The sequence below is a fragment of the Arachis stenosperma genome, chromosome 4, assembly GCF_014773155.1.
Source record: "Arachis stenosperma cultivar V10309 chromosome 4, arast.V10309.gnm1.PFL2, whole genome shotgun sequence".
Lineage (NCBI taxonomy): Eukaryota > Viridiplantae > Streptophyta > Magnoliopsida > Fabales > Fabaceae > Arachis > Arachis stenosperma.
The window spans coordinates 129,590,759-129,707,636 of NC_080380.1; the positions used below are offsets into that span (position 1 = coordinate 129,590,759).

The following is a 116,878-nucleotide window of genomic DNA, read 5'->3' on the forward strand; positions in this document are numbered from 1 at the left end:
CTTCTTCTTGAAGGACCAATGATGTTCTTCAACTCTTCTATGTCCCTTCCTTGCCTTTGTTGCTCCTCCCTCATTGCTCTTTGATCTTCTCTTATTTCTTGAAGAGTGAGGGCGTGTTCATGGTGTTCCACCCTTAGTTGTTCCACATTATGGCTCAAATCTTCCAAGGAGGTGCTAAGTTGCTCCCAATAGTTGTTGGGAGGAAAGTGCATTTGAGGCATTTGTTGATGGTGAACCTCCTCTTGTTCTCCTTGAGGGCCGTGAGGAACTTCCCTTGTTTGCTCCATCCTTTTCTTGGTGATGGGCTTGTCTTCTTCAATGGAGACATCTCCATCTATGATAACTCCAGCTGAATAACATAGATGGCATATGAGGTGAGGGAATGCTAGCCGTGCCATGTAGAAGGCTTGTCAGCTATTTGTAGAGTTCATTGGCTATGACTTCATGAACCTCTACTTCTTCACCAATCATGATGCTATGAACCATGATGGCCCGATCCACAGTAACTTCAGATCGGTTGCTTGTAGGGATGATGGATCTTTGAATGAACTCCAACCATCCTCTAGCTACAGGCTTGAGGTCCAGTCTTCTTAGTTGGACTGGCTTGCCTTTGGAGTCAACTCTCCATTGGGCGCCTTCCACACAAATATCCCTAAGGACTTGGTCCAACCTTTGATCAAAGTTGACCCTTCTAGTGTAGGGGTGTTCATCACCTTGCATCATAGGCAAATGAAACGCCAACCTCACATTCTCCGGACTAAAATCCAAGTATTTCCCCCTAACCATGGGATATAGTTTTCGGACTTGGGTTCATACCTTGGTCATGGTTTCTAGTGATCCATGCATTGGCATAGAACTCTTGAACCATTAAAATTCCAACTTGTTGTATGGGGTTGGCTATGACTTCCCAACCTCTTCTTTGAATTTCAAGTCGGATTTCCGGATACTCATTCTTCTTGAGTTTGAAAGGGACCTCATGGATCACTTTCTTCTTTGCCACAACATCATAGAAGTGGTCTTGGCGGCTCTTGGAGATGAATCTCTCCTTCTCCCATGACTCGGAAGTGGAAGCTTTTGCCTTCCCTTTTCCTTTTCTTGAGGAAACTCCGGCCTTGGGTGCCATTGATGGTGAATGAAAAATAAAAAGCTTAGGCTTTTTACCACACCAAACTTAAAATTTGCTCGCCCTCGAGCAAAAAAGAAAAGAAGAGTAGAAGAAGAAGAGAATATTGGAAGAGAGGGAGAAGAGAGGGTTCGGCTATATGAGAGAAGAAGGTGTTTGTGTTGTGTGAAAATGATGAAGAATGGAAGGGTATTTATAGGGAGGGGGGAGGGTATAGTTTCGGCCAATTTGGGTGGGAATGGGTGGGAAATTGAATTTGAAAGTAGTGGGGGTAGGTGGGGTGTATGGGGAAAAGGTGATGATGTGAATGGTGAATGGGGTAATTGGGAAGAGGAATTGAGGTGATTGATGAAGGTTTTTGGGAAGTGTGACATTGAGAATGAGATTTGGATTAGAAGAGTGTGATTAGGATTAAAAGAAATGTGGTAGGTGGGGATCCTGTGGGGTCCACAGATCCTGAGGTGAAAACAAATACCATTCTTTCACCATATAGGCATGTAACATGCCTTCATGCATCATTCTGGCGTTCAAACGCCCATTGATGCTAGTTCTGGGCGTTAAACGCCCATGTTATGCACGTTTCTGGCGTTGAACGCCAGTTTCATGCTTGTTTCTGGCGTTCAGCGCCAGATTGTCCTCTGTGTGCGCATCCTGGCGTTAAACGCCAGGTTGTTGCTTGTTTGGGCGTTCAACGCCAGAAAGATGCTCTGTTCTGGCGTTGAACGCCAGAAAGATGCTCCTTCTGGGCGTTGAACGCCAGCCCGTGCGCCTCCAGGGTGAAAAATTTTTTCTTCTGTTTTTGACTCTGTTTTTAATTTTTTTTTTATTTTTTCGTGACTCCTCATGATCATGTACCTAATAAAACAAAAATACAAAGAAACAAAATAAATAAAATTAGATAAATAAAATTGGGTTGCCTCCCAACAAGCGCTTCTTTAATGTCAATAGCTTGACAGTGGTTCTCATGGAACCACAAGGTGATCAGGTCAATTTAAGTGTGGTATTCCCAACACCAAACTTAGAGTTTGGATATGGGGTTTGAACACCAAACTTAGAGTTTGGTTGTGGCCTCACAACACCAAACTTAGAGTTTGACTGTGGGGGTTCTTCTTGACTCTGAACTGAGAGAAGCTCTTCATGCTTACTCTCTTCTGTCACAGAGGGATGGCTATGTGCTTGAAACACAAGGTAGTCCCCATTCAATTGAAGGACTAACTCACCTCTGTTGACATCTATCACAGCTCCTGCTGTGGCTAGGAAAGGTCTTCCTAGGATGATGCATTCATCATCTTCCTTCCTAGTATCTAGGATTATGAAATCAGTAGGGATGTAAAGGCCTTCAACCTTTACTAGCACGTCCTCTACTAATCCATAAGCTTGTCTCACTGACTTGTCTGCCAGTTGTAATGAGAACAAGGCAGGTTGTACCTCAATGATTCCCATCTTCTCCATTACAGAGAGTGGCATAAGATTTATCCCTGACCCCAGATCACATAGAGCTTTTTCAAAGGTCATGGTGCCAATGGTGCAAGGTATTAAGAACTTGCCAGGATCTTGTTTCTTTTGAGGTAGAGTTTTCTGAATCCAAGTATCTAGTTCACTAATGAGCAAGGGAGGTTTACTTTCCCAAGTCTCATTACCAAACAGTTTGGCATTCAGCTTCATGATAGCTCCTAAATATAGAGCAGCTTGCTCTCCAATCACATCTTCATCCTCTTCAGAGGATAATATCTTCAGAGCTCATGAATGGCAGAAGGAGATTTAATGGGATCTCTATGGTCTCTAGATGAGCCTCAGATTCCTCTGGATCCTTAATAGGAAACTCCTTCATGCTTGAAGGACGTCCCAGGAGGTCTTTCTCCTTAGGATTTTCGTCCTCCTCCTCCCTAGTGCATTCGGTCACTTTGATTAAATCAATGGCCTTGCATTCTCCTTTTGGATTCTCTTCTGTATTGCTTGGGAGAATACTGGGAGGAGTTTCAATAACTTTCTTACTCAGCTGGCCCACTTGTGCTTCCAGATTTCTAATGGAAGATCTGGTTTCATTCATGAAACTGAAAGTGGCCTTTGACAGATCAGAGACTATGTTGGCTAAATTAGAATTGTTTTGTTCAGAGTTCTCTGTCTGTTGCTGAGAAGATGATGGATATGGCTTACTTATTATTCAGCCTTGCACGTCCACCATTGTTAAAACCTTGATGGGGTTTTTGTTGATCCTTCCAGGAGAAATTTGGATGATTTCTCCATGATGAGTTATAGGTGTTTCCATAAGGTTCACCTAAGTAATTAACTTCTGCCATGGCAGGGTTTTCAGGATCATAAGCTTCTTCAGAAGCTACCTCTCTAGTACTATTGGATGCATGTTGCAATCCATTCAGATTCTGAGAGATCATGTTGACCTGTTGAGTCAACATTTTGTTCTGAGCCAATATGGCATTCAGAGCATCAATTTCAAGAACTCCTTTCTTCTGAGGTACCCCATTGTTCACGGAATTCCTCTCAGAGGTGTACATGAACTGGTTGTTTGCAACCATGTCAATGAGTTCTTGAGCCTCTTCAGGCGTTTTCTTCAGGTGAATAGATCCACCTGCAGAGTGGTCCAATGACATTTCGAAAATTCAGAGAGACCATAATAGAATATATCTAATATGGTCCATTCAGAAAACATGTCAGATGGACATCTCTTGGTCAGCTGCTTGTATCTTTCCCAAGCTTCATAGAGGGATTCACCATCTTTTTGTTTGAAGGTTTGAACATCCACTCTCAGCTTGCTCAGCTTTTGAGGAGGAAAGAACTTGTCTAAGAATGCAGTGACAAGCTTATCCCATGAGTCCAGGCTATCCTTGGGTTGTGAATCCAACCATACTCTAGCTTTGTCTCTTACAGCAAAAGGGAAAAGCAAGAGTCTGTAGACTTCAGGATTAACTCCATTTGTCTTTACAGTGTCACAGATCTGCAAGAACTCAGTTAAAAACTGGTAAGGATCTTCAGATGGAAGTCCATAAAACTTGCAGTTTTGTTGCATTAAAGCAACTAGTTGAGGCTTAAGCTCAAAGTTATTGGCTCCAATGGCAGGAATGGAGATGCTTCTTCCATCAAACTTGGATGTTGGCTTTGTGAAGTCACCAAGCATTCTCCTTGCATTATCATTATTATTTTCGGCCATCTCTTCCTCTTGTTCGAAATTTTCTAAAAGGTTGCTTCTGGATTGTTGTAATTTAGCTTCTTTTAATTTTCTCTTCAGAGTCCTTTCAGGTTCTGGATCAACTTCAACAAGAGTGCCTTTGTCCCTGTTCCTGCTCATATGAAAGAAAAGGGAACACAAAAAAGAAAGAAGGAATCCTCTATGTCACAGTATAGAGATTCCTTTATGTTAGTAGAAAAGAAAGGGGTAGAAGAAGAGGAATGGATTCGGATTTTTGATGAAGAGGGGTGAAGAGAAGTGTTAGTAATTAAATAATTAAATAGAAGAGGAAGAGAGAAGAGAAATTTCGAAAATAATTTTGAAAAGGAGTTAGTGATTTTCGAAAATTAGAGATAAAATGTAATTAAAATTAAAACATGAAACAATTAATTAATTAAAAGAACTTTTGAAAAAGAGAGAGATATTTTCGAAAATAGAAGAGAGAGAAGTAGTTAGGTGGTTTTGAAAAAGATAAGAAACAAACAAAAGTTAGTTAGTTGATTGAAAAAGATTTGAAATCAAATTTGAAAAAGATAAGAAGATAGTAAGTTGGATAAGATATTTGAAATCAAATTTTGAAAAATATAAAATTTTGAAAAGATAAATTAAAAGACAAAAGATTTTTAAGAAAAAGATATTTTGAAAAAGATTTGATTTTTAAGATGACTTAGCTAACAAGAAACTACAAGATAAGATTCTAGAACTTAAAGATTGAACCTTTCTTAACAAGAAAGTAACAAACTTCAAATTTTTGAACCAATCACATTAATTGTTAGCTAATTTTCGAAAATTAGATATAAAAGATAAGAAAAAGATTTTTGAAAATAATTTGAAAAATATTTTTGAAATTTTCGAAAATTATAAAGAAAATTGAAAAAGATATGATTTTTGAAAAAGATTTTGAAAAGATAAGATTTTTAAAATTGAAATTTTGACTTGACTTGTAAGAAACAACTAATTTTGAAAATTTTTGACCAAGTCAACCCAAAATTTCGAAAATTTTGGAGGGAAATAAGGAAAAGATATTTTTGATTTTTAAATTTTTAGGGAAAAACACAAAAATGACCCAAAACATGAAAATTTTGGATCAAGACATAAGATGCATGCAAGAATGCTATGAATGTCAAGATGAACACCAAGAACACTTTGAAGATCATGATGAACATCAAGAACATATTTTTGAAAAATTTTTGATGCAAAGAAAACATGCAAGACACCAAACTTAGAAATCTTTAATGCATGGAAAATAGGAATGCAAAAATGCACATGAAAAACAACAAACAACACAAAACAAGAAATCATCAAGATCAAACAAGAGGACTTATCAAGAACAACTTGAAGATCATGAAGAACACTATGAATGCATGAGATTTTCGAAAAAAATGCAAGAAAAATTTTAAAAGCATGCAATTGACACCAAACTTAAAAATTAACACAAGACTCAAACAAGAAACACAAAATATTTTGATTTTTATGATTTTCTAATTTTTTTGGATTTTTATTTAATATTTTCGAAAATAAAGTTTTGGAAAAACGAAAAATAAAAGAAAAATTTTTTTGAAAAAGATTTTTGAAAAGAAAATTACCTAATCTGAGCAACAAGATGAACCGTCAGTTGTCCATACTCGAACAATCCCCGGCAACGGCGCCAAAAACTTGGTGGACGAAATTGTGATCACTGTTCTTTGATCTGATTCATTGTAATTGGATTTATTCAATAATTGTCCTTATTTGAAGTCACAACTCCGTTCAACTAACCAGCAAGTGTACTGGGTCGTCCAAGTAATAACCTTACGTGAGTAAGGGTCGAATCCACAGAGATTGTTGGTATGAAGCAAGCTATGGTCACCTTGTAAATCTCAGTCAGGAGGATAAAATTGATTGATGGTTATTGGAATAAATAATAAATAAAAAGGAATAATAAAAGGGATAGAAATACTTATGTAGATTCATTGGTAGGAATTTCAGATAAGCGGAATGGAGATGCTGTAGAGCTCTAGGACGCCTGCTCTCCTATTCCTTCTACCCAATCCTTCTTACTCCTTTCCATGGCAAGCTTTGTATAGGGGTTCACTATCAGCTGTGGCTACTTTCATTCCTCTCGGGGAAATAACCTGTGCGGCTGTCACTCGCACAGCTAACCAGTCTGGAGGCATCACCCATGGTTGATAGCTACATCCCATCCTCGCAGTGAAAGCTAATGCACGCACTCTGTCACAGTACGGCCAATCACCGGTTGGTTCCCGCTCCTACTGGAATAGAATCCCTCTTTTGCGTTTGTCACTAACGCCCAGCAGGTTAAAGTTTGAAGCACGTCACAGTCATTCATGAACGGAATCCTACTCAGAATACCACAGACAAGGTGAGACCTTCCGGATTCCCAGGATCCTACTCGGAACACCACAGACAAGGTTGGACTTTCCGGATCCAGATGAATGCCGCCATCTATCTAGCTTATACCACGAAGATTCTGTTGGGGAATCTAAGAGATACACATTCAAGCTTTGTTGCATGTAGAACGGAAGTGGTTGTCAATCACGCGCGTTCATCAGTGAGAATAATAATGAGGGTTATCTAACTCATCATCATTCATCATGTTCTTGAGTACGAATGAATATCTTGGAATAAGAATAAGATAGAGAATTGAATAAAAGAAAATAGAACTTCATTAATCTTTGAGGTACAGCAGAGCTCCACACCCTTAATCTATGGTGTGCAGAAACTCCACCGTTGAAAATACATAAGCAAGAGGTTCAGGCATGGCCGAATGGCCAGCCCCCTAAACGTGATCACTAGATCAAAAATACAATCCAGGATGTCTAATACAATAGTAAGAGGTCCTATATATACTAGACTAGCTACTAGGGTTTACATGAGTAAGTAATTGATGCATAAATCCACTTCCGGGGCCCACTTGGTGTATGCTTGGGCTGAGCTTGATCTATCCACGAGCTGAGGCTTCTCTTGGAGTTGAATTTCGAGTTGTGATGTGCTTTGGGCGTTCAACTCCGGATTATGACGTTTTTCTGGCGTTTAACTCCAGAAAGGAGCGTGTACTTGGCGTTCAACGCCAGTTTGCGTCGTCATTCTTCGAATAAAGTATGAACTATTATATATTGCTGGAAAGCCCTGGATGTCTACTTTCCAACGCCGTTGAGAGCGCGCCATTTGGAGTTCTGTAGCTCCAGAAAATCCATTTCGAGTGCAGGGAGGTCAGAATCCAACAGCATCAGCAGTCCTTTTGTCAGCCTTTTTCAGAGTTTTGCTCAAATCCCTCAATTTCAGTCAGAATTTACCTGAAATCACAGAAAAACACACAAACTCATAGTAAAGTCCAAAAATGTGAATTTAACATAAAAACTAATGAAAACATCCCTAAAAGTAGCTTAAACTTACTAAAAACTATATAAAAACAATGCCAAAAAGCGTATAAATTATCCGCTCATCAATATCATAAAAAAATGAGCTTTGATCATGAAGGCAACTTTTTATTAGAACAAATGTTACAGCAAATTAGCTTCTCCAGACCCCAAAAATTTGTCAATACAAACTTAGAGAGCAAGAAACCTGCAACAGCATGCTCCATGTCTAATCGAGGATGACGTTGGATTTGACATGCTTACTCTACGAATTTAGGGTAATCATGCTAATAGGATGTGTTTAGATGAAGTAGGGTTTAATAAAGTAATTCTTAATTTATTATATAAATTATATTTTCAAAATAAAAAAATGTCCTCCAAAAAATCACAATTTCCATATGTTGTTTGAATGGTAATAATCCGTAATAAAGTTTTATTATTATAATAGTAAAAATGTAACAGATACTAATATCCAGGACTATTATTAAATAGTATACAAGCAAATCTTAAATGTAGCTAAAATATCAATAGTATACTATGGTATTATACTGTTTTAATAATTATTTTTTTTGTAATAGTGATTTTTATTAATATTATTCAAAGAATATTCCCATCAGCTTATTTTAATTCAGTCAAAAAGATCAAATTCAAATCTTGTTGCCACAAAAGCACTTGTACCTAAAAATTAAATTTAAAAAATCAGTTATATTTAAAACACAGTTACCCCCTTTGTTGTTGAACCATGCACCCCATAGCCGCCGAATGATACAATAACACCATCCTATTGGCTTCTCACCGACTCTTTTCTAATATTATGTTCTGTTGCAACGGAATAGGCTAGTCCAAATCAAACCGAAACGACTAACTTCGGCACCAACCTTCGGCGGAAGCTTTGCTAGTTTTAAATCTTTTAGAGTTATAATTAGAATCCGCTGTAACACCTGATGGAAGGAACACATGGACCACTGCTTTTGTTGGATGTGACTGTTAGCAGGACTGGGGCCTTTAGGATTGACCCTCATCTGAGTTCTGAAAAAATGGCTACGTGACCTTAATCCCCTTCAACACGCCTCTTCCCAGAGATACACTTTAATAGTAATTAATTTTTTTTTATTTACAGACCTTAAAACACTGTGATATTTATGACTTAATAACTAGTAAAGCCTTGTGCCACTGGAATATTACCATTTAACTGAGACTTTGTTTCATCGGGATGAAAAAAAACCTTAACATTGAAACGGTGAACCAATCTTCTTCATGACAATGAATACCAGTAAATAAGAACCGAACAGAAGCAAACTCATGGAACGAAGAACCTCGCCAACCTCGTATAAGGTAGGTTTTATGGAATAAATACATCCTAAACAAGAAAAACACATTCTCCGCTATAGAATCCACATTGAATCTGACATACATATAATAACTGAAAAATTTAAACTTCTTCATGTTACTAAATCGTAAAAGACAAAACTAGTTAAAACGAACATTACAAACAGGACACAACGAAAGCCATCCTACCTGCCTACATGAACATCTGGTTGTAGAGTCTCAACCTTTGCTTCAGCTCAGCATTCTCTTTCTCCAGCATCATTACATGCTCCGTGACTGACAACCTTGCCATGCGGTGTGCCTCAGCAAGCTCCTCCTTATAACGCAGAACTACTTGGAAGTTGAAGTCAAATATATTCACCTCCGCCTCCTCCAGGAGCCTCTCCAAAGTGATGAAGGCGGCATCCTGTCTTGCCATTCGCTCGTCAGTTGACAACCTCCCAGAAATGAAGAAGTTGATCCCCTTCGCATTGCTTTGCAGGGAAACCCCAAACCCATGATACTTCTTTCCTTCGCTGCGGAAGGCATCACGCAGGAAAAAGACTGGCAGACCAACTTGAAGTCAAACACATACCCGTAACAGCAGTTGCTCCATGTCTTCCATTATGACGAACGCCTTAGGGTCAAACTTCGGAACCATATCTACGACCAGATTTGCAAAACACATAACGTTGACATCAAGTCTGATGGTTACCTTACACAAAATAAATAAATAAACAAAACAGATACACAACATATACGCACATGGCTCCTGAGTCAGAAAGTCCGATCCGGCAGTCACAGATCCACTGCTCCCGTCTCCCGTAATGCTGCCATGCTCTCCGACGGTCAGATCTTCGAAGCTTAGCGCCAAATCTTGAGCCTCAGGTACAGTATCTTCACCAACGGGGTCTTATCTTGACAAACTCAGCCACTCTTCCGCCTCGCGCCTTACCATGAAGCGTTTGAACTGGCTCCCCTTGAAGCCGTCCACTTGTTCATTGCATTCTTCCCAGGAGGTATAAATGCCTGGCTTTTGTCCTCTCTTCACAACGTAGTAATGCTTTCGACCAGTATTCATTCTTATGCAGCACCTTAAGTGGGTTTCTTTTCAGGCAGTCTATACGTCAAAGGAATGTACTTATAAAGGAAGCCAAGTGAATCTCCCAGGCTAGTGAACCGTCAAAGCCCCTCCAGTCCAACCATTCATTATCATACTAATTGCAATCAATTTCCATCAATGCATATAATTTGTTGGAACTTAAAGTTCTCTGATTATAATGGTTACAACTAGTTAAGTACTCGTGCTGTGCAGTCATTCATGTCCACCTGTATTAATCTATGTCCCCAGTAAAATATTAGCAATAATAATGGTGTAGTTTACTCAAAACTAATACGAACCTATATATAAATATATTATATATATGCCTTTTATTATATTACCTGTATCCAATTTAAAATAAAATTATATTTTTGGTGTTTCATGTAAAAAAAATTATTTTCTTAAACTTAACATTTAATAATAATGATATTGTTAAATTTTATTTATTATAAAAATACAAAATAACACGTAAATGATATCAAAAAATAGTCGTAATTAATTTCATTATACTACTTAATTAGTTGATAATTAAATGAAAATTTAATTATCTCATTAAGTATTAATAACTTTAATACTTAGTACCAGTTTGGCTAAACTTTATAAATAATTTACTGTTAAACCAATTTAATGTTAAAAAGATAATATATAAAAAATAATACACAATATATAATTCTACATTATACTAAATTATAAAATTATTTAATATAGAAAAAAATTGTTAGATTATTTTGTAAGTGCTAAAAATTAAATTAATTTTCTTACGCAAATAATTTTAATTAATTATAATTTAACCTAACATTGACAAAAATATTTAATATTGATTTCGTATAATTATGTATATTAATTATTATATAAATATCGGAATATAAGTAGGAACGATAAAAGAAATTGAATTATCCAGTCCAATAAACATTTCTATAAATAATAGAGAGTACCGGATGAATTCGGATTTGATTGTAATTCGATGTTCATGCCAACAGTTTGTTGGTGAGTTTCTGCATGTTCTTTTCATAATTTCGATCTTAATTTTTTAAATTTGTAATTTACTTTATGTTAGTGGATCGGAACCAGTTTATAGCTTGCTAGTTTCAACATACATCATCTAATTACTAATTAAAACAACCATCTGCACATCTAGTAAATTGAGCATTTCATATATTTAACTTGTGATTGCGTAAATAACCATCCACATATGAATAAAAATAACCTTCTGTCAATATAGTGAAATGAACATCTTCAATATTCGTCATTCACCACAGCTTATAACACTTTTCGAGTTAAATTTCTCCTTAATCATATATTCACTTTTTGTCTATTATAACTTAATAACTTATATCTAACTGCAACAACTCCAAGCATACATGAATTTAGTGAATGGTAAACTAAATCCAATACAACAATATGACCACGTTCTGTCTCATCAGTTTCTAGCTCAGTCATATCCGTCACTTCCACGACCTGCAGTTCGGGACGATGCTGATGGACGGAGCAGTTGCTGCCAGTGACGGTAGAGGCGCGCAAAGGAGACTGGGCGCTGCAGTTCGGAAAGGCAATCTTTTTTGTTTTGCATAATGACATGGTTCACAAGGTTCATCTTTTAATGGACATACAATAAAAGGATAACTCTTTTTCATTTGTTGTAACCTATCAATTGAGACATGTCTTAACCTACAATGCCAAGTTTCATGATCTATAGTGTCTGTGATAGCAGCAACACTAACTGAATTGCTGGTGTTGACTAGTTCTTGCATTATTTGCTCCTAAGTTGACATAAGTTGCATCTGTATTGAAGATATACAACCTACCTCTTTGTCTAGCATGACCAATCATCTTCAAGGAAAGGTTGTCCTGTATCTCAATCATAGCTCATTTTGGGTTGTGATAGAAATGTTGTTGATAAGATCTCAGGTGCATCTAGGATATATATTAAAAGCATACCCAGGTGATGAGCATTTGAGATATGAGAAAGAGTTTCTCTATCCATTGCACCCGAGATTCGCACGTGTGTACTTATATATAGGGTGCAGCTGAGATGTCTCTGTCATTTCGAAGGTTTGGAGTTTTTTTTTTTTTTTTTGCACATTTTTAAAATTCTCTCAAATTTTGGAAGCATATGATGGGCCAACAATACATGCATTTTGGAAACATCAACCTTTTAAATGTGATGTGGCACATAGTTAGAGCATTAGGTTTTAAGATTGGTTTCTTTTTTTATATATATTATGTAGAAATTATTAAATTGTTTAGCTAGATGTAGTTATATTTTATGATGTATAATGTTAAATAAATTTGTTTAAAAGATATTTTAGAATATTTTGATTTAATTAGTTAAAAGACATATTAAAATACTTTTGAAATATTGTTTACAAGACGGTTAAATTAAATTTTTTTATAAACGGATAAATGTATCCAATTATATTTTATTGTACATTAAATAAAATCTGTTAATAAATTTATTTATGAGACTAGTAGATTAAATTATTTAGAAGACAACATTAGAATATAATTAATTATTTATTACAAAATACCATTAAATTAATTTTTTTTGTCAAGGACGGCTAAATTAATTATTTTATCTGATTATATTTATAAATTATATGAAGTGAATTTTTTTAATTTAGTAATTTTGAGTAATGTAATACGTAATGAAAAAAATTAATCAAACGTCTTCTTACAGACACTTCGGATGTTCTTACTACATTGTGTAAGCGTGTCGATTCTATTGTCTAACATCCTGCTACTTTATATTAGGGAGATCGAGTTCAGCTACACAATTGAGTTAAGGAATTTGATGTTAGATAATTATTTATTCTCTATTTTTGTTAAATAGTGGAGGTTCGAAACCCATAATTTTTACCTTTTATGTGGTGAGTGCATATTACACTCCAAAATATGGCGTACCATCTTAGTTTGTGAATAGGTGATAAGCTGATTGGGAGGTGCACTAGAGATTTTTTACAATTTCATAGCCATCCCACGTGACAGCGGGTTGAGGTCATGTTCGATGATAGGCGTCAACCTCACTATAGCTAAAGGCGGAGGAAGAAGAAACCGAGCATCCCCACCAGCTAGAGTCTTCGGCATATACTCATCAAAGAAATTATTCTCGTTAGATGACCTGGTTTCAACAACGTAAGCTGAATGAGACTCCCTCTCCTCTTTTCCTATGTGATCACTCAGTTTAACATGGTGAATAAATGTCGCTACTACCAAGACTGCCTGTGGGATCGAAGAGAAATGCCCACGACCACCACCACCACCACCACCTACATCATGAACTACAATATACCATTCTATCACATGTTGTTGTGGCATCATATTAACCTCACATGCACCTCAAACATTACTCTCACATGGTCATCAACTTCGACCTAAAATATCTTGGTTTGAAACCCTCCATTCAACAATGCTATAAGAATTTATAACTGACTCTTATAACTTCTTTGGAACCTATTGTCTCTATATTGATCAAAATGACATTTTTCAGCGTATATAGAGAATAAAGTCGACAAATATGCACAATATTACAGGAGAATTACACTAAAATATCATTCTTTCTTCACAATTTTTTATGACTGCATTTGAGTAAATAATCATAAAGAAAAACTCATTAATAGTCATATATGTGAATTAAAAAAAAAGAGAATGTAGTGTGTTGGATGAATTATAATGATTTTTGAGGTTCAAACTTTTATATAGGTGATTTTTTTTACATAACTATTTAAAATGCAAAATATCTAATTTACTTTTACACAGATATCACATGTATTGAGTTTAAAAAATTTATTGCCTTATTTTGAATGCACAGTGTTTTAAATATGTATAATTTACATAAATATAATTGATCTCAGGTGTATCCAAGATATACAATTTATATAAATATAATTAATCTCATGTGCATCCAAGATATTTTTAAAAAATATGACACATCTCGAGTGTAGAATACTTGAAATTTGAATATAATTTTTTTAACTTTTATATCCAAAATATAAAATAATTATTTAAAATGGAAAATATTTCACAAATTATGCATATTAAAAATATATTATTTAATTTAAATTAAAAAATTTCTTTTTTTAGGAATGGTAATTTTTTTCGGTAGGTGGATATTCATAGAAATTTATCCGCTAAAAAACGGATTTGGGGATAATTTTTTTCTGCGGAGATCGAAGATGGGGACCTATATAATATATAGGACGCACGGAGACAGTGATAGAAATTCCCGTCTCGTGAAGACCCGTATAATACCGTGTAAAAGAAATGACCAAACTGTCCTTAATACATATAAGTTTCACAATTCACAAAATCCTAACAACCACATTCTCCCTCTTCTCAACAGCCCACCACAAACTCTATCAGAGGAGATTCACTCTCCCTTTTCTTTCATTGCTGTCCGCCATCCTCTTCCCCCTTCACCACAGTGCTCTCCCTTCACATTGCTTCTTCTTCTCACTCTCAAAGCCACCGACACCATAGCAGTCATTGCGTCGCGTGTCTGAGGAAAAGAGAACTATCGCCGCTTTGTCGCCGTCCAGAGGAGAGGAGAGCCGTCTTCATGCCACGCGCTTGAGGAGAAGAAAACTGTCGCCACTTCGTCGCCATCCAGAGGACAGGAGAGCTGTCTTCACGCCGCGTGCTTGAGGAGAACCATCGCAGTTTTCGTCACCGTCTAGAGGAAAGTTGTCTTCATCGTCACTGTTCATAGGAGAGCTGCCTTCGTCGCCGTCAGAGAAGAGCCATCCTTCATTGTTATCAGAGGAAATCCACTGCTGCTTACCTTCTTCCTCTCACTGCATCGCTCACTGCTTCCTGCTCAAAGATTCACCGTCCTTGTCTCTGATCCGCTTCTGCCCTGCCGTCACTCACTGATTATACATATATGTTTTGATTTTTAATTGATGAAATTGCTATGGTTTGAATTCTATTAATGTGAAATTGGATTTAGGTTTAGGATTTGAATTTTGTTAATTGATAAATTTAGATTTAGAGATAAATTTTGTTGTTGTGAAATTGAATTTAGGGTTTAGAGTTTAAATTTTTACTGAAAAATGGGGACATTAAATTATAATACTAAGTTTAGAATTTAAACTATGTTAAATGTTAATTATCTTTTAGTTTTTTATTTTTCTATTTTTTAAATATTTTGATTTTTTTTTAAATTCGTAAATATTCGTAGAGACCCCAATTCTCGACAGATACAGGGTCCTTGTCATCTGTCACGGGAACGTGACAAAAATAGATTATAAGAGCAACTCCAACGGCTAAATTTTGGAGGTCCTATTATTGTATGTGTCAGAAAACCATGTATTGAAATGGAATGAGAAGTGAGGTTTTTCTCTTCTATTGAAGAAGTGAAGCCCTCTGAAGAGGCGCTTTGCCCTCTGAATAATTTTTTGACATGTGGCTAATAAAAAGAATAAAAATAATTATTTAAATAATTATTTTTTATTTAATTAATAATGCATATTAATTATTTAAATCATAATTAATATAAATAATTATATTAAATTAATATTAAATATTATTTATATTGTTAAATTATAATTAATTAAATTTATTTACATAAAATAATAAATTTAATTTTTATATTTTACAAAATAATTTTTAATATAAATATTTTTTAATAGTAAATTATTTTTAAATTTATAAATTTAAAAAATATTATTATAAAAAATTAATAATTATATTAATATTAATTTTTTTAATTAATTAATTAAATAAGACCATAATAAAAATTAAAATTAATTTTTTTAATAAAAAAAGAAAAATATTTTAAGTTTTTATTTATTATTTATGAGGTAATAATTATTGAATTATTTTTTATGATAGATAAATCATAAATAAAAATCGAAATAAATTTTCTACTAAAAATAGTCTAAGCGACGGGAGCATGTCTCCGCCCCTGGACCCATTGCCATGTCTACGTGGCCTTTTTCATGGTACAAAAAACGCATAATGCGTGTTGCTGGACATTATCATTATCATTAAACTAGCGGTTCAACAGGCACTAACGTGTCTGTTCAGCCGCTTTTCTATTATTTTTAAGAAATTAATTTTATTTTTTTTGTTAATATATTATTTACTTTTTAAATTTATTAGATTTTTTTATTTTAATATTGACGTGATCTTATTTATATCATATTTTGTTGAAACTAAAATTACTATAAGACACTTTAAAATGTTACATTATAAAACCACACAACAGATAGGTAATATAAAATGGTCATAGTTTAAAATTCTAGGTAATATATGAGGTGAAATATTCGATAGAGTAAATTTTTATTCTCAACTATTCTAAAATTACAAAAAGTATTTTCAGAATGATAATGCTTCTATTGTATTTCTTTAAAAATTTTGAATGTCGTCTATTAATTTATAATATTTTTAACCTAATTTTTTAAATTTATTATGACAAAATAACGATATGATGAGGATTTTGTCTGCTAAAATTGCGAAAATATTTTTAAAAAATAGTTTATTCATCGTACTTTATTTTGTTTTTTTTGGTGTTTATGTTATATTCCATACATTATTAAATTTCAATTTGATAAGTTTTTTTATAATCAAAGGCTTATTATTTAGTTACTGTAATTTAATTAAGATTTATTTTTCATCACTAAATGATGTTATGTGTATTACAGTTATTGCCATTAAATAATATTTGTAGTAGCATTTTTTTTAGTTTGTACTTAAATTAGTTATTTAATAAAAATTTGTCCGGTAACTCATAAAAATATATACAATGTTATCTATGTTTTTAATTTGAGAATTTTTAATTTAGTTACCTATTGACTTGTAATATTTAATATAGTATTTTGATATTTTTTAAGAAATTAGAACACATTTTTCCATGACCAAATTTTGCTATCTATTAAATTTTTAGTTGGATAAAAATTCTATAATAAAAAGGATCCATATAATTTGTACAATACATTAATAAATACATGAGATAAAATAAAACATATTTTTGTACTATTTTTTAATAGTAGTTGTTTTGTGTTTAAGATAGATCTTTTCTAATTTTACTATTTAATTTTAAAAGATATATGTTGTTACCAAAATTTTATTACAAAGTTACTGTTATTATTAGTCTTATGAATATATTGCCTATTTAAAATTTATAGTATTTGTTAATTATTTGTTTTATTTTTTTTATTATAGAATTCATAATTTTGTCTGACATTAGGCATTTTATATAGTAGTGTACAATATCAAACCTCTTAATTTATTCAATACAAAAAATATTTTAATGAATATTATGCAATGAAGATAAAATATTAAAAATATAAGTAAAGTAAGTGAGTATTAACTATTCATATTTGCATGACTTTTAGCATTGTTTGTAAATGGTTCATTATAAGAGATTGATTGAGACATTGAATTAGTATATTAAGATTATCTTGACCTACACTTATACAAAAAAAATACAAACTTAATATGTTGTAGATTATCTTAAAAGATTGTTAATCTTCTGTATTAAGATTTAATGTGTTTATATGTTAACATTTCACATTAGAAATTTATTATATATTTAATATTATTAAATTAATATATTTTTTAATAATAAATAATGTTACGTGTCTCATGATTATTATCATTGGCTGATATAATAGCATTTTTTTATAATTAATATTTAAAATAGTTATTCAATAAAAATTGATTCAGTAACTCATATAAACATGTAAAGCATTATCTATGTTTTTAATTTTAAAATTTGAAAATTATTTATCCAATCACTGTTTGTAATATTTAATATAATATTTAGATTTTTTATAAAATTATGACCCATTTTATCGTGATCAAATTTTGGCATTTGTTAAATTTTTAAATGGACAATAATTTTATAGTAAGAAGGATTAATTTTTATTTATGCCATGTATTTAAATACATGAGATGAAATATCAATATTTTTGTATTCTTCTTCTATCATTATGTTTGTATTTAGGTCAGATTTTTCCTGGTTTTATTTTAAAATTATAAAAATATATATTATTATCAAAATTTTAAAATATAAAAATATAAATTAAAATAAAAACAAAAAAAAATTAAATTAAAGTATATTAAAAATAATTATGTTACATTAATTTAACACAATATATAAATACTATTTTGATAATAAAATTATTATGTTTGACAACTTTTTGTAATTATCTTATAACGTAGTATTTTTATATATAAATGACTTCATTTTTTTTAATATAAGAATGCAAATGCATATTTTTTATTTTTAATATTTTATCTCAAGCATCTACATTAATTTGAAACATAAATATATTTTTTTTGTAATAAATTTTTATAATAAAAGTTTTAGTTAAGGAGTACTCAATACTTCTTTTTATAATTTAGAACAGTAAATTTAATTTCATTTCAGAGTTATTACTTTGTAAAATATATTTAATCACTCAAATTTAAAAATACACATGGTAAAAAATAAGCAATATGTTAATTTTTTTTCTCTTTATTCTATTTGTTATTATTAGTTTTATGAATACATTGTTTATTTTAATTTTTTAATTATTTATATATTATATGATAAAGATGGAATATTAAAAAAATTATTATTTTGTCCACTAAATTTATTTTATGAAATAAATTATGTAAGGATATACGAAGTCTAAAAAAATTGGATACCAAATTCTAGTAACTTTTTGTATTTTTTTATTAAGGAATGCTGTGTAATATGTAATTTTTTTTAAGTTAAATAATAAGCATAAAAGTGTATATTAATTTAATTAATTTTGTTATAGAATACCAATTAATTATGTTACTATGACGTCTGTTATTTTGTTATTGAAAATGAATCGGTATTTAAATTGAGTACGTATTAATAGTTTTTTTTATTGAAAGTGAATAAAATAAAAAAAATTTGAGTACCTAGTAACAATTTTTTTTATTGAAATCAGTTTTTAAGTTCTGTCGTGTGGTGGGATAAAGCTAGTTTCTAATAGAGAGAGAACAGGGGTAAAATAGGAAGAAAGAATTAGATACCAAAATTTCGTATCCCCATTATATATTGGTATAGATATGCTTGGAGATAAAAGAAGAAATTCCTCTAATCCAAATGAACACCGCAAAATTAGCACACGCAAGTGGAGAAACCAAATTTTGGAAGCATATTCCCCATCCTCACATGCCAACAAGTACAAAACATGAAAAGAAAAACCCATTACACAAAAAAAGGAAAGAAAACAAGTGGGACCCAATATACACTTGGTCAATCACTCAATTGGCACCAATAACTAATCACATGAAGCCACGTAGCACCTAATTAACATGTTTAAGCGGCGACGCGAGTGCTCTTCCACATGTTTAATTGAAATCGGAATCCCTCTTTTCCTTTCCTCTATTTTTCTGTGAAAACAACGCCTTTTTCCCCCAATTCCCTTCCCCCGCAACCTTCTCAGGTAAGAAAACCAACTCAAATTTCTTATATCCGTTTCCAAAGTTTCGATTTTTTGTCTTCCTTTGCTTTCAAACCATCATCTTTTATTATTTTTCAAATCCCGTCTTGTAGGTTAGCTTGTAGCGTTTAATTAATTAATTAATTGTTTAGTTCTGTTTGTTCTGGTGGGTTGGCTTGTTTGATAATGCTTTTGTTTATCTTTATATGAAGATGATGAGTTGATGTTTGTAGCTTGTGAATTGTGTGCTTTTGTCCTTTGGGGTTTTGACCCTAGTTCTGGGTTTTTTGGGGACTTTTGGATCCGTGGTTTGGTGTTTTGGGAATTTTGACATTTTGTCATGAGTTTGATCTTGATGTCCATTGAAGTATAGATTGTCGTTTTATCATATCTTTGATACCGATGTTCAATGACGGATTACTTTCTTGGACTAGGAAGCATCCATGTTTGATAATTTTTTAATTATTCACCCTTTTTAGTAGTTGTTGGTATTTTTTTTTTTTGTCTAAAATGATTCTATTTATTTAAGATTGGTGGTTGAGATCCATATTATTGGATTTCTATTTTTGTTGTCAGCTTAAGTTGTGCTTTGTTTATACTTTGTGGGATTACATTATGGTAACAAAGGAAGTTGCTTTTGTGTATGCCATGTCTCTCTGATTTTGATTCCTCCTTTTCTTTGTTGGATGAGTTTGAACAGATTGTGAATTGGATCTTCATGAGTTCAACAACCACTGGAGCATTCTTCGTTTCCTGTGACTCGGGAAACAACAGCAGCCTCCTCTTCTGCTGGATTTTGCTCTCCTTGCTGCCAAAATTCTTGGGAACGCCATTTGCATACATCAATTTCCTCCTAATTCAGGCTGTTGACAGGAAAGAATCGGCGGTTGGGTTCTTGGGGAACTTTGGAGTGATTAATCTATAGTCTTTATTAGTTTGGCCATCAGCATATTTAGATCCCATTTTAATTAGTGGGACAAAGAAATGGTTTCCTCTCAGCTTTCTGGTTTGACTACGGCTGGCACATATAAGCCTAAACAGGCTCAGTTGCTCTTTCCTACAAGTCTTCCTGAAAACGTAATCATAGATCACATTGAACTAGATTTCTCAGATGTCTTTGGTCCGGTTACAGTTCCACCCTCAGTAGAAGTAAATAATATTGAATCTGCTGCTGCAGAGTATTTCGAAGAATCTAGTGAGCTGGTTTATAATGAGCCTGAAGTCATTTACACTCGTTCACATTCTTTGGTTGGCCCTTCTGCTTGTGTTAGCCAATCACTGAAGCTTGGAAAGCTCACCATACAAGAAACTGAAGATTCATTGGAACTAGAGGTCCTAGAGGAGGATGTGACTGGAGAGAAGGTCAAAGACGTCAAAGAATCTTCCTTTCACAATGTTATCACCGAGGAATCGTTGCAAGACGGCGGGAGTCTCATGAAGATTCACAGAGTTAGCCTTGATGATTTTGAGATTTTGAAGGTTGTGGGGCAGGGAGCATTTGCAAAAGTATATCAGGTGAAGAAAAAGGGAACTTCTGAAATATATGCTATGAAGGTTATGAGGAAGGACAAAATTCTGGAAAAGAACCATGCTGAGTACATGAAAGCTGAGAGGGATATTTTGACACAAATAGAGCATCCTTTTGTTGTACAACTCAGATACTCATTTCAGGTACTGATTTTCAAATTGTGATAATGTTGTAGCTTCTTTTGTGCTATCATGGTGATATATCACTAGTGACATAATTTATCAAAATGGTATGGTACTTTTCTTAGATTCTGTCTTCTTTTAGTGCCTTTTGTTATTGTGTATGTTGCCCAAAAGGCCAAAATCTAAATGAAGAAAGTGTTAGTTTGAGGCATTGATGTGCAATTCTAATCATAACTACGTCGGGAATCATGCTCTCTGCTCATAAATTGGTTTCTTTTGTTAAATGGCTTGTATTATAAGACTGTCTTTAATAACATTCAGAAATTGAAAATGGATGTGTTCTATTCTGTTTCAGACAAAATATAGATTGTATCTTGTGCTGGATTTCGTGAATGGGGGGCATCTTTTCTTTCAACTTTATCACCAGGGCTTGTTCAGGTAAGTTTGGTCGAGTGTTGGTTTTTTCTTCTGCTTCTTGCATTAGTTCACAGGATAACACTCGGGTTCTATTGTTCTTTGAATATCCAGAGAGGATCTAGCATGCATATATGCTGCCGAGATCGTATCTGCAGTTTCACATCTCCATTCGAATGGAATAATGCACAGGGATCTAAAACCTGAAAATATCTTGCTGGATGCTGATGGCCACGTAATTTTTCCTTCTTCATGATTTTATTCAACCATGCTTTCTATGTGTAATAACTGTACTGAGATTTAGTTGTTGGTCTACTAGGTTATGTTGACTGATTTTGGTTTAGCGAAGCAATTCGAGGATAGTACAAGATCAAATTCTATGTGTGGAACATTAGAGTACATGGCACCTGAAATTATTCTTGGCAAGGGCCATGATAAGGCTGCTGATTGGTGGAGTGTAGGCATCCTTCTGTTTGAGATGCTTACTGGAAAGGTTTGCATCTTGTTTCTTGTAAATTTGTCTTTGCTGTTCATTTGGATCTACATACTGTTATTCAATGATACAAATTACTATGTGTAAGCGTGATTATATAAGTAATAAATAGTTTTAATCTAAATGGTCATAACTGCCATTTTTTTTTGTAGTTGCTAAGTTTTTGTTTTTTGTCATTTCTCCTCCGCAGCCACCTTTTTGTGGTGGGAACCGTGAGAAAATTCAGCAGAAGATAATTAAAGACAAGATTAAGCTGCCAGCATTTTTGTCTAGTGAGGCGCATTCTCTGTTGAAAGGGGTAATTTATCATATTTACTTACCGTACTGTATCTAATACATATATTCATATTTGTGTAAAATAGTGTCCCAGTGTGAAAAGATGATGAATAAAGCAGGTACTTCTGATGGTTTGACCTGTTCCAATGTTCTCCTGGTGCAGCAGCAGTGCAGCTGTGCCGAGACCTCTGGTTCTGGTTCAATATCTCATGATTATACCATCACAATCTGTTCACTGATTTATCCACTGTCCGTGTTTGTTTCTAATTTGGAATTGTAGATGCATGTTAGAAAAATTGTTCCTTCTGTTCCACTCTTTGTTTCATTATCATGGTAATAACTGTTTTTGTTTTTGATACATAATACTAATTCGTTAATTGAATTATAAGTTCGTTGGCATTTGTTTTCAAAAAATTTAGATAGTAATTCTCGCAATGCTGTAAGTAAATCAATTTACATTGTTGGTTATTTTGTAATTTCATTTTAAGCTTGTACTGAAATTAGTATTTCAGATGTTATTTGCATCCATTTTTATCTGCTTAGAACCTTTGATTCCTTTCCTTCTCCCCTTTCTTGTTGAGCTTTCTGCTTTCTTACTGTTGTATTCAAACCTTTGTTCTTCACTTTGAGATAAAGATAATTTGTGTCTGTTACAGCTTCTACAGAAGGAGGTGGGAAAGCGCTTAGGTTGTGGACCTAAGGGGATAGTGGAGATTAAAGGCCACAAGTGGTTTAAACAAATCAACTGGAGGAAGTTGGAAGCAAGAGAAATCCAGCCGAATTTTAGGCCGGATGTAGCCGGGAAGCATTGTGTTGCGAACTTTGAGAAGCGATGGACTGATATGCCTGTGGTCGATTCACCAGCTGCCAGCCCGAATGGTGCCAACCCCTTCAAAGACTTCTCTTATGTGAGGCCTGCAGCCTCCTTCCTTCAAAGGAATAGCCCTGCTTGTTAAAATTGCTGTAGCTTGCAATTGGTCTTGGCTCTTAAATCCACACCTTTTTTTTTTCTTTGGTATTTTTAGTAATTTTTTTATTTGGTTGGGTTAAGGTGTTACACTGGCACATAAATTGCCAACAGAAACTTTTTCTTAGGTTTCTATTTTGGCTTTTAGGAGTTGTGTGAACTTTCTAGGTTATGTTATTTGTGTGAATTGTGGCTCATTTGTGTTGAGTTGACTTATAATTTGTGTTATGCAGAAAATAAAATTGTTTAATTTTGTATCCTTTGTTTTATTCAACAACAACAAAGTCTTATTTCATTAAGGGGCTTCAGATATATGGATTAGATGTCATTAAATTTTATCATATATAATGATAAAGAGTTTATTTAATCTTTAATCATCTATGCCAATGTAAAAGTTAGAGTAAAGTGATAAACAAATTTTAAAATTTACACAATTTGAAGTATTTTGTTGATGTTTGTTATCTTAAAAGATTTTTTTGGTATTTTTTTTAGAGATTAATTTATTCAAAATATAAATTTTCAAAAATTTATTTATTATTCTACTCTAAAAATTATCTAAATCTTTTAAAAATAATTAGTCCGAACTATTTTCAGAGTTTATGCTCTTATATGAAATTAAATTTAGCAATTTGCATTTTATATTTTTTTATTTGATAAATAAAAAATACTAATACCCGTCAAAATTGAATACTCAAAACAACAAAAAGAATAAAGGGGTTATGAGAAACACTCAGTTTCCATTATCTATTTACTTATTTTTTTATTAAATATTTTGAACAACCAAATTGTTTGGACTTATGATTTCTTGGATGAAGTTTTATGTAATTTTGAACCAAGAAAAATACATAGAACATGTGGATAAAGTAAGGATGAACAGGTGGCAAAAGTGCTGTCTCTGCTGAATGCTGACATTAATGTATTTATTTATTATTTATATAAAAGAAAATAAAACCAAAGTCATTGTATGTAACAAGTAACAACATATCATGGTTTCTCTTATCAGCACAACTTCAACTACACTTCATCACAATCATCACAATATGTTTTTCTCCTCTGAAATCCACCACCCCATATACAATTTCCTTCTTAAGACAGCGTTTCATGAGTAACTACATTAACTCCATAAAGTGCAATGCATTCTTGGATAACATCATCCCAAAAGAGTTATTGTTGGAGTTGGACAACACTAGGAAAGTTCCAGAATGTAACTGAAGACTTATTAGGTTTACAAAAATGGGGGGTTTCTTGCTTTTGCTTGTTTGTCAGGGATTTACTTAACTGCAAGGCCTTGTCTTCTTGTTGGAGCCATTGATGCATATCTTATGGCTCCAATTCAAATAGTTTTGGATAGTTTATTTGGAAGGAGAAGTCTCCAAAGGAGTGATCTTGTGATTGGAGATAAATTAGGAGAAGGGTCATTTGGTGTTGCTTATTCAGATGTTTTGGTCCCAAGGAATGTAAATAATGTAGAACAAGAGAGGATAAAGAAGAGTGGCAATAAGGGGAGGAATGTGATAACAAAGTTGGATACAAAATCTAAGGACAAAGTCATTCTTAAAAAGGTATCCCTAGTTTTGATAGAGTACTCTGGTATAGTTTGATTCCTGTAGCCGATTCCGTCTATGGTGTGTATGCAGGTGAAAGTTGGAATTGAAGGAGAAGAAGAATTTGGTGAATGGGAGGAGTGGTTCAATTACAGACTCTCCAGAGCAGCTCCAGAAACGTGTGCTAGGTTTCTTGGAAGTTTTGTTGCTGATAAAAGCAATTCACTTTTCACAAAAGGTGGAAAATGGCTTGTTTGGAAATTTGAGGTGCTCTTATTTATGTTTCTGCTTGATAAAGGTTAAAATTTTGCTGTTAATCTATTTAGTTTTACCAAATTTGAAATTGAGTCGCTACACTTTAAAGGTTTTTAATTAGGTCCCTAAATCGATTTTAAATTTGTAATCACATTCTTGTCGTTCTAAAAACATTTAACTTAACCGTGGTGTGAGATGGATGAAAATGATTTTGCAACGTTTATTGTTAAAAATGATCTAATTACAAATCTAAAACTGATGTAAGGACTCATTTAAAAATTTTTAAAATGCAGAGATCTAATCACAATTTGAGAAAACTATAAAAACTAACAGTATTTTGATCTTTGACTATAGGCTAATGCAGTTTATTTGTGAAATTTACATATATATATATACTATTTTTTTCGAAATTTTTTGTACCCTGTACCTGTATTCATGCAACTTAGGTACCAACTATTCTATACACTAATTGCAGGGTTATGATGTCACAGGGTGGCCGTTCTCTTGCTGACTACATGACGGATCGAAACTTTCCTTCAAACTTAGAATCTGTCATGTTTTGACGAGTCTTGCAAGGGATAGACTCGTCGAAAAGAGATGCCTTGATCATCAAGCAAATAATGCGCCAAATGATTACTTCGCTTAAGAAGATTCATGACACAGGCACTGTTCACAGGGATATAAAGCCTGCCAACTTGGTGGTATAGAAACAACTAGTCTTCCTCCAGAGCCAATTGCAGCTTTTCGTTCACCAATATTGTGGCAGGTTTTGTTGCTTTGTCCTATTTATGCACTTCAAATTTTTTAAGGTCCTTCTGTAGGGGTTTGAATTTTGAAACAAAACATTATAGTAGGTTCAATAATCATATAAAATTAGCATAAAGTTTTGCATAGACACAAATTTAACACTTCATTTTATAGGTAATATGACAAACAAAGTGAACCATGACAACTTTTATCTAAGTGTGTCTAAAAATGATGTGTTAAATCTGTGTTTACACAAAAATTATTAACTAAAGAAGTTTGTCGGAAGAGATATGTTTAAAGAATCATACAAAGTATTAGAATCATTAGCATATCTCTGTACTTATTAGTATGATACTGTTGTTAATTCAACCATACAACCTTACATAAAAAAATTAACCACACGTATAAGATACATGTTAGAATACAAGATACAAATTGAAAATGTGTTGAAAACACATCTTTATACATAAATATATGGTAATTGAATTTTAGTGTGTACATATCACTTTTGTTGTTAATTATAGGATATTATGAATTTATTATTTTGATTTGTTCTGTACCTATAAATACTTTGTATATTTGTACATTATATCGTATTCTATAGAATTCAGGATAAAACCTTTTCCTCTATTTCACCTTTCTTGTTTCTAACAACTACAATGTTAATGAGTTTATTAACAGTACATGGACTCAATTAACTTCTTTGGTTAATGTTGCTATACTAGAAATATTTTCACTAGGATTGTAAACCACACTAAGTCTAAATTCCTCATTTTCCTATAGTTTTTGAATAAGCTATAATTTTAAAATTCTAGCACCATTTACTTAATACAGTTTAAAATATGCATGCATTGTGCTTTTTCCTTTACCTACTGTTTCTAGATACACATGAAAGGTGCTAAGATGAACCTCTATGATGATGATGATTACTATTGCAGTTAAAAAGTCCTGATCTATTTGACATGTATTCTGCTGGGATTATACTCTTGCAAATGGCAATACCAACCTTAAGGTCTAAATCTGCTCTGAAGAATTTCAAGTTGGAATTAAGGAACTGTGAATTCGACCTGAAGAAATGTCGGAGCTTTACTCGTAGCCGGTTTGATTTTCGAATCCTTGACGGGGATTCTGGTAGAGGTTGGGACTTAGCAACCAAGCTTATCTCAAAGAGGGATTCCCCGGCGAGCGGATACTTTGAGGCATCCTTATTTTCTTCTTGGTGGTGATCAGGCAGCTTTAGTCCTTTCAAAATTAAGCTTGAGCATAAAGTGATTTGATTAGCATTGTCAATTATTGTAAGTAGTATATTTATCAAATAATTTTGTTTTTTATTCCTTTATTTTTAAGGAAATATGATTCATATATTTCTGAATTTTGTAGAGTTTAGCTGAATTCCATATTTTCCTTCCTATTGTTGTTATCCTTGTTGGATGCTAATTGTATTCAGGGTTATTATAAGCTGAATTAATTACTAATTAAATTTGAATATGAAAACTCTTCTTCATGTTTGTAAATTAAAGCCTTTAAATTTTTAATGCTAATTTCACTTAAGGTTTTAAAGGCTTCTTAGGGAGTAAATTGAAGTAAAAAATTTCAATTATTATATCAAGTAGCTATTAGGCAGTTTAACTTGGCCGTCATCAATCTATCTTAGGTTCATGGATATGAAGTTGGAGAACCAAATTGAATAAATTAAAATTTCGGAGATCAAATTGAATCGTAAATGTAACTCTAGGATAATATGAGTATTAGTTCATTTAATAGATAATAAAAAAGTTTAAAATTTACATAATATTTGTTAGAATAATGATGATGTTCAAGTTTTATAAAATTTGGAACAAATGATAGTAATGATAAACAATTATTATCAACAATTAAATCGATAAAAAAGTATAAAAGAATATTCCATTCAATGTAAGTGAGATTCAGGTCGTATTTAATAAATTTACTATACTAATTGTACATAAAAAATTAACCATCCACATAAAATATATGTTAAAATATAAAATAATTTTTAGTATGATAATATTTTTTTCTATAAATATAAACCATAAATCAATACAATATTTTTACATAAGATTCTCTTGGAGTGCTCCAATGCATGCAAACATAGTGTTACATTATTTAATTCATTAAATACCACATGATATATACAAATGTACATATAAATTATTTATTCTTGTTTTAATTTGATACAGTGAAATATATTGTATGAGACATATTAATACATGGATCAGAATCTAGAATTCATCATGAGGATCATAGATGACTTTCTTCTTCTTACAACTCCACTGGAATTTAGAAGAACACATTGAATTGAACAAAGCAAGCCTTGAGGACTGAAGTGACACAACAGCAGAAGTAGAAGGAGACTTAGAGAGCACAATAGCATAGCCATCATCCATGTTATCAGTTCCTTCAGGAAACACCTGCCACAAGAGTGTTCCGCTGCCACTTCCTCCTTTCTTTGTGGAGTTTAAGATTGTTTTGTACACACTTGTTATAAGGTTGTCTCTGTATGTTGCATTGTAGCCAGGGTCCTTTGATGATACACCGAATTCTGCAAAGATTATTGGCATTCCCAGATGCTTTTCTGCGTCTTCTATGTGGGATTGCATCCATGATGCTATGAATTCCAGATGGCTTTCGGAAATTTGCTGTGAGATCCTTCAATTTTTGTAATTCATAATTAAGGAGTTATTACAAGATATACTATTAATGGTTTTATATATATAAAAAAAGGAATACTGAAAAAGAATACCTTCTCTTATTACCTATATAAATATATAAACACAAAGATAAATATTTTGACATAAAAATAACGGTTTTTTTACCAATCTGTTGTCTTTCTAATATTTATTATCAAAATATTATTTTTTTTTCAAATTATTTATTCAAATATTACTGTTTTGATATGGTGACTGCTAGTTTTTCTTGTACGTTGACTTTGCCTTTCTCAATAAAATAGCTAAACCAACTAGAGCATTGACGTCAGCATCTTCCTAAGTAGATGCACTAGTTGGTTTGGCGATTTCACAAGAGGTACATACTAATTTAACGTCTCTCAATCATCACACGAAAAAAATAGTTGTTATCATGATAAAACAGTGTCATATGAGTAAATAATTTAAAAATAGTGATATTTTAATAATAAGTTTTAAAATATGCCTCTCATTTAAATTAAATATTTTTTATATTTTATATATTAATTTTAGATCATATTTTTGTATTCACTTTAAACTTCTAAAATTTACAAAGAGATTGATTTGTCTTGTAATTTAAAGATTTAGAATAACTAACGGTTAGTAAAAAAAAATCAAGACTAAAATATAATCATGATTCAGAAAATGTTTTGCAGAGCAAATTGGGAGATGACATACCAAGAATCAGCATATATGTGAGCAGAAGCAAAGTCAACACCAAGAACCTGGTGGTTCCTAATGAAATCAGTTCCAACTTGTGTTGCATATGAATTTGGATTGAACTGAGTTCTGTGAGGGGTTGAGGGCCCATAAAATCCTTCAACTCCAATTTCTACTAGGTGCTTTGGATCAATCTTCTTCACATGGAATGCCATTTCTTGTATCCAATCCTGAAGCTTATCACCAGTTGGATCTGAGGTGCATCGAGGTTCATTCATCAATTCCCATGCAAATATGGTTGGATCTTCCTTGTATGTTATATTTGACAATGTGTTCACTCTATTCAACACCGTCTATAGAAACATTTAAAATTATTAATTCTAACGTTGCATTGTTTCCTTAAATGTTAATGTAATAACTAATAAGGTTAAAACTTAAAAAGATAATATTTTAAGTTATCACGTCAGCATTTACATTGACAAATTTTAAAAAATTTTACAATAGGATCAAAATATATATAATATAAAAATAAAATCATTTTTATAATAATTTAATATGGTGAGATCAAATTTAATAATATAATAATGACAAATAAATATTATTACTAGCCAATTGAGTTATAGTTCAAATGATACAATCTTTCTATACTCACTTAAAAGATTGTGCGTTCGAGTCTCTCTATCTTTAGTAAATAAATAAATATTATTACTATGTATTATTCACAATTCTTTTGAATTCTAGTGGGAGTATTTGCTAAGTAACATTATATATACATTCATCATCAACATTTGATTAGAAAATTAAAATAAAATAAGACATTTTAAATAATACTAATAAAATTTATCTATGTTAAATGTTAAAAGACTAAATGGTACTTTATTATTAATTAGAGGAATAGAACTTGCCTTAACATGGTTCTTGTAGTAGGTTCTAAGAGTTGGATGTGAGAAGAAGTCGTCATCAGAAGAGACATTGAGGCCAGCATCTTTTCCCCATTTCACATACTGTGCTTTTCCACCATATGCTTCCCAATTGTTTGCCAGTGATAATATCAACCTGATCTTGTATTTCTTTGCTTCACTTACCACAAAATCCAGTGCCTTTGATTCCATTAGAAATGGAACATTGTAACAAACAAAAAAAAAAGAAACATAATTTCCCATTGGCTCACTAGACAAAAGAATATGGTAACTAATCAATAGTGTTTTTTTCTATGAAATAATATTCATGTGAAGATACAACATTACAAATGATTAGATAGTTCAGTCAAATATATTCAATCAAACCTATTTAATAGTTTATTATATTATCTTCACGTGAAAATGTTTTGTAAAATTTATCACCTTAATTAATTAAAGAACATGTTTCTTGAAGACATCTTTATCATAAATATTATACCTCAGAAAAAAAAAAGAACATTATTTCTCATTGGTTCACTAGTTAAAAGAATATGATAATTAATTAATATTAATTATTTTTACGAAGACATCTTTATATAAAGATGATATTGCAAATAGTTAAATAGATTAGTCAAATATGTTTTATCAAATATATTTAACCGTTCATACTTTATAATATTATCTTCACATAAAGATGTCTTTATAAAAATAACTACTTTAACTAAATATTTTTCATATAAAGATGACATTCTAAACATTTAGATGGGTCAATCAAATAATATTCAATTAAACACATCTAACAATTTATAATATCATCTTTACATAAAAATATCTTTATTAAAGTAACCACCTTAATTAATTAAGGAGGATGCACCTTGAAGACATCTTCATCATAAACGGATGGAGATTTTTGTAGGGCCCTCCATTGGGCATCATTGAAGGCCCAAGTCCTACAAACGGTCATGCCAACTGAGGAAGCTTGTTGGAACACCTCAGTGACCTTCCCTCTTGTTGACTCATCCACAGCAAACACCATCAGCCAGTATGTGTTGAATCCATTTATGTAAAATGGTTTCTCATTCACCACAAATTGGTTCCCTCTCTTTTGCACCATTTCCCATTCATCTTCTTCCATCTCCCCCACCATTTCAATCCTTAATTATTAATAGTACAAATTATTCAATATACATATGTAATAGTTAATTATTAATTAACATGTTAGAAACAACAATAGAAAATTCTAGAGTAATTGTAGCATAATTAGCCACTATGGTCACTACTCTTTCCAATAAAGAAATATCTTTTAAGGTATGAGTTCGACATAAATTATTTCACCAAAGTTAAGATATGTCTACTTCAGACTCAATGAACGCTCAGGAAAATGTTTATAAATGAACTTTTTACTGAAAGAATCTTGTAGGAATGAAGATTTATTGAATTTACATCTTAGAGATATGTTACAAAGTTGTTATTACCACTTGTGCTAACCTCCTTGCTATTATGGGCACTATGGTATTATGTGTCATTTTCTTGAAGAGTCATGCACTAATAATGGATCATTGTATGTGAGTGACATTTTAAGGATTACCTTATTTCTAGTATACGTAGGTAGGGAACTCCAATATTATAATATCGGTAATGTTAGGATGAAAAAAAAAAGCCAGAATTTAAATAACTAACTATTTTTGACTAATTCTTTTTTATTATTAAACATTTTCGTTGATAATATAGAGTGGAACCTAAGATGACTATTATTATAATAGTCATATAGTAGTTACATCATTTTAGTAATATTTAAAAAAATATTAAAATTAAAATCATACTGTTTTATATTTTAATAATAATTTTTATTTTATTTTTTAAAATAAAAAAATTATCACATAATTAAAAAATTATTTTAATTTTAATAAATTTTTTAAATAAAAATATTATTAAAATTACATAACCAGTATAACTACCGTAATAACAGATACCATACACCATAATATAAAAGGAAGTAATTAATAAAAATTATCTTCCTTTTAGTTTGGCATCTTTCTCCAAAAGAAAAACAATTCATCATAAGATTAATTTGATAGAAAATAATTAATTTCTAATTCATACCCATAACTTGAGGTAGAATTTGGAACATGATTTTGCTCTTCCTTGTCAGATTCTTCATTCTTAACACTGTCATCTTCTACTGCATTGGTAGTTGAAGATTTTGTAAGAATAATCAGAAGAAGGACCAAAGAAATTGTGCCTAGTTGCAATCTCTTCATTGTGATTGGTTGCCTAGGTAGCCACAATACTCGTGCTCTTTTTGCACTACATTATATATGCGAATATCTTAATAGTTTAATAGACATGAGTAGTGTACAAGTGGAGATCATGTTTTTAACTCTAGCTTTAAAGCAAAGTTTAACTACATTATTGAGCAAAATGTATAGACAAATGAAGGGTAGAAGTAAAGTTGCAGAAATTTAACTTGATGGATCCCCCCTAAAATAGATGCTATAGTGGGTTCCAATATACCAAACTATTCGATACAAAGAAGCTTTCTAAATTTGCAACTAGCTCGAATTACTATTGTACGAATGATATAATCTGAATATATTAACATGGGCTAGCACAATCAATGTCATTACAATCACACTTGTTAGAAAATTCAAACTGTAATATTCAATTCGATTTGGCTTCCAAATGGAACAAAAACAAGTGTGAATAATCAGCAAATACACTGAATCACAAATGTATGAACAGGTCTGGTTCCAATATCCGATTCAGAAGATACAAACAATTCATAATTAACATTCTTTTAAAATCAAACTAAAAGTTCGAATTAAAAATAGAAAAAAAAAACATCCCGATACATAAACATTTCACATTAACGTAGAATCTGGAAAAGAACCATATCTAAAGAGTGTAATATACACAGCTTAACCTGATAATTATATTAGTGGTTATTTCAACGGTTTAAACCCATAATATTGAAGTCACACGAAGACAAAATAATATAGATGTGATAAGTAAAGAACTATGAGTGACATAGTGTGGTAACTAAAGAATCTAATACTGAGCATGAAATTTTAAAGTTAAACTTGTTATAGTCAATATTTCAGTAAATTGCTGTTTGTAACTATGAAAAATTTGAGCTTATAATTCTAACTATAAAAGTTATAAATTAATTATTAATTATGCATTTTAACTTACAGAATGCTCATAGACAATGAGATTTTTTTTAACCCAAGTATCATAGATCTATTTACCGGAGTGTTAAATTTTAAACTATTTATCTCATTGTTATCTTTTGACAAGATAGTATATTTTGTATTATTTTTTTGCCACCTAAGGCTCCAAATGTGCAACTTAGAAACATAATATTGGAATCAATGGAATTAGGATACAAAAGCTAGTGAACTTGAATAAATTGTACGGTATGAGATCGAAAGAGAAGAGAGAGAGGAGAGAGAGAGGGAAACGAAAAGGGGATTTGTGAAGCTGAATTTCATTGAACTTCACTTGAGAATCATAGAGTACACTCACATCAGTGTTTCCAGAAAGGTCCAAAACCTTTGATTGGCCATACCTACAGAGTAGAAACATCAAAAGATTAGATGAAAAGACAAAGAAAGGGGACAACAATTTTTTACGTAAACAAATATTACCCTCCAAAATAGCCTGTGCTGAATAAGTCCATAAGGAACAGCACCAAAATTCCTTGAATCATTGGATTTATATGCATTATCACCCTGTATCCAAACGTGACCCTTTGGAACCTAAATAACACAGACATAGACAACATAATCTATATATCCATTTTGTAAGGGTGGGGAACAAATCAACACAAGAAGCTATAAATAAGGTGGTCGAGGCCTCATTTGCCTCGTGAGCAACCACACCCGGGTCTGAAACTTGATTGAGACCAAGTAGTGGATAGGAACTCTTAAAAGTGTGTGTGTGTGTGTAGTGTGCATGAGTTTGTGATGTTAAGTTGGGGCTATCCAACTCATCTGACTGAAAGATATATATATTAAAAAAAAAAAAAGAAGCTATAAATAAGCAAATACCAAGCCGGCAATTAAAATGATGAACCAAAATGAACCATGCCTTAAACCAATTATTCAGAAGAAAAGGCAAACTCATACACTACCAAACCAAAACCAAAACTCAAAATCAAAAGAGAATAAAATCTATGATACATTGACAATGTAAAGTTGTTTTGGTGCATAGAAATTAAATCCTAATTAAAACCATAGAACGAAAAACACTAGAAAAATAAGAAATCAATCATACCACAATAGTTTCCTGCTTATCAGGCTCATCAGGGTTAGAAATGTATGTAACAGTATCATCCTCCATTCCAGCCAATCGTTTAGCAATAAGCTTCCTAGGGTTTTGAGGGGAGCGAATAATCACAATATCTCCACGAGTAACTTTACCAAATCTAGTTGAGATCCTTTCACCCAAAAACATTGTTGGGATCAAATCTATTGTGGGAAGCATGCTGGGACCAGATGTCTGATGCATTGGAGCTGATTAGTTGCTTTTCATAAGAAACAAGTGATGCCCACATTACTCTCCAATTAACTCAACTTAAAAAATTCTCTGAAATTTTGTAAGAGTAGGCAGTAATTATAAGTCTAGGCAATAGAGGAAGAGTCAGATTAGAATATGAAGAGCAGAATTACGGAAGGGAGAGTAGGAATAGAATAGAAGGGAATGAGAAACATAGAAGTTGGAAGGTATAAAAGTGATACTCTCTCGGTCTTTGATGAATCCATTGAAGAACCAATTACGGAAAGTAGATAACAAGGTAGCATTCGAGCAGCTACCAGCCTACCACTCTCCTAAGATCCTGCCCGGTCTAAAATCCCAACTTTGGTCCTTTCTCTATAACAGAATTACCTCTTCTCCACCAACCTTTCCAGCTGTCCTATTTGTTACATTAGTTGGCCTTATTTTCATTTTCAACTCACTTTTCTTTCACTTTTCTATTGTAAATAAAAGGTAAAGGTGCTATTTTACCACCATCCTCTATAACTGACTTAACTGCTTCCCTTCCCTCCTTGTTTTTCTTCACTTGGGCACTTAACAGATTCCTGATTGTTACAATATCTTAATTAAATTAATACAGTCAGATTATTGTCATAGCTAAGTGTATTTGTGGAGATCCATTTTAAAGTGACGGAATACAGTTAATCACCTTTTTTTTTTCTTTTGATTTATAATTTCAAAGAATCATATGATGGAAGTTTGTCATGATCAATTTGCGAGTTTCTTGAAAAAGGAATAGAATTTTAAGAAAAAGCAAATAGATACCACATGCTTACCACAACAAAGGTGACCAAATAGGTGTCGGTGACATGTAGAAAACAGAAGAACTTTCCAAGAGAGAATGCTTTTTCCAACCCCTCTTTGGCAAATGATCCAAGTAGCCCCAGGTTTCTAAATCCCATGGCTTTGCTCAGCATTAACAAGGGAAGAATGTGTCAAATTTAATTTCAAGAAAAAAGCTTATTCAATTGCGGAAAGAGTAGGATAGAGGTCGAAGATGATTAATCTCAGTCCTTGTTATATGTAGAAAATCAAATCAAATCAATTCAATACTTAAATTCCACGAGTCTATTTTACTCCTCGTTCCTCAAATCAATTCAAAAGTTTATGTTGATTGTATTGTCCGGACATGGAGAAATAAGACTTGACAATTTTCTTCAAATATTGACAATTCTGAATTCTGATTAAGACCCAAATTTAGTGCAACAGCTTATCAAAGGAAAGCATGCAATCTCAAGTGAAATAACCCGTAAAGATGCAGCAACTCCTTTTGCACAGCACACATATTACAAGTCGTTAGGCATTTAAAATGTTATATGTCCAAGATCCAAAAAGGAACAAAAGATAAATCAAGAACTGCAAACAGTTACATGCAAGGCACTTATTACATAGTGTTTAATGAATATGCATTAGTGAACCTAAATGGCAAGCAAAACAGAAGCAAATTAAGGCCTATCTCCTTCCATTTTCTTTAATTAAATTCAAATGACAAGCAAAACAAGCAAATTAAGGCTCCAGAATGTTAATTAGTTAAAGTAACAAGGTTTAATCATACACAAGCAAATAAAACAAATTAAGGATCTATCTAAGCAGACGATATCACAAAGATTAAAGAGCTCCAGCTGAATTTAATCAAGCTTAATTAGACACTGTGTTTTCACCTCATAAAGAGAGGCAAAAATCCAAGGTTTTGAGAACCGGAACCGGTCCGGTCATCGAACCGCTCTAGTCACTGGTTCACTAGTCTAACCAGTCCAACCGTGGTTCAACCAAAAAAACCATTTTAAAATAAAATAATAAATAAATTATAAATAAACATCCTAAAATATAATTATAATCTAATATAAATCTTAAAATATCTTCCAAATTAATAATTTACAAATTTGTTATCAAACTTTACACCAAGTGTTTCCAAAAGATCACTGACTTCAATACTAAAGAATGATATTAGAGGCTAAAAAAAAATCATAAATACAGTTTCATACCCTCTAATATATGTGCATACAAGCATGAGCATTTTCGCAGTTTTGCTATCATCTTTGTTTCTTTTCATTATAGCAGTAATTTCTTTTTGCTTCTGATTTGTGATTTGTCTGTAAATCTTTTATTAGAGAACTCAAGTTACAAGTGTATTGAATACATTAATATAATTAGGGGTGGTAAAGCTGGGCTTTCTCATTGTCAAATAGGGATGACAACTGGAACTGGAGTGGAAAGCATATATAATACAAAAAATTTTATTATTAAATCAGAGCAGCAGCAGCACAGCAGAGCCAGAAATCAAATAATCATTCAACCAATAATCATCCATAACTGAAATAAATAAATCAACATCACAGTAAAAAACAGCAGCTCTCATTAACACAACCAAAAACACCAGCCGCACAACAGAACCAGAAATCAAATAAATAATCAACAAAAATTCAAAAACAGCAACAAATAATCAACAAAAACCATGAAATCAATAAATCAACAAAAATTCAAAAACAACAGAGCCAGAAATTCAAAACAGCAGCAGCAGCATAGCAAAATCATTTTTTATCAATAATTTAAAACACAAAACCCGTGTAATCTTATCCATGATTTCACTTCCAGAAACAGAGTTAACAACTAAGAACAAGCAGGAATGAGGGTATCAATTAATCATCAAGCAGTAAGCCAATAACAGAGTTAAAATTCATTATCAAGCAGTGAACAAAGCCAATCAACCAAGAACGAGCAAGAACAAGTCAGTAACAGAGTTAAAATTCATTATCAACCAGTGAGCAAAGCCAATCAACCAAGAAGAACTGAACAATTCTAGTGCATGCGAGGCATTACCTTCGGCGAGGGCAGGGAGCGGAGATTTGACGGAGATCGACGGACGACAGGAAGCTGGCGACAGACGACGGGAGCTGGCGACGAACTCTGACTTGGATGAGGATGTGAGGGAGGACTGAGGAGCTCCAGAAACGAGATGCTGCTGAAAGTGGCTGAATGCGAAGAGGAGAATAGGGTTACACGGTTAGTGGGTTACCGTTTCTCCTTCCTTTTTTCTTTTTAAGAATGAATTTTTTATATTTTTATATTAACTTATAACTTCAAGTCACCAAAAATAAATATAACAATATAATTTATAATGTGATTAATATTTATAATTTATAATGTAACAACTAATTTTATAATTTGATTAATATTTTTAAATTTTATAGATAAAAATCAATAATCTAATCAAAAGTTATTTTAAAATGTGTAAAAATTAAATTTATTTTTTACGTAAATAATTTTAATTAATTATAATTTAATATAACAATATACATAATATTTAATAATAATTTAATATAATTATTTATATTAATTATAATTTAAATAATTAATATAAATTATTAATTAATTACAAATATAATTATTTAAATAATATTAATTATAATTTAATATAGTTATTTATTTAATTATAATTTAATATAATACAAGTTACCATTTGGATATCAAAAATCTGTTTAAGGAAGAACTCTTTTCTCTCAAATTATGTAAAAGGACTCATTTTTTTTCATCTCCAACTAATGGAATTGCATCTTATACAAAAAATGGGTTGAAAACTCACTCATTGAAGTTGCTCTTAAAATCAACATCTTACATTGAAAATTCAACAATTAAATTTATACATTAAAGAGTAATAAAAAAAAGTCCAAGTATGGCGGGACAATAAATCGCTGTGAAAGTGTGCGTATTAGTTCATCTACCTTTAAGTAAGCATTATATTTCTATTGGAATAACTGTGAAAAGGAGAATGTCCAATTAAATTAGGATCAATACAACTCAACAATAATATTTAGAGAGTAAAATGAAATTTTCTACTTTTAATAGTTTCTCTTTCATATTTATTGTTGATCCCATCTATAAAATTAATGGTGAGAGATTACACTTTACTCTCTAAAGTGAAATTCAAACTTTAGAGGATTCAAATTCAAAATATATTGTCATTCTTTTGGTTTTTTTTTTCTTATAAAATAAACAATAAAACGCTACCTCAAAACAAAATATTTAATTAAATCTAACCAAGTTGTTATAACAATTTTTTAAATTATACATCACTTTCTCTTTTTCTGTTCCTTTTTTTTTCTCCTCCTCCTCCTTATCTTTCTTCTTCTTCTTCTTCTTTTTCTTCTTTTAAAATTGTACACATAAATTATTCTTCTTCTTTTTCTCCAATATTGTGTCTTCTTCTTTTCCTTTTCTTTTTTTGTTATCTTTTTCTTTCGTTATCATCATCACTAATAACAACAACATTTTGCTAACATCTTTATCGGTTCTGATTTTTTTTATGTCATCATTAAATAATTTCGATTCAATTTGTAGTTTATTTCAGATCATTTGTGTGTTAAATGAGATTCAGTTGAAGCTACTGATAAGTATTGAGTATTGACCAAATTTTTTATTCCTTAAATAATTTCGATTCATTTATATTCAGAAATGAATTCGATGTGTTTTTGTTAATGATTGAGTTTTTTTATTATTTGTTCAAATCTAAACTAATTTCAGTACATTTATGTGCTAATTGAGATTCACTTGTTGCTATTGATAAGTATTGACAAATTTTTTTAACAAATAAGAATGGAATTATTCATTATCACTTTATTCAATGGCATTAGATTCCATTCCATTCCATTCCATTCAATTAGTTTAGTTTTGAACAAGCAATCAAAAAGACTCAATCATTAATAAAAATACATCGAATTCATTTCTGGATCCAAATGAACTTCAAATAAACTAATAAATAAACCGAAATTACTTAAGGAATAAAAAACTTGGTCAAAACTTAACAGCAGCATCAACTGAACCTTAATTAACACACAAATGAACCGAAATTAATTCAGTTTTAAACAAGCATTAAAAACGACTTAATCATCAACAAAAACACATACAATTTATTCTGTATCCAAATGAACCTCAATTAAACTAAGAAATGAAGGAAAATTACTTAAGAAATATGAAATTTGGTCAATGCTTATTAGTAGTATCAAGTGAACCTTAATTAATTTACAAATAAACCGAAATTAGTTTAATTTTGAATAAGCTGTCAAAAAGACTTAATCATCAACAAAGATACATCGAATTCATTTTTGGATCCAAATAAACCTCAATTAAAAGGGGGAAAAGAAAAAATGCAACAATAAAAGAATGACGATTGAGAGAAAACATGCGAAGAAGAAGAAGAAATGCGAAGAAGACGAAGGAGAAAGGCGAAGAAGAAGAAGAAAAAGGAAGAACGCGAAGAAGAAGAAGGAATACGAAGACGAAGAAGGAAGAAAACGAAGAAGAAAGAAGAACACGAAGAAGAACGAATGCTAAGATAAAAATGAAGAAGCGTGTTGAGTTAAGAAATTAACTAACATAATTGATTATGACAAACATTAATTTTATTGGGCCAACTACCCAATTAGTTTTGATGAATTTGTTCTAAGTGATGCAGGCTAAATTTCAATAATGTAACAGCCAAAATAAATGGAACAAAAATATGAACTTTCAAATAAAGCCCAAATTAATTTAGAACAAAGAAATATAGTTGCAGCAGCCCAAAATGATGGAAATCAAACCAGAAACAAAGTGGGTTATAAAACACTAAAAGTCCAAAGTTGCTAAGTAAAGAAAGCAGCCCAAAATGATGGAAATCAAACCAGAAACAAAGTGGGTTATAAAACACTAAAAGTCCAAAGTTGCTAAGTAAAGAAATCGCTTGGGCTGAATATGAAAAAAGCCAACCCAAGCCTAAGTTGCTTACCCAAGTTGATCCCACCAAACTTCTCATACAAGATTGAAGCCTCCACTCTCCCTTATTGTTTCGGTTAGCAACAAAACAAAAGAAAGAGAGATTTGTTCCTCCTGGTCATTTTATCAGAGAAGAAAAAAAGAGAAAGCTTAATTATAAAGCAAAGATCTAATCACCCACATCAATCCATAGTAATCTGAGTCATAAATTAAAGGTGATTTATTTTCATTTGCATGCAACTTACTTTCTTCACTTCATCTCAAATCTTCTGCTTTACCATTTTTGGATAAATAAAAAAAAAATATTCTCTGTTCTACACTGCTGTGCATCTACGGTCATAAGTGTGTCTTGGGAACCAAGTTATTTTTCAATGGCCAAGATATGGATTTACCATTGAAAATCTGTGTTTGCTGCCCTGTGGCTTTTGGTCAACAAAGAAGGGTCAGAACCAAAGTTTCAATTTGGGGATTAACTGGGAAAAAGTAAAATGGTAAGTTGGTTACACAGCTCAAGAAGTTGACCTAGGGGTGAGCAACCCAGCAACATGCAAGGAGATAAAAGAAGATTTTTTTTATTATTTAAAACCAATGAGAGATAACTAGAGTTTGGTGAGTTGTGTTCTGAGAAGAGTTTCCTAAAGAAGTTCATCTACTTGGACAGTGCTTTCTTTCAAAGAAGCATTCTGCCAAAAATAAAGAACTGAATTAGAGACATGCAAATCTGGTTTATCACATAGCAAAGAGGCTGTTGAAGAGTCAATCTCCTTCATGTTTTACAGATTGTACTTTACTTTTCAATGTTTATCTTTATGTAATTTCTTGAGTGAAAAGGCATATTGAGAGAGCTCAAGTAAAAGCCAATGAGTGGAAAAATGTTGAGTGATACACTTGAGTGAAAAGGCTAGAGTTATTTCAGATTTCTTTAGGCAAGTATGTGTCTTGTATATTGTACCTGTGAAGTATTCCTTTCTTAGTTGGGTTAGCACTAAGAGTAAAGAGTTAGGTATTAGCATCGCCAATGTCAAGTTAGGTTAGAACTTGAGTGTGAAAGGATTGTGTCAATCCTGTGGAATTGGTATATGTAATACTTTAACTATAATGGAAATTCCACCACTGTTGTGGTGGAGACTAAACGTAGGTTGCATAGCACAAGGCAACCAAACCAGGATACATTATGGTGTTAGTTTTTCTCTTCTTTGTTCTGTCATGTTTTCTGATATTTATGAGATAAAATAAAATTGTCTTATAAATTTTTCGCTGCTAAGTTCAAACAGATTCATACGACAAGTTTGTTTAAAAGGGTATGTTCATTAAATTAAAAGAAGGTCATAGAGTCAACCCCTCTTTTCTAAGCCTTCTACAACCTTTAAAGTGTTATTGAAACGCGTGGGTATACATGCTGGTGTAATGAAAATGATTTTTATTGAGTTTTGGTCAATTTAGTTGGATTTAAGTGCAAAAATACTTGAATGTGTAGTTAAACTCTAAAATAAAATGATAAAATGTAATAAAAAAAAAAGAATTTGTAATGTCCATATCCATATACAAAAGATGAATTTAAATGATAGATAAAAAAAATATTTTTGTTTGATTTCAAAAGGCATTAAGTTGTTTATATGGAATTAACTATCACATCAAATAAAAGAAAAGGAAACTGTTAAAAAGATAAAAACACAAGTAAAAAGTTGCGGTCTTCATAAGGTTGGTAAAACTTAAAAGCATATGAAAATTCCTTGCCATAATCTTTGGATTTTGTTTACACTTTACACCACCAATCCTTCTTCCTTGTAAGCCAAAAAGGGAAAACAATCGCTTTTGGTCTATCAAAATATTCGGATGTCCTTATCAAGTATATTTCAACCAAACATGTAGAGTCAAAAAAGAACACAAAAGTCACACGTGACTTTGTTTTGTCATCTTCATAACCTGCAATTAATTAATTAATTAATTAATGATGGAAATTTCTTAAAATAGTTAAGTTAATTCCATCACAATTATCTCTATAGTTCTAACTAAGGAGTTAAGTGGAAAACATGGTTGTGTTTCAAAAGGAGAATAGGAAACATGGATATTCAGTGCCCGTTTGAATTTTATTAACAAAAATTATTTTAAGTAAGCAATACATCCCTTTTCAAAAAAGAAATTTTAATTAATTGTTTATTTTTTAAATTAATTATTTATTTTTAATTGTTTATTTTCAAATTAATTGTTTAGCAAAAATTAATTGTTTATTTTTAAATTTTTATATTTTTAAATTCAAAATTTTCTTTTCAAATAAAAAATAATTACAAAAATAGAATAAATTCAAACTCATCCTTTAAGAGATTACACACATCTTAACTAAGGCCAAATCTTATTTTGGTTTTAAATAATTTTGTTTTAATTTATATATTTTCTCTTGAATGTTGTAATCTTTATTGATTTATCATTTTCAGTGAACACTTATCTTAGAGATGAATGCCGGATAAAATATTTACGAGAATTGGTTAAAATTCAATTTTGTATTACTCACAGATAAGAGTGAAGCGAATTTTAAATAGATTATTGTAAGATATGGCGGGATTAAATAACACAAAATTCTATTCTTATCCGTCTTGTTGTCACTCTTATTTATTTAAAAAATCATAAATAATATGCTCGTGATAATTTTGAATTTGTATTTAACATTAATCATTTAATCTTACATTATTCTCATTAAATAAATAATGATTATGTTATATAGACTCATGTTAATAATCAATATTCATTATTCAATGATGATAAATGATTTATTTTCACGAATATAAATAGGTGTTGGATATTCAAATCTTATTTTATATATATACTAATTTATTAACTAATAATAAACTCTTAAATAAAATTTCGATCCACGACAGATCAATTCTTACTTTGTTGGGTTAGAAAATACTATTAGAAAAAAAATTATTAAACTCTTATACAAAATTTATTTAAATAAATAGATTACAATTTTATTTTATTAAAAAGTGATTATAATCATAATTAACTAAATAACAAAATAACAAATATTAAATTTAAATCTAAATCTAATCCTAAAAATAAACAAATCAATTTAAATTTGAAATTTAAATTTAGATAATGACAAATTTATTATATATATATCTTCGAGAATGATAATGATTACATAAAACACTAACCTCTGACAAAGGAACACGTTATTGTACCCTCTTGATCTACAATAAATCAATAATATAAATAGATAAAGAAAACACACACTAGTTCACTAAGTAAAGGATAGCAGTAGTAAGTAGTAACATAGTAACATAGAGTAGTTGCTGAAGTAAGCAACAATGGAGAGAAGGGTTGGTTATGAGATCTTGGTGGTGGTGGTTTTGGTGACCCTTTTGAATCTCTCATTGAGTTGTGTTCATGCTTCAGCCAACTTTGGTAATGTGGTGGACCAACACAGAAGAAGCCTTCTTGCTAATGGCCTTGGAACAACTCCTCCTATGGGGTATGTATAATCTTAAATCTTTGTTTTCTTCTTCTTTTCATTGCAATTCTGTTACTTTGTTATATACTTTCTTTTGTTTCATTCTCTTTTATAATTATTTTTTTTTATCAATTATTGTCATTGGTATATATGATTGGACCCTTTCATGTTCAACTGTTTTGGATATATGCATTAAATGATTGATGATGCTGATTGATTTGTGAAAACTCTTTGTGCAGATGGAACAGTTGGAATCACTTCAACTGTCAAATTAATGAAAAAATCATCCGGGAAACTGGTATTTGATCATCCATATCTTTAATTTGTTCCATGTGAATTTTATAAGTACTTGGCATTTGAAATTGTGAATTAATGTTTCATAGAAGGCACTGTTCTGTTAGTTCTGTATTCAATTTTGCAGTTCTTCCCCAAATTGGATTTCAAACCTATCATTGTTTGCATTTCAATTTAGTCTTTATTTGTATACAATCAAGAATTGTTAAGGCAATGGCCTGATTTATAGATTTTCGATTGCAGCTGATGCGCTTGTTTCGACTGGTCTTTCAAAGCTTGGATACACTTTTGTAAACATAGGTACATATGAAAGCAACTAAATTTTCAAGTTCTTCTATTTTGATTTCACTTTTTACAAAGCAAAATGCTGTAACTATAATCATACCATTCATGCAGATGATTGCTGGGCTGAGCTACACCGTGACGATAAGGTCTTATACCTATGGTTTTTCTTTGATTTTCTTCCTTCTATTCTTTTTATCTTTGAAAGTTATTGCATTATGTCAAAAAACAATTTGTTCCAAATAATCTTGCAGGGCAATTTGGTAGCAAAGAAATCCACATTCCCTTCTGGAATCAAAGCTCTTGCAGATTATGTTCATAGCAAGGGTCTTAAGCTCGGAATTTATTCGGATGCAGGGTACATAGACTTAGCCGAATTCCCAAACAAACTAGTCCAATTTTCTCATTCAACCATTGATTCTTTAAACTAAGGTTTCGTTCCGCGATTTTGCAGGTATTTCACTTGTAGCAAAAAGATGCCTGGTTCACTTGGTCATGAGTTTCAAGATGCCAAGACTTTTGCATCATGGGTAGCAAACATTATCTTAATTTTTAAGGAACATACATACATATCAATCGATCGCTATTAAATAAGTCGTAACAATGCCTTATTTTGCAGGGTATTGATTATTTGAAGTATGACAATTGTAACCATGATGGATCAAAACCAACTGATAGGTAGTTGAAAGTATATTTTCACTTTACCTCTTATGTTTTCCTTTGATCATCATTCATGAGTTTGAAAACTTTGCTCTTCTTTCTTATTCGCAGATATCCTGTTATGACTCGAGCATTAATGAACGCTGGTCGTCCAATCTTCTTCTCTCTATGTGAATGGTAAAACTCTTATATGTTCCACAATTTGTGTTGTTCTAATTTTAGTTTCTTCCTTCTAATTGCAATTGCTTTGTTTGTTTAGGGGCGACATGCATCCGGCTTTATGGGGCGCTCGAATCGGAAATAGCTGGAGAACTACAAATGACATCAATGATTCATGGGAAAGGTGCAAAAATATGGATTCAATTTTTTCTAATTCTAGAAGTTTTTGTAATTGAATTTGGAATTTTATGTAACTAGCCTCTTTTTACAACAGTATGATTTCAAGGGCTGATATGAATGAAGTTTATGCTGATCTCGCAAAACCGGGCGGTTGGAATGGTTAGAAATTTAGAAATTTAGATTTCACTTATCAGTAGCTTTGTCTGAATTCTGAAATTGAATAAGTTTTCTGTTGGATTTTATCAAATGAACAGATCCTGATATGCTTGAGGTGGGAAATGGAGGAATGACAAAAGATGAATACATTGTTCATTTCAGTTTATGGGCCATTTCCAAGGTATGAAGATGCATGCTTGTATCCCAGTTCATGTCATAGTTAGTAATGTTCATTGGGAGCATTCTTGTTTCTCATTACAAGTTTTAGTGCAGGCTCCTCTTCTTCTCGGTTGCGACGTTCGAAACATGTCTAAAGAGATTGTGGAGATAATCACAAACAAAGAAGTTATTGCAGTTAACCAAGGTGATTTGATGCGATCATCGCATTCACATTGTTATTCTGATCCTATCTAGTGGGAAAAGGCTTAGTAGTCATCGTTAACTTGTTATTGTGTCACTAACAATGTTAAATTCGTACCGTGTTAGATTCGCTTGGTGTACAAGCCAAGAAGGTTAGGATGGAAGGTGATCAAGAGGTAATTAAAACAAACAAATATGATTGTGTGTGTCTAGTCTCAAAATAGCAAGAAGGGTTGATATGCATGTTTTTGGGTGCAGATATGGGCAGGTCCTCTTTCAGGGTATAGGGTAGCTGTTGTGTTGCTTAATAGAGGGCCTCTGCGCAATGCCATCACAGCCAATTGGGATGACATTGGCATTCCCCAAAACAGTGTTGTTCAAGTAAGAGACCTTTGGGAGGTATGTTTTCTTTTTGTGGAGACTTTGATGCAGTTGTCTTTATGTGAAGTTGATAGTTGAAAATTATTAGATGATTTGACATGTTTGATTAAATTACTATATAATGTTTTTCAACTATCAACTTCACATGAAGACAATTGTTTGTAAATTTTCACTTTTTTTTCCATACTTAATATACGGACTTATTGTATATGAGTAATGATTCGAAGTCTTAATTCATCTTTCTATTTATCCTCTTAATACTTACACAAGTAAAAATTCAAATATATATGTTATTTTTTTTAAAGAAAAAATAAGAAGATAGTTATTCTTATCTTTTTACTATTTTAATATTAAGAGGATAATTAGGAGAATATATTAGGATTTTTTTAATCATTACTCTTAGTGTATATTATGTTTTAGTTTTGATCTCTATAAAACTTTTTTTCTGTGGAAACACATTTTTGAAAGCTTATATCTTTAGAAAATGAAAATCAAAATGAAATAGTAAATTTAACAGGGATTAGACCCAAATCCCAAAATATAAGGAAAAAAAAAGTTAAACATGGATACATTATCGACTAAGTAGAAACTCAAATCAGTTGTCTTAGTTGAGAATTATTGGATGATTTAAATATTTGACCAAATTATTTTCTAATGATTTTCAACTATCAATTTTATATGAATACAACTGCACGTGAATTTTAAAACTATTTGGGAAATTACTGATGTTGTAAGGTATGGTTTTGAATGAATGCAGCACCAGACATTGAAGAAACTATTCGTGAATAAATTGAGTGCTACAGTGGATCCACATTCTTGTAAAATGTATGTCTTGAAGCCAGTAGCTTGACTTCTCCAACCACCCACAAATAAAGCTAAGGACTGTACCTTCTGGAGTTTACCTTATTTGAATAACTTTCTTTTCTTCCAAATAAAAAGAAAAAGAAAGTTATTTGTAAAGATAAACTATATGTGAAACAATGAACCTCTATCAGAGTAGTACGTTTAAGTGTGAATTATGAACTATAAATTTTAGAGTACCGTGTCAAATAAATTCTAAAGATTTATATTTTGGATATATTAGTTCTAGGAAAAAAAAAAGTATTAGTGAAGTCTTCTATAATAGTAGACGCGGAAACATTATAATAAGTTTATGACAAATAATAAGTTTATACATATATATTTCTTCGAGAATCATCTAAACCAACTCAATATCACAAGTTATATATCATACACTTTCATACTTTTTTACTACGTTCATATCATCGTGTCACATTCATACCATCACATAGGAGGAATTACTTGTGTTTTTTTTTCTTTTGTTTTTCATCATGTCCTATTCTTTTTTGGATCCATCCAAGAATTTAATTAGAATTGAGTTTTAACTTTACTCTTAAATGTTCTTTATAATTTTTCCTTTTTTCATATTTGAATTATTACTACTCTTGATTGACCTGTCTCACCTTAAGTTGAAAGGCTACAAACAAATAAAGTAAAATAATAATGAGTGAGAAAAGCAATTTATAATGTTGTTATCTCAAATATATCTACATAATCGATATTCAAAAATTAAAATTTAGTCATTTTTAGATTTGAAGAGTCTGAATTTAGTGCATTTTATTTATGAGTATCAAGTGAGTAATGAATTATAAAAAGTAATAATGTATATAATGTTATTATAGCAATAAATGAAATACAATAATAAATATGGTAATATTCTACTTCCACACCTACATATATGATTTCTGTGGTCCAATACTATGATGTTCTTATTCAGTGACATCAATCTCACATCATTTTTAGCAGCATCGTGTTAAGATACAGCTGTTCAGAACTTAATTCAAATTTTTATCCACACATGGATGGTTAAAACATTTATTAACATGCTTTTGAATTAGCACCACCACTGATAAATTGTACGTGAACACTACAAAAAATGATAAATTGCGGTTTTTTTTTTCTAATTTGCGGCCATTTTTTAATTCCTGCAAAATATGTTAACACATTTTAGAAAAATGATTTAGTTTTGTATCCTACAATTAACTTACATGGATTTTATGAAATTGGCGCTATATGAGGAAATTATTATTTTCACTCTTTAAAAAAAATTAATTTTTTTTAAAATAGTAAAAAAGTGAATATTTTAAAATTTATTTTATTTTATTAAAATTTTTTTTAGAAGAAAAACTTACTAAATGTTATAAAAACATATTTATACTTTGTATTGTGTAACTTGAAACTGCAGCTGTGCAGCATACAAATCACTTATGTTGAACTAAAAATCTCTCATGGACTCAGTATTATGTTTGTTGAGTTAGAGACTGGAACTTAAATTTCTGTCTCCGTCTTTAAAATTTCAGTGTAGGGACACTGGAGACAGAAAAATTTAAAGACGGAGACAGAAATTTTAATTATAATTTGTACCTAAATTACCCCATCCAAATTTTATAATTTCAAAATTACCCTTATGTAAATCTAGGGCTTCTTCATCAACCATCGTGAGTCATCTTCTCATTCTTCTTCACTACAGCCACTGCACGCTCAAACACTCTTCTTCAAGACTCGCCACCGCGTCGCCGCTGGACTCGCCACCGCTAGGTAAGTAATTTGCCGCTTGCGAGTTCATCTTCGTATCCCCCATCTTCTCATCTCCTCCTTTTCTCCTTCACAGTAAAATCGAAGAGCGAAGTTGCCTCTCCCCAATAGCTGTCCACCTCAACCATCAACTCCTCCTCCAAACTGCTCTGACCAGGTTAGTTTTATGCAAATGTTATTTAATTTACTGATTCCTTTCATCCTTTCTGTTGTGCCGTAATCTTTAATTTGAATTTGTTCGTGACCTAGCATTGTACTCAGAACCTCTTTGCTTGATTTGTAATTATTTTTGTTAATAGTGTGTAGTAACAGCATTGAAGTTAAAGCAGTTGTTTGCCTAGTGTGAATTTGTTCGTGACCTAACATAACCCATTTATTCCAACTTTATGATTAATGAGTTTATGATGTTTACTTCGTTGTAAAAGCCACTGATTGGATGATTACTCAATTTATTAGCCTAACAACATCTATTTGTTGATTTCATTCTGGATTATACTATTTTTTTCCCATTTTTTCGTGTCTGCGGCTACTATTGTTCCATGTCTGCACAGAGCTCTCATTAGCCTAACTCAATTGGACCTTATATTGTATGATTGAATGTGTAGTACAAATTTGCAAGCAAACTGTTCTTAGTTACCTTGGTTTATTCTATTACAATGCACTTGTAAAACATTTCATGGATAAAGCTGATTTGGTTCTAGACCTTATTAAGGTTTCTCATAGTTTGAAAATCATAGTCTGATAAAGCAATTGCTGCTTTTTTATGTAAAAATGGTCTAACTAAATTTATTTATAGAGTGCTTAATCAAATTTAAAGAAGAGGGGGAATCAGTATAACTGAGTGTGATTCATTTCCTAGACATAAGATTTGCAGTGTTTATTTTGAATGTGTAACTCTGGAAAATAGGAAAACGTTTTTTTACAACAAGCTTGTTTTTAAAAGCATAGGGGAAAAATGTAGATTTTCTATATCTTTAAAATCTTTTATGCGAGTGTTTACTTCTAAGACATAAGGATAAAATGTTATTTGCTAATCTAGAAGTGTGTATAAGGTTGTAAATTGTAATTCTTCCTGAGTAAGAATATGTACTAGTTAATATATGCTTTACGCATGCAAATGTGGACCCACTTAGACTTGAGAACAGAATTTGCTATGAAGGCAGAATAAGAAGAAGAATTTTGCATCTAGCAATGCAAGTTTGGTATTTTACCTTTTCACAATTAACATATAAACCAAGATTCCCAGTTCATGGGTAATATTTGCTATATGGCAATTGAAGTTTCTAATGATATAAACAGTAGGAGAATCATACTCTCACAAAATTTGAATATATTCTTAACAAATAAACTTGTTTTTCATTATTTGGAAAAGAGTGTATATTAACCCTCTTTCATATATATACAAATTTTACATTGAAATGTTTAATCTATTTATTTTTCTCTTAATCTTGTTGAAACAAATATATCATTTTAAAGAGTAAGATTATTTTATGACATGATTAGGAATTTAAAATATACGAAAATGCTAGAAAATGAAATGGGATATAGTAATTTGCGCAGGATCAAATGCTTTAAATTTGGGAAAGGAATTACATGAAGATACTAAAACCCCATTGCAAATAGAGTTAAAGAACCCAAATTGTTTATGTGCTTCATGTTCTTCTCAATTTAAACCCAAATAGGTTATGTACTTCTCATCTCCTCTTTTTTCTCCTTCTTTTTGCCTTTTGGAAGAGTTTGATGTGCTTAAAGTACCTGACAAAGTTACTTCCAGTATATGAAATGAGAGAGAAAAATCAATATTATCATTTTTGTTATGTTCTATTGTATTTCCTATTTGGAGAAGTAAATACAGTTACATATTTTTTTATTCCAGTTTCTTATTCTTGTTTTTTGTTCTAAGAAGATATAGCAGATTTTGCATGAATAAGTGTCAGATTTATTTGAATGTTTATGCATTTTTATTTCGCGAGTTCTGCTCTGTGGATTTCGTTATAGAAATAATCTGGGCTTTTTTCTCTTCACTTCGATTTGGTTATTTTTTGATGTATAGATGCGTATATGTTTCATGCCTTATTTGTTTAATTTCGTTTGTGATGTGCTTCTTATGAATTGCTTTTGGTCAGATTGGTTATTTAGGTTTTGCATTCTTATACATTTTTTTATTCTAAATTCTGGGTTGCTCTGTTTACCTAATTTATTTCTGTTTGATGTGAGATGTGTGAATTGTTTTGTCTTATTAATTAAACTAGGAAGTATTGTGATTCCTACAATACCAGAATTTAAATGAGACTTCCACTGTGAGAATAATAAGTATCTGCGTCTCCTTAGCTTTTTGTGTATTAAAACATTATATTGTAGCTTATGTTTTGAAGTTTGCCTTCTATGGCATAGGCCAAAATAATAGTATTCTGATGCAAAAATAATAATGAGATGTACTGATTTAAAATACAATCTTGGTCCACAATTATCAAGAATCATCACTGCATGATCAGTTTGCAAATCAAAAAATGCTAGCCATAACTTTCCATGCATAGAGATTTGCCTTCTAGTGCTGGTGTTGCTTAAGTTCTGTCTTGGTTAAGGTGTGAGAATTTTGCATTCATGACCTGCAAGATGTCTTGGGTGGATATTGAGATTTGTATAAAAGTGTGTGAGGTATAGTCAGGTTCGGTCAAAACTCACCTTATTTTACCTATTTCTATCCTTAGTGGCTGCCAAGAAAACTGAGATGATACCAAAAATACAGGCAAATTAAAGGAATGAGGGATAAGTCTAAACTCCATTAACTATAATTTTGAAATATTTGATAAATTCATACAGCACTACAGCAGCAGTTTTGTGATAGTACACAGGATGAATTCGGTTTATATTATACTCTCTTTAAATATTATTGATTCCTCTCTTCTTTAGTGTTTCCTTTAAACTAGAAGTCCGGGAATCAAAATGTCGCGAAGATATGATAGCCGTACAACAATCTTCTCCCCTGAAGGACGTCTTTATCAAGTGGAGTATGCAATGGAGGCTATTGGAAATGCTGGTTCTGCCATAGGGATCTTATCAAAAGATGGTGTTGTGTTGGTTGGCGAAAAGAAGGTAACATCCAAGCTGCTGCAAACCTCTTCATCCACTGAGAAAATGTACAAGATTGATGATCATGTTGCATGTGCTGTTGCCGGGATAATGTCGGATGCCAACATCCTCATCAATACAGCTAGGGTCCAAGCACAACGCTACACATATGCCTACCAAGAGCCCATGCCTGTTGAACAGTTGGTTCAGTCTCTTTGTGATACTAAGCAAGGATACACCCAATTCGGTGGTCTTCGACCATTTGGGGTCTCTTTCCTGTTTGCAGGTTGGGACAAAAACTTTGGCTTTCAACTCTACATGAGTGATCCTAGTGGAAACTATGGCGGTTGGAAAGCAGGAGCTATTGGTGCAAACAACCAGGCGGCTCAGTCAATACTGAAACAGGACTACAAGGATGACATTACGAGGGAAGAAGCCGTGCAACTTGCATTGAAGGTATTAAGCAAGACTATGGACAGCACAAGCTTGACCTCAGAGAAGATAGAATTAGCAGAGGTTTTCCTCTCACCTTCTGGAAACGTCAAGTATGAAGTTTGCTCCCCAGAGGCATTGAATAAACTATTGGTGAAGTTTGGGGTGACTCAACCAGCAACAGACACTGCCTAAGTGCCTAGTTTGCTCTGCTCTTCCATTTCTGATGCAGGTTTAATCAATGACAATGCTTTTATTTTTGTAATGCAAGTGACATTGTATTTGCTACACTGTAGTTGACTTTCAACACAAATTGATGATATTTGCTTTCTTGTTGTTGACCTATGATGATTTGTTGAACTTTCAATTATGTTAGTTATTGTGTTGTATGACTTTAGTGTGTGAATTTGTGAAATTAAACTTGTTTTGGTATTTTAGTGCATATTACTGGTTTAAATAAGATAGAACCCTTTTAGTAAACGGATTATGACTAGGATAGGTTGGTTTTTTAACTAGTTTAAAAACCAAAAAACCAAACCAATCCATTTCAATACAGTTCGGTTTGGTTGGCTTCAGACAAAAAAACCAAACCAATTGAATTCTGTACGATTGGATCAGGTTGTTTTTCCTACCAAAACCAAACTAAATCGCACCACGGACACCAGTAGTACCATGCAGATGAACCACAATAAACTGAAAGGTCAGTGAATAATTAGTCTTAATCATATTGTTTGCTATTTTCAATTTCTTAGCAGTCAATTTGGTAATTTCATAACCTTAGATTTGCTATTTGGCAGTCACTCTAAGATTATATATCTGTCTAAAGAGTAAAGATACCAAGAGTCAGCTAGTGGTCACTGAATTAAGTTGTCACTTGTCAGGGTCCTTATGGATTGTTTCACTCAAACATAGAACAAATAATCAATTAATCAAAAGCTTTAGCAATTCAATTACTATTTTTCCTTGGCCACTTGCATTTTTTTTATGTCAACTAATGGTTAAAACATGCTTTGCTTTTCCATGCAGCAAACAAGGTAATGTCATATTGTCATGCTTATTCCAAGGAAAGAAACTTAGGTCCGTTTAAAAAATTTTAAAAGTTATTTTTTTGAATTTTTTATTTATAAAAAGTAGTAGTATTAATATCGGATATAATTTTTAAAATCAAATTATAGTTTTTTAAAATATTATTTAAGTGCTATGAACAAGTAAAAAAAAATTACTTTTTCATAATAATTTTTTTTTATCATATATTTTTTTTAAATAAATATTTTTAAAACTAAAAAATTAAATATAAATATTTATTATTTAAATTATTTTTTTAAATAAAATTTAATTAAGATATTTATTCAAATTGGCCTTAATATATAACACAAAATCAGAAACAAAGACAAAATATAAAGAGTCACTAGCACGTGTGATATTTTGAGGATTAGGAGAGGCAATATGCTTTACACTTATACTCCCCTCAAAACCAATTAGAGAGGGGGGTAAAAATAAAAAAGTAAAAAGTAAAACTCTAATGACCATATTGCCATTGCATATTCCAAATTTCTAAGTAAAACTCTAATGACCATATTGACATTGCATATTCCAAATTTCTATAATCAGTTTTTGGTCATTGGTGGAAAATATAGGCATAGAGAAGCTCATTCTACACTATAGCATTTGCCTATGTTTAAATCATGATAATGATTGGTTTATTTCACACTCTATAGTTTGGCTCAGCATAATCAGGAAAAGCGCGTTTGATATTAAATAAACAAAAACAAAACATAAACGCGTCAAATGTCATGTCCTCCGCTGTTTTAGATACTGCTTTTTAGTTGTTCATCCAAAAACTGATTTGTCATCCAATCATGAATCATCCCATGGGTCAAAATTGTCATTTCAATTTGTTGGTGGTGAGTGGTGACTGGTGACCACTTCAATTCAACTAAGCTTAACAGACAATTAAAATACATTATTATTATTATTTTAAAAATATTTAGTAACTAAAAAATTAGTTAAAAATATTCAAAATTTATTTTATTTAATATTTATTAATTATTGTTAAAATTAATAAATATTAAATAAGATAAATTTTAAATTTTTTTTGTCTTTCTAATATTATCATTATTAATTATTGAAGTTTTATTAACTTAAGAACATAAGTTAAGTCTACTATAAAAAAATAATTTATAAAAATTATTGTAATTTTTTTTCTTTTTTTAACGTATTGAATATATTAAAAATATAAAAAAATTATTATTATATTTTTAAAAGGTATCTTTAAGACACAGGTTAGTTAAATCTTAGTTATTATTATTAATAGTAGTATTTAATTATCATCAGTATCATTTAATATATATGCAAGAACCAAGAAGGATTATAAATGGTGGTCGCAACTAACCATACCCACAAAAAGTCAAATATAGTGGAAGTAAGTGGTGAAAGTGCTGGAATAACTTGCAACAGTAACAACCAATTGTATAGACACTAGTGTTCACACACACAAATGTGGAATTAATTTAGTTTTCATATACACAATAAATCAATGGTTCAGGAAAAAAATTATATTTAATTATGCGTGTGAAATCAATAAAAATAATTATATTTTATAATAACTATATAAATAATAAAATGCTAATTTGGCATTTATAAGTCAAGTAATATTCAATGATTATGTTAAATGATCATATTGATATTAATTTTGAAAGGATATTAGCATTTAAATTTATATTATTATTATTATATTTTTAGTATTTATTTTGATCAATAATTACATAAATATTAAGCTTATTAATAAAAGTAACAATATGAAAATATCAAATTAAAATATGAATACAAAACATAAATAAATAATAATAGATTTTTTTCTTTTGTTAGTTTTTATTTCTCATGCATTCAAGTAGTATGAAAATTGTAGCATAAAATAATTTTTTTTAATATCTCTCCGTCCAAATTTAAGACCTTTTATCAAGTAATGTATGATCCACTTTTTTATTAATTAGACAAATCTTAAATTTTTGTTTTATTATTTTTTATAAAATTGTTAGAAAAAAATTTAAAAAGACAATTTATTAACTATGACTATTTCTCTATTAATTTTCAAATAAATTACATATATTTTCTTACAAGCCCGAAATTAAAACACATAACATGCTTTGTATATTACTCAAACAAACTATTTAGACTTTTGTTGTTCACTCACCGCACCAAAAGATAAAAATAATAAAAATAAAAATAAATAATTATTTTCAGGAAAAAAGAATCTTAGTTCCCATATTTAATGCAGTTTTCTGTTTCATGTATTTTTTTTCTCATTTCCCTTTCTTTCCCTTTCTCTTTCTTTCTCTGAGCTCTAATTCCAACTGCAGCTCAAAACTCGCAACTCCAGATCAAATCAAACTTCCCTATATACCCGGAATCGTTCCGTTTTGACTCACCGAGTTGCCTCTTCAAGCTCTCTTCTCACTTCTCATGGCTTAAGGTAAACAAAACTTTCCACACTTTTCTTTCCCCATTCAATTCTCTTCATTAACACCATCATTTCTTGATTATCTCACACCCTCTGATTCGTTTACCCCACTGTTCATTAATCCTAGCTCATGTAATCGAAATTCCATTTTTTTTCTCTCTCTCTTTCTTGGATCATACTCTGCTGACTTTGTAATCTTGTGGTTTTCAAGCTTATCATTTCCAACCACAACCCCCCACTTTCCTTTCCTGATCTGGGTGCTGTTAAAACTTGAACTTTTCCCATAAAAATTAGATCTTTTGTGCAAATTTAGTGTCTTTGTTTGATTTCCACTTCTGGGTGTGCGTGCTAGATCATAATCCAATAGAAATTGCTACAAGAAGGGACAAAAAGGAAAAAAAAAAGGGTTGTCTTAGTTTCAGACTTAAGGGTCATGAGGAGCATCAATTGCTATGTTCCATTGTTTGTTTGCTTCTTGTTGTTAGGATTCTTAGATACTAAGGTTGTCCTAGGACAAAATTATAAGCCTGCAGATAACATTCTATTGAGCTGTGGTGGTCCTCAAACTAGTAAAGATTCTGATGGAAGGGTATGGCATAGTGATGTTGGTTCCAAGTTTGCATCATCCAAGGGAAACACCAGCACCTCGCCGGCGGCGACTCAGGACCCTGCTGTCCCTACTGTGCCATACATGAATGCCAGGGTGTTCCATTCGCCTTATACATACTCCTTTCCGGTGGCGTCCGGTTGGAAGTTCCTCCGGCTGTACTTCTACTCGGCATCCTACAATGGACTCAATGCCAGCGACGCGCTGTTCTCGGTGACTTCGCCGTCCTATACCTTGCTCAGGAACTTCAGTGTGGCGCAAACCACACTGGCTCTGAATTATGTCTACATTGTGAAGGAGTACTGCATCAATGTTGATGGGGATACCTTGAATGTGACTTTCTCTCCATCGACCAACAAGTCGAACGCTTATGCGTTTGTTAATGGGATTGAGGTTGTGTCCATGCCTGATATTTATACTGAAACTGATGGTTCAACCATGATGGTGGGTACGAATTCTCCTATCACTGTTGACAACAGCACTGCACTTGAGACTCTCTATAGGTTGAATGTGGGTGGAAATGATATCTCGCCTTCCCAAGATACTGGTCTGTTTAGGTCTTGGTCTGATGATGTGCCCTACCTATTTGGGGCAGCGTTTGGTGTGACCGAGCCTGCTGATTCGTCGGTCAAGATTCGGTATCCTCCAGGCACACCAAGTTATATTGCTCCACTTGATGTCTACAGTACAGCCAGATCAATGGGGCCAACTCCGAACATCACCATTCAATACAACTTGACTTGGGTTTTCTCTATTGACTCTGGGTTTACATATCTTGTGAGACTCCATTTTTGTGAGGGAACATCAGTTATAAACAAGATCAATCAGAGAGTATTTGATATATTCCTCAATAATCAAACTGCTGATCCCGCGGCTGATGTTATTGCGATGGCACAAGCAGAATACGGAACTTCATATACAAATGGAGTTGCAATTCATAAAGATTACGCTGTGTTTGTTCCCAATGGAGAGCCACGCCAAGATCTGTGGCTTTCATTACATCCTGATAAAACTATGAAGCCCAACTATTATGATGCAATCTTGAATGGAGTGGAGATATTCAAAATTAGTGATGCTAATGGTAATCTGGCTGGGACAAATCCTATTCCTCCTCCACTGCAAGACAACATTGACCTCGCTTTGGTTAGGAGTCATCATGCTACATCGAAGAATCATACAGGAATAATTGCAGGAGGTGTTGCTGGAGGAATTGTTGTAGCACTTGTCATTGGACTATTTGCTTTCTTTGTATCCCGTCGTCGCAGGCAAGGAAAGGAGCCTAGTTCAAGTGAAGGGCCATCCGGATGGCTTCCACTTTCTCTGTATGGCAATTCGCACTCTGCAGCTTCGGCCAAGACCAACACAACAGGAAGTTATGCGTCCTCTCTGCCATCGAACCTTTGTCGTCACTTCTCATTTGCTGAAATCAAGGCCGCCACGAACAACTTTGATGAGGCTTTGCTTCTTGGTGTGGGAGGATTTGGTAAGGTTTACAAAGGTGAAATCGATGGCGGGTCAACCAAAGTAGCAATCAAGCGTGGGAATCCATTGTCTGAGCAAGGAGTGCACGAGTTCCAAACTGAGATTGAAATGCTCTCTAAACTCCGCCACCGCCACCTTGTCTCACTGATTGGTTATTGTGAAGAAAACACTGAAATGATTCTTGTCTATGATTACATGGCCCATGGAACACTCAGGGAGCATCTATACAAGACACAGAAACCTCCATTGCCTTGGAAGCAAAGGCTTGAGATATGCATCGGAGCTGCTCGGGGTTTACACTATCTTCACACTGGTGCCAAACACACTATCATCCACCGTGATGTGAAGACAACAAACATCTTACTTGATGAGAAGTGGGTGGCCAAGGTCTCCGATTTCGGCTTGTCAAAAACCGGCCCAACATTGGATAACACACACGTAAGCACTGTCGTAAAGGGTAGTTTCGGATACTTGGATCCAGAATACTTCAGGAGGCAGCAACTCACTGACAAATCCGATGTTTACTCATTTGGGGTGGTTCTCTTTGAGATACTCTGTGCTCGTCCGGCTCTAAATCCGACCCTTGCCAAGGAGCAAGTGAGTCTAGCCGAGTGGGCGGCTCACTGCTACAGAAAAGGCAATCTTGACCAAATTGTGGATCCTTACCTCAAGGGCAAGATAGCTTTTGAATGCTTCAAGAAGTTTGCCGAGACTGCGATGAAGTGTGTGGCCGACCAAGGTATCGAGCGGCCGTCCATGGGCGATGTCTTGTGGAACCTCGAGTTTGCTTTGCAGCTGCAAGAAAGCGCCGAGGAGAGTGGCAAGGGATTCGCCGGAATACTCAACGAGGAGGAGCCGCTATGCGCGGATCCTAAAGGGAAGAAGGACTCTGATGCATTGCCAATGTATGATGGCAATACTGATTCAAGAAGCAGTGGCATGAGCATGAGCATTGGTGGTAGAAGCTTAGCAAGTGAAGACTCTGATGGATTAACACCAAGTGCTGTTTTCTCTCAGATCATGAATCCAAAGGGTCGTTAAGTCCAAATCAAGAAACTGAAATTGAAGTTTAAATTCCAGGCACAAAAAACTACTCAAGTTTAGTAGTTTTAATGTGTTGCTTTCTCATCTGTTAATTACACAATGAGTTCAAATTTGAAGGGCTTTTCTCTTTTCTTTTTTTTTTTCATGTTATTAATTTTCCTAATATTACTACTATTCCTTTGTACTGTTGTATCTGATTTATTATTTATTATTATATGTTTATGTAAGTTGTAATGCTGCCACTGCATCAAAGATTAACGAGCAAACATGTTGTAACGAGGTTGTTATTATCAATAACTTTTAGAAGATCATTCCTATTATTCCCTACATGAGATCCTTTTCTGATGTTATAGGAAACCATAAAATTTGTGTTGAAGACAATTAGGGCTTGTTTGGATGAGCTTCTAAGAAAAGATCTTTTTTCGAGTTATCTTTTTTTAAAAGATCTTATAGAGAAGTAAAAGTAATGTAAAAAGGTCTTTTTATCTATCAATTATGTTTTGGTATAACAATATAAAAGTACTTTTTTGTTTATTTATTACATGAAAAACATCTTTTTTTTAAGGAAAAAAGATCTTTTAAAAAAAGATGTAAATTACAGCTTCTCAAAAAAGATCTTTTTTTGATTTTACTAGTGCTTTTACTTTTACTACTAGAAATTTGCCAAACACGTTAAAAAATAAAAAAAGATCTTTTTTCATTGAAAAAATATCTTTTTTTAACAAAATAATGGCGCTCAAACATGCACTTAGTGTCATATAATACCAAAAATATTAACACATTGTCTAATTTGTTATATATATTTGTAAGAACTATCTTATTCATACAAATATAAATTAGCTAAATGTGTATGTGCGAATTCATAGTGTATGACAATTAAATCTTATATTGTATATTAAATTTTAAAAGTGATTTTATATTAAATAAAATACAATATTGGAAATAGGAGGATGAGCAAGCAAGTGGAGAACGTGTGTAAGAGTTAGATAGGAGGAATTATTATTTATTATTTTATTTTTTTTTTCAAAATTTTCCAACTTATCTTTGTATGGCACCATGTCATATCTGGCTAGTGTTAGGTGAACAGCTGTATTGTGGTGTACAAATAATCAAAAAGAAGGGATCAAATTCCATGATTACATTTTTGAATGTGACACTTATTAGCACCGAACTCCCACTACCATATTTGTTTATTAATTTAGTGGACTATATAATATGTAGTAGAATATATATAATTGACATAAACAGCTTATTAACGTGTGTGTCTTTTTCCAGTATTCATACCGTATATTAATTGTTGTTTCTAGGTTGATTATGACACAAGTATGAACAAAGCATCAAGCATCAAGCATTTGACAAGAAGAAATAATTTTTGAATTTTGCATGAATATGATTGATTTGGTTGATAGCTAGTGTAGTGGTAGGCCTATTTATGTCCCCTTAAATTTGGGGTGATACACGGAAAAAAGCTGTATATGGTTAGTTCATTATGATTTTTGGAACAATAATATTACTATTTGAGTACATATATGTTTTATTTTAATAGAAAGATTTAAGTATAATATTAACTTTAGTATCTAAAATCTGATGACAAATTAGCTTCTGAAAATTAAAATATACTCTTCGGATTTTATTAGTGCCCATTTTTAATTATTCACTTGGATTTAGAAGATAATTCAATTATAAAATAAAAAGTGAATTAGAAAATTAACAATACTACTTATACACAAAAAAAGTCACCAGTAAAATATAAATATATAATGACTGATTTAATAGTTGATTTTTAGTGTGCATATATTACTTTTATTACCCAACAATATTATCCTTTATAATTTTTTTATGTTCTACTGACTACTCAACCAACTTAAGTTAGTTAAAATATCAAATAATTGATTATATTTTTTTTTGGTAAGTAAATAATTGATTACATTATCCTTTTAATTGTTATTATGGCAATGAGATAGGCCCATTAGCCCCAAAAACGGCATATGGCCCAATAAGGATCCAAGAGTCACTTTCTAAGTTCATCTCACACTTGTTTTCTATTTTTTTTTGGCTAATTTTTTTTATATTGATTAAATATATATGTAATACGTTGTTATTGAAAGATTAGGTATTTCTCTTTAATATGGTATTATTTTTTTTTAATTAACATTAATCAAATCGAAATGTCCGATTTGTTTGAACAGAAAAAATAAACCACAAATCGGAGAGTTCGATTTGTACTTTTAATTTTTTTTATTTTAAAAACAAAAATCGGATGGTTCGATTTTAATATTTTTATTTTTTTTATTTTCAAAAACTCAAATCAAACCATTCGATTTGTGATTGCTTATAAAAAAAGCTTAACAATATAAAAATTTGGAGGCACCGATTTATGTATCCCACACCAAGGTAAATCACTTCTCTTCTCACGTGATTTTGTGATACACATATCCATGTAACACAGAAAAAATAATAAGCGTTCTTTTTTTTTATTGACTTAGGCATTGGATTTCTTACAAGCATAGTTATTAAAATTGAATTGGACAGGCCGGTTCGACTACAAAACTGATACACTGGTGGTCAGATCTGTTGAAAACTGATCGGTTCGTGCCTGGAACTGTTGTTGATCCGCATGGGTCCACGATGCACCTACGTGCCGTGAACCACCGAAGGAGCTCCGCATGTCCAGAAATTCATCTCACACTTGTTTTCTATTCTTTTTTTGGCTAATTTTTTTTATATTGATTAAATATATATGTAATACGTTGTTATTGGAAGATTAGATGTTTCTCTTTAATATGGTGTTATTTTTTTTAATTAACATTAATCAAATCGAAATGTCCGATTTGTTTGAACAGGAAAAATAAACCACAAATCGAAAAGTTCGATTTGTACTTTTAATTTTTTTTTATTTTAAAAACAAAAATCAGATGGTTTGATTTTAATATTTTTATTTTTTTTATTTTCAAAAACTCAAATCAAACCATTCGATTTGTGATCGCTTATAAAAAAAGCTTAACAATATAAAAAAATTGGAGGCACCGATTTATGTATCCCACACCAAGGTAAATCACTTCTCTTCTCACGTGATTTTGTGATACACATATCCATGTAACACAGAAAAAATAATAAGCGTTCTTTTTTTTTATTGACTTAGGCATTGGATTTCTTACAAGCATAGTTATTAAAATTGAATTAGAGAGGCCGGTTCGACTACAAAACTGATACACTGGTGGTCAAATCTGTTGAAAACTGATCGGTTCATGCCTGGAACTGTTGTTGACCCGCATGGGTCCACGATGCACCTACGTGCCGTGAACCACCGAAGGAGCTCCGCATGTCCAGAAATTAAACTCAAAAATGTTGGATGGAAGGCTTGAACAGGCAACTTTATTATTGTACATGACAAAAGATAATTATATAGTAACTTTGAATGAATTTTATTTTTACTTTTTTTTTAAACATGGATTCACATAAATATCAAATTTGATATATTTATTGTAATATGTTTTTCTCTTTCTCTTGTTCATTTAAATTGAAAAGAATTTTTGCATTAGTAATTAATTTATTATCTCTTTTGCGTCATAAATTATATCTAGAAATTGATACTTGATTGTTATTAATATATTTGTAAAAATATGTATTTTAAGCTTTAAGTTTTAATTTTATTTTTATAATCTTATATTTTTATTTAATTATGACCAGATCAACCGGATAAATCATCGACTCACCGGTTGACTCAATGATCCAATCATATGATCAGGTTAATTATCGGTTTGGTTCTAATAACTATCCTTACAAGTGAATGTAATTTTATATATTGCATTACCCAAAAAATTAAGATAATCTGTGTTTACTAATGTGACAAATAGTGAATAACACAAGTTTCTTGCCCCAAGACTAAAACCAGACAAAACCAAATGCCACCAATCAATTCAATAGAAAGGAACCACATTTCATTTAAATTTGACAACAAAGTCGCAACAAATTTTGGTATTACCAATTAGCAAAACAAGCTTGTTACAATACAGCCACATTACTTTGAATCAGAGACAATTCAAATGAAACATCTTCTATTTACACCCAAGGAGAAAAAATTTGAAGATATTCAAGTCACTGCAGAACATGTAGAAACATTTCAGTCACTGGAAAAAACACCTAGATCACACTCGGTCTTGACCTCGAAGTTGTGACTTGCAAAAAGGAGAACGCACACGGCTTGTTTCGTACAAGAATCGATGAACAAAACAACAGTTACTGCCACTTTGGAACCGAGTCGGTAATGGCAGCAATCTTCTTCTGCAGCTCTGGCTTGTTTGCTCCTACAAGTTTGTCAACTTGTTGTCCATTTTGAAAAAAGAAGAAAGTTGGCGTGGCTTTGATGTCCCATGTAGCGGCGAAGTCCTGCAACAACGAAAACCATGTTTCAGTAGTGAAACTAACTGAAATTGGATGTATTTGCTAAACTTTAATTTCAAATTGATAATATGAAATAATAATGTTTAATGCCTTTGTCACTTACGCTTAGTTCATCCACATCGACTATTAAGAACACTATCGATGTGAATTTCTCAGATAACTCGCAGTAATACGGCGCAATCATTTTACAAGGACCACACCAAGTAGCACTGAAGTTCAGGATCACCTGTTGAACATTGAGCTTCAGTATTAACTTTGAACCAAGAGAAAATAAATTATATACTTCAAAAATTGAGAAGAGTGAGAAAATATGCTGAAATATCTGCAAACAATTTCATCATATATATTGTATCAGAAATGGGAGTGAGTTGCCTTTAAAGTAAGAAAATAAGTGTGTACACCTATCCTTATGGGGATGAAAATGGAAATAAAATTTCATATATCAGTTTTCATAATGTTTCCAAATAAATCTAATGCCAAAAATAAAAACCCATTTTTACCCTCATATGGAATTGATGCATTTAACTTTAGAGATAAGATAAGTTTCAAGGAACTATATCCCAACTTCAAAGTGCATTTTATGTGCATGCGTGTCAAAGAGACAGTAATGGAAGTTAGGGACAAATTCTACGCCACTACCATACTAGCCAGCGCAAATTTAAGTTCAAAAAGAGAGAAGGTATCTTAGCAAGGTGTAAAAATGGATCCTTAGATCTCCTACCCTAATATCGAAAATAGAATCTTGGGCACAAGGCTGCAGAAGGCTTCCGATTAACATGTAAAGCCCTTCCAAATTCTTGATGAAATTGAACAGCAGGGAATCAATGATAAAACTCGCTATCAAATTTGAAAATAGACACTACCATCTCGATTAGCTTGTGACGCATAATTGCAACAGAATAGAAAAATTTTGCTTGATAATAAACTACATGCATTACAATAAACAAAACACAAAGTGTGGTGTGTCTCATTAATATGGAGCGAGCTTAAGAACTCTTTTCAAAGTTATTACAACTCAAAATTTCTAAAAGCATTAGAAACACTATTTAGAATCAAGTGCAAAAGATACCTATGTTACAACAAAGTAAATAAGAACGAAAACTTACAGTTTTGCCATCTCTCGTTGCTTCTTCCAACTTTTGCTCCCAAGCTTCGGTGCTGCTAATAAGTTTCACATTTCCAGAAGCTAACTCCACGTGTTGATCAGAATGTGTATCCGTAGATTCATCCTACAAATATCAGAAACATGAGATCTTTTTTGTTAATTGACTGATCAATAAATGAGGTTAAATGATACACTAGTAAGTTCTAGCAGCATAAAGAACCACAAAATTTGCAAAGAAGTATACAACAATTGATCCTCATCCCATTAATTGTGGTCAATATGGATCAAACACCACCAAACTAAGTTCCCTATCATAAGTCATAATTGTGTATATTGTGTTTAAACCATTTGTATTTAAATCTCTTTTAAATTTTAATAGTTTCCTCTAAAGTCTTTTTTAGGTTTCCTTCTGTCTCGGCTACATGACTACCCATTATCGGATCCACACTTCTAACTAGAGCCTCAACAAACCTTCTTCTAGTACGCAAATACCAACTAAGACAAGGAAAATTCTACTATCCCTATAATCAATGCTAACGAAAATCCCTCTTTCATGCCATCATTCTTAATCCTATTTGGTTTAGTGTGTCTGCTCATCCATCAAAACATCCTCTTATCCAACACAACATTAAGCTTATTTTAATGTTGGCTTTCTATCACCAACATAATTTGCAGACTTATCACATATATTTCTCTATTTTTCCTTTCTAGCCGCTATTAATGTGGAGGAAGGAAAACATCAAGAAGCTTGCAGCTGGAGTAGCCAATAAGAGAAGAGGAAGAATAATGTTGAGGAAATGAGCTATTATTTAGAAATATCTGGCATAAAATAAGTATAAACACATCATTACCACATAAAATACAATGTTATAGGTTATCAACCATTCACCTCTGAGAAAATAAAAGTAAAAAATAAAATTGGTTATTAACATGATCTTCCTGACCTAACTGATAGCTATCTACAAGCTACAACAAGAAATTTGTTTTCGTTAGTTGCCTAGGCAGTGTAATCGGAACCATTGATAATTTCTAATATTTAGATCTTTTTGAACAGTTGAGAAAACATAATATATTGCCCTTTTCTAATTCTTACATAGTTTTTCATCAGTTGTTGCATCCTACTATTTTTTGTCCCCATTCTTGCTTATTACCCGTCTAACCTAACAGCTACAGATCCTATACAAGCAGGACGAGTATTCGAGAGTTAATATTTCAATGCAGCTGGCAAATAAGTAGGTCTTGGACATACTAAAAAACCATAGTCAAACACTAACACTTTAAAGTTACAAGCACAGCATAGTTAGAACTTTTTGTAAGAATATGCTATATATATTAAAGGAAACAGTTCATCACAGAAAACAGGAGAAAATTTCAGGCTTTTCAACTTTTAATCAGCATAGCAATGAAGAATCTCATTTATTTATCCTAATATTCTTACCTTATCCAAACAGTTCCCCATATAATTGTTCAAAAGCCACTAATTATGAAGTTTGAGAGGAAATACCACCAATTTCTGCAAGGCCATAAAAATAAAAAGGAATTAAGAGAGGTACAGAGAACAATAGCCAACTCAAATGAATGTAACACTTTATTGGTTGGCTTCGAACCGGTGAGTTACCCCAATGCCATAGTGAAAGAAAAATTAAAGCAACATAAGAAAATAAATTAGTAGTCTATAAGTGTTCACTTAAAAAGAATATCAGGAATTAGCACACATCTGAAGAAGGACACATTAAAAACACAGGTGCAAGAAACAGAAAACTTATTATTGGCTGACTAAGCAGGAGCAAAAATCAAGTGAAGGAAGAATACTATTTCCTTAAGACAAACAACAACCATGCATTCTCGACACTGAAAGGAATGGAGCTAAACCAAAATAAATATAAAAACAATGTGCACAAGGGATTCCCCATCATCTATGGACTAGTGGCAGCTGGGGTTTCATAAATAGTACAAACAGTCACACACACCCAACTTAATGTTGTCGATCAGAACCTTCTCCAGCAGACCCAATCGGACAGGCAGTATTCTTTCGTCAGCCCAGCTTCTCCCTTTCTTGTCTAGTGTATTAGACTCCATTGTAGGTCATTCAGAAGGTCTCCGTTTCTATTTTAGGGCATATAGCAACAACCATGACATGGTTTCCTCAAACTTGAAGGTCGCAAGCATGGTCTTGAACTAGCATGGGAGCTTGGGTATGCGTCTCAGGCTGTGGCTGCGCATGGGAGCTTCTTCAACTATCCTGAAGGTTGCTCTTGATCCCGACGTCAAAATCTCAGCGAAAAACCTCTCTGAGTGTGACCAGAATGTGTCCGGGCAACATTTATTGCTTAGCACCAATATGGTTGCTGACTACATGGCTCACACAGGAGCAACTGATATCTTTTGACTCCAAGCTGTGGCAAATGATGTCTCCAAGCTGAAAGAGCAAAATAACAACTACAACGGTGCGAGCAAGAATAGCACCACAGCAATAAAAATTCCTTCATACCAAGAAGTGCTCCAAAGCTCTCAACCAAAATCGACTCCACCCTCACTCTTTCTCTCCCAAACATTCTCCCAGGCCTTTTTCCTTCCTCAAATCCTCTGAGTTCTACTCTCACCCACCCACCGCCTCCTTTAAGCTTCTTAAGGATGATTTGGTTTGCTATTGTCTTTTGTGTTTGTTTCAGCATTTCTTCCCGCAAATAGATATGCACATGATCCAATTCTAAATTTCTAACGCATTAAGAACTCTATTAAGTGTTCCCAATATGCAAAGCACAGTTTCTTTTTCTCTTTTAAATTGCATAGGTTTCTCAGAACTCTGTGATTACAGAACAGACTTTCTATATCTGGAATTTAAAGTTGCAAGCTTTCCATAAATTTGCACATAATAAAGAGAACCCCACGAAAATCATGCATTAAAAGAAACAATAAATGAAGAGAAAACAAGGGTTTATTTCTGCAATCGGAACAAAAAAATAGAGAAAACGGACAATTAAATTACCTGAAACAATTGAAGGGTCTAAGTCTGAGATAGTTGAATTGCTGCAGATAGAAACACTGAAAGGGTTAAGAACAGCAAATTGAATATTTAAAGGGGAATTTGAGAAACTATCACTACTTTTCGGAGAAGATAAGGAGCAAGAGTCATGTGCTGGCGTGAATAAAATTGACGTTGTTTACTTGTTTTTGTTGACACATAAAAACAGAAACAGAAACCAAAAACCAAAAAAAAGGGGGGAAAAACCAAAAAGAAAATAAACAATAAATAAATAATTAATAGGTTATTAATGAACAAACTACTTATTAATTCAGGTGAAATTGTTACTGCTGGTAATAAAACAGATTAAAAAGAGAACAAAAAAAGTTGAGTATCGTTATTTGTACATCTAGAATCTCCACACCCCGTAATACAGATGGGGAGAGGGTGTTAAGAGTGTAGAAAAATAACCCCTCTCTCTAATGGGCAAGAGAAATTAGGGTTCTTATTAATAATAATAATTTATCTAATTAAAGAAGAAAAAATATTGGTTAATAAAATAAAATATTAAAATTATTTAAAGCATAATCTTTTATCATAAATTGGGGAAATGATATGGTTTTTAAAAGTTGTTTTTTTAATCATTTTAATTATACAAAAAACATAAATTTAAAATTTAACAAGTGATACAAGTATACAACATTTCATTTTTTAAAGAAACAATTTATAAACACAAGAACAGTAACTAACTCTGTGATCATGTGTCATTAATACACAAATTAAGAAATTAATTTATCTTAATTATATATTAAATATATATTGAGAATCGTTTATGTAATTTAAGCTAAGGACAAAAATTGGATAAAGCTCTAGTAGTAATTTATGGTTTTATAAAAAAAAACATTTTGATTAAATGACAGTACAGAATATTTTAAACTCTAGTATATCAAATTAAACTCATAAATAACTGAATAAATGTCACAAGAGAAATAGTTTAAGAGACCAGGTTTTATTCTATTGATTAATGTTAGAGGCAGATCTACTTAATAAAAAAATATGATTAATTAATAGTTGGTGGGATTTGGGAAGGAGAATGAGCAATGTACGTAAAAAAAAATGCAGATTACTTAAAAATAAAGTAAGACCAAATCGAAGCTCAAGATGCCAAGAAACCAATGTTGATGTTGTTTTTCTTATTAATATATTTCCACCGTCATGTCACTAAATTTGAAACAGAAGATTCATATTGATAGTCTACTTGATTATTTAGAACAAATTTTTTATTAGATCTAAAATGACTTAAAAGGTTTTGTTTATGATGACTAATTGAGTAATTGACTATTATTATGGTAGTTATGATTATTGTACAATTTTAATAATATTTAAAAAATATTAAAATATATACATGAGACATGTTTATATGATGACTAACTAACTACTGTTATATAGTGATGATAATGGTTATACTACAATTTTAATAATATTTAAAAATATTAAAATAATGTTTTTTGATATTTGAAAATATTCTTTAAATTAAAATATATTATAAAAAATGAAAATTGTGACATTAATTTTAACCATATCTTTTTAAGTATTTTCAAGTTCGTCGTTGCTAGCAATATTCCTTCCAAAAAAAAAAAAAGGTTTCTAACAATATTGTATGCAACATGGTTAAGAAACATATGTATTTCACATGATTAAAATGTGTAGCAACTAGCAAAGGTGAGAAAGTTGGGGGTCTTTCAATGTTGGCAGGCTGGTGTGTCCATAATATAGTTTATTAATTTTAGTTGTATTCACATGTGTTTGTTAAAAACACCAACCACCATTGGGCCACAACAAAAGCTAAAGGGCAAAACAATTGGCCGTTGATAATAAGCAGTTACATGTGAATCCAACTTTAATTTTCTGTTGAGCAACCATAATGAATGCTTCACCAAGGTTGATTTTTAATTAAGATGTGCTGTATTTTTTTAATATTTAAAAAATTGATTATATTGGGAAAAAGAGAAAAATTGATTATGTTTGCAATAATAATGATTTTCTTGGTAATTTTAGGTACATGTTAAATTGTTAATGGTTTGTTCTGGTCAAATAATCAAATATGCTTTTTATATTATAATATTTTTTTTAGGAATAAATATTATTTTAGTTATTAAAATTTACGGTCAAATTTAAAAAATTTTCTAATTTTTTTTAGTTCAAAATGATTATCAACATTCTATTTAGAGAAAAATACCAAAACGCCCCTGACAATAACATAAAAAGACAATGAGGTCCCTAGAAAAAAAGAAACTCCTATCCGGCCCCTATTTTTTAACTCTGTTAGACAAGTTAGTCCTTCCATTAATAATTTGTCTCTAGAGCTGATTCACCATGCCTACGTGACACGTTAAGTTAATGACGTGACAGTTAAATGCCAACTTGGATGGGCAGATTAATGGGCCATCCAATCCGGTCCCTAACAATTCCATTTAAGATAAACAAATTTCATATGTGCTGACAAAGAATATCTGAAGTAATATCTACCACCTTGAGATCCAATTTCGTTTTGATTTTTCAAATTCAATTCCATCTCTAGCTCCTTCATTCTATGTTCTACATCCTTCAATCTCCTTTCCATTAAAATAGCATTGTTAGAAGTAATATCCTCATCCATATTTTCGTGAACTAATACATCTAGCCATTTAAAATACTTACATTGTAATTAGGGCATCCCAAGAAGAACCTATCCGGATTAAGTTCTGTGCAAGATTGGAATAGAATTGCATGGACCCATAGTAACATTTCAGAGATATGAATTTCTTCTTTCTTGGCTGCCCAACTCTTCCAGAAGAAAAGGTGCAGCATTTACTCTCTTCGCCAACACTATAACCACGCATGTTGCGACTCCTAGTTTCCGAAGAATGATCTCCATGGCTCATGGTGGTAGACAGTTAGGGTTCTACACAAGAAGGAAGGAGGAAGAGGCGTTTTGGGCTCATCATGTTCTGTAAAGTGCAGATAAAACACGAAATTATATTTTCAAAAAATTGTCAGGGACCGGATTGGGTGATTCATTAATATGCCAATCCACGCTGGCACTTAACGGACACATCACCATCTTAACTTGTCACGTATTCACGTTCCATTAACTCCAAAAATAAATTATTGACGTAGGGACTAATTTGTCTAACGAAAAAATTTCAGGGGCTGGAATGTAGTTTTTTTTTCTAAGGGCCTCGTTGTCTTTCGCAAAAATTGTCAGGGACCGGATCGGGTATTCACTCTTTTATTTAATATTAAAATTAGAGTAGAACTCGTGCGCGGGCATGAACAAAATAATCACGCACTCCCTCTATTTTTTTTTTGGTGACTAAATAGAAAAGAAAGAAAAAAAAGTGACAAAACCAAATTAATTGGCTAGGGTCATATCTAAATCTATTAGATGTTGAAGCTCACTCCATGGTTGGCTCCAATTCGAGTGAATGTCCGCGACAGAAGCAGCTGCTTTAGCCATACAATCTGCAACACTATTTGCAGTCCTCTGAATTAAAAGAATAGAGACTCTCCAATTTCAATTCATAACCTCCTGAATATGCTTTGCCAAATCCCATTTCGGAATATCCTTACTAAGCATTCTTTGGTTTACCAAGAAAAGAGCTTCTAAACAGTCAAATTCACAAATAACCTCACGAAATCCACTCTCCCAAGCAAGAAGTAAACCTCTCCAAATTGCATACAATTCAGCAAAAAGAACACTGCACACTTCGACTTTTCCAGTGCAACCTTTCAACCAACATCCATCAGGATTGCGAATAATACAACCAAAACCAGCATAGTCAGAAGGAGCAAACCAACTAGCATCACAATTCAATTTAACAGAATGAACTGGAGGTGGAACCCAATGCAAACAAAGTGAAGGAGGAGACAGAGATTGATGCATAGCAAAAATAGTGTGAAACTCCCTTACTGAACTACGAATCAAACTCACCACTTTACTAGCACTCTATGAATCATCTATATTAAATAAGTCATGATTCCTGCTTCTCCAAATCCACCAGATGGTCGAAAAGAAAAGAAAAGCATCTCCACTCCTTGCACCTCTGTAGAGCCAATCATGTAAATTCGAGTTATCTAAATACAGGCCTAAAAGGGTCCAGACTTCCTTGGCACTAGGGCACTCTCGAAGACAATGAAGAATGGATTCAGAACCATTCTGACACCGATGACAGGTGCTAGATAAAGCTAAACCACGACCCAAACGAAACTCTGCCGTAGGAATAGCATTATGAAGACTGAGCCAAATCAAGAACTTATACTTCTCAGGAATATGCAGACGCCATACCCACAACCAATTATCATGCTCATTCCAGTCAAACTTTTTTTTGGCTAGCCAACTATACCCACTCCTAGCTGAGTAGAGTCTAGAAGATGCCACACCCCATGACCAACCCGAACTCTCTCCAGCATTCAAATCCGGATTATAAGCATTCAAACGCTGTTTGACATCTTCTGGAATGATAGAGAAAATATCATGGAGATTCCATTGACCATCTTTCCAAACGTCTCTAATAGTTAAATCAGAGTCAGATATATGTACAAAAGGAACATCTTGAGCAATTGGGCCCTCAATACTCCAATTGTCAAACCAAAAGGATTGATCAAGTGACCCAACGCACCAAGAGAAGGCATCCTTAAGAGCACCAAAAGCCTTTGAGATACTCTTCCAAACATGAGAAGCATTGCAAGGGACAGGGCCATCTAAAACTCCCTCATTCCTCAGATGCTTCGCCCTCAATAGAGCAACCCAAGGCTTGTCCTGACAATGAAAAAGTTGCCACACCAATTTACCAAGTAAAGATATATTAACACACGCAGGGTCTCTAACACCCAGGCCACCAAATTTTTTTGGAGTGATCACGGTCCTCCAATTAACAAGAGAAAGACCTCTACCATCAACTTGACCCTTCCAAAGGAACTGTCTCATCATAGAAGATAATTTATCGCAAACCCAATTTGGAAAAAAAGATACCTGCATATGATAGACAGGAATGGATGCTGCAACAGAATTGATCAGGCAAAGTCTCCCTGCTTTATTTAGAAGCATTCCTTTCCAATTAGCTAATCTTCCCCTCACCTTTTCAATCACCGAATGAAAAGAAGCACTACTGGTACGGGAATGATTAAGGTTAACTCCAAGATATCTTCCTAAGTCCAAAGCAAAACGTATTGAAGAAACACTAGTAAAAATATCTCTTCTACGAGCAGTCACATTTTTAGAACAAAAAGTTTTAGACTTTTCAAGATTCACTTTCATGCCAGAGGCCTTGCAAAAAATGTTAAGAGAATGCATGACCATTTGGACCTGACTTTTTGTAGCCTGGCAGAAGAGTAAGAGATCATCTGCAAACATCAAATGAGAAAATTTTGGGCCACCCCTAGTGACAGAAACTGGTTTCCACACACCCTCGACCACCTTATGAGATATATAGCAGGCAAGTCTTTCCATACAAAGCACAAATAAGTAAGAAGACATTGGATCGCCCTGTCTAAGCCCCCTTCTAGGAGCAAAACTATCCAATCTATTCCCATTCCACATAATAGAAAGAGAGGATGCACAGACACAAGTCATAATCAAATTAACAGTGATGATAGGAAAACCAAAAGCAATGAGAGTACTCTCCAAAAACCTCCAATCCACCCTAACGTAAGCTTTTTCAAGATCAATTTTAAAAGCAAGAGTACCTTTCTTGGATTTTGTGTGCTTCATGAAATTCAAAATTTCTTGGGTCACAATAATATTATCAGGAGCACCACGACCCGGAATAAAAACTCCTTGTAAAGGACTAACAATATCTGGAAGAAAAGGCCGAAGTCGGTTAGTCAATACTTTGGTGATAATTTTATAAACAACATTACACAAGCTAATAAGCCTGAAATCCTTCATAAAGGTAGGATTATCAATTTTAGGAATAAGCACAATCAGAGTTTCCATGATGCTAGGATTTAAGAACTCTCCCAAAAAAGCGCTTCGGACAATATTCCAAATCTCAGTGCCTACTATCTCCCAATATTCTTTAAAAAAATAAGCTTGAAAGCCATCTGGACCAGGAGCCTTAAAAGGGCTCATACTGAATACTGCTGACTTGACTTCCGCAAAAGAGACAGGGTCAATTAACCTAGCACAAGCCTCAATGCTTATAGTGGGCATCGGAACATCCCCTAAACAATCAATCTCAACCTCTTCCGTTGTACCAAAGAGATTCTTGTAAAAAGAGAGGGCTTCTTCCTGGAGAATATCTGGATCAGTAGACCAAGACCCATCTCTAATATATAATCCATGTACTCTATTATGGTTTCTACGCACCAAAGTCTGAAGATGAAAAGTGTTTCTACGCACGCCCTCTATTTAAAAGCCAATTAAATCAATATAATTATATAAATAATATATCTTTCAACAAAAAAGTTGCATTCCATCGCGTAACAATTACATGTTGTTTTGAATTAAAATTCTAAGTCTTTTTCTAAATTCGACTCCGGACAGAGCAAATGTAACAACAAATAATGTTCACGTTATTTGCTAGACTAATAATGATTCATTAAGGAGATGATATATCATATATACTACGATAATGTAAGTTATCTTCATAATTATTAATTACTATAATATAAAAAAATGTAAAAAAGAATAAAAGCTAAAAATTTTTTATCATAAAATAGACAACTTATCTCATCAAATGTTTAACATCCCATTATGATAATTTATTCGAATCTCTGGGTAGAAACTTAAAAACCATCAATCGCATATACACGGTTTTATCACATCTATGGTTACATTTTTAATACGTTTTTTCCATGTTGAGAAATTACTAAAATATTTTTCAGCTTCTTTTACATCAATCCTAAAATTATTCTTCAGAATTTTAAAATTCAATTCTCTTAATCTCCAATCCTAATTAACTTGTTATTTTCTTGTTAATAATAAAATAAAAATTTTGACAGTTAATCACATGTCCCAAGAATAAAATAATAATAAAACATTGGTACAAAGCCTTTTTTTTTAACTCTTCTAATTTAAAAATAGAATAAATATGCAAGTAAAAAGTTCCATCAAGAAAAGGACTAAATAAAAAAGAATTAATTAATAAAGTTAGATCACCAAAAATTGTTTTCAATAGTAGAGATTTAGTACTCCTAAGTATAACAATTAACCCTTGTCCCTCCAAATTATAAACCTTGTTTGACAAAGCTATAAACTAATAAAATCTCTTTCAAGGTTAATCATTCAATTTCCTCTAGAATCATTCTTCTAATTTTCAAATTTTGGTAAGGAAAACAAATTAAATTTAGAAAAAAAACTAATACTCAAATAAAATTACGGTAAATAAATAAAATTAAGGAAAAATAAAAAGTAATATAATAGAGACTAAACCACCAAAAGTAACCATGAAAGATTGATTCGCTGACAAAAATAACCATAGAAGATCAAAACTCCTCAAATATCCACAATTGATTAGTTTCGTTTGTCAAAAATAGCCAAGTCTGATGTAGCCTTAGCAGAATGGCATACATAGACTGTTTATGTTGACGATTACACGTATTGGTAGGCATACGTCTACTTAGTACTATTTAGGGTCAATTTAAACCCTAATTCTTCGTTCTTCTCAGTTGGAACCCAATATTAGTAGGGTAATCCGAGCACAGGCATCCAAGGTAACTACAAGCGAAGAACCCTAATTCCTGAATTAATTTATGCTCATAGAATTTGAGCAATATCAAGGAGAGAGGTAACTACAAGCGAAGGAAGCAGATTTTCAGGAGCTTCACATTCAAAGATGAAGAAGAAGAAAATTATGGATGGAAGATGTCACTGTGGTGAGTATGTTGTCTTGTTGGAATCTTTGACGGTTACTAATCCTAGAAGATGGTTCATTCGTTGCCCCTTTTCGAAGGTATGAGACATTATTTATGATAATTAGACAAGTATAGGGTTTCTCTACATCTTTGATGTTTTGATTTTTTGGCTTCTGTAGAGTCGAGATTGCCATTATTTTGTTTGGGTTGATGAAATTGATGGGGGATAGCAAAGTTTGGCATGGTAAATGTGGTGTTGCTAATCAAGATGTGTCAATTGCTCCAACAGACCACAGGAAGAGAAATGTCAACACGGCCACGAAGGTTGAGAAGAAGATTGAAGGTGAAATCAAAGCTATGAGAGTATAGCTTGTGTCCGTGTCTTTAGGATTGTTTCTACAGTTTACGCCTTTTTGTTTGTTTGTAATGGTCATGTACAAGTGATTGGTAAGCATTGAACCTCAAAGATATTTCCAGCATCATCTCCTGTCCAGAATGGCCTCCAACTACTATTCTGTTTCTTATTTTTCTCCAATCTACTCTGTTGTACTGGACAAAGCCGTCCATTGTATCCCCTCAACTCCTTCTTATTTCTAGCCAAAATTCTCATAACATAACACATTATCTCTTCTAGGAGGATAATGATTAGCTTTCCCTTAAACTTCTTACACTTAGAGTTAAAAACTTCACTGTTGTTGTTGGTGATATTATCCACCTTTGGCCATTCACTAAAGTGGGATCTTGACCATTATTTTGGTAGAATGCGGCTCAGATACTCCCAAGCATGTGGGTTTAGTTTTCTGATTATTGTCATGGCTGCTGCAAAGTCTTGGGGTGGTGCTCCTTGCACACAACTCTTATAACTTAGAGGTTACAATCATTGAATGACTTAGTTCATAAAAGTATTACCTCGTAGAACCTTTAAGTGTGACAGAGTACGCCTTTAAACACAGTACGTTAGAGAAGCAGCAACCTCCTTCTCCAATGTCGTCACAGGAATAGAATCAGAGTACAATGGGAGTACGCTAGAGAAGAAGAAGATGAAAAACTGCTCTGTTAGGGCATGATTGATGTCGCGCTCAAAAGGGAGGGGTAACACCACTTTCTGTTCTTCTAATTTCAATGCTTGAAAGAGTAACGTTTTTTTAATAAACTAAATAAATGCAATTTTAACAAAAAAAATTAATCCACGTAAGGCATTCTTTTGTCACGTTGCAATGGATGTGGACACATTGTATAATTTAACAAAATTTTATTAACATTTGGTCACATTTGACAAACGGAGCACATCAATTGTGGGTATCTGAGGAGTTTTGATCTTCCATGGTTACTTTTGTCAGCAAATCAATCTTTTATGGTTACTTTTTGTGGTTTTTTTGGTGACTGAAATAAATTAAACAAAGAAAAATAAAACAAACAAAACAAGGAACTGCTTAAATAGAGGGGCAGTCCCATTTAAGACTACTCTTAAACTATTCCCAAGGTGAAAGAAGCTCCACATGCGAAAGTTGTAACTTCATCGCCATCTTTGCCATAGTATCTGCCACCGTGTTTGCATCTCTCATAATCAAACGAAAGTCAACACGCCAATTCCAATGCATGATATCTCTTATTTTGAGCACCAATGGATCAATAAACCCAAAACCATCTTGAGTAACAAGATTAAATGCTTCCACACAATCCGTCTCACAAATAACATCTCGTTGACCCACATCCCAAGCTAAGAGATATCCTCTCCAAATAGCAAACAATTCTCCTTGAAGAATACTATTACTCTCAATCATTCCCAAATACCCCCTTTGCCAACTCCCATTACAATCTCTAATAACACAAGCAAAACCAACACTATCACCCGAACCAAAATAACTAGCATCACAATTAATCTTAAAAGTACCAATGGATGGGAGATTCCAAAAACCATTTAGAGTAGAGGGAAGGGACATACGTTGTAATTCAAAAATATTCCTAAGCTTCTTTTCTGAAGTTAATGCCAGACAAATCACTTTTTCCGGAGGCCAAGTTTCATGGGGATTAAATATGTCATTATTCCTTGCTCGCCATATCCACCAAAGTTCCGAAAAGAACTTGAACGGATGCTCTCTGCTATGATACAAGAACCAGTTCTTCAAATCCAAAGGATGACAAGAAATATCCAACCTATGCCAGACAAGCTGAGCTTTTGGACAATCCCGAATACAATGTAAAACTGATTCCTGGCTAGAAAGACATCTTGGACACCTATCCGATGACGACATCCCTCTTCTAAAGCGAAAACTTGCAGTAGGAAGAGCCTCCTTAAGACACAACCAAGCCAAAAACTTATGCTTTTCCGGAACAACCTGACGCCAAAGCCAAAGCCAATTCTCCCGCTCCTCCCAACCAAACAGTTTCTTACACAACCACAAGTAACCATTGCGTGAGTTATAGACTTTGGCAGCAGACCCACTTCAATACCAACCCACTTCCGGACCTGCTTGTTCATCTGGATTGTAAGAGAGAATATTACCTTTCAGATTTTGAGATAAAGGAGAATAAAGAGTATCCAAATGTCACCTACCAACCGGCCAAATATCTTGTATCCGGAGATTCGAATCAGAAATGTGAACGGTTACTTTTGGTGGTTTAGTCTATAATAGAGAATTCTAAACTTTTAAACGAAGAAAATTATTAAAGAACTTATTCAAACATAAATAGTGTCTCATCAACATAATATTTTTCTCAGTATAACATAATACTTTCAAAGACAAAATGATAGGTAACTTAAATAAATATAAAATTTTACAAACTTATTTTCTATCATCTACAAAGGTAAAGTATTCCCTTAAACTAAAATAAATAAAAATAATTAATACATTTTTTTGCGCCCAGAAACATAACAATAAGAAAATTATATTATGGCATCTAAATTATACTCCTTTCGATGAATCAAACATATAATTACAGAATTCTACTGAACCTCAAATCTCATTATCGACACACATGAAAGTAAGTAGAAAATTAAGATGATTAAACTATATCGTCAATCAACTCCCAAAACTATATGAGGATTGATAATGAATGAAATTATTTTCTTCCACTCCAAGGTCTCTTCCTTCACCATAGCAGCTACTTCACTCATCCTCTCCAAAAATAACAACATTTCAAATTCATTAACAAACAATAACAACTACTGTCAGAATCTATTTCACAATTAAAATTAAATTACGAAGCTCCATTACCTCTTCATCATCATAATCATCATTCACCACAAATTTTGACTTATTAAAATCTCCACCCTCATTCTAAAATATTAAAAGAGCTCAGCCATAGGATTAGTATGAATCAAAATATAAGAGAGAATAAAAACATTGAGTTAAAGCAATTACGAATCTTTTGTTGTAGGCTGTGATATCCTCCTCATATGCTAGTGTGTTCTTAGCATTTGCTTGGTATGGAGTTTTTTTCCTGAAACATGATAATATAATGAATTAGAGAGTAAATCGTGAAACAACAACAAAAGCGGAAATAATTGTTAATTGAAGAGAAAAGAATAATAAAAGAGAATCAGAGAACAGGTTTACTTTGCTCACAACATCGGACATAGACTTCCATCTGGCACCACCAATTTTTCCAACCTAATCGGATTTCAAGAAAACATTAGCCTATGAAAATAGTTAACAGCATTGAAAATTTGAAATATCAGAGAAAAGAAAACGATAATAGAAAATAAATAGATAACAAAAAAAATTTAATTCGAAGAGCTTGATTATATGGAATCGAAAATAGGAAGAGCTTTTCATTGGATTTAATTGGTGCATCAAGAATCCAGAATGAAAAGTAACGATATCGTGTTCTAGTCCTTCGATCCTGCATTCTTGATTATTCTAAACAAAATCCAACTAAAATTTCACCTTATTTTAACAATAAACACGTGAAAGAATACAATTTGAGCATTATTTGGGAAGAGCAGAACTCAGAGAATAGTAACCAAGGAATGAGTGGATCAAAGAGTTGAATAATCAAAGGAAGCAAAAAAATAGAGAATCGTTGTTAGAGGATTTTTGCATTGAGACCGAATTATACTGAACCAAATCCACACCTATTATAACATATACCATCTAGGTGTGGAAATTTCAAAGAGAAAGCTGAGGGAATCAAAACTCTCTGGTATGTGAATCAATCTCAAAATTAATTTGAATTAAAAAATAAAAACAATAAATAAAGCTCGAAGTATATTCCATTAAATATCACCAACTTAAAAGAGAAATCCAAGAAGAGGAGTTAGTATATACGTACCAATTTGTTTCTTCTGTGGTTGAGCCTTATGCGGAACTAAAATTGAAACTCAAGGTTTGGTTTTGTATTTCTGTGTGAAATCTTCCTTTGTATTTCTGTGTGAAATCAAAAGGAAGAAAAAACGTTATGAGATGGAAAGGAATGTATTGGGAAATGAGAAAATGGAAATTGGGGAAGAGCAAGAGTGAGGAAAAAATAGCACATATTAATATGATTGAAGAAATAGCAAGATACAGATAATGTTAGTGATGAGCAAAAAATTAAATCACAAAAATAATATTAATGCATTCATATACATTCAAAATTCGGGTCACAAAGGACAATTAAGGATAATGGAAATCACATTTACAAATGATATGGTAAATGACAAAAAAAAAGGGTAAAACAATTAAGAGATTATTATTTTTTGAAAAGAATGTGAAAAAGTAGCAATTGGGTAAAAAATCACCTGGATACTGTATAGCATGATACTTGGAGAGGAGCGGTTCTACGTTGCAGAGGTAACGGAATGTGCTTCACAGATAAGATCACGTAAAGTTGCTGAAGATCATGAAATCCGCGGCTGAATCATTGGAAAGTGGTGAAAAAAAGCATGAAGAAAATTGTGAGATCTCACCGCTATGTTCTTGAACTCCACTGCATATCCATCACCATATCCACCACCACTACATTGCTAACCACCACGAACTCCACTGCCACCACCACCACCATAGCAAAGTTTAGTGGACTCCATGTGATGACCAAATCGGCACCGCGTTCTTGATTCCTAGTCCTAGGTGCGGCACCACATTGACGTCGTGTTCTTATCGCCGCTTACAGATCGAACAACGCTTTCATCATGATCTGAAGTTCTAGCCTCGTAGCCATATGCTTCAAGATCCTCCTTTTGACTTCTGCATGCTGGACCATCTTCTTGTTCCATCCTGGATCCAGATGCTAGACTGCTAGAGTGAGGAGCAGACAGAATTGGAAAATTGATTTATATTCAATTTTAGGTTCTAGATCAAAATTTAAAATTTGAAATTTTATCCTCCTTGATGAATCTTATTCGTAAATAAAAAGACAATAAGAAAAATACAAAAAGAAAATACCATAGATAAAGCCAAGTCTCGCTTGCTGCATGTGCTCTCTGTGCCTGCCGCTCAGTTTTTTCTTGGATCCACTCTCTTCTTTCTCCTCTGTGCCCACCACCACCACATTAATAACCACCACGAACATTGCAACCACCACCGCCAAGCCTCTTCCAAAAACTGCCAACTGCCATCACCGCCGGTTTGCTGCCGAATTCCATAATTATCACCATCGATCATCTCGGCAGTCTCACATAACGACACTGCAACACCATTCTTGTCCTCATCTGAAGCCTGGATGGTGGGTGAAACTGTGGAAGAGACCCATCTCCACGGGTTATAAATTAAAAGGGGGATAATGCATATGATGTATTTGTCTAAGAATTTAAAATTTGAAAAATAGGTAAACTTCTCTGTGTGTTCTACTTCCAGTTTAATGAGTAAAGGATAAAGACCTTCTGATTCAGAGAACGACCAATCAGGTGAAACTTCTATGCACGCTACTTCTAGCTTCTCATTCTTGAGGCAAAGAAAGGGGAATATAGCATTAAAATTTGAATAAAAAGGAAGATTAATGAAACTGATATAAGGTAAAAAAAAATTTAGAAAACAGGTTAAAAACAGAGAAGATGATTAGATGAAATGAAGAATTGAATGGTGAAAAGAGAGTAAATTTGAAATTTGAATTTAGCATGGTGTGTGTATGAATGCCTGCATGATAGAAATTAGAAAGAACATCACATATAGCATAATATCACTGGAAGAGACAGTGTTGTAAGTAGCATGATGATGGTGTATGGATATACATGTCATGAACAGTAACACCCCATCTGAGGAGCTTGACACGCTGGAATTCCACTAAATTGAAAACTCTCTATTAGAAGGATAGTATTAGATAATATTTTTGACAATTTTAACCCTTTATAAAATTTGATAATTAAAAAATCCTCTTTATCCCTCATCAGTCATAATCCTCCATCATGACAAAGAAAATGACGACAACGATAAAAGCGTATTTTTCCATCATTTTTGCTCCACCGAAGGAAATCTAGAATTTTTCACTTCTTTGCTTGCGATAGTGACGAAGTTCGATCATGTCGAATTGCTCTTCTTACATCTATTTGGCAAGGCTTGAACCAAATTCGGAGTCCACACAAAGTACTTCTCTAGTGAAATTCCATCCAAATCGTCGTCTACCTTTGACGAAGACGACGACGCCGTTGGAGGATCGCGGCTACTCCAGCGAATTCTCCACATCTTTGTCGATCAATAAATCCATTGCCGTTAGATCCACCGCCGCACTCCGACGAAGTTCTAGCAAAGACTTGGTTGAAGATTGGGAAAGAAGACCATTGTAGCGATTAAAGTAAATGTCATTAGCAACCTTTTGAAACGCTATGAACTCAAAAATCAGTATTGTCGTTTTGGAGATGGTCTTGGTGGTTGTCGTTTGGGTAAATATCTGAGTCTTTTCAAGGAAGAGAGTAGTGCTCTCGTGTAACTTGATCAGCGATGTGTGCGAGTTTGTGAGAAGAGTAAGTGCTAAAGCTTGGGCTCACAAACAAGTACTCCTCAATCTCTTCTTCATCTTGTTTCAATAATTCTATAAATTTTTCAGTTTCTCAGATAGTGTTGTTAGTGGTGACTATGGATAAGAAGGTAGTGCTGGTAGATATAGGATGAGAGCTGATACAGTAGTAGGAGTATTTTTGTTATTTAAAAATTATTTTCAAAAGGACGATTTTAATACTAAATAGAATGTTAAGGATCATTTCAAAAAAAAATTTAAGGACGATTTTAATTTTGATTCTAAATTTTAGGGACAAGTACTTATTTTTTTTAAGTATTTCATCTATTTTTAAATTAATCCCTCTTTGTATTTTTCCAATCTAATTTTTTTTTCAAAACTGTTTCTATAGCATCTCACATTCAAGCTTCCAAATAAATTTGTGCCAACAACTGCTTGCTCTATAAAAGAACTCCAGATATACACGGGTGATTGAGAACTTTACCAATCAATTCATGTATTTACAAGATATTGAAGCTAAGTGGGTTGATGCACTCTATGTTGAAAGATGACTATTCCGATATAGAATAAAATTAAAGTAAGACGTACGCGATGACATGCAGAGAGACAAATTATTTAACTATATGGTATATTTTTTAAGTGTTATATTATTTAAAAATTGATTAGATAATATGTAAAATAATATTGAATTTAAAATATTTTATATTAAAAATATTTTATAGAAAATTCATTTGACATTTTTTATATCATTCTATATAATTATTCACTAAAACATAACACAAATTGAAATTTAGTTTATTGTTTTAAGAATTTGAATTTTTTTATTTTTAAAAAAGACAAATTTTCTATACTAGAGTTATACAAAGTTACATCTTCATTTGTTATTTCTATTTTTATATTTGCTTTAGTTACGATACTTTATCTTCTTATGCAATATTCTTTAGTTTGCAAACAATTACAGAAAACTGAATGAATGAGAATGAAAACATCAAAAGTATAATATAAAATTATGAATGCAATCATGATATATTTGAATGTATCTAATAAAAAAATGTGTTAAATTTGAACTTATTAAGAGGAGTTTTTGACATTTTGTATGAGATATTAAGAAATAAATAGTAATAAGAGTCTTATGCAACATGAATAAATATATCAAATAGTATAGTAGTAAGAGTTTTAACATATATAAGTTGTAGAATTTGAATATTCGTAACTAAAATTTTGAGTAAAATCTCACCCCGATCCTTGACAATTTCCCGAAACCCCTATCCGCCCCTTAAAGAAAGTATAATGTCATCGCGATGTCTACCATCACATTTGTTGGACATTCTAGCCCTTGTGTGAAACTCTCCGGCAAGAGGAGGTGACGATGTTCCTACATGCTAGTTACAGTTTCTTCGGGACAGTTTGCTCCCTAAACGACTTTTTTTTGTCAGACAATTAAACTCTTAAAGATTTTTATACGTTACTCTTAAACCCCTGTCAATTTTATATAAAGACACTTAAAATCACGAACACTATAAACTTAGGTATACATAATACCTACTGCTCAGCTGGCTGGACTGGCTGCTGCTGTCCTGATGGATTGTTAGTAGCCTCAGTAGTTCTTTACTTCTTTCTCTTTTATTGCCATTTGGAATCCCTTGGAGCTCATTTGCATGTTTTGTAATAGTGACCTTTTTTTCTCATACTGCATTTAACCTGGAATAGCCTATTCACCTTTGTACCATTATTCTCAGCCAACAGACAAGATACTTTGTCCACGTTTCTTCTTAGTTTTAGAAGTCCAAGAGTTCTCTTGATCAAAGGTGCTCGTGGCTTATAATCAAATGATGATATCTCTTGTCAGTATTCTTCAATGTTCACAGTCTTGGTGGTGATCTCATAGGTCTATATCCAACTTAGAAAACTTTTAAACCTTACCATCCATGTAGTTGAGCACACCATCTTCATCTCTGTCAAACCATCCTCCATGGTGAAACACATGCACAATTGCATAAGCCATCTGTAGCATCATAATAGTAAATTAAACTAAACTCTAACAAAATCAATTTTTAATTTACTCACAATACTTCACTTAGCGTTAATAAAAAATTAATAATTTATTTTCAATACTTGATTTCTTTACTTAACCTTAAAACAAAAAATATTTGTCGCACTAACAACTAGACAAGTCACTAACTCCAAATTGCATGCAATGGATTTACAAAGGAGGACCGCCTAGTAGGATCACACTCATAGGACCATAACCAAATAGATAAAAATGCTAGAAAACAAAGCAAAGAGCCTACCTTGTGTTCCTCGAACAAGATGTCATTGCACTGTTAGTCCTTCGTCATGATGTCTCTAGTTGGTTAGGATTTTCTATAATTGTTGGTGTCAATAAGGGAAGAGTTTACCTATATAACGCCTGCTGTTGTGAGAAGGAAAGAGTTTGCCTATATAACGTTGCTGTTGTAAAGTGCAGTATTTTGGTCTCATCAAAATGCTAATGTTTTGATTACTGTATCAAGGACCGATTTGTCCCAGATGAAAATTGTCCAATGACACGTAAGATCATTATCTTACACGTAGGAACGTAACCTTACACGTAGAATTGGCTCCGCCTGCTGTTGACAAAAACTTTGACAGAAGGGCCATAATGTCGTCTAACAGAAGTGATGGATAGGGGTCGCGATGTCATTATACTTTTCTTAAGGGATGGAAAGGAATTTCGTGAAATTGTCAAGGACCGAGGTAAGATTTCACTCCTGAAATTTTTTATAATTATTACTATTATGATACTTTTAATGTAATTGATACTTTACGTTTTAATTGAATAATAATAGTTAAAAAAATTTAATTTTTTAAAAATCTTCTATTAAACTCGTTATAAAAAAATTAATATAAACTTTTGTATATTATAAATAGACGTACAGAGAATACACAAAAAATTAGCTTTGATTTGAATTTATTCAAAGGGTATGAGTATGTCATCTCTCTTTACATGTTGGGATACAATCTGTTAGTATGAAGAAGATTCAAAAAACTTTTTCCATAAATATGATGATTTTGTTTAAAATCCAAAATGTGCGATGGTTATTTTCTAAAACTTCCAGACTTGTGGTTTGTTTTGTATTAACAAAATTATTTATTTTATTTTGTAATTTTTGTTGTATTGTCTTGACCAATTAATGATAGTTTTTTTCACAATACATAGATGACGAATAAAAATATTTGGGAGATAATAAAAATCAGTTTAAATCAGCTTAAAGTTATCTTATTTTATTTTATTAATTATTTCTAAAATAATTAAATAATATTAGGTTTAATATGTATGTTATTTTAATGTCATAGACATGAAATTATAAATGTTAAGTTAAATGAGGTAACTTTGAATTATTGTCTCCTTAGCATAATTGCACTAGTATTATTTTTAAAATTTAATTTACCACCTTTCTAATTGCCTTTTTTTTTTCAAGTTGAGTGTTTGTTTTAATAGGTTTGATCATTGGCTATTACTATAGTTAGGCTTGGTTTGGTAAAATTTTTACTTTTTAAAAGTTGTAATATCTATATTTAGTAAATCACATTAAAAAATAAAAATAGTTTTCAATAAGCATAACTAATAACAAATATGTTTAGTAAATAACTATTAAAATTTAAAAAATACTAAAATAGACATAAATATAAGAATTAAATTTGAGAATTAATGTATAAAATTATATTAGACTTTTTAATTTTGATAGTTACAAGTCATCTTTAAAAAGTTTTACCTTAGATATTTTCAAAAGTACCCCTAAGAGTATCCTATCTTTTAAAAGTTTCAAGCACAAATACATAGTCCTTTTTATTTACCAAACTCAAAATAAATAGCTTGTGATTTTGAAAATACAAACACTTTTTTAAAAAGTTTTACTAAACCAAACCTCGGCCCTCAATAAACACATATGACATTATTAACAATATAATCAAGTATTTCGTGGACAAGGTTGTCATTGAAAGTTTAAGAGAAGAGAATGAAGAAGACAAGGTTGCAAAAGTCGATACCAAAAGCTGATAACGAGGTTGAAACCTTTGATAGGAGATGCCCTTCCAGATCCGTTGCTCATATCTTAATTGACTAAGGAAGATATTATGAAATTGGAATTTAATTGTGAGGTGAAGCCATAAAAGTTTTATGTCATGTATGGGAGGTATAATGGTTTTGGTGTCAAGAAAAAGCGATGCTATAATCATCATCGACAAATTTGTATCTTTGGATTTGGTTTTACCTGTTGATGAGAAGATTAATTCTTGATATTAAAGAATTTTTTGGATGTAATGGAGAAGAAAGTGCTCAATATTTGTGGTGATGGATGGTAATGATTCTTTGAAGGAGGCTCTCAAGATTGAAATTTTTGGAGTCACCCATCAACTATATTTGTCCTTGGTATTTGCAAAAGCATGTTGTAACAAACATAAAGAATAGTGAGTTCTTGAAGCGCTTTCGTTAATGCATTTATGAAAAATTTTGATATTGATAACTTTGAACAATATTAGGCAAAGATCGTTGAGATATTTTAGCTAAGATAATTATTGGGTACAAAATTTACCTATAAAAAAAAGACAAGTGAAAAAACTTGTTTGAGAGATAAATTTAGTGCGATTTTAGAATCATTTCACGGAGCGAGGGCATCAACTCCTTTATCAAGAGATTTATCAAGTCTAGGTTCAATTTGTTATGCCATATGCAAAAGCTTGACATGGAGTTCATGAATATAGGAAACAATGAGATAGTAGTTGAATGTTATTCCACATATTGGGATCTTATTCTATCAACAGGTTTGGAAGCAATTAAGAACACAACATATAAAGCTTACACAAGAAAAATATTTAAGGAGGTAAGAAAAGAGATACAATGAGTTTCTGCGTGGAATGTTAAGCTTAGCAAGACAATATCTATACCAAAGTGTTACAATGTGAGTATGTTTTGGTATCTAAGAAGAGTATATGATCTGTTGCTTAATAGTAACAATGATAGATTGGATTGTAAAAATCGACTTTGACATAGTAGTAGAATTATAGGTGAGAACATTGTTGAACTGCCTAAGCGACTTATACTAAAATTATTGAAAGTAAGGGATTTGGTATCGAAGATGATGAAAGCAGGCATGAAAACTATAAAGGGTAATGTTATAAATAGTGAGAATAGGTAGTTATAGGTTGTTAGAGAGTTTGTTATTTGTTAAAGTGTGGTGGTTTTTGCTAACTAGTACATATAACTATAGCACCTTACCTCATGCTGATATACTAATATATGCTTTCATTCCTTCAATAGCAAATTACAGTCATGTTCTCTGCTTCTTGTGCTACCCTTGTATCTAATATGGTATCAGAGTCACAAGATTTTGTTCTTGATTTTTTTATTCCTATCTTCAATCTTTCAATCATAGCATTCTTTGTTGATGCATCATCCACCCATAAGCCTCCACTTGTTCCAATCTCAGAGAAACTTGATGACAAGAACTTCAATACGTGGCAGCATGGAACGTGGCTTACAATTCAAACAATTAGAATAGAATATCACCTTGATGATTCCAAAATTTCACCAAGATTTGTTAAATTAGGGCAATGAAAATCTCCTACTACAGTTGAAAGTATTACTTTCACTACCTCATCAGAAAATATTGTTGATATCTCTACACCTTCATCTACAACAATCATAACAACTCAAAAGACCACCGTTGCTTCAGATTTCACAACAAGAATCAGAGGATTATAAAGAGTGACATCAAAATGATTTTGCTCTCACCACACGGTTAGTTGCATCAATGAGCAATACCTTCAAGAATAAGGTTGTTCACTGCTCAAGATTCTCAGAAGCATGATTCACTATCATCAACTACTTCGTTGTGACTTTGAAGACACACGCTCAAAATTTAAAATCTCAATTGAGATCCGTAAAGAAGACTAAGAGTGTCATAGAATATTTAACAAAAAATATACGCCAACTAGTAATTCTCTTCTTGGAATAGGATATCAACTTTAGGAAGATGACCACATACTAGCAATCTTATATTACAATGGCTACATCTCCAATATCATGTCTCAATTGAAAACTTTACTATAAATAAAGATGGGGCTTCTTGTTAGTCTATAAAGACATGATTAATTGGTTCAAAAATTCTTCTAAAAAATTATGATTGCAAATTTTGCTCCAAACTTCTTTCCTGGACAATTGTTGTTGTTGATGTTATTGCTACTCTTGTATCTAATAAAAAGAAAACATTATTTGAAAGGCAAGTGAAAATTAATCATTGTTTTTTATGAAATATGTCTAGGATAGTGCATTAAAAAAATTAGCACATGGCCACATGTTAACACAGTTAAATTTAATATAAATATTTTAATTTAATTATAAATGATATATTATTATTAATAAATAATTTTATATTTTAAAAACAAATAAAATTATTATTTTTTATTTTTATTATTTTAATATTAAAAATAAAAAAATTTAAATTTAATTAAGTTTATAAAAATTTTATAACAAAAATTGCTATACATATCTTTATTTAAAAATTTCATTTAAAAAAATATTTTATATATTTTTATATATTTAAAAATTTCAAAAAAAAGAGGAATATGAGTACATATATTAGTTATTGGTTGTTTCAAAATTACTTCTTTTAATTTGAATTTGAATCATTTATAATTTAAATTATAATAAATAAATAGAATAAATTTATTATTATTTTTAACTGTAGATTTGATTTTATTATTAAATTTCTAAGAGAAGCTTTCAATAAGAATATTTATAGAATTTTTATGTTATTTATTATGTTAGTTTTCTTTTTTCTCTCTCTTTTTTCTTTATGCTACATGTTCTTTTCTCAATCTTTTTCTATTTTTTTCTTTTTAAGTAAACACACACTACAGAAAAAGGTTAAAATGACATTTATATTACGTTGTTTTCCATTGCTGCCATAATTAAATTTTGGATTTGTGGCGATTTTGATAATTATAGCAGTTTTGAACCGCCATTATCACTTAGGAATAAAAGAAGAATTATCAATCCCTAATTTCAGAAATCCTTACTTCTTTGAAACACTACGTCGTGACGTTGTTGCTCCTGGATAGCTTGTGCGACGATCTCCGATCCTCTTGTGTTCTCCGATGACATCTCCTCCGGCATCGATCTTCTTCAGTGACATTTCCTACAACGGCAATTTTCTCCGGTGATGTCTCCTCCAGCTTCCTTTCCTTACCGTCCTTTGTGTCTTCTCCGCCAAAATCGTCAACGCTTTCCTCTCCGACGATCTAGGTCAGCTTTCTTTCCTTCCTTTCCTCTCCTTTTATTCCTCTGTGACGAGTCTCTCTTTTTAGGCCGTTTGCGAGGATTCATCGCGAGTGGAGAAGTCAGTTCCGCAGTTTGTGCCACCGACAACGTTCTTCCGCAATTTGTGTTCTGCTGCTCTCGTTGCGCTGTCGTCACCGATGTTCATCCATTCTTCTACTTCGTGCCTTTGTCATCGTCCCTCGCTCTTCCAAAGGTATCATTTATGTTATGTTAGGGATTGTATTTTCCGTTTCAGTTTTCATCCATTTGTGAACATGAGTTTTAGTTTCATCCATTCTATACTATGTATTATTTGTTCATGGTTCCTAGATTGTTGTTCTGAATATAAACTTGGCTCTGTTGTCGTGTGCTGCCGCTGCATCCTCTGGGTGAGAAACTTACTTAAATTGTTTAGACGATAGTGTTCTGTGTCATGAATAAAGGAGCTTGGTATACGTTCAATTATTTGTTTGTTATTTATGAACATCATTTATATCATATTCAGAGGTATCGAGACATTCCGCACTTTAAAGTATGGTTCTTCTAGTATCTTATGAATGTTAGGTATGTTGTGATTAGCTTTGATTTCCCATTCGAAAGTATGTTACGTGCTATAATGGAATCTATTTGTTGTAGCTGAATCATGATTTATGGAACACGTGGAAGAGTAAATTTATATTTATTAGGACTTATATCTTGTAATGCTGATTGCATTAATTTAGTCTTCCAATTACACTTTTCTTGTATATAAATTGTATTTGGAGCCTATTAGCCGTATTTCATATTATTATCTAATCCATGTAGTCCATTTCACCTTGGAGGATATGCTCTGCTCTTAATTTTTGTATCAGAAGTATTTTACTTGTGTCAAAACCTCATTGGCAAAATAGTTTTGTCTATTTTGAGATGGTAAAAAAGGGCTGAGAGTAATGCACTTCAGGACAAGAAAGCAAAAAGTTTGTTTCTAAGGATCTTGATTGTTATTAAATTTTTATTTGCATATATCATATAATTCAAGTTGATATTATTCTTTGCCTAATTAGTAGTTTAGTTTATACCTAAGTGGTAGTTTTGTTTATTTTACTTGTTTATCTGTTCAGGGTGGGTGATTTAGATTTTAATTTTTCATTGTTTATGATAGCCAGAACATCATGCTAATGACCTTGAACCCGAGCCTGTTATGCTTGATGCAATCCCCACTTTGAAGTTCAACCAAGAGGCCTTCAACCAAGATACATAGTTAAGTTTGGTCTCTCGGTTTCAACTCTTGAATAAAATTATGAAATATTCATAGTGATTTGACTTTGCCCTAGTCATATATCATTTTCATGAGATGGACCTTGATTTTCATTTCAATATATGTGTGTGTATGTGGTGGATGAAATTGTGATCAACAATAATGGCTCTTTGGCATGTGCCTAAAAACTAACTCAGCACTTTCTTTCCACAACTCCGTTCAACTTAACCAGCAAGTGTACTGAGTCATCCAAGTAATACCTTACGTGAGTAATGGTCAATCCCACAGAGATTGTTGGTATGAAGCAAGCTATGGTCACCTTGTAAATCTCAGTTAGGCAGATTAAATGGTTGTGGGTTTCGAAAATTAATAATAAATGGAAAATAAAAAGGGATAGAAATACTTATGTAAATCAATAGTGGGAATTTCAGATAGGCGTATGGAGATGTTGTGCTCCTCTCGTATCTCTACTTTTTTATTTCATTCATCCAATCCTTCTTACTCCTTTCCATGGCAAGCTGTATGTAGGGCATCACCATCATCAATGGCTACTTTTCATCCTCTCGGGAAAATGGTCCTATGCGCTGTCACTGCACGGCTAATCGTCTGGAGGCATCACCCTTGACAATGGCTACATCCCATCCTCTCAGTGAAAATGATCCAAATGCTCTGTCACTGCACGGCTAATCGTCTGGAGGCATCACCCTTGACAATGGCTACATCCCATCCTCTCAGTGAAAATGGTCCAAATGCTCTGTCATTGCACGGCTAATCATTTGTCGGTTCTCAATCAGGTTGGAGTAGAATCCATTGATTCTTTTGTATTTGTCATCACGCCCAGCCTTCAGGAGTTTGAAGCTCGTCACAGTCATTCAATACCGGAATCTTACTCGGAATACCACAGACAAGGTTAGACTTTCCGGATTCCCGGGATCCTACTCGGAATACCACAGACAAGGTTAGACTTTCCGGATCCCCATGAATGCCGCCATCTATCTAGCTTATACCACAAAGATTCTGTTGGGGAATCTAAGAGATATGCGCCCGGCCTAGAGTAGAACGGAGGTGGTTGTCAATCACGCGCGTTCATAGGTGAGAATGATGATGAGTGTCACGGATCATCACATTCATCAAAGTGTTGTGCAACATATATCTTGGAATAAGAATAAAAGAGAATTGGATAGAAAGTAATAGTAATTGTATTGAAACTTGAGGTACAGCAGAGCTCCACACCCTTAATCTATGGTGTGCAGAAACTCCACCGTTGAAAATACATAAGTGAAAGGTTCAGGCATGGCCGAATGGCCAGCCCCCTAAAACGTGCTCAATGGCCCCCTAAGATGAAGAATAAAACAAAACTGAGACCAAAGATGAAATGTGGTGAAAAGACGACTAATACATTAGTAAAAAGTCTTATTTATACTAAACTAGCTACTAGGGTTTATATGAGTAAGTAATTGATGCATAAATCCACTTCCGGGGCCCACTTGGTGTATGCTTGGGCTGAGCTTGATCTATCCACGAGCTGAGGCTTTTCTTGGAGTTGAACTCCAAGTTATAACGTGTTTTGGGCGTTCAACTCCGGATCATGACGTGTTTCTGGCGTTTAACTCCAGACAGCAGCATGTACTTGAAGTTCATCGCCAAGTTACGTCATCAATTTCCGAATAAAGTATGGACTATTATATATTGCTGGAAAGCTCTAGATGTCTACTTTCCAACGCCGTTGAGAGCGCGCCATTTGAAGTTCTGTAACTCCAGAAAATCCATTTCGAGTGCAGGGAGGTCAGATTCCAACAGCATCAGCAGTCCTTTTGTCAGCCTTTTTCAGAGTTTTGCTCAAGTCCCTCAATTTCAGCCAGAAATTATCTGAAATTATAGAAAAACACACAAACTCATAGTAAAGTTCAGAAATATGAATTTAACATAAAAACTAATGAAAACATCCCTAAAAGTAGCTTGAACTTACTAAAAACTACCTAAAAACAATGCCAAAAAGCGTATAAATTATCCGCTCATCACAACACCAAACTTAAATTGTTGCTTGTCCACAAGCAACTGAAAATCAAATAGGATAAAAAGAAGAGAATATACTATAAATCTCAAAATATCAATGAATATTAATTCTAATTAGATGAGCGGGACTTGTAGCTTTTTGCTTCTAAACAGTTTTGGCATCTCACTTTTTCCTTTGAAGTTCTGAATGATTGGCTTCTCTAGGAACTTAGAATTTTGGATAGTGTTATTGACTTTCCTAGTTAAGCATGTTGATTCTTGAACACAACTACTTATGAGTCTTGGCCGTGGCCCTAAGCACTTTGTTTTCCAGTATTACCACCGGATACACAAATGCCACAGACACATGACTGGGTGAACCTTTTCAGATTGTGACTCAGCTTTGCTAGAGTCCCCAGTTAGAGGTATCCAGAGCTCTTAAGCACACTCTTTTGCTTTGGATCACGACTTTAACCACTCAATCTCAAGCTTTTCACTTGGATCTTCATGACACAAGCACATGGTTAGGGACAGCTTGATTTAGCTGCTTAGGCCTGGATTTTATTTCCTTGGGCCCTCCTATCCATTGATGCTCAAAGCCTTGGATCCTTTTTACCCTTGCCTTTTGGTTTTAAGGGCTATTGGCTTTTTCTGCTTGCTTTTTCTTTTTCTTTCTATTTTTTTCACCATTTTTTTTCGCAAGCTTTTTACTTTTCACTGCTTTTTCTTGCTTCAAGAATCAATTTCATGATTTTTCAGATCATCAATAACATTTTTCCTTGTTCATCATTCTTTCAAGAGCCAACAATTTTAACATTCATAAACAACAAGATAAAAAATATGCACTGTTCAGGCATTCATTCAGAAAACAAAAAGTATTGTCACCACATCAATATAATTAAATTAAATTCAAGGACAATTTTCGAAATTCATGTACTTCTTGTTCTTTTGAATTAAAGCATATTTCATTTAAGAGAGGTGAAGGATTAATGGATTTTATTCATAGCTTTAAGACATGGTTACTACATACTAATGATCATGAAGTAGAGACACAAAATATAGATAAACACAGCATAAAAACCGAAAAGCAGAAAGAAATAAGAACAAGGAATGAATCCACCTGAGTGAAGGTGGCGCCTTCTTGAAGGTCCAATGGTGCTTTTTGAGCTCTTTTCTGTCTCTTCCTTGCTTCTGTTGCATGATTCCTAGTAATTTTGGTGTTCCTATCCTTAGTTGCTCCCAATAATTGTGTGGAGGACAATTTATCCCCTGAGGTATCTCAGGGATCTCTTGATTTGCAGTCAAATGTTCTACCACTGAGCTATAAACCCTTTACATGAGTCTTTCCATCTCCCATGACTCAGAGGTGGAAGCTTTTGTCTTCCCTTTTTTCTCTTCTTCTTCTTTTTTTTTGGATGTCTCTGGCCTTAGGTGCCATTAATGGTTATGGAAAAGCAAAAAGCTATGCTTTTACCACACCAAACTTAGAAAATTGCTCGCCCTCGAGCAAGAGAAGAAAGAGAAGATGAAGAATAAGAAGAAGATATGGAGGAGATGGAGGGATATGTGTATTCGGTTATATGGGTGGGAAAGAGATTTTGAATTTTGAAGGTAGGTGGGGTGTTTGGGGAAGAGTGGATGGATGTGAGTGGTGAATGGAAAACAGAAGGGATGACCATGAATGGAGAGAGAGAGGGCGAGGTAGGTGGGGATCCTGTGAGGTCCACAGATCCTGAGGTGTCAAGGAATTCCATCCCTACACCAAATAGGCATGTAAAATGCCTTTGCACACCATTCTGGCGTTTAAACGCCAAGTGGTGCACATTCTGGGCGTTCAACGCCTATATGTAACATGTTTCTGGCGTTGAACGCCAGTTTCATGCTTGTTACTGGCGTTCAGCGCCAGCTTTTCCTCTAGGCACATTCCTGGCGTTCAAATGCCAGAATGTTGCTTGTTTCTGGCGTTCAGCACCAGATTCATGCTCTGTTCTGGCGTTGAACGCCAGCCAGATGCTCCTTACTGGCGTTGAACGCCAGTCTGTGCTTCCTCCAGGGTGTGATTTTTTTTCTGCTGTTTTTTATTCTGTTTTTAATTTTTATATTTTTTTCGTGACTCCACATGATCATGTACCTAATAAAACACAAAATAACAATAAAATAAAATAAAATAGAAATTAGATAAATAAAATTGGGTTGCCTCCCAACAAGCGCTTTTTTAATGTCAATAGCTTGACAGTTGGCTCTCATGGAGCCACAAAGGTGATCAGGTCAATGTTGTATAGTCCCAACACCAAACTTAGAGTCTGGATATGGGGTCTTAACACCAAACTTAGAGTTTGGTTGTGGCCTCCCAACACCAAACTTAGAGTTTGACTGTGGGGGCTCTTCTTGACTCTGAACTGAGAGAAGCTCTTCATGCTTACTCTCTTTTGTCACAGAGGGATGGCCATGTGCCTTAAACACAAGGTAGTCCCCATTCAATTGAAGGACTAGTTCACCTCTGTTGACATCTATCACAGCTCCTGCTGTGGCTAGGAAAGGTCTTCCAAGGATGATACATTCATCCTCTTCCTTCCTAGTGTCTAAGATTATGAAATTAGTAGGGATGTAAAGGCCTTCAACCTTTACTAACACGTCCTCCACTATTCTATAAGCTTGTCTCAATGACTTGTCTGCCAATTTTAATGAGAACAAGGCAGGTTGTACCTCAATGATCCCCAGCTTCTCCATTACAGAGAGTGGCATAAGATTTATCCCTGACCCCAGATCACATAGAGCTTTTGCAAAGGTCATGGTGCCTATGGTACAAGGTATCAAAAACTTGCCAGGATCTTGTTTCTTTTGAGGTAGAATTTGCTGAATCCAGGTATCCAGTTCACTAATGAGCAAGGGAGGTTCTCTTTCCCAAGTCTCATTACCAAACAACTTGGCATTCAGCTTCATGATAGCTCCTAAATATTGAGCAACTTGCTCTCCAGTCACATCTTCATCCTCTTCAGAGGAAGAATAGTCTTCAGAGCTCATGAATGGCAGAAGGAGATTTAATGGAATCTCTATGGTCTCTATATGAGCCTCAGATTCCTTTGGATCCTTAATAGGAAACTCCTTCTTGCTTGAGGGACGTCCCAGGAGGTCTTCCTCACTAGGATTTTCGTTCTCCTCCTCCCTTGTGCATTCGGCCATATTGATTATATCAATGGCCTTGCACTCTCCTTTTGGATTCTCTTCTGTATTGCTTGGGAGAATACTGGGAGGAGTTTCAATGACTTTCTTACTCAGCTGGCCCACTTGTGCCTCCAGATTTCTAATGGAGGATCTTGTTTCACTCATGAAACTGAAAGTGGCCTTTGACAGGTCAGAGACTAGATTGGCTAAATTAGAAGTATTTTGTTCAGAATTCTCTGTCTGTTGCTGAGAAGATGATAGGAAATTCTTGCTATTGCTCAGCCTATTGCCCACCATTGTTAAAGCCTTGTTGAGGCTTTTGTTGATCCTTCCATGAGAAATTTGGATGATTTCTCCATGATGAGTTATAGGTGTTTCCATAAGTTTTACCCATGTAATTAACCTCTGCCATGGCAGGGTTCTCAGGATCATAAGCTTCTTCAGAAGCTGCCTCTTTAGTACTGTTGGATGCATGTTGCCATCCATTCAGATTTTGAGAGATCATGTTGACCTGTTGAGTCAACACTTTATTCTGAGCCAATATGGCATTCAGAGCATCAATTTCAAGAACTCCTTTCTTCTGAGGTATCCCATTATTCACGGAATTCCTCTCAGAAGTGTACATGAATTGGTTGTTTGCAACCATGTCAATGAGTTCTTGAGCCTTTTCAGGCGTTTTCTTTAGGTGAATAGATCCACCTGCAGAATGGTCCAATGACATTTTCGAAAATTCAGATAGACCATAATAGAATATATCTAATATGGTCCATTCTGAAAACATGTCAGATGGACATCTTTTGGTCAGCTGCTTGTATCTTTCCCAAGTTTCATAGAGGGATTCACCATCTTTTTGTTTGAAGGTTTGAACATCCACTCTCAGCTTGCTCAGCTTTTGAGGAGGAAAGAATTTATCCAAGAAGGCAGTGACCAACTTATCCCAGGAGTCTAGGCTATCCTTGGGTTGTGAATCCAACCATATTCTAGCTCTGTCTCTTACAACAAAAGGAAAAAGCATGAGTCTGTAGACTTCAGGATCAACTCCATTTGTCTTTACAGTCTCACAGATCTGCAAGAACTCAGTTAAAAACTGATAAGGATCTTCAGATAGAAGTCCATAAAATTTGCAGTTTTGTTGCATTAAGGCAACTAGTTGAGGCTTAAGCTCAAAATTATTGGCTCCAATGGCAGGAATGGAGATGCTTCTTCTATCAAATTTGGACGTTGGCTTTGTGAAGTCACCAAGCATTCTCCTTGCATTATTATTATTTTCGGCTGCCATCTCCTTCTCTTGTTCGAAAATTTCTGAAAGGTTGTTTCTGGATTGTTGTAATTTAGTTTCTCTTAGTTTCCTTTTCAGAGTCCTTTCAGGTTCAGGATCAATTTCAACAAGAGTTCCTTTTTCCCTGTTTCTGCTCATATGAAAGAGAAGAAAACAAGAAAAGAAGAGGAATCTTCTATGTCACAGTATAGAGATTCCTTTATGTTAGTAGAAAAAGAAAGGAGGGGAAGAGTGAAGAAGAATGGTTCGGATTTTTAGATGAAGAGAGGTGAAGAGAAGTGTTAGTAAATAAATAATAAAATAGAAGAAGAAAAGAGAAAAAGAATTTCGAAAATAATTTTGAAAAAAGGGATTAGCAATTTTCGAAAATTAGAGATAAGGTGTAATTGAAATTAAAATTTAAAAGAATTAATTAATTAAAAAGAATTTTTAAAAAAAGAGAGAGATATTTTTGAAAATTAAAGAGGAAAAAGTAGTTAGGTGGTTTTGAAAAAGATAAGAAACAAACAAAAAGTCAAATAGTTAGTTGAAAAAGATATTAAAATCAAATTTGAAAAAGATAAGAAGATAAGAAGTTAGATAAGATATTTTGAAATCAAATTTTGAAAAAGATAAAATTTTTGAAAAATATAAGATAAAAAATAAAAAGATATGTTTGAAAAAAATTTAATTTTTAAAATTACTTAACTAACAAGAAACTAAAAGATATGATTTTAGAACTTAAAGATTGAACCTTTCTTAACAAGAAAGTAACAAACTTCAAATTTTTGAATCAATCACATTAATTGTTAGCATATTTTCGAAAATTTGATATAAAGATAAGAAAAAGATTTTGAAAATAATTTGAAAAATATTTTTTAAATTTTCAAAAATGATAAAAAAATGAAAAAGATATGATTTTTGAAAAAGATTTTAAAAAGATAAGATTTTTAAAATTGAAATTTTGACTTGACTTGTAAGAAACAACTAATTTTTTTTTAAAAATGTTTGACCAAGTCAACCCAAAATTTTGAAAATTTGGAGGGAAATAAGGGAAAGATATTTTTTTATTTTTGAATTTTTAATTATGAGAGAGAAAAACAACAAAAATACTCAATGCATGAAATTTTTAGATCAAAACAATGAATGCATGCAAGAATGCTATGAATGTCAAGATGAACACCAAGAACACTTTGAAGATCATGATGAAGATCAAGAACATAATTTTGAAAAATTTTTTATGCAAAGAAAATATGCAAAACACCAAACTTAGAAATCTTTAATGCATGGACTCTAACAAACAAAAAATGCATATGAAAAACAACAAACAACACAAAACAAGAAAACATCAAGATCAAACAAGAGGACTTACCAAGAACAACTTGAAGATCATGAAGAACACTATGAATGCATGGATTTTTCGAAAAATGCAAGAAAAATTTTTTAAAACATGCAATTGACACCAAACTTAAAAATTGATTCAAGACTCAAACAAGAAACACAGAATATTTTTTATTTTTATGATTTTATGATTTTTTTTGGATTTTTATTAAAAAAATTTTCGAAAATATTTTTTTGGAAAGATGAAAAATAAAAGAAAAATTTTGAAAAAGTTTTTGAAAAGAAAATTACCTAATCTGAGCAACAAGATGAACCGTCAGTTGTCCATACTCGAACAATCCCCGGCAACGGCGCCAAAAACTTGGTGGACGAAATTGTGATCAACAATAATGGCTCTTTGGCATGTGCCTAAAAACTAACTCAGCACTTTCTTTCCACAACTCCGTTCAACTTAACCAGCAAGTGTACTAGGTCATCCAAGTAATACCTTACGCGAGTAAGGGTCGATCCTACAGAGATTGTTGGTATGAAGCAAGCTATGGTCACCTTGTAAATCTCAGTTAGGCAGATTAAATGGTTGTGGGTTTCGAAAATTAATAATAAATGGAAAATAAAAAGGGATAGAAATACTTATGTAAATCAATAGTGGGAATTTCAGATAGGCGTATAGAGATGCTGTGCTCCTCTCGTATCTCTACTTTTTTATTTCATTCATCCAATCCTTCTTACTCCTTTCCATGGCAAGCTGTATGTAGGGCATCACCATCATCAATTGCTACTTTTCATCCTCTCAGGAAAATGGTCCTATGCGCTGTCACTGCACGGCTAATCGTCTGGAGGCATCACCCTTGACAATGGCTACATCCCATCCTCTCAGTGAAAATGGTCCAAATGCTCTGTCACAGCACGGCTAATCATCTGTCGGTTCTCAATTAGGTTGGAGTAGAATCCATTGATTCTTTTGCGTTTGTCATCACGCCCAGCCTTCAGGAGTTTGAAGCTCGTCACAGTCATTCAATACCGGAATCCTACTCGGAATACCACAGACAAGGTTAGACTTTCCGGATTCCCGGGATCATACTCGGAATACCACAGACAAGGTTAGACTTTCCGGATCCCCATGAATGTCGCCATCTATCTAGCTTATACCACAAAGATTCTGTTGGGGAATCTAAGAGATATGCGCCCGGCCTAGAGTAGAACGGAGGTGGTTGTCAATCACGCGCGTTCATAGGTGAGAATGATGATGAGTGTCACGGATCATCACATTCATCAAAGTGTTGTGCAACGTATATCTTGGAATAAGAATAAAAGAGAATTGAATAGAAAGTAATAGTAATTATATTGAAACTTGAGGTACAGCAGAGCTCCACACCCTTAATCTATGGTGTGCAGAAACTCCACCGTTGAAAATACATAAGTGAAAGGTTCAGGCATGGACGAATGGCCAGCCCTCTAAAACGTGCTCAATGGCCCCCTAAGATGAAGAATAAAACAAAACTGAGACCAAAGATGAAACGTGGTCAAAAGACGACTAATACATTAGTAAAAAGTCTTATTTATACTAAACTAGCTACTAGGGTTTACATGAGTAAGTAATTGATGCATAAATTCACTTCCGGGGCCCACTTGGTGTACGCTTGGGCTGAGCTTGATCTATCCACGAGCTGAGGCTTTTCTTGGAGTTGAACTCCAAGTTATAACGTGTTTTGGGCGTTCAACTCCGGATCATGACGTGTTTCTGGCGTTTAACTCAAGACAGCAGCATGTACTTGGCGTTCAACGCCAAGTTACGTCATCAATTTCTGAATAAAGTATGAACTATTATATATTGCTGGAAAGCTCTGGATGTCTACTTTCCAAAGCCGTTAAGAGCGCGCCATTTGGAGTTTTGTAGCTCCAGAAAATCCATTTCGAGTGCAGGGAGGCAGATTCCAACAGCATCAACAGTCCTTTTGTTAGCCTTTTTCAGAGTTTTGCTCAAGTCCCTCAATTTCAGCCAGAAATTACCTGAAATTACAGAAAAACACACAAACTCATAGTAAAGTCCAGAAATATAAATTTAACATAAAAACTAATGAAAACATCCCTAAAAGTAGCTTGAACTTACTAAAAACTATCTAAAAACAATGCCAAAAAGCGTATAAATTATCCGCTCATCAGTATGTATAAGTATGTTAATGTCACGCAAGCTCGAATATAAAGGGAAGTTAGAGAGATAGTAAATGCATGCAGCTAATTAATGGCTAAAGCCTAATATATAATAACACTATTCATGTTCTGCCTTTTTAAGTAATTAACTATCTTTTCTATGGATTATGTATTTCTTCATAATGATTCTCCTTGTAAGTTTGGTTTCATAATTTGATCAAGTGGTTAGTTTTGTGCTCTTTAATCATCAGTGGTTCAGTTATTGAATTGAGTATCTATTTAACGGTGCATATAAATAGCATAATTATTAAAAAAATGTCATGCCACGCATTCTATGTACTTACCACTCGTTGGGTATTGAATTGGCTTTTTGTATGTGGACTTGTTTCATTCTTAGCTGATCGTGCAATGCCTATACTTGGGCAGAAAGGTCACAGTATTTGTGTTCCAATAATTATGTACTTGTCATATGGATCTTATCTCATATGTATTATAATTTTGTTAATATTTTGCAGTCTCTTAAACAATATAAATCAACTAAATTGATTCCAATTGAAGCTGGTTGCTGCGGACCACCTTCTAAGTAGGTTCCACCTTCTAAGTATTGAATTTGGTGCTAGAAAGATTTTGTTAATTACCTCAATGTACTTTATACATGAACTTATTAATATTTGATTAATTTTTATATTTTAGCATATGAAATACAATTTAATTAATGTCTTAACTCTTAAATATATTTTCAACGTTTCAAATAATAACTTAATCATATTCAAAAGTAAAAATATTAATACTTTTCTTGAAGTAGTTCATATTCTTCCCATGCATCCACATCTATTTTTCCTTTTTAGTTTGAATAAATTACCATTTATATCCATAAAAGATACAGATGTTGACAAATGTACCCATATAAGAATAAAATGACAATTGTAACCACAGAGGACGGCATCCGTGTGCCAAGAGTACCTAGACGTTGGTTACGTAATTGGTCCGTTAGAGTACTCTTGGCACACAGAGGCCATCTTCCGTGGTTACAATTGTCATTTTATTCTTATATGGGTACATTTATCAGCGTCTGTATCTTTCATGGGTACAAATGGTAATTTATTCTTTTAGTTTTTATCCTTTTAAGTATTTTTTATTTTTTATTTTTTCTCCCCAAATTGTTTCATTATTTGAAAGCCATGTCACCCTTTTTGAAAATAAATTGAAAAATCAGGGGACAGTTGTAAGAATCATGCTTTATTAATTATTATTACTTTATGAGTTTGTATTGAAAGCTACCATTATGTTACAACTGGAATTACCAAATTAATTAATGTGCTTAATCTTCCGATTGGATATAATCTGGTGAAGCTAACAACTGTTAATTATGTTTCTATCACTTCTTTGGCAATTCTCATGTTGTTTGGACATCATGTTTGACTTAGATTATTCTCATATATTCTCGTATGAAATACAATTTAATTAATTTGATTAAGAATGAATTAGGTAATTAGACACATATCTTGATTCCATATTTAGTACTCAAAAATTCAAATTTATGACTTCTAACCCTTGAGAAATACATTTCTCTAATCCAATTATTTAGTGAACTATTTTGGTTTGTGAATCTTCTCCCTTTCACACATTAATTTTTGCATATGTTGTGCTGTATTAGGAGAATTTGATGTCAAAAAGTGGAAGAAAAAATTATTTGGCTCTAAAAATTCTGAGCTTAATAAGGTAATTGATTTCAATGTTTTAAGAGTGCCATCTATGAGACTTCTATTTTTGACCTATTCTACACCAATGTTGCTGGGATGAGAATAGCCTCAGAAAAAATCAGATACTTATTCCGAATAAGAGAGAAAGTCCATTAGCTTCAGCCTCTAATTTCATGTCTCCTTACATATCCCAGAAGAGTCATTTTATTTACTCATGGTTCTGTTATATCCCATTGGGTATTATTGTACATTTCATGATAATGAAATTTTCATTTTGTGCTACATTCATGTTGGGTGTGCACCCTGTTCCTTCTTTTAGATATATGTTTGTTAAATATTTAGTATCTCATTCCAACTCTGCCTAAAGGAAGGTTCTGTAAGTAAGCTCCTCTTTTCTTTAGTCTTGTTCCCACGCTTCATTTTGTCTGAATATCATTTTACTCCATTTCATGTCTAATATATATCTTTGATTGCTGTTTAGGACTTCAGGTCCTATTTTTTTGTGTAATTTATTGCATCATGTTTTATTTCACCATCTGTATTTTTATTGCATATTTGTTTTCTGTAATTGATTTAGATGTAATAACTTCTATTATGTTATGTCCAACTTAGTCTCTATCTATCTTGGATATTTATTATCTGTATTATCTATAGTTCTGTACTGTAGACATTAATGTTCTTAGTATTTCCATTTTACTTTCATTAGTTTTGTGCTTGAAATTTATTTCTAATTAAATGCCTTTCCAAGAAGTAGTTTGATAAGAATCATAAAGGGTATTGTGCAGGTATTGTATACTTGTACGAAGTTGTCTGCTTCACCTTTTATGCAACATAACCTTTTAGCCAATACAGACTCAAAACATATCATAGGTTTTATCTTCTACAGCGATAATGTATATACATATTTGATATCTGCATATATAAAACTTTGATGATTGAATAATTTCATATTAATAGTTTTAGATTCAGTTTTCTATCCTTTTTTATTGTGATCATAATTATATTTTTGTTGTAGGGATTGGATCAAGAGAGTGAGATTCCATCACTAGAGAGTTAGAAAGCAGGTCTTTTGGAGCGAGCAACAAAGAAGCATAATCTTGCATGATAAAGACCATTTTAAAATGCCATTTTAAACGAAAAAGATGCCATTAAACCCAGGTAAAAATGGTGGTTAGAAACACCATTTTAAACAAAAAGGATGCCATTAAACCCAAGTAAAAATGGCGGTTAGAAACTGCCATTTTAAACGAGAATGATGGTATTAAACCCTGGTAAAAACGGTTAAAAACTGTCATTTTAAACAACAACAAACCGGCGTATTATCCACAAGTAATTGTGACGGTTTTTTAAAAACCGTCATAATAACCAGAATGACGCCCAAAATACCGACATTTCTGGGAGGCGTTGTTTTTGGTAATAATGGCGGTTGTAACCGCCATAATTTCCAAAAAAATCGCCATTTTAACCTTTTTTTTCGTAGTGACACTACTATTATTTGATTTTTCTCTCAATTCCTAAAGAAATAATATACACTCTCTTGAATAGGACATAGACTCTCTTATGTTAAAACTAATTTAAACAAATACAATTTAATATGAGATAAAATTTATCCTTAAATTAGTATCATATTAATTTTAAAATAAAAATCATATGACTAACTTTGTTACTTATTGAAACTTATGAACATATTTTATCTATTTAAGTTAAAGTAGTTGTATTTGTACCTATTAATCATTTCACAATTTTTTGTTAGTTTAAACACCTACTAAAATTGTTAAAAATAAAATGAATATACAATTAAATACACAATATCTTGTCACAACGATGACAGATTTATTGGTTCAAAGTAATTTGTAATATTTTTCTTTATTTCAAGATAGATAATAAAATTTTACTAAGAGAAGGTAGGATACAATTTATACTTATCCTTTATGCATAAACATAATCTATCTATTTATCTATCTATTCATATTTTATAAATTTTTTACTACAAAATTTTTGCTTATTTATGGAAGTTTTTTGGAGGAGCTTTTTAGAAACCAATTAATCTCTACATCCAAGTCATTTAACCAACCAAGTCCAATCAAGTAGCTTTGACCTAATTCATCTCTGCACTCCACTACTTCTAACAAACTTTTAGCTCAACGCGCGAATATATATATATATATATATATATATATATATATATATATATATATATATATATATAAATGCCTTTTTTCATGTGGATTTCATTTTCTTTCTCGAATTTTCTCAACATTTTTTGTGTCTACGTTTTGTTCTATCTATGCGTTCTTTGCATTTCTCTTCCTTCTTTATGTTCTCTTCACTCTCTGCGTTCTCTTCATTCAAGTTCAATGCTTGTTTATCTTATTTGAGGATTTGGATTAAGGTTTTTAAATCAAGCTGTGAAATTAGGTTTGAACAGGTATTTCGTTATCGAAGATAATGAATGATTCAAGTTCAAACTATCAATTGAACCAGAGGATTATTGTTTTGAATCAAATCAAATGGCTGAGGTGTGGTTTGATTCTAGTTAATGTAGTTCGTTAGTAGTTTATGATTCTATAGGTGAATAATGTTATTTTTGTCTTTAAAAATTGTTGTTTATGGTTGATGGTTTGAATTGAATATGATGTAAGAGTTTTGAATCTAAATTATTATTATGATGAATCTGTTCCATTCACCTTTCGGTGTATTTCTATTTATAAATTGGTGTATTGGGTAATCTTTCGGTGTATTTTTAGGTTCAGACTTTCAATTGAACTAGGCCGAATTGTATTATTATTTTGAATCGAATCAAGTAAAAGTGTGGTTTGAATCTATTTAATATAGTTTGTTAGTTGTTTATGATTCTGTAGTTGAATCATTTTATTTTTTTTCCTAAAAATTGTTGTTCATGGTTGATAGTTTGAATTTGAATGTTATGTACGAGTTCTGAATCTGATTTTATTATTTGATGAATTTGTTTTGTTCAAAGTTTTGGTGTATTTTAGATTCTAGTATGGTGTATTTTGGAACAACTTCGATATATTTTTAGTTTCTGTGTGATTCTGATGAGTAGCTTGTTCCAAAAATTGGGATGATTTTTAACATGCTTGAAGAAGCTGAAAAATTCTACAAAGATTATTCTAAACTTGCAGGTTTTTTTTACAAAAATTCGGAACACAAATAAAAAGGAAAATGAAATTAAGAACCAATTGATAGGGGTGGCAGTGGGGTAGGTAGGAGCGGGTTTTTGCTCTACTCGACCCTGCTCCGCCCTCCTTTGACTCTACTACTACCCACCCTACCCCTACCCGCGGATAGTAGGTTGTTCTACCCTAACCCGCGTCGCTCCTATAAAAATTAAATAACATTTTAAATTTTACATATTTATATATAAATTGAGATAAAAATTTAAAATTCATACCTAAATAAAATACAAACATAAGATTAATACAATATCAAATAACTTAAAATTTAAAAAGTTAATGTTTGATCACTACAAATTTAACACCATAATAAAAATATTACATCATTAAATATAAGAGTCTTCAATCATTATTCTTGATCACTTTCCACATCATCATCATTAAAGGTTTGGAGGTCGAATCAAGGTAGTGAAAATCGAGATTTTACATAGAATCGGAAAGATAATTAAAAATCGTAGAGTGTAAAATCGTAAAATGGAATGTAAGATTTTACTAAATATATAAATTTGTCAATATCAATTATAAGAGCAATATAATATGATAAAATTAAGTAATTTAAATAAAAAAATGAGAATTTAAATTTGACAAAAAGTATCATAAATAATAACATGATGATAAAATAAAGCTAAAGTAGCATAAATATATAACAAAATGCAACATTTGTAAAGTTAAAAAATAACAATATAAACTAGCCACAAGGCTAATATGCAACATCACAAATATAAAATACATAACATAATATCATACTAAAAAAATATAAAGATTAGAACAATTCATTAACATTATGATCATCATGTTCTCCAACATTTTGATTTTCATTAAGAGAAAAGTTGAGAAGCTCATTGAAATCATCATCATCAAGAAGAGGAATCTCCAAATCAATCAAAGGACTCTCATTTTTACCTTCATCTTCTTGAGGGGCTAAGTTTACATCATTTTGTGTGTCAAACTCCTCCAAATTTTCTATTATATTTTCATCTTCCACAATCCATTCTTCATCTGAATCTAAGTCTTCAAGACTATAGTCAGCAGTGTTTCTTGATGGCTTCTTCCTTGCCAATCTTGAATCGGTCATCAGGAAAATAATGTCATTCATAGTGCTTGTCTTCAAACTATTTCTCCTTTTTGTGTGAACCTAATAATATCAAAATTTATGAGCATTTATTTAAAATAAATACATATGCTAATTAGAAAATAATAGAATTGAATAATTAACTAATTTTATAATTTAAAAAATAAATCCCTAAACTAGTATCAAATTAAAAGTTTACCATCTCAAAAGCACTCCAATTGCGGTCACATTCCTATGAACTACAAGTCAAGCTCAAGACACAGATAGAAAACTTTTGAAGTTCTGGATGTTCATCCCTATAAGAATCTCACCATTGTGAAGGGGTTTTGGTTTTGAGAGCATTCTTGGCTACATCTCTACCAAAAAATTTAGTCTTATCCTTGAAATCTTCAAGTTGACTATCAATAATTGTAATGAGTGCAGAATCTCCCACAAGTATATCCAAACAATCATAAAGTCCTTTTTTAACATCATACTCAACCTTAAAATTAGGACTATAATGAATTTGTAGATTCAAATAATAGCCTGCGGCATGCAAAGGCTTAAAGAGTTGCTTGTCTCATCTTGCATCAATAATATCCCACAAAGGCTTATAACTAAAAAGAACATAGAAATAGTGAATTAGACAATTACCTAATTAGTAAATAATTAAATGGTAATATTGAAAGAAAAATATTTACTTATTACTAGTTTTATTACCTTGCTTTAACACTTTGAAAAGCATTTTTAATCTTTTCTTTAGTACGATCAATTTCAGAATACATGTATCCCATAGCTGATTTTTCCTCTGAATCCACTATATGGAGCACGTGAAGAAGAGCATAAGCACCTCTCAAGCAATGGATAATGTTTTTCCAAAACGTTTTATCCAAAACAATATTTTCAATGTTTTTCCCATCCCATGTCTTTGAACACTTGCTTGCCTTCCACTTATCCGAGATGAACATTCTAATTATTGGATTCTTTTTCTCATTAAGACTACCCAAAGTAAGGTAAAAAGTAGCGAATCGTGTCATACCTGGTATCACCAAATCTCTTCCTTTGGTGTGTTGTTACAAAAGGGAAATTAGAGAAGTTCTAGAATATATATAAGTGGTAAGTCTTCTTCCTTTGGCAATGGTGTCTTTGTGAAGAGCTAGCTTCTTCTCAAAATCTTCAAGCATCAAATCAACGCAATGAGCGGCACAAGGAGTCCAATAAAGTTTCTTTCTCTTTTCCATCAACATTTGTCATGCCTTTTTGTAGTTAGCTGCATTATTAGTTACAACTTGAACCATATTCTCTTCTCCCACTTCCTCTACAACTTCATCAATCATCTTGAATATCTTTTCAGCTATTTTGCATATATCAGAAGTATTAATGAATTTCAAGAAAATAATTCCCTTAGGACTATTCACAAGAAAGTTGAGAATAGTTCTCCTTCTTTTATCCATCCAACCATCTGTCATAATAGTTCATCCAGTTTTCTTCCATTCAGCTTTATGTTCTTCTAATGTTAGTTTGGTTGACTCTACTTTTTTCTTCAATAATTTTCCTCTTAACTCATCATAAGAGGGTGGCTTGAATCATAATCCATGGCGGGCAACCTTCTCAAACATGCTATGATATTCTTCAGACCTTGCAACATTAAAAGGAATATCATTATTGTAGATGAACGAAGCAATTTCATCACATGCCTCTTCCCTTAAACCCTTCTTAAAAATAGAGTTGATTGTTGTTTGAGTGCTCACACCCCTTTTCTTGAAGAGATTTGCTGGTGTCTCTATTTCTTTTCCCTTTCTCTTCTCACCAACTAAAGCATCCCCTTCTTCTTCTACTCCTTCATCTTTACTTTGTATCTTTTTCTCAAAGTCTCTTGTCTTCTTAACCAAATTTTTTTGAAAACCAACAACAATATCAAACATATCCTTTTTAACCTCATTAGAAACACCCATACAAGATTCAACATCTTTTTTTGTTCCTGTCAAATGATGTTTCAACCTATACACTCCTCCTGTCACCACCTTATCACAATACTTGCATTTTATTTTCTTAGCATCTCCATTAATATAAATCCCATGCTTCCAAGCTTTGTCACTCCTATTTTCTAGAGTATTTTTAGCAATATTCTCGGATGCACCACCACAAACAGTTTTAGCCCCAGTATTATTTTCACCATTATTCGCATTTGATGCCATTTTAAACCTAAATAAATTGAAGTAAACAATTAATCCCTTAAAGCTAAACTGGATTTTTGAAGTGAGAATACTATTTTTATGAAGGAGGGGCTTAAAGCCCCAAATATAGTAGTAATAAACTAATAATACGGTACATTAATAAAATTTGAACAAATTCATATACATTACACTAATGAACGCATTAGCAAGTGAAAATATTTAAATATTAGTATATTACTATCAATAATGCAATAAATTCACTTGTTGAACAGATCATGAACGTGAACCCCAAAATATTTGTTTCATCCGTGCCTAGCTAGCTAGCATCAAAGAGAAAATAAAATCATACTAAACATTACCAAAGGTATGAACGTGTCCCTTGTAACATAAATTCCTACCCATACTCTCAAACACATTAATTGGATCAACAAATTACCAATTACAGTACGAGAGCTAAATATGCTAAATATTACTACACAAAGGCTTATATGAATGTCGAATAGTGTCACTAATTTCATTAAATAGTTAACAACCTTTAACAAGATGGAATTATAAATTTTCTTCTAAACCAAAATTATATACAAAAACATATATATCTACTAATGCTAGTCAATTGAACAAATAAACATACATGCCACTATTATCTAAATAATAATATAAATGATCTTTATTTTAATCAATAACTTTGTTCTATTATCTACTACCTAATAATATAGTTGGTATAAGAAACTCCAATTTGATGTCAGCAAGTTCACAATTCAAAGTAGATTATATTACTTATTTGATTTGTAGTAGCAAGCTTAAATTCTATTTTAATTATTTGAGAAGCTTACCTCAGAGTCTTTAAATTTGAGAGTTAAGAACCTGAGATACTTCACTAGATTTAGTAACTTTGAGAAGAAGCAGCTGCAGGCCTGTAATCCTTTTCACATATCCACAAAGTGATATTAGCAACAGTGTTTTTCATAATTAAAAACAAAAAGCAAATAAAATTGATACCACAATTCTTATTCATATCCAATAACAACTAAATTAAAGTATTGAAATTAAATAGAGCACATCGTCAAAACTTAAAATAAAGTGTTAAACATTCATAAGTAAAGTATATAAACGAATACATAATTAACTATGTTACTATGTAATGTAAGAATTTAGGCTTTATCTTGTAGCAATTGAAATATATCACTCTTCATTCTTTGTGAATTGTGAATAATAATAACAGGTAAAGAGCATATGCACCTAATGTCCTAATCCTGATTCCCAAATTTTCAATATTTGTAAGTGTATCATACCATATTGGCAACGAGCCAACTACAATTTATTTGCTAATTTGTTGAATATAATGATGGTAAAGAAACTAAAATCAATTAATTATGCACTTATTGTAAAATTGAAACTATGTGTATTAGAGTATTAGACAAAAACAAGTAATCAAGAAGCATGAAAGGGAGTCGAGGACCTTACATACACACAGCAGAGTTGCAGATGCTAACTTATCGTCGAGAAGGCAACAATGCCAGAACCGCAAAAGTGCAGAATCCCAGAATAAAAATCATAAAAATGCAGAACTGGAATGCGATAGGTTAAGAAAGTGGGAGTCAACCAGTCAGGAAGAGTAGGAGTCTAGGAGAGTGACATGGAGGTTACATTATTTCAAATTAAAATAGAAATTGGAAAGATTGAACTAAGGCGGTGTAGAAATCAAAGGGTTTTTTGGTTGGATTCGGGTTGGGCCAGACGGATCCTCTCAAACCTGCTGCTATTCATCTTCTGAATTGTCTCGCTTCTGAAGCGGTAGAGACGAAGATGATTTCACGATCCCACAATCTTTCGTGGCGATTCCATGTTTCTGAGTTTCATTAGGGATGCAAGTAGAAATGGACACGCACAACACTTGCAGAAATGTAAAATCGTCCATTCCTACGATTAAAGACGCGATTTTTGCTACCTTGGTCAAGATTTAAACCTAAAATCGAAGAGATAGAAATTAATAATCAATTAGTATTAAATAAAAAGTTAACATAAATGAATATTAAGTAATTTATCATCTTTACTTCCTAAAGCTGCCCACAACTAACTTTGGTCACACATCAAAGCTTCAATTATGCTTTCTTTGAGCTTTCCGTTATGAGGAGAAATTACATGACCACCTGTACTAAAAGCATATTCAAAAGCAACAGTGGACACCGAAATAGCATATATATCCTTGGCTATTTTTGCAAGAACTTTAAATTTCATCTGATTGCTCTTCCACCATTTCAAGACATTAAAGTTAGGATCATTTTGAGGATGAATTTCTTCCCCAAGATAATGATCAGACTCAACATTCACACATGAACTCTTTATCATTTTTCTTCTTTTAAGATACATCATATAATCATCACCTCTAAATAGGCTGACATTTTCATTTTCATCAACTTCTTATATACCAACATTTGCATCAAATTATTTTTATCAACTTTTCCATCACCTAATATATTTTCCTCTGTGTTTGTGATATAATTTTCTTATTATCTTTAAAATATTCAAAAGGGGATGTGAATATGAATCTTTTCTTCATCTTAGATCAATTTTCGAGGACGAAAATTTTTGTAAGTTTGATAGAATGTAACATCCCGCATTTTTTAAAATCTAATTATGAATAAATTATGATTTTATTTTTTTAAGTTTAAAACTTTATATTTTAGAAATTATTTTATTAGAAATAATTAAATAGATTCAGAGATAATTTCATTTTAAATCAAATAAGATTCTTAAGTAATTTTATTATAATTAAATATTTTGTATAATGTTAGTAATTAAAAAATAAGAAAGAATTGTACAATCTAATTTAGATAATTTTTATTATGAAAATGTTATGACTTATCTTATTAATATGAACTCTTTATTTTTAGAAATTGATTAATTAAGAATAATTAGATTAGTTTTATTAAATATTTTGAATTAAGTTAATTATAATTCTTGTGTTATTTTTATAATTGGTTATTTTTTTTATAATTTCAAATTAGAATTCAGTAATGGAAGTGTTATATAATTAAATTTAAGAAATTTCTATTATGAATAAATTATTATTTATTTTATTAGTTTGAGCTCTTAGAGATTAATTTACTAGAAAATAATTAAATTAATTTTTATAAATACTTTTTGCGTTTAAGTTAATTAATGTTTATGTACAATTTTTATTATAATTAGTATGTTTATTTTATAATTTAAATTAAAAATAATTGTTTGAGCTCATTGATATGTTGATAAATAAAATCTTATTCGTTAGGAAAGTAATCTTTATAGTACTATATTTGAATCTTAAATTGTTATTTTATCTCAAATATTTTGTAAAATTGTTATATTACTCGTATATATTTTACCCTAATTCTAGAATTACCAAATAAAATCCTAATTTCACTAGCTAAATTCCTAAATTTATACCCTAAATCCCTAAATTAAAACACAACGCACACACACATATGTTCAGCAAGAAAGGGGAAAAATGGAGAAGGAAGGAAAGGGAGTTCTTGAGAGAACTAGTGAAACAGAGGAAGAGAGATTGAGGGAGAACGGGACGCAGAGGGAAGAGGAGAAGAGGGAGATGGTGCCGGTGGGAATCCTTGCCACCGTCACTGTCGTTATCGCACGAGAGAAAGAGAGCCCGCGTTCGAGAGAGAAAAGGAGATATTATCCGCACTGCTGCCTCCATTGCGACCGATCCCCTGCCGCTACTGCTAGGGTTCGTTGCCACCACTTCTGCCACTGCTGACAAGCTCAAAGAGAGAGAGATAGGAGTTCGCAGAGAAGAAAGACGTGACGGGGAAGATAGGGGCTCATATCGCTGCTGCCGTTGCTGGAGACGGAGGTTCCGATCGAGCTGTACGCCGTTGTTGCCATCGAAAACTACTACTAAAGCCACGATACCATGGTGGTTGCTACTGGAGCTATACGCTACTGCCGTTGGGGCCAGTGATGGAGGTGTCGTTGCAGACTCTATTTCGGTTTAGGTCCTTCACTCCTTAACTTGTTCTACTTCCACTTTTACTTTATGGTCATCTTATTTCTGCTACCTTGTCACCATTCTATTCTTTGTCAGTTACCGAAATTTCGAATTATTATTGTTGCTGTCGGAGAGGACTGTCAGTGTTGCTTTTCTAGTTCTAATGTCACTGCCACTGCTACTGCTAGGAGAGTGAAGAATCATCCGAAATCCTACTGCTGTTGTCTTGAGTTCATTATTAAAGCGACACGAGGTAGGGGGTTTAAGTTAAACGATTTTAATTTAAGAATGCCTACAAAGTTTATTGAATAAATGCAAATAGATTTAATAGCTGTGAATAATTGATTGATTATCTGAATAATTCTGTTTAGCTGCTAATTGCTATACTTGATGTAATTGCTCTTGATTGTGTTTGAACCTCATTACTTGTGTTTGTAACTGATTGGCTGGATTATGGTGAATTGGGTGTTGATTGAATTGCTTGGGCCTGAGGCCGTGACTAGTTTGTGTTTGAGGTCTAGTTCTGTATAAAGTATCTGACTAGTTCAGTATAGACTTAATGAACCTATGCTTGGAATAGAACGATCATTTATACAGTGTAGGTAACTTCTTTTATGTTTATGGATTAGTAAAGTATGAAAAATCAAACTCTTACAGCATAGACTTAATTAAACCTATGCTTGAGATAAGTTGGTCATTCATACAGTATAGGAAAACTTTTAAGAGTTTCATAAAGAAAAATATGGGTTTAGGATTTTGAATAATTAACTAATGCTTTTAAAGAAGGTTAGTTTTCTTTTAGATGTCTCTAAATGAAATCAACTATTTGCGTTTTATTCTTTACTTTCACGGCATTCTCGACCTCTACTGAGAACATGTGGTTTGGTTCTCACCCCCAAATTTTTCACCCTTTCAGTGACACAGGTTTGAAGATGCAATATGAAGCTGCAAGTGATTAGTAGGCTTTCCTTATGGTTTTAATTGCTTTCAAAGAGTCCCCTCGCTCTTGTCCATTGAGGTTTTATTTTAACAGAGGAGTAGGTGTTGTATTTGGATTTATATGATTTCTTATGTATAAGAATTACTATTAATAATATTTATATGATTGTTATTATTACTTGCAATGTTTATCCTTGATATATGTCTTTAATGAATAAAAACAAATTTTCTGGCATTTTCTTAAAACTGAAATGCAAACTCGATACAAAGGCTCGATAATTAAGTAGTTAATACTAGAAAAGGTTACGTGATGTTCTTTCTAGTAGAAATACCTTGACTTAAGCAAGGTATTTTGCTGGACGGGACGTTACACCGACCGGGTAGGGGTGGGTCGGGTACCCGCGAGTTCGGGTGCTCCTGCAACCCCTACCAATTGATTACTTGTACCAAAGAAGGAAAATAGAAATCGAACATATCTCCAACTGAGAAGACAAATCCCTCAGCTAGATTAAGTTATCGTGCAAGAATTTATATATATATATATATATATATATATATATATATATATATATATATATATATTGAAGGACGTTGGTGTTTTGATCATTTCGAAGGTTGTGTTGCATCATTCACATCCGTGATGTCCAAAACAACCCAACAATTAAGCATGTCTGTACAACGTATAATAGAGAATAACGAGGAAGCCAAAATTAGATCAAGCAAAACATATCAATCATTTGTCACAGTAACAGGGGGTCATCGTGAATTAAGTTTTATTAAAGAAGATGTGAGAAATTATATCATGAGAGAGGTGCAGAATGTTTCGGAACTAGAGAATGCAAAAGAATTTGGAAAATACTTATTAAGAATGAAAGAGACGAATCAAAATTTCTTTTTCGAGCCTGAACTTGAGGCTGATCTGTCAATTAAGATTGCTTTTTAGGATGACGCAAGAAGCATGGTTGCTTGTGAGTATTTTGGAGATGCTATTGCATTCGATACCACTTACAATACAAATAGGTCATATGTTGTTCTGGTTTATGTGTATTTTGAAATACTTTCGGTGTATATAGATAGTTTTTCAGTGTATATATGATTTGTTTCTGTGTCATTGTATTCGAGTATAATCTGGTTTTTGGTTCTTTTGTTGGGGTGAATCACCACGGTCAGTCAACACTTTTGGGATGTGCTTTGATGAAAAACGAGGATATTCAATCATTCAAATGGTTATTTGAATGTTGGCATCATTGCATGGGAGGAAATGCTCCAGAAGACATTCTTACCGATCACTACGCATTGATGCAAAGGGCTATTGAGGGTTGTATGCCCACAATAATTCACCGGTAGTATATTTGGCATATCATGAAGAAGATCCCAAGTAAATTAAATGGCTACAAGCGACCCGAAGAAATTGAACACGAGATGAGTCATGTTGTTTGGAACTCTTTTAAAAAAGAATAATTTGATAGGAATCAGAATGATTATCTGATGAAGTATGATGTTGGAGATAACAAGTGGCTTTCACGTAATAATGTCTTTATTAGGATTAACTGATGTTAATTTTACTGTGTGGATATTTATGTGTTTTGCTTCTACAATAGAAGTGTTAAACTGTATGTCTTTCGGTGTATTTTGGTTCTGAGTTAGGTATTTTCTTATTTTTTTCAGAGTTTTTCGAAAATCGTCATTTATGGATTTTAGTTTATCTCAATAACCACTTCTAAGCCAGCATAAGAAGCACACAAAGGAGCGGAGCATGCATGCTTTTTTTTAACAAGTTTATTACATGCAACAACTCACTTATCCAGTTTGTCAAATAGTATGATAATTGCTTGGGAAGTAGGGAACAAAGAGAGAGAATTAGATACTGCAAATTTCATACTGTCATACCGTGTGTAACAAAATCTTCAATAGAAGCTCAATTTCAGCATGTGTATACTCATGAGAAGTTCAGGGAAGTCCAAACATAATTTAGAGAAAGGGTGAATTGCATCACAAGATCAACACAGTTCGTTGTAGGTTATATGGTATATAAAGTTCTAGAACAGGTTTCTAACTGAATATTCAACAAGTTTGCGGTTACATACAACGCGATATCATTTGAAGTTAAATGCCAGTGCTTATTATTCGAGTTAAGAGGGATATTATGCCGTCACTCTCTGAGCGCGTTAAGCTTTGAGCGAGTAAATAAAGTGTCACCAAGATATATATTGGAATGATGGAGTAAGAATGTAAAGAGGAGGCACACACATATTAAGAGCAGCCACAACAAGCCTCTATTGGAGCCAAGAAGTAGAAGATTTGACGATTTTATATTTCGGTCACAAAATATTTGTGAATTTGCATTAGAATTTGAGGAGTTGACTGGGATTTACACCATGCTTATGATAATGCTATGGTTGAAATGCAAGAATACAAAGCCAAACGCAAAGAAAAATATTCATTATCTCACGGTGATACTTTGTTGGAAGATATTAATGAGCTTCAAAGTCCTCCACGGGTGAGAATAAGAGGACGTCTGAAAAATAGATTAGGATTGAACACAGAAAAATAGATTGCAAATGCTGCAAAGAAAAAGAAAAAGAAAGCTCTAAGTGAGGTAAAAATGATGTTCGTTAAATAGGAAAAATTGAGTTTGTGCTTGTTAATAGTTTTACTAATATATGATTTACTTTTTATAGTTGAACCTTTTTTATGGTGGTTCAGTGGTGTAGTCAAATTCCAGCCATTATCATAGACATATTATGAATTATCAGTTTAGAGGTTCAAGAGAATAAGATAGATTTTCAGTATTTTTATGAATCCATTTTGTTGTTTTTTGACACAATTTTGGTGTAATTTATGGAAATGAGGTTTAGTATTTATATTTTCTTGTTTTGTTCTACTATTTTACCATGTTTTGAAATTAGTTTCTTTAATTATTTGATGGAATTTATTTGTTTTAAATATACAGTACACAAACAATTCAATACTTAAGCAGTATAGAAATTTAACCTACAGAATTCGATGTTTATTTGAATAGTTTTCGGTGTATCCGGGAAGCAATTCAGTGTATTATAGAATTTATTTTTCTTTTCCTTTTTTTTTTAACTTGGATTTATTCAGATTAACAACAATTCAATATAGTACACACAAGTTCGTAGAAGTTTAATTTTGCAAAGAAAATTTATGAAAAGCTTGAATTGAATATTTACAAGATACAAAGTACGTGTTTGT

The 116,878-nt window shown here is 32.6% G+C and overlaps 7 protein-coding genes and 2 pseudogenes across 10 annotated transcripts; 5 read left to right on the forward strand and 4 right to left on the reverse strand.

Annotated features, from left to right (window-relative positions):
* The first annotated feature begins 19,364 nt into the window (after window positions 1-19,364).
* LOC130976068 (serine/threonine-protein kinase AtPK2/AtPK19-like) lies at window positions 19,365-23,534 on the forward strand. Its single transcript, XM_057900814.1, has 7 exons — window positions 19,365-19,480; window positions 20,178-21,148; window positions 21,483-21,565; window positions 21,656-21,776; window positions 21,861-22,034; window positions 22,225-22,332; window positions 22,967-23,534. The coding sequence occupies exons 2-7, from the start codon at window positions 20,462-20,464 to the stop codon at window positions 23,264-23,266; spliced, it is 1,473 nt and encodes a 490-aa protein (XP_057756797.1). The 5' UTR covers window positions 19,365-19,480; window positions 20,178-20,461; the 3' UTR covers window positions 23,267-23,534.
* An 844-nt stretch (window positions 23,535-24,378) lies between these two features.
* LOC130975511 (serine/threonine-protein kinase STN8, chloroplastic-like) lies at window positions 24,379-27,095 on the forward strand (annotated as a pseudogene).
* An 826-nt stretch (window positions 27,096-27,921) lies between these two features.
* On the reverse strand, window positions 27,922-32,735 carry LOC130976519 (mannan endo-1,4-beta-mannosidase 6-like). The gene is made up of 5 exons (XM_057901397.1): window positions 32,188-32,735; window positions 30,959-31,238; window positions 30,091-30,285; window positions 29,204-29,538; window positions 27,922-28,490 (listed from the first exon to the last, which is right to left on the reverse strand). Exons 1-5 carry the CDS (start codon window positions 32,343-32,345, stop codon window positions 28,064-28,066), a joined length of 1,395 nt encoding a protein of 464 aa, XP_057757380.1. The 5' UTR covers window positions 32,346-32,735; the 3' UTR covers window positions 27,922-28,063.
* A 277-nt stretch (window positions 32,736-33,012) lies between these two features.
* On the reverse strand, window positions 33,013-37,624 carry LOC130973324 (mitochondrial ATP-independent inner membrane protease subunit 1b-like). Its single transcript, XM_057897802.1, has 5 exons — window positions 37,441-37,624; window positions 35,397-35,524; window positions 34,360-34,584; window positions 33,732-33,842; window positions 33,013-33,652 (listed from the first exon to the last, which is right to left on the reverse strand). Exons 2-5 carry the CDS (start codon window positions 35,520-35,522, stop codon window positions 33,611-33,613), a joined length of 504 nt encoding a protein of 167 aa, XP_057753785.1. The 5' UTR covers window positions 35,523-35,524; window positions 37,441-37,624; the 3' UTR covers window positions 33,013-33,610.
* A 6,011-nt stretch (window positions 37,625-43,635) lies between these two features.
* Window positions 43,636-47,361, forward strand: LOC130976299 (alpha-galactosidase 1-like). Of its 2 annotated transcripts, XM_057901123.1 has the most exons (15): window positions 43,636-43,840; window positions 44,059-44,117; window positions 44,357-44,413; window positions 44,510-44,544; window positions 44,650-44,753; window positions 44,850-44,925; window positions 45,015-45,073; window positions 45,167-45,232; window positions 45,315-45,398; window positions 45,489-45,553; window positions 45,649-45,731; window positions 45,824-45,914; window positions 46,037-46,086; window positions 46,169-46,309; window positions 47,049-47,361. In XM_057901123.1, exons 1-15 carry the CDS (start codon window positions 43,677-43,679, stop codon window positions 47,139-47,141), a joined length of 1,227 nt encoding a protein of 408 aa, XP_057757106.1. In that variant the 5' UTR covers window positions 43,636-43,676; the 3' UTR covers window positions 47,142-47,361. The 2 variants fall into 2 exon arrangements, with proteins under 2 accessions (XP_057757106.1, XP_057757108.1); XM_057901125.1 differs by lacking the exons at window positions 43,636-43,840; window positions 44,059-44,117 and adding an exon at window positions 44,160-44,219.
* A 1,312-nt stretch (window positions 47,362-48,673) lies between these two features.
* Window positions 48,674-52,783, forward strand: LOC130976233 (proteasome subunit alpha type-4-like). The gene is made up of 3 exons (XM_057901036.1): window positions 48,674-48,889; window positions 48,963-49,043; window positions 51,800-52,783. Exon 3 carries the CDS (start codon window positions 51,833-51,835, stop codon window positions 52,583-52,585), a length of 753 nt encoding a protein of 250 aa, XP_057757019.1. The 5' UTR covers window positions 48,674-48,889; window positions 48,963-49,043; window positions 51,800-51,832; the 3' UTR covers window positions 52,586-52,783.
* Window positions 52,784-55,712: 2,929 nt separating this feature from the next.
* On the forward strand, window positions 55,713-59,294 carry LOC130973602 (receptor-like protein kinase FERONIA). The gene has a single exon (XM_057898213.1). It carries the CDS (start codon window positions 56,284-56,286, stop codon window positions 58,978-58,980), a length of 2,697 nt encoding a protein of 898 aa, XP_057754196.1. The 5' UTR covers window positions 55,713-56,283; the 3' UTR covers window positions 58,981-59,294.
* Window positions 59,295-62,902: 3,608 nt separating this feature from the next.
* LOC130976877 (thioredoxin H-type-like) lies at window positions 62,903-67,896 on the reverse strand. Of its 3 annotated transcripts, none has more exons than XM_057901828.1 (6): window positions 67,865-67,896; window positions 67,482-67,522; window positions 65,931-66,005; window positions 64,494-64,616; window positions 63,491-63,613; window positions 62,903-63,372 (listed from the first exon to the last, which is right to left on the reverse strand). In XM_057901828.1, the coding sequence occupies exons 3-6, from the start codon at window positions 65,949-65,951 to the stop codon at window positions 63,223-63,225; spliced, it is 417 nt and encodes a 138-aa protein (XP_057757811.1). In that variant the 5' UTR covers window positions 65,952-66,005; window positions 67,482-67,522; window positions 67,865-67,896; the 3' UTR covers window positions 62,903-63,222. The 3 variants fall into 3 exon arrangements, with proteins under 3 accessions (XP_057757811.1, XP_057757810.1, XP_057757809.1); XM_057901827.1 differs by lacking the exon at window positions 67,865-67,896 and adding an exon at window positions 67,599-67,701; XM_057901826.1 differs by lacking the exon at window positions 67,865-67,896 and having other exon boundaries at window positions 67,482-67,720.
* A 38,377-nt stretch (window positions 67,897-106,273) lies between these two features.
* LOC130975512 (uncharacterized) lies at window positions 106,274-108,759 on the reverse strand (annotated as a pseudogene).
* Window positions 108,760-116,878: the final 8,119 nt, after the last annotated feature.

What these genes read in the sequence shown, in the direction of transcription:
- LOC130976068 (XM_057900814.1), top strand. Translation starts at nt 20,462, where the DNA reads ATGGTTTCCTCTCAGCTTTCTGGTTTGACTACGGCTGGCACATATAAG. An exon ending in TATCACCAGGGCTTGTTCAG is followed by an intron (nt 21,566 to 21,655) that starts GTAAGTTTGGTC and finishes TTGAATATCCAG; the next exon opens with AGAGGATCTAGCATGCATAT. An exon ending in TGCTGGATGCTGATGGCCAC is followed by an intron (nt 21,777 to 21,860) that starts GTAATTTTTCCT and finishes TTGGTCTACTAG; the next exon opens with GTTATGTTGACTGATTTTGG.
- LOC130976519 (XM_057901397.1), bottom strand. Translation starts at nt 32,345, where the DNA reads ATGAAGAGATTGCAACTAGGCACAATTTCTTTGGTCCTTCTTCTGATT. An exon ending in ATGATGAAGATGTCTTCAAG is followed by an intron (nt 30,286 to 30,958) that starts GTGCATCCTCCT and finishes ATGGAATCAAAG; the next exon opens with GCACTGGATTTTGTGGTAAG. An exon ending in CACATATATGCTGATTCTTG is followed by an intron (nt 28,491 to 29,203) that starts GTATGTCATCTC and finishes CAAAAATTGAAG; the next exon opens with GATCTCACAGCAAATTTCCG.
- LOC130973324 (XM_057897802.1), bottom strand. Translation starts at nt 35,522, where the DNA reads ATGGGATTTAGAAACCTGGGGCTACTTGGATCATTTGCCAAAGAGGGG. An exon ending in ATTTGGTCACCTTTGTTGTG is followed by an intron (nt 34,585 to 35,396) that starts GTAAGCATGTGG and finishes CCAATGCATCAG; the next exon opens with ACATCTGGTCCCAGCATGCT. An exon ending in AGCACAGGCTATTTTGGAGG is followed by an intron (nt 33,653 to 33,731) that starts GTAATATTTGTT and finishes TCTACTCTGTAG; the next exon opens with GTATGGCCAATCAAAGGTTT.
- LOC130976299 (XM_057901123.1), top strand. Translation starts at nt 43,677, where the DNA reads ATGGAGAGAAGGGTTGGTTATGAGATCTTGGTGGTGGTGGTTTTGGTG. An exon ending in GGAACAACTCCTCCTATGGG is followed by an intron (nt 43,841 to 44,058) that starts GTATGTATAATC and finishes CTCTTTGTGCAG; the next exon opens with ATGGAACAGTTGGAATCACT. An exon ending in AGTTATTGCAGTTAACCAAG is followed by an intron (nt 45,915 to 46,036) that starts GTGATTTGATGC and finishes GTACCGTGTTAG; the next exon opens with ATTCGCTTGGTGTACAAGCC.
- LOC130976233 (XM_057901036.1), top strand. Translation starts at nt 51,833, where the DNA reads ATGTCGCGAAGATATGATAGCCGTACAACAATCTTCTCCCCTGAAGGA.
- LOC130973602 (XM_057898213.1), top strand. Translation starts at nt 56,284, where the DNA reads ATGAGGAGCATCAATTGCTATGTTCCATTGTTTGTTTGCTTCTTGTTG.
- LOC130976877 (XM_057901828.1), bottom strand. Translation starts at nt 65,951, where the DNA reads ATGGGGAACTGTTTGGATAAG. An exon ending in TGGGGAACTGTTTGGATAAG is followed by an intron (nt 64,617 to 65,930) that starts GTAAGAATATTA and finishes TGATATTTGTAG; the next exon opens with GATGAATCTACGGATACACA. An exon ending in TCGATGTGGATGAACTAAGC is followed by an intron (nt 63,373 to 63,490) that starts GTAAGTGACAAA and finishes TCGTTGTTGCAG; the next exon opens with GACTTCGCCGCTACATGGGA.